Here is a 144,179-nt window from a genome sequence, read left to right on the forward strand (position 1 = left end):
CAAATCTAGGCTACCCTATGGATACCTAGAAAGTACAGCCTATACAGTCAGCAACCCGAAATGTAGGTTGTGTTGGGGACAAAATAGCAAGGCCAATGGAACTCTTATTTGGCTGCTCTAAAAACACCTAAAAATATATTTATTTTTGAGAGTACCCTGATGTGTTAAGTTTAAGGTTAGGTGGTTTGATTATGGGTAGGCTGAGGGTTAGAATTAGGGGTTGGCATTCCAGTCACATGCTTTTGGTCACAACAGCAGAGCACAGCTTCAGACATCAGACATTTGTGACCTGTCGCCCCTCTACGACGACTTGGGCTGCTCACGGATCCTCCGCGGATCCTCCGCGTCATTTTTGCACTACTGAACAGCGCCGTCTGGTTCACCCGCCGGTGGAGGCGGCAGTAGAACGTGACCAGCACAGAAAACGGAACCACAAACCATAAAAGGGTCTCCAAGACAAGGACAGCAACTCTTTCAGCATCGGAGCCCGTGTGTCGCTGGCACTTGAGCTCGCCATCAACCACATCACGAGTGGCAACGGCGAGGGCAGTCAGGGCACAGGCGAGCCCCCACAGGGCCAGGAGCAGCACCACCTCCCCCTTGCGCCCCAGCCTGTGGTGGAGGTGGAGTCCAAGCTGGAGTTGCTGGAGGAGTTCATGTTCACGGGAACCATGGCCAGGCTCAGGTTCAGCATGAGGAAAGAAGGCGTAGCGGCGCAGATCTAAGAGCTATCTGGAAGATAGTAGACTTTAGACATCTGGAGTTGCTTTAGTTTCACAATGGTTCGTGAAATCGAGATCTCATCTGGAAGTTTGACTTTAGACATCTAATTCTTTGTTTCTCTTTCTTGAAATCCTCACAAGTTTGTTATCTTCTCTGATCTCTTGTCATAGAGTGATAATAAGGAAACTCTGTGTGTGTGTGTGTGTGTGTGTGTGTGTGTGTGTGTGTGTGTGTGTGTGTGTGTGTGAGAGAGAGAGAGAGAATTTGTGTTTGTAGTTAACAATTAGATACTTTCAATTTTGTCATTAAGGCTACACTCAATAGACACATGACACTGAGAAGATAGTTTGAAGCTATAGACAAAACATATCAAGTAGATTGTAGGTGTGTCTAGGGGCAATCCACACAGTTATATATTTTTCCCACATTTAATAATCCATATTTTTTTGTGATTTTATCTTGTGTAAAAAGTAACAGCCCAGAGTCCAGATGAAGATGGGGATGAAAGTCATGGTTGCCTTGGGTTCTGTTTAAATGAAATACAGCTCTCACATGAAGTGTTCAACTCACAGGGCTATAAACACTCCCAGAGCACTGAAGCATGTGATGCCAATGCAAAGTGTCTCTCTATAGAAATGTTCCTCCTGGTCAAATCACTGCACTGTCATTAAGAAAGTTCTGAAATCCACCTCCATGTGTTGTCTGAAAGTCATTACAAAAACATATTTATACTGACACATTCTTTCATTGATGTATCAAGCTCTTTTCATGATTACTTGTTAAAATATGATTAGATATTATCAACATAGTGCACAGCAGTTTTCATAGGGTTGAATGTTTAATGGTGAACAGGGAACGTGAATGTGTCCAATCTCCTGGAGTTCCAGAGTATACCAGTAGGGGGCATCAGTGACAAAATAAGATTCATTGAACAGTTCCATGTTGTGTTAATAATATTCCCCTATGTGTGTGTCTGGAGATTTTTGTACTGCGAGTCAATCAAACTGTCACTGTGGTGGACTTTCAGTGGAGGGACCAAACTGAGTGTAAGTAGTATTCAATTCTCGATCTTGACCTCTGTTATCAAAATACCAACTCAATTTCTTAACACTATTACAACTACCTTAAATAGAAAGTAGAAATGTGTATTTATTTTTAAAATAATTTGTGTTGCATTCATTAACTTTAGAAGTAAATTGAGTTAAATTAAAATGCCTATTCAAGATGGTATATCAAACAAGGTGCTTATAAAGTGTGTATTAATTTCGAACAATGGTGGTATTGTTGAAATTTGAGAGTGGTTTGGATAAATGTAGGTTTACAAAGAGCGAGAGCCGTGTCTTTATAGTTTCAAAGGTTTTTGTATGGCCGTTGCATGAGTTTGTATCACCGTGGTACACTTTTGTTGGAGGCACTAGACTGTCGTTCTCAACTAACATCAAGGCGGTGGCCCGTTCCTGTAGGTTCATGCTCTACAACATCCGCAGAGTACGACCCTGCCTCACACAGGAAGCGGCGCAGGTCCTAATCCAGGCACTTGTCATCTCCCGTCTGGATTACTGCAACTCGCTGTTGGCTGGGCTCCTGCCTGTGCCATTAAACCCCTACAACTCATCCAGAACGCCGGCAGCCCGTCTGGTGTTCAACCTTCCCAAGTTCTCTCACGTCACCCCGCTCCTCCGCTCTCTCCACTGGCTTCCAGTTGAAGCTCGCATCCGCTACAAGACCATGGTGCTTGCCTACGGAGCTGTGAGGGGAACGGCACCTCAGTACCTCCAGGCTCTGATCAGGCCCTACACCCAAACAAGGGCACTGCGTTCATCCACCTCTGGCCTGCTCGCCTCCCTACCACTGAGGAAGTACAGTTCCCGCTCAGCCCAGTCAAAACTGTTCACTGCTCTGGCCCCCCAATGGTGGAACAAACTCCCTCACGACGCCAGGACAGCGGAGTCAATCACCACCTTCCGGAGACACCTGAAACCCCACCTCTTTAAGGAATACCTAGGATAGGATAAGTAATCCTTCTCCCCCCCCCCTAAAAGATTTAGATGCACTATTGTAAAGTGGCTGTTCCACTGGATGTCATACGGTGAATGCACCAATTTGTAAGTCGCTCTGGATAAGAGCGTCTGCTAAATGACTTAAATGTAAATGTAAATGTAATGTTGGAAGTAAGTTAATCTACATCTACATAATTTCTTATTTTCTTCAATCTTAGAAATATAGCAAATAGTCATACTATCTATCTATTTTTACACTTTTATTTTATATTTGCTTTCTTTTGCAAAGTGCTGCTATCTTACTAATTCTGCTGTTCATAATAATATACTTTTGGTTACACCAGGGCTCACCAACCCTGTTCCTGTAGAGCTTCCCTCCTGTAGGTTTTCACTCCAACCCAAGTTGTAAATGAACCTGATTCAGCTTATCAACCAGGTATTTTTTTTAGAATCAGCTGAACTATATTAGGGTTGGAGTGAACCTACAGAACAGTAGCTCTACAGGAACAGGGTTGGAGTGAACCTACAGAACAGTAGCTCTACAGGAACAGGGTTCGAGTGAAAACCTACAGGACAGTAACTCTACAGGAACAGGGTTGGAGTGAACCTACAGAACAGTAGCTCTACAGGAACAGGGTTGGAGTGAACCTACGGAACAGTAGCTCTACAGGAACAGGGTTGGAGTGAACCTACAGAACAGTAGCTCTACAGGAACAGGGTTGGAGTGAAAACCTACAGGACAGTAGCTCTACAGGAACAGGGTTGGAGTGAAAACCAACAGGACAGTAACTCCACAGGAACAGGGTTGGAGTAAAAACCAACAGGACAGTAACTCTACAGGAACAGGGTTGGAGTGAGAACCTACAGGACAGTAGCTCTACAGGAACAGGGTAGGAGTGAAAACCTACAGGACAGTAGCTCTACAGGAACAGGGTTAGAGTGAAAACCTACAGGACAGTAGCTCTACAGGAACAGGGTTGGAGTGAAAACCAACAGGACAGTAACTCTACAGGAACAGGGTTGGAGTGAAAACCTACAGGACAGTAGCTCTACGGGAACAGGGTTGGAGTGAAAACCTACAGGACAGTAACTCTACAGGAACAGGGTTGGAGTGAAAACCTACAGGACAGTAACTCTACAGGAACAGGGTTGGAGTGAAAACCTACAGGACAGTAGCTCTACAGGAACAGGGTTGGAGTGAAAACCTACAGGACAGTAACTCTACAGGAACAGGGTTGGAGTGAAAACCAACAGGACAGTAACTCTACAGGAACAGGGTTGGAGTGAAAAACAACAGGACAGTAACTCTACAGGAACAGGGTTGGAGTGAAAACCAACAGGACAGTAACTCTACAGGAACAGGGTTGGAGTGAAAACCTACAGGACAGTAACTCTACAGGAACAGGGTTGGAGTGAAAACCTACAGGACAGTAGCTCTACAGGAACAGGGTTGGAGTGAAAACCTACAGGACAGTAACTCTACAGGAACAGGGTTGGAGTGAAAACCAACAGGACAGTAACTCTACAGGAACAGGGTTGGAGTGAAAAACAACAGGACAGTAACTCTACAGGAACAGGGTTGGAGTGAAAACCAACAGGACAGTAACTCTACAGGAACAGGGTTGGAGTGAAAACCTACAGGACAGTAACTCTACAGGAACAGGGTTGGAGTGAAAACCAACAGGACAGTAACTCTACAGGAACAGGGTTGGAGTGAAAACCTACAGGACAGTAGTTCTACAGGAACAGGGTTGGAGTGAAAACCAACAGGACAGTAACTCTACAGGAACAGGGTTGGAGTGAAAACCTACAGGACAGTAGTTCTACAAGAACAGGGTTGGAGTGAAAACCTACAGGACAGTAGCTCTACAGGAACAGGGTTGGAGTGAAAACCAACAGGACAGTAACTCTACAGGAACAGGGTTGGAGTGAAAACGTACAGGACAGTAGCTCTACAGGAACAGGGTTGGAGTGAAAACCTACAGGACAGTAACTCTACAGGAACAGGGTTGGAGTGAAAACCTATAGGACAGTAGCTCTACAGGAACAGGGTTGAAGCCATGCTCTTCCACTATACTTGCTTGTTTTGTCACATAAACTGAAGTTAGGTGAACTATTAGAATTTTAGCAACCAGGAAATGGAGGAGTGGTTTCTGCATAATCTTTATAGGTAATATTATTTTTGACATGGTTACAGTCAACTGGAATTGACTTCCTCAGCATTATTTTAAACAGATCATCATTTAGGAATAGGTCATATATTCTGTGGAATTTTCTTTAAAATAACAATAATAATGAATAATGAAATGCAGTTTGATTCCTAGGATTTTATCCCATTACAAAAAGGGAGAGGAGTGCTGAAATATTTTCATTTTAAATAGTCAAAGTTTTGAAGATAGTTGAATGGTTTTTCAGTAATCTCATACAGTTATAAGATGCTTCAGTAGCTACTCAAAGATAAGTGAAAGAGTGACAGAAAGACTGAGAAGCTGTGTGTTTGAGGGACAGAAACCTATTGAAAACAAAACATCTTAGTTAAAAGCTAAGATGTAAAACTGCTGCATCATTATTGTCATATCAGTCTGGTGATTGACTGACAGCTCCCCTCTCTCTAACTTCCCACCTGTCTGCTAGGTGACGTTCGTCCCACCATGACAGTCCTGCCCCCCTCCAGTGTGGAGCTGCAGCAGGGGAAGGCCACTCTCATGTGCCTGGCAAACCAGGTCTTCCCCTCAGACTGGAAGCTGAGCTGGAAGGTGGATGGGAGCAGTAGCAGGGGAGGACGGTGGACTCTGACCTGGTGGACCTTCATAGTGTTTTAGGTCAGGTCGTGACAAGGGGGGTTTCTAGATAGAAATATACTATTTGGTGTATGTGTATGGTTCCCAATTGGAGGCAGCTGATAATCGTTGCCTCTAATTGGGGATCATACTTAGTGTGTTCCTTTTCCCACCTGCGATGTGGGATAGATATTGTTTTGTAGTAGTGCCTATGTGCTCTACGTACTTCACATCATTATATCTTTATGTCACGATCGTCGTATTGAGTCGACCAAATCGCAGTGTCGTGTGAATGCATGATTTTAATGAAAGACGAAAAAAACACGAAGTATACTAACAAACAAACAAACTAACAAGACGAACGTGACTGCTATCAAAACACTGTGCTATCGTGCAACATAACATAGACAATAACCCACAAACCACAATACAAAACAGGCTACCTAAATATGGTTCCCAATCAGAGACAACGACAAACACCTGATTGAGAACCATATCAGGCCAAAACAAATAGAAATAGACAAACTAGACATACAACATAGAATGCCCACTCATATCACACCCTGACCAAACAAAACATAGAAACAAACAACGCAAATCATGGTCAGAGTGTGACAGTACCCCTCCTAAGGTGCGGACTCCGCAAAACCTAAACCTACAGGGGAGGGTCTGGGTGGGCATCTGGCCGCGGTGGCGGCTTTGGCGCGGGACATGGACCCCACTCCACCATAGTCATTGCCCTCTTCAAGGGCCTCTTTAGAGTGACGACCCTCGCCTCCGACCTTGGGCCTGAGACCCTAATTAAAGGCCCCACTGGACTGAGGAGCGCCTCTGGACTGAGGGGCAGCTCCGGACTGAGGGGCAGCTCCGAACTGAGGGGCAGCTCCTGTCTGGCTGATGGCTCTGGCGGCTCGTGGCTGACTTACGGCTCTGGCGGCTCCTGGCTGGCTGACGGCTCTGGCGGATCCTGGCTGGCCGGCGGCTCCTGGCTGGTTGGCGGATCTGGCTGGCCGGCGGCTCTGGTAGCTCCTGGCTGACCGACGGCTCTGGCGGCTCCTGGCTGACCGGTGACTCTGGCGGCTCAGGACAGACGGGGGACTCTGGCGGCTCAGGACAGACGGGGGACTCTGGCGGCTCAGGACAGACGGGGGACTCTGGCGGCTCAGGACAGACGGGGGACTCTGGCGGCTCAGGACAGACGGGGGACTCTGGCGGCTCAGGACAGACGGGGGACTCTGGCGGCTCAGGACAGACGGGGGACTCTGGCGGCTCAGGACAGACGGGGGACTCTGGCGGCTCAGGACAGACGGGGGACTCTGGCGGCTCAGGACAGACGGGAGACTATGGCGGCTCAGGACAGACGGGAGACTAAGGCGGCTCAGGACAGACGGGAGACTATGGCGGCTCAGGACAGACGGGAGACTATGGCGACTCATGACAGACGGGAGACTATGGCTGCTCAGGACAGACGGGAGACTATGGCAGCGCTGGACAGGCGGGAGCACTTGTAGGGATGAGACGGAGGGACAGCCTGGTGCGTGTGCCTGCCACCGGAGGGCTGGTGCGTGGAGGTGACACTGGATTGACCGGACTGTGCAGGTGCACTGGAGCACCGTGCCTGCCCAACCTTACCTGGTTGAATGCTCCCGGTAGCCAGGTCTGTGCGGCGAGGTGGAATAGCCCGTACTGGAATGTACCGAACCGGGCTATGCACACGCACCAGGGACACAGTGCGCTCCACCTCATAACACGGTGCCTGCCCAGTCCCCCTCTCTCTCCGGTAAGCACAGGAAGTTGGCGCAGGTCTCCTACCTGGCTTCGCCACACTCCCTGTGTGCCCCCCCAATATTTTTGGGGGGCTGCCTCTCGGGCTTCCAGCCACACTGCCGTGCTGCCTTCTCATAACGGCGCCTCTCTGCTTTCGCTGCCTCCAGCTCTGCTTTGGGGCGGCGATATTCCCCTGGCTGTGGCCAGGGTCCTTCGCCGTCCAGAATCTCCTCCCAAGTCCATGAGTCCTGTGTTCTTTGCCGCTGCTGACCGTTACCACGCTGCTTGGTCCATTGTTGGTGGGTTATTCTGTCACGATCGCCGTATTGAGTAGACCAAAGCGCAGCGTGGTGTGAATGCATGATTTTAATGAAAGACGAAAAAAACACGAAGTATACTAACAAACAAACGTGCAACATAACATAGACAATAACCCACGAACCACAATACAAAACAGGCTACCTAAATATGGTTCCCAATCAGAGACAACGACAAACACCTGCCACTGATTGAGAACCATATCAGGCCAAAACACATAGAAATAGACAAACTAGACATACAACATAGAATGCCCACTCATATCACACCCTGACCAAACAAAACATAGAAACAAACAAAGCAAATCATGGTCAGAGTGTGACACTTTGTTTTGATAAGTTTCACTATTGATAAAATGTGGAACTCTTCTCACGCTGCGCCTTGGTCCAATTATTTATATGACGGTAGTGACAATTAGCTATAAACTCACTGCTCTTCATGATATTACTAATACTGAAGCCATGTGCTATAAACTCCCTGGTCTTCATGATATCACTCATACTGAATCCATTATCTATAAAATCACTGATCTTCATGATATGACTAATACTGAAGCCATGTGCTATAAACTCACTGGTCTTCATGATATTACTAATACTGAAGCCATGTGCTATAAACTCACTGGTCTTCATGATATTTCTAATACTGAAGCCATTGGTTATAAAGCCACTAGTCTTCATGATATTTCTAATAGTGAAGCCATTGGTTATAAAGCCACTAGTCTTCAAGATATTTCTAATACTGAAGCCATGTGCTATAACCTCACTAGTCTTCATGATATTTCTAATACTGAAGCCATTGGTTATAAAGGCACTAGTATTCATGATATTTCCAATACTGAAGCCATGTGCTAAAAACTCACAGAAACTCTCTGGGGACAGCTGAACATCTGGCTATGGTGCTGCTCTATTCTGGGAGTGTGGCAGTTCCCTGCCCATGCAAATCTGAGTTTCAACCCCACCACAGCTCACAATCTCTTAGCCTCAATCTTCTGGGACTGGGGCAGCTGTGTGTTTGACCAGAGAACTGAACTGGCTGGGCAAGCAGATAATTACACTGGACTTTGCATAATGTTCAAATAGGGGACTTCACTCAGGTCTTTATGGTTTTCTATATGTAAAATAAATGTATTTGTGACAGAAACAGTTGAAGTCTGAAGTTTACATACACTTAGGTTGGAATCATTCAAATTCGTTTTTCAACCACCCAACAAATTTCTTGTTGACAAACAAGTTTTGGCAAGTCGGTTAAGACATCCTTTTTGCATGACACAAGACATTTGTTCAACAATTGTTTACAGACAGATTATTTCCCTTAAGTATAACTCACTGTATCACAATTCCAGTGGCTCAGAAGTTTACATACACTAAGTTGACTGTACCTTTAAACAGCTTGGAAAATTCCAGATAATGATGTCATGGCTTTAGAAGCTTCTGATAGGCTAATTGACATCATTTGAGTCAATTGGAGGTGTACCTGTGGATGTATTTCTAGGCCGACCTTCAAACTCAGTGCTTCTTTGCTTGACAACATGGGAAAATCAAAAGAAATCAGCCAAGACCTCAGAAAAAATGGTAGACCTCCACAAGTCTGGTTCATCCTTGGGAGCAATTTCCAAATGCCTGAAGGTACCACGTTCATGTGTACAAACAATAGTACGCAAGTATAAACACCATGGGAACACGCAGCTGTCACACCGCTCAGGAAGGAGATGCGTTCTGTCTCCTAGAGATGAACGTACTTTGGTGCGAAACGTGCAAATCCAATCCAGAACAACAGCAAAGAACCTTGTGAAGATGCTGGAGGTAACACATACAAAAGTATCTATATCCACAGTAAAACGAGTCCTATATCGACATAACCTGAAAGTCCTCTCAGCAAGGAAGAAGCCACTGCTCCAAAAACGCCATTAAAACCCAAACAGATCATCAAAATGGCTCATGTTTCAAAACTCTAAGCACATTTCCAGCTGACTGAGTACAACAATCAAAATTACAAATCACTCTTTCAATTTGGATGCATATCTAATCGAATTATCTTTTTTGTCACCTTTATTTAACCAGGTAAGCTCGTTAAGAAAAAGTTCTCATTTACAACTGCGACCTGGCAAAGATAAAGCAAAGCAGTGCGACACAAACAACAACACGGGGTTAAACATGGAATAAACAAGCGTACAGTCAATAACACAACAGAAAAAAATTAAGTATTTTTACAGTGTGTGCAAATAGCGTAAGGAGGTAAGGCAATATGTAGGCCATAGTAGCAAAGTAATTACAATTTAGCAGATTAACACTGGAGTGATAGATGAGCAGACGATGAAGAGCAGATGATAATGTGCAAGTAGTGAAACTGGTGTGCAAAAGAGCAGAAAAGTAAATAAAAACAATATGGGGATGAGGAAGGTAGATTGGGTGGGCTATTTACAGATGGACTATATACAGCTGCAGCGATCAGTTTGCTGCTCAGATAGCTGATGTTTAAAGTTAATGAGGGAAATGTAAGTCTCCAGCTTCAGCGATTTTTGCAATTCGTTCCAGTCACTGGCAGCAGAGAACTGGAAGCATAGGCGGCCAAAGGAGGTGTTGGCTTTGGGGATGATCAGTGAGATATACAGTACCTGCTGGAGTGCGTGCTACGTGTGGGTGTTGTTATCGTGACTAGTGAGCTGAGATAAGGAGGAGCTTTACCTAGCATAGACCTATAGATGACCTGGAGCCAGTGGGTTTGGCGACGAATATGTAGCGAGGGTCAGCCGACTAGAGCATACAGGTAGCAGTGGTGGGTGGTATAAGGGGCTTTGGTAACAAAATGGGTGGCACTGTGATGGACTGCTTCCTGTTTGCTGAGTAGAGTATTGGAAGCTATTTTGTAGATGACATCGCTGAAGTTGAGGATGGGTAGGATAGTCAGTTTTACTAGGGTAAGTTTGGTGGCGTGAATGAAGGAGCCTTTGTTGCGAAATAGAAAGCCGATTCTATATTTGATTTTGGATTGGAGATGTTTGATGTGAGTCTGGAAGGAGAGTTTACAGTCTAACCAGACACCTAGGTATTTGTTGTTGTCCATGTATTCTAGGAAAGAACCGTCCAGAGTAATGATGCTAGTCGGAGGGTGCGGGCAGCGAATGGTTGAAAAGCATGCATTTGGTTTTACTAGCGTTTAAGAGCAGTTGGAGGCCATGGAAGGAGTTTTGTATGGCGTTGAAGCTCATTTGGAGGTTAGTTAACACAGTGTCCAAAGAAGGGCCATATGTACACAGAATTGTGTAGTCTGCGTAGAGGTGGATCAGGGAATCACCCGCAGCAAGAGCGACATTGTTGATATATACAGAGAAAAGAGTCGGCCGGAGAATTGAACCCTGTGGTACCCCCATAGAGACTGCCAGAGGTCCGGACAACAGGCCCTCCGATTTGACACACCGAAGTCTGTCTGCGAAGCAGTTGTAGACATGTTACATCAAATTTTGTTGGAAGGTAAAACCAAACTGTATATGAATGTGACTGTAAATACTACATTAATTTGTTCTCATTACGTTGTTTACCAGTTTATAATAGTAACCTCGGGGGGTTGTGGTATATGGCCAATATACCACGGCCAAGGGCTGTATCCAGGCACTCCGAGTTGTGTTGTGCTAACGAACAGCCCTGAGCCGTGGTATATTGGCCATATACCACAACAATTTTGCACAATGTTGCATGGGGCAAAAAAGGCATACAACATGACTCTGTAAAAGACCCACTATTGTGAACCACCAATCTAACTTTGGGTTGGGGAAGTCCTGTGGTTTGGGGGTAGAATGGGAACCGTTTGTCTTCTTCGGTCTCATCACTTGTTTTTCTGTCCATGGGAACCTGTTTTGTACCTTATTAAAAAGATACAATCATTTGATCACCAACATGTAATAAATGGTATACAACAACGTGCTACAGTTTTACAGTAGCCAACTGCTTTACAATACCCCTGTTTGTGATGATTTGTCCTACGTACAGTATGTACTGTATAAGGATAATACAACTACAATAAGACTGACATACAGTGCCTTCAGAAAGTATTCATACCCCTTGAATTATGCCACATTGCCACATATTACAGCCTGAATTCAAAATGCATTAAAAATATTGTTTCCTCACCCATCTACACACAATACCCCATAATGACCAAGTGAAAACATGTTTTGAAAAACCTTTGCAAATGTATTGAAAACCAAAAATAGAAACAGCTCACACCCCTGAGTCAATACTTTGTAGAAGCACCTTTGGCAGTGATTACAGCTGTGAGTCTCTCTGGGTAAGTCTCTAAGAGCTTTCCACACTTGGATTGTGCACCATTTCCCCATTACTCTTTTGAAAATTCTTCGAGCTCTGTCAAATTGGTTGCAGATCATTGATAGATAAAAATGTTTAGGTTTTGCCATAGATTTTTTAAAGTCAAAACTGTAACTCGGCCACTCCGGAACATTTACTGCGTTCTTGGTAAGCAAGTCCAGTGTAGATTTGCCTCATTTTAGGTTATAGTCCTGCTGAAAGGTGAATTTGTTACCCAATGTCTGGTGGAAAGCAGACTGAACCAGGTTTTCCTATAGGATTTTGCCTGTGCTTGGCTCCATTCCCATTTTTTTATCCTGAAAAACTCCCTAGTCCATAACGATTACAAGCATACCCATAACATGAAGCAGTTACCACTATGTTTGAACATGTGGAGAGTGGTACTCAGTAATGTGTTGTATTAGATTTGCTTCGTATTCAGCACAAAGAATTAATTGCCACATTTCTTGCGGTATTATTTTTGTGCCTTGTGGCAAACAGGATGCATGTTTTGAAATATTTGTATTCTGTACAGACTTCCTTCTTTTCACTCTGTCAATTAGATTAGTATTGTGGAGTAACTACAATGTTGTTGATCCATCCTCCGATTTCTCCAATCACAGCCATTAAACTCTGTAACTGTTTTAAAGTCAACATTGGCCTCATGGTGAAATTCCTTCCTCTCCGGCAACTAAGTTCGGAAGGACGCTTGTATCTTTGTAGCGACTGAATACTTATTGAATCAAGACAATTCAGCTTTCACTTTTTATTAATTTGTAAAAATGTCTTCGAACATTATTTGACTTTGACATTACAGGAGTTTGTGTGTAGGCCAGTGACACAAAATCTTAATTGAATCTATTTTAAATTCAGGCTGGAAAAAAACTGTGTAAGAAGTTAACGGGTGTGAATACTTTCCGAAGTAGCTGTATTTCTGAACATGTGTAACAGTATTGCTTCCGTCTCCTCGCCCCAACATGGGCTCGAACCAGGGACCCTCTGCACACAGACCCACAGTCACCCACAAAGCATCATTACCCATCGCGCCACAAAAGCATTGCAGAGCAAGGGGAACAACAACTTCAAGGCCTCAGAGCGAGTGAAGTCACTGATTGAAACGCTATTAGCGTGCACAACTGCTAACTAGCTAGCCATTTCACATCGGTTACACCTGCTCACAACCTGCCATTGGATACAAATGATTTAAAACATGGTGCATGTTAGGTGATGGTCAAATACTGTGTGGAAAATTATATTTACCCTCTACTATAATTTGAAAATGATATTACCCCTCTACTATAATTTGAAAATGATATTTACCTCCTACTATAATTTGAAAATGATATTTACCCTCTACTATAATTTGAAAATGATATTACCCCTCTACTATAATTTCAAAATGATATTAACCCTCTACTATAATTTGAAAATGATATTTACCCTCTACTATAATTTGAAAATGATATTTACCCTCTACTATAATTTGAAAATGATATTTACCCTCTACTATAATTTGAAAATGATATTTACCCTCTACTATAATTTGAAAATGATATTTACCCTCTACTATAATTTGAAAATGATATTACCCCTCTACTATAATTTGAAAATGATATTAACCCTCTACTACAATTTGAAAATGATATTCACCCTCTACTATAATTTGAAAATGATATTTACCCTCTACTATAATTTGAAAATGATATTACCCCTCTACTCTAATTTGAATATTATATTTACTATCTACTATTCTTTCTATTCACCACTTCAAAAAGAAAAGCAAGTTAGATTTGATTTTGCTTGAATGACTCAACAGTTAAAGTTCTGTGAGACCCCAATGAATTCACAATCAAAAGTTCTGAACATAAGATAGAGGGCATTACGTGTTAGGAATTTTGAGTTTTGTACTTATAAATATACCACTTACATCTGAAAATCTCCAAGTTCCCCAGAACCGATTTTTACCACCTGATCATAACCCCCAAAAAACTGTTTATAGTTTCATAAAATGTTTTAAACTACAGTTTGTCAATCTCAAGCTTTATTTCTAATTTTGAACCTAAAGGCATGTTCCTTTGGGTGCAGATAAAGTTGTTTGTCTGGTTACCAAATGTGTTATTACATCTGACATATGGCAGGGTAGCCTAGTGGTTAGAGTGTTGGACTAGTAACTGGAAGGTTGCAAGTTCAAACCACTGAGCTGACAAGCTACAAATCTGTCATTCTGACGCTGAACAGGCAGTTAACCCATTGTTCCCAGGCCATCATTGAAAATAAGAATTTGTTCTTAACTGACTTGCCTGGCTAAATAAAGGTAAAAAATAAAAGTTCTACCTTCATTTGGTTCAGAATTTAAAAAGTTGGCAAGTAGGCTCACTTCTTGTTGCGGGATAGACTGAAACTAAAATGATTAAACCCATATTGGGCATCAGAGTGGGGTAAAGGTTTGAAATGCATGCTTTAATTGATCTATTTAGGCAGAAATGTCGTTGCATGGATCTAGTGTGTTTTTCCATTGTGCTCTCTTCTAAAATACCTGATTTTGACATACATTGAGGCAACTTCACAAATATGACAAAATATTCCAAAACACTGGTAAATTGAAGCTCCTCTGAACCAAAGCAGAAGTACATGTACTATAAGAGAAACTTACTCATGGTAACCAAACATATGTATTTATTCATGGGAAAGCTGACAGAAGCAATACAATTTAGGCTTTGACCAATGGAGGTCAAGCTTGAAGGGCGATAGATCCCCGAAATAACAAATCTAGGCTAACCTATGGATACCTAGAAAGTACAGCCTATACAGTCAGCAAACCAAAATGTAGGTTTTGTTGAGGACAAAATAGCAGGGCCAATGGAACTCTTATTTGGCTGCTCTAAAATCAAAGTCAAGAACACCTAAAAAAAGCTATTTATTTTTGAGAGTACCCTGACTTGTTAAGTTTAGGGTGGGGGGTTTGATTATGGGTAGGCTGAGGGTTAGAATTAGGGGTTGGCATTCCAGTCACATGCCTTTAGTCACACCAGCAGAGCACAGCTTCATACATCAGATATTTGTGACCTGCATCCTGCTTTCGCTCCTCGGCGACGACTTGGGCTGCTCACGGATCCTCCGCGAGGCAAAGGCGTACAGGAAGGGGTCCAGGCAGCTGTTAAAAAACGTAAAACTCCGGACGACACGCGCTGCTGCGCTTCTGTGTCTCAGCAGCGCTGCCGATGCCTCTGGCCAGGAAGTCTGCAGCACAATGCCGGCGATGTCCACCACATTGACAATGTGCACAGGGATCCAGAGGATGAAGAAGGCGACCACCACACTGGTCACCAGCCGGGTCATCTTTGCACTGCTGAACAGCGCCGTCTGGTTCACCCGCCGGTGGAGGCGGCAGTAGGACGTGACCAGCACAGAGAACGGAATCACAAACCCTAAAAGGGTCTCCAAGACGAGGACAGCAACTCTTTCAGCATCGGAGCCCGTGTGTCGCTGGCACTTGAGCTCGCCATCGCGCACATCGCGAGTGGCAACTGCGGGGGCAGTCAGAGCACAGGCGAGCCCCCACATGGCCAGGAGCAGCACTACCTCCCCCTTGCGCCCCAGCCTGTTCCACATCTGCGGGTAGAGGACCTGGAGGTAGCGCTGGACACCGAGTAGAGTAACCGTTAGCACGTTAGCATACAGGCTGAGGTAGAGCAGGAAGGTGGCTAACTTGCATGCAGCACGGCCCAAAGTCCAGCCTTGCCGGAGAGTATAGATCCACACGGGCACCGTGGTAAGGCACAGGATGTCGGAGGAAGCCAGGTTCAGCATGAGGCACAGGGTGAAGTTGGGGCGTCGGGACGTGCAGTGCAGGATGACCACCAGGACAGCTATGTTACCAGGGAGGCCCAGCGCACAGCACAGCCCCAGGACAGTGCTCGAAATCAGGCGGCCCGATTCCCGGGAGGTGGAGTCCAAGCTAGAGTTGCTGGAGGAGTTCATGTTCACCGTGGTCCGTGAAAGAATATGAGCTATCTGGAAGATAGTAGACTTTAGACATATAATTCCTTAGTTTCTCGTTCGTCAAATCCTCACAAGTTTGTTGTCTCCTCTTGAAGTCTTGCCATAGAGTGATAATAAGGAAACTGATGTGGGTTAACTGCTTCTGGTCAGCTTCCTCCTGACAAAGCTCTGTGTGTATGTGTGTGTGTGTGTGTGTGTGTGTGTGTGTGTGTGTGTGTGTGTGTGTGTGTGTGCGTGCGTGCGTGCGTGCGTGCGTGTGTGTGTGAGAGAGATATTTGTGTTTGAGGTTAACATTTTCCACCATTTTCCACCATAATTTGCAAATAAATTCATTAAAAATTCTACAATGTGATTTTCTGGATTTCTTTTCCTCATTTTGTCTGTCATAGTTGAAGTGTACCTATGATGAAAATTACAGGCCTCGCTCATATTTTTAAGTGGGAGAACTTGCACAATTGGTGGCTGACTAAATACTTTTTTGCCCCACTGTAAATGGATGTGTAATGCATTTAATCCATCTCTGGGTTGTTGGCTCTCTTTGACTGTAATTGCCTTAGTTTAATGCTTCCATTTAGTGACAAAATAAGGCTAGAAAAACTAGCCCCAAGTCAGTCGGTGACCACGTGTCTATGGTTGTCCACAATGCCAACATAGCACAGGGTAGATCATATAAGTACCTGGGTGCTGAGCTGGAAGGTCAAAGTAAACAGGGTCTGCTTCAGAGTCCAACAACGCCTCTATTTCCTTCGTAGACTAAGGGTATTTGGAGTTGACCAGAAAATGAGGTCATAGAGAGAATCCTGCGATACGGCATCACAGTCTGGTTTGCAAATGATCAAATTGCCCTGAAGGTCTTGGGTGTGAGGCAACATCACTCACTGAAGACTATTTTTGAATAGACAATTATCAGACAAGATCAGAAAATAATTTCAGATCCCTCCCATTGCCTTTTCTAGGGTCCCTCCTACCCTCAGACACTCTCTATAGGGTTCCTCCTACCCTCAGACATACTCTCATGGGTCCCTCCCCCACTCAGACAAAAACTATAGGGTCCCTCCTCCCCTCAGACAGACTCTATAAGGTCCCTCCTCCCCTCAGACAGTCACTATTCGGTCCCTTCTCCCCTCAAACAGACTCTATAGGGTCCCTCCTCCCCTCAGACAGACTCTATAGGGTCCCTCCTCCCCTCAGACAGACTCTATAAGGGCCCTCCTCACCTCAGACAGACTCTATAGGGTCCCTTCTCCCCTCAGACAGACACTATTGGGTCCCTCCTCCCCACTGGCAGGTCCCTCCTCCCCTCAGACAGTCACTATTCGGTCCCTTCTCCCCTGAGACAGACACTATTGGGTCCCTCCTCCCCACTGGCAGGTCCCTCCTCCCCTCACACAGACTCTATAGGGTCCCTCCTCCCCTCAGACAGACTCTATAGGGTCCCTTCTCCCCTCAGACAGACACTATTGGGTCCCTCCTCCCCACTGGCAGGTCCCTCCTCCCCTCACACAGACACTATAGGGTCCCTCCTCCCCTCAGACAGGCACTTTAGGGTCCCTCCTCCCCTCAGACAGACACTATAGGGTCCCACCTCCCCTGAGACAGACTATTAGGGTCCTTCTTCCCCTCAGACAGACACTATAGTCCCTCCTCCCCTCAGACAGACTCTATAAGGGTCCTTCCTCCCCTCAGACAGACTCTATAGGGTCCCTCCTCCCCTCAGACAGACTCTATAAGGGCCCTCCTCACCTCAGACAGACTCTATAGGGTCCCTTCTCCCCTCAGACAGACACTATTGGGTCCTTCCTCCCCTCAGACAGACACTATAGGGTCCCTCCTCCCCTCAGACAGACACAATAGGGTCCTCCCTCCCCTCTGGCTGGTCCCTCCTCCCCTCAGACAGACTCTATAGGGACCCTCCTCACCTCAGACAGACATTATAGGGTCCCTCCTCCCCTCAAACAGACACTATAGGGTCCCTCTTCCCCTCAGACAGATAATTTTAGGGTCCTTCCTCCCCTCAGACAGACGCATTAGGGTCCATCCGCCCCTACAACAGGTCCCTCCTCCCCTCAGACAATCGCTATAGTGTCCCTCCTCCCCTCAGACAGACACTATAGGGGCCTTCCTCCCCTCAGTCAGACACTATAGGGACCCTCCTCCCCTCAGATAGACACTATAGGGGCCCTCCTCCCCTCAGACATACGTTATAGGGTCCCTCCTCCCCTCAGACAGAAGCTAAATGATCACTCCTCCCTTCAGATAGACACTATAGGGGCCCTCCTCCCCTCAGACACAGACAAACACTATCTGGACCCTCCTCCCCTTGACAGAAGCTAAATGATCACTCCTCCCCTCAGACATACGTTATAGGGGCCCTCCTCCCCTCAGACAGACGCTATCGGGACCCTCCTCCCCTCAGGCAGACGCTATAGGGTTCCTCCTCCCCTCAGGCAGACGCTATAGAGTCCCTCCTCCCCTCAGTCAGGTCCCTCCTATAGGGTTTGTGTTTGGTATGTACTTTACTCTACCTGCTCAACACAAATCCAAAAAGGACCTTTGACGCACACATGACTCTAAGTCGCTTAACATAGAAGTGTCTGCTAAATGACATATATTATTATGTATATATATAAATATATATAGGGTTGAAGTCGGAGGTTTACATACACTTAGGTTGGAGTTAATAAACTTTACTTTTCAACCACTCTACACATTTCTTGTTTACAAACTATAGTTGTTATAGTCAGTTAAGACAACTACTTTGTGCATGACGCAAGTATTTTTTCCAACAACTGTTCACAGACAGATTATTTCATTTATAATTCACTGTATCACAATTCCAGTGGGTGATATGTTTTCAAACACTTAGTTGACTGTGCCTTTAAACAGCTTGGACAATTCCAGAAAATGATGTCATGGCATTAGAAGCTTCTGAAAGGCAGTGTTGGAGGAGTACCTGTGGATGTATTTCAAGGCCTACCTTCAAACTCAGTGCTTCTTTTCTTGACATCATGGGAAAATCTAAGGAAATCAGCCAAGACCTCCACAAGTCTGGTTCATCCTTGGGAGCAATTTCCAAACCCCTGAAGGTCCCACGTTCATCTGTACAAACAATAGTACGCAAGTATAAACACCATGGGACCAAGCAGCCATCATATCGCTCAGGAAGGAGACACGTTCTGTCTCCAAGAGATTAACGTACTTTGGTGCGAAAAGTGCATATCAATCCCAGAACAACAGTAAAGGACCTTGTGAAGATGCTGGATGAAACCGGTACAACAGTATTGTCGCGATACGAAACCTTCAGCCCCGCCCCTTGGCCGGCAGCGGGGATGCTAGAGGTGGTTAGCGTCCCGTTCCCTGGATTGGACAGGGCACTATAGGTACTTCAGGTTATCTCGGTATAACCAGGACCGCTCGCGTAGCCCTGCCTCTCTTTCTATATCGAAACGTTGTCCGCGTAGAGAGGTCTTTTGCCTTGTCACTCTCAACGGTCTAGCTCTAGCTGGGATGTGCGAACCCCACCTTTATCCTCTAGACTCTTTGTTTCACCACTAATTGGTCCTTGAGTTATTATTAAGCACTAGTACTACCAGTCTCTATATGATTTCCCTGTGGTTGAGTGTTTCCCCTCTGTGATGTATCTAGTTTAAAGTGTGAAGACCTTTAGTCAACTTAGTCTCACTACTCTGCCCGTCGGCTATGTATCGCTTGGAAAATAAAACTTAGATAGATCGATAAGACAATTAAATGAATCACTACTGGACACACCTTCCTCTTTGTCTTTTAACAGTAACTCATTCCGTCATAGAGCCCCGATTCTCCGTTTCCAGTGTCCCGGTAGCGGGGAGTGTCAGAGTTGTTATCTCCCGTACCGTTAACTGTCTTTGAGAGAACCGTTTACTCGAGACAAAATAAGACTACCATTTATTTTTGAAAACACTCTGTTTTTTGTCTTTTGCAATCAAACACACTTCAAAATACACAATTGTTACTCGGTCACACACAGCGTTAATCAAAAACATGCACTTGCCTTAATGCTCTATAAAAATGCCTGGTACAATGATAACACTTATCTCTACATTAAATGCTTATAATAGTTATTTAATTACCTTTGAGAGATGACGAGGAGACCCACGAGATCAGGAGCAGAGTTTCAATCGGTCAGAGTTCTTTTAGAATTTAGTTAGTAGCGACTTCCCTCTACTGGCTGAAAGGTTGACTTGAAGTCGGCGGTTTGCTAAATTGAGAGATTCAAGTTTGGACTGGATGAGAGAACCCGCTGGTGATTCCCTGCCCCACTGGAATATCGAAAAGTCTGCGTCACACGACTAGGGCTAGGTACTGAGCTCAACCGAGAGTTGCAGATCCGAAGACTGGCCCTGGGTGTAATCGCGTCAGTATACAAGCACCAAGGCCGCGGGCGACAGGGTCAATTCAGATAACCGTAGGTATTAACAGGAGATCAACTTAAGGACTAGAGAGACTCTCAGAGCCGTTGAACTATCGCAGTGTCCGTGCCATGTAACTAGGGCTAGGTACTGAGCTCAACCGAGAGTTGCAGATCCGAAGACTGGCCCTGGGTGTAATCGCGTCAGTATACAAGCACCAAGGCCACAGGCGAGAGAACAGCTGTTCAATAGTTAAACGGTATAACGGAGAGACCCTTCTCAGATCCAACAAGTTAGAATCTTTAAGTAATTTGAGTCAGGTGGCAATTACCCGAAGTCAAATGGTTGTCTAAATGAATTCAGGATTCAAGAAGTCAGCGCCAAAGTAATGGCAAATGTCTCTTTATATACCTTTTGATTCTCTGCACCCGATCTGCTGCTCCTCCCATTCCCTCAGAGCAGAGAGGGTGATGACATATCTTACAACAGGAAATACTTTTCTTACAGTGCATATATGGGCCTCTGGTTATGACAGAGCCCATTACTCTAGCAACAATGAGGAAACACTTTTCTTACAGTGCATATATGGGCCTCTGGTTATGACAGAGCCCATTACTCTAGCAACAATGAGGAAACACTTTTCTTACAGTGCATATATGGGCCTCTGGTTATGACAGAGCCCATTACTCTAGCAACAATGAGGAAACACTTTTCTTACAGTGCATATATGGGCCTCTGGTTATGACAGAGCCCATTACTCTAGCAACAATGAGGAAACACTTTTCCCATTCAGAGGTGTCACTTGAGGCAGAGGGTGATTCTTCCTGACACCAGTCAGGTTCAGTAGTTGGTTGGCTTGAGTCGTCTTCTGGTGGCTTTGCCCAATCCGGTATTTCAGTAGGCGAGGTCATCTCTGTCTCTACCCTTGGTGGGTAAGACAGGGGAAGAGGACCAGGAGGTAGATCCATTTGGCGTTTTACTACACCCTCTCCAGGATCTACCCCTGTCTCTCTTCTCTTAGTGCCCCTAACCGGACTCTGATTATCAACTCTGGTTATCCCTAGCACTAGTCCGTCTGACCTAGCCGTTATTCCCCATACTGTTGCCCAGCTACTATGACCCGGCATGGTTCCTTCAGGGTCAGCTCTGACCCTCATTCTCAAATATACACCATCTGTATGTCTGCTTCTAGTAGCTATTCTACCATGTTCAAATATATCAGCATATTCTCTCTCCATAGGCCAAACCTCATGTTCGTCCTCGCTATACCACTCCTGCCTTTTTCTAGCGCAACTCTGACAACATAAGCATCTCTTGCAAAGCGGCATTCTAACACTATCCTTATTGCCCCACTGGGAGGTGTACTTTCCTCTGATTCCTGATTCACAGCCTGTGCATCTTTGAACCCGTCTCTGTTGTCCTTCTTCTCCAACCTGTTGAATAGGTCTCGTAAGCCATCCCATGTAATTCAACAGTGCCAATTCTCTTATCCCAGTCTACTTCTTGTCCCTTGTAAACCATTGTTAAATTTAACTCTTCTGGCTCTTCTACATGTCCCCATCTATCTCCCTTGTTTACTATGGGTTTTAGGGTTGGCCACTTATCTCTGCGGGCTAGACATAACATACATACGTTGTCTAACATCCGTCCTCTTAACATTGATCTCCCGCTGAGTACCCCTTCAGTACTTCTATCACATGAGCCACATGTTTTAAGAGCGGCAGGGTGAGGAATTATTACTACTGGTGCTATCCACCCTACAGGATAATTCCTAGTGTCTGGGAACTCCGGCATACCCTCACTTTCTAATTCTTGCCATCTGGTCATTACTCTATGCCCTATTGGCCTATTGTCTTCTGCTTCTTCTTCCCACTCTCCATCCCAGGACTGGGTTTCTTCAATGGGGCCCTGGAGAAAGAAAGGTTATTCTCCTATTGTCTACCTTGCCCCTTCCTAGTCCTCTTTTTGTCCCTGCGACTTTGAGGTCCATCGTTCCCCTGGGGGTCTTTCTGGGTCAGAGCTCCTACAGCTCTTTCTGCGGCCAGGGTCAAGTCGGCCAGTCTATGGCCTAAGCCTGAGAGGTTCTCCCTATATCTTAGCTCTAACTTTGTGTCTGGACCATTCCTTTCAGGCCCTCTTTGCTCAGGTCTGGGGGGCACTGAGGTAATACAAGTGTGCCAGTAAGAATGTCTATGATTCCCTGGCTCCCTAAACCTGTACCCATTTTGCCTCCTAAGGCCTCTTTGGGTTCCTCTTCTGTGCTTCCTACTGAAGTCAGCCAGAGTTTCACTTCCGTCTGTCTCAGTACACCCAATCACTTTGGACATTGGCTCTCTCCTAGCCTTTACGGCCACATAATTGCTTAGGTTCCACTGGTCACAGCTGAGTCTTTCCCTTTTTGGTGGGAAGATTTGGCAACTCAGTAGTGGTCTAGCACTCCCGTACATGAACCAAGGGCTCTGTTTTAGCATGGTGAGGTCTTCCTGAGACCAATGGGCTTCCATGTCTTTGACTACCAGAGCCTCGTCCCACTGCCCGGTCAGCGTACCATTTCCTATGTCCCCAGCCACCCTCCGGTGGTTAAGGGTCAAGGTTCGGTATCCCGGCTTTCTCCATGCCTTTCTGGGCCATGATTCGCTTTTCCAGAGATTCAGGTTGGGTCCGTTGGGACTCAACTTCCTGATCCATCTGTCCCCCTCCTCTGTTACTGGCCCCGTGGCTCCCCACGAAGTCACTGGGCCCGCATAAGTACCAATGGGGTCATGGCTACGCCTAATGCGGTATGCTGCACCCCCTTGGTAACAATGAGCACATATGAAGGTGGTTCCGCCTAACACTACCCTGTTGGTAGAGTCTATCCCTAGTGGCAATGGTTCCAATTGGCCACAACCCCCACAATTTGTATATGCCTTAAGGGGATCTAAATGTCTTTCCCACATGTCTATGAACCATATTCTACTCTCCTCTACCTCTATTAATACCCCTGCTTCCCCTACTGGTTCTGTCACTGGGGGGGGGGGCACTATTACTTTAGCCATCCTTACCCCGTCCCATGGCTTGACGTGTTCCTCCTGGTCCTGGCTCGTCAGTGTCCCATCCTTGGTCACTGATGAACATAACTCCTTTGGTGGCATGTACGTTCCTCCACTTATCCCAAGTGGTGGTTTTAATACCTACCATTTTTTGTATGGTTAGTGGCCCATAGTTCGTTTAGTTCTGTGTCTTTTATGATTATGGCCTGTCCTTGGGCAAGGGACACTATTTTGTTCCAGTATAGCTCTAAGCAGGGCCATTTTAGCCCCTGTACTGGAGTACTTCATTGTGGGCCCTTTCAGCTGTTTGCTGTAACATTGTAATTGTTTTTCCTGATAGCTCATTTGAAATCCAAATGTAGCCATCCCTCACCACCATTGGCCCTTCAAGTTTCAGACACAGCCAGAGGGGTACGTTGGGGTCTCTGGGCTCATTTTCTTGGGCTTCTATGGCCATTAATTTCACATTTTCCCAGGATTCTTGCATTTTCTTGTCCCATGTTATGGTTTGTCTACCATATTATTTGTGTGACATGTCTCTTTGGTGATCTTCTCTAGTTGTGCCTCTATAGCAATGCTTAGCTACTCTGCAATGCTTAGCTACTCTGCTATAGCCCGGTATGTGGTCTCTAATATACACTAGTTTACCTAGGCATTTCTGCATCTCATTCACTGTTTGTGGCTTGCTGAGCTCTGCTACTTTTTCAAATACATTTTGGCTTGCGGTGATTCCAGTGCCTATAGTGAAACCGAGAAAGTTCACTTCCTCTCGACCTATTTGGCTCTTTGTCAAGTTCAGTTTCATGCCTGCCCTGTTGAGTCTGTCTAGGGCTGCTATTACTGCTTCTGTGTGTTCTGACTCTCTCTATTTGGTCTGGAACAAAAAAAATGTTTCATATTTATGACTCCCCTGACTTATAATTATTTAGCGTCCAATAAGCTGAGGAGATTTTCTTCTCCTTGTAGCATATTTATCCGTAAGTGGTTTATTATTTTCATTTATTTTAAGTCCATCCTGAAATTTTAGGTGTCCACTCTTTGCATTATTTATTAAAGTCCCATTCCCCTACTCCTGTGTCAGTGTCTAACTGACCTAATACATTTGCACATGGGTCACTATCTGTCTCAGCTCTTTCAATGTAGTTATGTCTATGTTTAACTTCCTCTTAACTGCTGCTTTTAATGGCTGTGGTTTAAAACCTGCCTTTTCGCTTCTGCATCTGCTTCCTGTTGCCGCAGCTAATACTGACAGTACCAGATATGGTCTCTGTCTCCAAATATTGACTGACTGTCTCACTGTCTCCCTGTTTACACTAATGCATTTTATAGAACTCAACATTTTTATGTAGATAATTATATAGTTCAACTTAATTAACCCGATACTCTCAATGACCCTGGGTCACAACAGATGCCATATATTCTTGTAATCTTTCTACTATTTGAAGACAAACCTTCAAATGATTAGATAAGGCCAAAACGCTGCTAAACATAGCATATGTTTTCTGTACTAATGAAATCTCTCTTTCGGGAGTCCACTGTATTTTATCTAACAATAACCTGGGTTAATCTTAACTCAGTCTCATCAATAATTTTATATATGTTGCGTAGTATGTGATCCATTACCTACAGTACTTTATTATCCCTAAGAACTGCAACATATTTATTTTCATAACTAAATTTAATGCTTATAAAATCACTCCTTTTCTAACTTCATCTTTTTTTTCTGCCCTGTTGGCTTAAAATATACCCTAAATATTTAACATAAATCTTCCTGCATGGCTCTCAACATTACACTAGTGTCTCCTAGATTCGTTGGAGTCCCGTCTTGTAGCAGGGCCATTGCCATGGGGTACCAGGGCTGTGCATAGAAGGCCACTTTGCCACAATACACACTTACATCCTCTGGCCCCCTTCTTTTTCTGGAATGACCTTTAATTAGAACCCAATTTCGTATTACTACGAGGTCTGCCTGCCTTAACGGCGCTGAAAATAATTCACTATTGTTAACATATCTTCACCTTGGGGTTTGTATAAATTTCCTATTTAGTTGTAAACTCTATAATATTTTCTAGTTTCCTCAGGGATTTTTTTTTTCAAAGAGTAGACTCTAACCCGCCATTGCTCTTTACCTTGAGATTTAATTTAGATTTCCTATTTAGTTATAAACTCTATCGTACTTTCTTATTTCTCAGGGATTTTCCCTCAAAGAGTAGACTCTAATCCGCCATTGCTCTTTACCTTGAAATTGTATTTAGATTTCCTATTTAGTTACAAACTCTATAGTACTTTCTTATTTCTCAGGGATTTTTCCTCAAAGAGTAGACTCTAATCCGCCATTGCTCTTTACCTTGAGATTGTATTTAGATTTCCTATTTAGTTATAAACTCTATAGTACTTTCTTATTTCTCAGGGATTTTCCCTCATACAACGCCCATAGTGACACTTACGCACTATGTTAGCTTTACTTTCCCAAGGAAATAATACAATTATTTGCTATACACTTTGAATAGAGACTGGTGTCATTTTATAATTAATTTCCACCTGTTCCAACAATTTCCAGTGAAGTTGATCAGTCTTCACGGGAAATTCTTCGGATTCAGGGATATTTGCCTAATCCTGTAATTGGAGGGGCCGTCTGTTCCCTCTTGGTCAGCGGCCCCAGGGTATTCCTGGTACGCACATTGCGAGCCTACTGTTGGGTAGACCTGCCTTTTGCCTGCGTATCATTTCCTGTACTGTACCATTATTTTCTACCCTACTTTGCTCCTCATGAGCTGCCGTAGTATCTATGGTAGTTGCCATTTAGGGATCTTTTCTGGAATTTTTTATCATCCCAGAAAGTTTCCCTTCCTTCTATTCCCAGAAGATGTTTTATGGCTGTCTGGTCTACCGCTCTAAGTTTACCCCACGGTAGATCCGGTAAGACGAAACGTACTGCCGTAGCCATATCTCTAACTCTTTAAAGATACCTACTTTAGTAAGTTGTTTGGAAATAGAGCGCTGGTAGGGGCCGTTAACTCAGGTAGTAGTAGAGTCTTATATAGAGGTGTGGGGCCCCACGTTGGGCGCCAAGTGTCGCGATACGAAACCTTCAGCCCCGCCCCTTGGCCGGCAGCGGGGATGCTAGAGGTGGTTAGCGTCCCGTTCCCTGGATTGGACAGGGCACTATAGGTACTTCAGGTTATCTCGGTATAACCAGGACCGCTCGCGTAGCCCTGCCTCTCTTTCTATATCGAAACGTTGTCCGCGTAGAGAGGTCTTTTGCCTTGTCACTCTCAACGGTCTAGCTCTAGCTGGGATGTGCGAACCCCACCTTTATCCTCTAGACTCTTTGTTTCACCACTAATTGGTCCTTGAGTTATTATTAAGCACTAGTCCTACCAGTCTCTATATGATTTCCCTGTGGTTGAGTGTTTCCCCTCTGTGATGTATCTAGTTTAAAGTGTGAGGACCTTTAGTCAACTTAGTCTCACTACTCTGCCCGTCGGCTATGTATCGCTTGGAAAATAAAACTTAGATAGATCGATAAGACAATTAAATGAATCACTACTGGACACACCTTCCTCTTTGTCTTTTAACAGTAACTCATTCTGTCATAGAGCCCCGATCTCCGTTTCCAGTGTCCCGGTAGCGGGGAGTGTCAGAGTTGTTATCTCCCGTGCCGTTAACTGTCTTTGAGAGAACCGTTTACTCGAGACAAAATAAGACTACCATTTATTTTTGAAAACACTCTGTTTTTTGTCTTTTACAATCAAACACACTTCAAAATACACAATTGTTACTCGGTCACACACAGCGTTAATCAAAAACATGCACTTGCCTTAATGCTCTATAAAAATGCCTGGTACAATGATAACACTTATCTCTACATAAAATGCTTATAATAGTTATTTAATTACCTTTGAGAGATGACGAGGAGACCCACGAGATCAGGAGCAGAGTTTCAATCGGTCAGAGTTCCTTTTTTTAAATTTAGTTAGTAGCGACTTCCCTCTACTGGCTGAAAGGTTGACTTGAAGTCGGCAGTTTGCTAAATTGAGAGATTCAAGTTTGGACTGAATGAGAGAACCCGCTGGTGATTCCCTGCCCCACTGGAATATCGAAAAGTCTGCGTCACACGACTAGGGCTAGGTACTGAGCTCAACCGAGAGTTGCAGATCCGAAGACTGGCCCTGGGTGTAATCGCGTCAGTATACAAGCACCAAGGCCGCGGGCGACAGGGTCAATTCAGATAACCGTAGGTATTAACAGGAGATCAACTTAAGGACTAGAGAGACTCTCAGAGCCGTTGAACCACCGCAGTGTCCGTGCCATGTAACTAGGGCTAGGTACTGAGCTCAACCGAGAGTTGCAGATCCGAAGACTGGCCCTGGGTGTAATCGCGTCAGTATACAAGCACCAAGGCCACAGGCGAGAGAACAGCTGTTCAATAGTTAAACGGTATAACGGAGAGACCCTTCTCAGATCCAACAAGTTAGAATCTTTAAGTAATTTGAGTCAGGTGGCAATTACCCGAAGTCAAATGGTTGTCTAAATGAATTCAGGATTCAAGAAGTCAGCGCCAAAGTAATGGCAAATGTCTCTTTATATACCTTTTGATTCTCTGCACCCGATCTGCTGCTCCTCCCATTCCCTCAGAGCAGAGAGGGTGATGACATATCTTACAACAGGAAATAATTTTCTTACAGTGCATATATGGGCCTCTGGTTATGACAGAGCCCATTACTCTAGCAACAATGAGGAAACACTTTTCTTACAGTGCATATATGGGCCTCTGGTTATGACAGAGCCCATTACTCTAGCAACAATGAGGAAACACTTTTCTTACAGTGCATATATGGGCCTCTGGTTATGACAGAGCCCATTACTCTAGCAACAATGAGGAAACACTTTTCTTACAGTGCATATATGGGCCTCTGGTCATGACAGTGCCCATTACTCTAGCAACAATGAGGAAACACTTTTCCCATTCAGAGGTGTCACTTGAGGCAGAGGGTGATTCTTCCTGACACCAGTCAGGTTCAGTAGTTGGTTGGCTTGAGTCGTCTTCTGGTGGCTTTGCCCAATCCGGTATTTCAGTAGGCGAGGTCATCTCTGTCTCTACCCTTGGTGGGTAAGACAGGGGAAGAGGACCAGGAGGTAGATCCATTTGGCGTTTTACTACAGTATCTATATCCACAGTAAAACGAGTCCTATATCGACATAACCTGAAAGGCCACTCAGCAAGGAACAAGCCACTGCTCCAAAACCGCCATTAAAAAGCCAGAGTACGGTTTGCAACTACACATGGGGACAAAGATCATACTTTTTGGAGAAATGTCCACTGGTCTGATGAAACACAAACCGAATTGTTTGGCCCTAATGACCATTGTTATGTTTGGAGGAAAAAGGGTGAGAGCTTGCAAGCCAAAGAACACCAACAGCAACATCAGTCAGGAAGTAAATGCTTGGTCGCAAATGGGTCTTCCAAATGGAAAATGACCCCAAGCATACTTCCAAAGTTGTGGCAAAATGGCTTAAGTAAAAAAAAGTCACGGTATTGGAGTGGCCATCACAAAGCCCTGACTCATTCCTATAGAACATTTGTGGGCAGAACTGAAAAATGCGTGTGCGAGCAAGGAGGCCAACAAACCTGACTCATTTACACCAGCTCTGTCAGGAGGAATGGGCCAAAATTCACCCAATTTATTGTGGGAAGCTTGTGGAAGGCTACCAAAAAGTTTGAAACAAGTTAAACAATTAAAAGGCAATGCTAACAAATACTAACTGAGTGTATGTAAACTTCTGACACACTGGGAATGTGATTAAATAAATTAAAGCTGAAATAAATCACTCTCTACTATTATTTTCACATTTCACATTCTTAAAATAAAGTGGTGATCCTAACTGACCTAAAAATGGGAATTTTTACTAGGATTAAATGTCAGGAATTGTGGAAACTGAGTTTAAATGTATTTGGCTAAGGTGTAAGTAAACTTCCGACATCAACTGTATGTGTCGTACTTCTTGATGTCACGTTCTGACCTTAGTTCTTTTATTATGTCTTTGGTTTAGTATGGTCAGGGCGTGAGTTGGGTGGGTTGTCTATGTTACTTTTTCTATGTTTTGGGATTTCTGTGTTCGGCCTGGTATGGTTCTCAATCAGAGGCAGCTGTCAATCATTGTCCCTGATTGAGAATCATACTTAGGTAGCCTGGTTTAACTTTTGACTTGTGGGTGTTTATTTTCTGTTCTGTGTTTTGTTGCACCGTTCAGGACTGTCTGTTTGTCGTGTTTTGGTTCTGTATTAATTCTTTATTAAATTACAATGAATACTTACCACGCTGCACCTTGGTCCTCTCTTTCTCACGACGACAACCATTACACTTGAATGGAATCAATATGACTGTATTCACTCTTTCTGGGTTGGAGGGGTAAAGTTGTTCAGTCGGTGATGAATAGTTGGGTAGTTGGGTTTGGACAGGGTCAACATTCATGCATTTGTGTTCTGAAAAGGGTGATTTTCCCAAAAAATCTACACCTTTCTGAATGTTGTTCAACATTTCCTGCAAAATCAAGCATTTCTTACAGCTGTTTCCTTAGTGGTCCCAGTATGTTCACACAAATTTAAAATCTTGCAGAATACATTGAGAGATATGTACAATAACATTGTCCATAGACAAGTCTAACCAATTTATTCACGGGAAAGCTGACAGAAGCAATACAATTTAGGCTTTGACCAATGGAGGTCAAGTTTGAAGGGCGTTAGATCCCCGAAATAACAAATCTAGGCTAACCTATGGATACCTAGAAAGTACAGCCTATACAGTCCGCAAACCAAAATGTAGGTTTTGTTGAGGACAAAATAGCAGGGGCAATGGAACTCTTATTTGGCTGCTCTAAAATCAAAAGTCAAGAACCCCTAAAAAAAAGCTATTTATTTTTGAGAGTACCCTAACTTGTTAGGTTTAGGGTGAGGGGTTTGATTATGGGTAGGCTGAGGGTTAGAATTAGGGGTTGGCATTCCAGTCACATGCCTTTAGTCACACCAGCAGAGCAGAGCTTCATATATTAGATATTTGTGACCTGCATCCTGCTTTCGCTCCTCGACGACGACTTAGGCTGCTTACGGATCCTCCGCGAGGCGAAGGCGTACAGGAAGGGGTCCAGGCAGCTGTTAAAAAACGTAAAGCTCCGGACGACACGCGCTGCCGCGCTTCTGTGTCTCAGCAGCGCTGCCGATGCCTCTGGCCAGGAAGTCTGCAGCACAATGCCGGCGATGTCCACCAAATTGACAATGTGCACAGTGATCCAGAGGATGAAGAAGGCGACCACCACACTGGTGACCAGCCGCGTCATCTTGGCACTGCTGAACAGCGCCGTCTGGTTCACCCGCCCGTGAGGATGTGACCAGCACAGAGAACAGAATGACAAACCCTAAAAGGGTCTCCAAGACGAGGACAGCAACTCTTTCAGCATCGGAGCCCGTGTGTCGCTGGCACTTGAGCTCGCCATCGCGCACATCGCGAGTGGCAACTGCAGGGGCAGTCAGGGCACAGGCGAGCCCCCACAGAGCCAGGAGCAGCACCGCCTCCCCCTTGCGCCCCAGCCTGTTCCACATCTGCGGGTAGAGGACCTGGAGGTAGCGCTGGACACCGAGTAAAGTAGCCGTTAGCATACAGGCTGAGGTAGAGCAGGAAGGTGCCTAGCCTGCATGCAGCACGGCCCAGAGTCCAGCCGTGAAAGAATAAGAGATCTAAGAGCTATCTGGAAGAAGACAGACTTCAGACATCTAATTATCTGTTTCTGAAAACCTCAAGTTTGTTATGTTCTTTTGACTTCTTGTCATAGGGGAAATTGTGGGTTAACAGCCTTTGGTCAGCTTCCGCTTAATGAGCTGTGGGTGTGTTGACATAATTCTGAATTTGTCAAAGGCTACAGCCAACCTGATTCTCACAAATAGACACACTGAGAAGATGGATGCTCTGCCTACAGCTTGAAACTACCATATATATTACATTTACATTTAAGTCATTTAGCAGACGCTCTTATCCAGAGCGACTTACAAATTGGTGCATTCACCTTATGACATCCAGTGGAACAGCCACTTTACAATAGTGCATCTAAATATTTTAAGGGGGGGGTGAGAAGGATTACTTTATCCTATCCTAGGTATTCCTTAAAGAGGTGAGGTTTCAGGTGTCTCCGGAAGGTGGTGATTGACTCCGCTGTCCTGGCGTCGTGAGGGAGTGTGTTCCACCATTGGGGAGCCAGAGCAGCGAACAGTTTTGACTGGGCTGAGCGGGAACTGTACTTCCTCAGTGGTAGGGAGGCGAGCAGGCCAGAGGTGGATGAACGCAGTGCCCTTGTTTGGGTGTAGGGCCTGATCAAAGCCTGGAGGTACTGAGGTGCCGTTCCCCTCACATATATGTGCCTAGGGGCCAGCCATGCAATTCTTGTATATTTTATCATTTTTCAGTGATTTTAACTTGTGTAAAAAGTTTAAATGATTTGAACTTTTGACAGAAATGGATGCGTAATGTAATCCATCTCCTTGTTGCAAGGGCTTGATAAAGATAACATCTTTTTCTTAGCGTTCCGCTAATTTTTTGGCCATAGCTTCAATGTTGCCATCTAGTGGCAAGGACAGAAAAACGATATAAAAGATTACTGCACCTTTAATTTTCTCCCTGCCACAGATTCTAGCAGAAATCTACCATGACTTATGTTATCTTAATTTGGGAAACTATTGACAGTAACTGGACAGTTGTATAAAGCACATTTATTTGCAGATACACATATACAGTACTTGCATTCTCTCGTTTCTTTTAACTCACATCGTAGTTCTTGTGTTTAAAAAAAAATGTATTCTGCATTGTTGTCAAATAGCTCGCAAGGTTAGAATTAGACAGTACTGTTTTACACCTTTTGTATCCTGTGCATGTGGAAAATTAACTTCACTTGCAGTTCCAACATATCACCAACCAACATTCTCCCTTCATTGACCTTTCCTTCTATCCTCTTATTGTGTCTCTCCTTGATTTAATGATGAGTTTCACAGTCAAAATATATTTTGTCAGTTAAAACCTCAATCTTTTACCATAACCGTTCTCTGTCGCCATCTCAGTTGTAAATGAGAACTTGTTCTCAACTGGCCCACCTGGTTAAATAAATGGTAAAAAATAAAAATAAACAGCATTCTTTCCAACCAGAATTCACAATCCTTATCAAGTCTCACTGTGTTTTTATGAATGCAATCAGATCCACGGACAAGAATATACAATGTGGATGGGTGGGTCTGTCAATACTAGTCAATGTCAATTGAGACCAATCTATTCAGATGGTATGGAGTGCGCAAAAATCATTCTGGGCTAACAATGCGGGAAACAAAAGAGAAAATGACTCTTGCGGTTCAGCAGTTGTCAGTCAATCAATCATCGTCGTCCTCTTCCGAGGAGGAGCACATCATGCCTCCGCTATCGTTGCGGTAACAGCGGGCCAGGAGGTGGAGTTGCTCCAGGGACTCCTGGAAGTCGGTCAGCTCAGGCCCCTGGGAGAGGAAGCTGGGGGCGATGCGGCGGGGGTCCAGGGTGCTGGCACCGCGGTGCAGCTCCGACAGCCACGGGCCCAGGGCCGGAGAAGACTGCAGGGAGGTGAGCACGGGGAGGGAGGAGACCGCACAGGACCGCTCTGTGGAAGAGAGGATAGGAAGAGGGAGATAAGGTGAGAGGTATAGACCTGACAATAATGAGAGAGACTGTTGGATACAAGCATAGTGAGGCATGAAAACAGAATAGACTTATTTAGGGATTGTGAGGCTAGGGATCTGAAGTGAAGTGACAGGGAGTGAGCGAGGAAGGGTAGAATATGCATATACAATCACTTGTGTAGCCAGATGAAATGGCTTTTACTATTACCATTTATTAATATTGCACAATTTAAAAACACTTGCCCCCTAATCCCCCCCTTCCCAGATACAAAAAAAATCATGCCTTCCGATATTATACTTCTTCAAAAATGATATATTCTACTGAGCCATTTACTTTATGTTCATATTCTTATATTTTTTTATTGTTGTTGCATTGCCAAGAAGGAACCTGCAAGCAAGCATTTCATTGGATGGTGTATACCATGTGTATCCTGATCATACGACTAATAAAACTTGGTTAAATAAAAAAACTACAACATCCGCAGAGTACGACCCTGCCTCACACAGGAAGCGGCACAGGTCCTAATCCAGGCACTTGTCATCTCCCGTCTTGATTACTGCAACTCGCTGTTGGCTGGGCTCCCTGCCTGTGCCATTAAACCCCTACAACTCATCCAGAACGCCGCAGCCCGTCTGGTGTTCAACCTTCCCAAGTTCTCTCACGTCACCCCGCTCCTCCGCTCTCTCCACTGGCTTCCAGTTGAAGCTCGCATCCGCTACAAGACCATGGTGCTTGCCTACGGAGCTGTGAGGGGAACGGCACCTCAGTACCTCCAGGCTCTGATCAGGCCCTACACCCAAACAAGGGCACTGCGTTCATCCACCTCTGGCCTGCTCGCCTCCCTACCACTGAGGAAGTACAGTTCCCGCTCAGCCCAGTCAAAACTGTTCGCTGCTCTGGCCCCCAATGGTGGAACAAACTCCCTCACGACGCCAGGACAGCGGAGTCAATCACCACCTTCCGGAGACACCTGAAACCCCACCTCTTCAAGGAATACCTAGGATAGGGTAAGTAATCCTTCTCACCCCCCCCCCTAAAAAGATTTAGATGCACTATTGTAAAGTGGCTGTTCCACTGGATGTCATAAGGTGTATGCACCAATTTGTAAGTCGCTCTGGATAAGAGCGTCTGCTAAATGACTTAAATGTAAATGTAAAAACTTGATAACAGAAACAGACTGAGTCAGAGAGAGACAAACTTTGAAAATAACTTGACAGTGAGAAAGAAAGCACAGTTAGATAAATGGACCAGAAATGTCAGAGAAACATTAGGATTAGATTTACTCACTTTTGGGGGGAGGGGCTTGACACTGCAGAAAGCCCTGAGGACTCAAGGATTGGCTGAATATCTGTGGGAAGGGCGGGGTCAGCTTACTGGGGCTGGATACAAGCTGGACCGAACTGCACAGGGAGAATGAGGAAATGGTCAATTGTGATTTTCATGATTTAAACAGCAGGATTGGTTTGGTGTGGTCTATCAAACTACTACAGTCGTGTGTGTGTGTTGAATCCGTCCATGTGTATGTAAAAGATTTAGATGCACTATTGTAAAGTGGCTGTTCCACTGGATGTCATAAGGTGAATGCACCAATTTGTAAGTCGCTCTGGATAAGAGCGTCTGCTAAATGACTTAAATGTAAATGTAAATGTGGCCATGTCTCGAAGCCTGACTATGTGAGTGTGTGACATTGTCAGTCCATGAGTGTGTGTGTGTGTGTGTGTGTGTGTGTGTGTGTGTGTGTGTGTGTGTGTGTGTGTGTGTGTGTGTGTGTGTGTGTGTGTGTGTGAAAACGGGTGCTATTGTGTGTGCAAGAATGACTCACAAAGGCGTAGCGGGGTAGTGAGCATTGATGTAGGAGGCTAGCACCTCTTCCCCACAGTCAAGGCTATGCAGCTGGGTGGGCGGCTGCATCCCTGGTCTCAGCTGGCTGTAGATGGGACCGCAATGTTACAGCAATGCACATTAACACCAGAACAACGTTTAAAATCGTCCAAATTGGCATCCAAAAATACAGATTTCCGATTATTATGAAAACTTGAAATCGGCAATTCCGATTAAATCGGTCGACCTCTAAACATAACAGCCATGTTTTGTCTCACCTGACCAGACTCTGCCCCTCTAAACCCTTGAGGGTCACTGATTGGCCGAAGCAGTGGCCATCGCCCAGCTCGGGGCAAGCTGATAGGGGTTTCCATGGCAACAAATCCGCGCAGTCACCTAGGGCGTCGGGGAGAGAGCACCCCTGCATCATCGGAAAGGGGAGGGCTCCATACGCAGCCACCACCTGAGGAAAACACATGTTCATTAAATCAAATCAAACTTTATTTGTCACATGCACCGAATACAGCAAGTGTAGACCTTACCGTGAAATGCTTACTTACAAGCCCTTAACCAACAGTGCAGTTCAAGAAGAGTTAAGAAAATACTTACCAAATAGACTAAAGTAAAAAATATAAAAAATTGGGCGGGCCGTCATCAGGCACCAAACAGAAGAAAACAGACTGAAACAGGGAGGAACTACACAGACTTGGCCAACAAGAAATGTTTTCAAATGTTTTTTTGTTTGTTGTGTGCCCACTAATCAATATGACCCTGGTCTCACACACACTGTAAATCTGTTAAATGTATAGTAGGCTGTGGGGAAGACATAATGATTATCTTGTGCCCTGGACATTCCCTTCTAAATGTTATTTGAGGGTGATAACTGAAGCCAAACTGAAGCCAACCAGAGCTGCAGTCGAGCTTGAGCTGTTATTTTAGTCATACCTGTCTAAACCTTTCAGACCTTTCACAGGTTATTTATTTAACCAGGTTAGTCTCATTGGGAAGCAAAGAAAAATTGGACATAAGAGATAGCAGTAGGATTAGCAATGTAAATAGCTTGATTTTAAACTCAGCGGTAATGGATTCAAAGAAAGCACCCAGCTCTCACCTTTCTCCCGGACACTGCCAGTGCGTCTGCAAACTCCCACATGGGGGTGCTGTTGTGCCTCAGCCTGTAAGGGACAGTAAGGGAGTCCAGGGCCAGAGCCAGCACAGAGCTGGAGTGGTACCACAGTGAGGACTGGAGGAGACCGAAAAGACAGAGTGATTGGAATAGACAGAAACACACACACATTCATTTCTGGGGTTGTAGGACATCTTAGGGTTGGCTCGCTAAAAACAACTGTTAGCATCCTCTCAAGCAACGGTGGGGGAGAGCAATTTCAATCATTTACACTACAGCTCAATCTAGTCTATATGTTTTCAGTGAAATAATTAATATATGACTACCAAAATGTGTGAATAGACAGATGATAGATGGGAAAAGAGGGTGGCGTCTGTCTGACTCACGTCGTAGTTGAGGTGGGGGAAGGAGGGGGGTTGGGCGGGCCGTCTGCCCAGCCCGCCCTTCAGAGTCAAAGGGCAGAAGAATGAGCTGTTATTGGCCATGTGGACCATGCCTAAGGAGTAGTTCAACAGGTGGTAGAGCTCCTTCATCGGGGTCTGAGGAAAGCAACAGAAGAACAATGTCATAGGACTTCATTCACAATTACTATGAAATACAGACAAAACCAGATTAGTCATTAAATCAGTAGCAAATTGTGAAATAAAAACAAAATCACAGATCTCAGCTGAACTCTATGAAATACATTTCTATCTGCAATTTTACAGCGAATAAAACCCATGGCAAAGAACTACATGGCAAGAACACCTGGGTCATTCTCATTAGGCACCAATCGGAAGAAAACTGACAAACAGGGAGGAACTATCTGGACTTGGACAATAAGAAATGCTAATTGTCCATTGAGTGCCCTAATGAACATGACACTGTTGAATAAAACAGTGCTCACTGATGAACTGCCTGAAAACACACTGCCAAAAACCTCCCTCTTGTCACTCACTCACTGTGTCTGGGTGACTAACAGGTGCGAGCCCCCAGGTAAGGATGCCCCGTCCCCCATAGGAGTCCTGCAGCATCTCGGTGACCTTTGAACCCAGGCCAGAGAAGCCATCAGCCAGGTCACAGAGCACCTGGAACCCCTGGGAGGGAGGGAGGGAGGGAGGGGGGGGAGGGAGGGAGGGAGGGAGGGAGGGAGGGAGGGCAGAAGGAAGAGCAGGAGAAAGAGAAAGGAGAGATGACAAACAGATTAACTCAGCCATTCGAGGAGTGATTGTACAGAATGGGGCCTTTAGAATGAACAAAGTATGTTTGGATGGATATATGGATATTTTTGATATTCGAGACATGTAGTTTTCCAGGAGCAGGGTTTGTGATAACCCCTATTGGAGAGTCACGGTAGAGGATCACCAGTCAGTTAGTTACCTGTAGGTAGTCACATTCCTCTATGAAGAAGTGTAGTCTGTCCTCCAGATCCTCCAGCACTGAGCCCTGAAGCAGAGCCTCCCCCTGGCCAAAAGTTTCCAGGCGGTGGGCCTCCCTGTAGAACACAATGCCAAAACAAAGCAATTTTCCTGAGAAATCCAAGATAGTTCTGCTGTAGCGTGTGGGAAACGCACTCCGTGCGAAATAATTGGGAGTCGACCTAGCCACATAATAGGACTGTAATGTACTGTAGTGTGTGACCGTAATCATTTTTCAGGTTCATATCTGTTCAACAACTCATCAACCAAACTTTGGAACTGGTAGGGACAGCTCAGGGCTTCATGCCATCTTTTATACCGCTTTTCAGTTTCCAGTTGAGGTTTTTGGTTGGTCAAGGGTCCATCATAGTTAACCTTTTCTTGTCATCTTCAACTTGACTTTTATTAAAACAAACTATTTGGTTTAAAATATGTAAAGAATAAAAAAAAGACAGTAAAATAAAGAGAGTGGTGGGGTTGGATATAGGATACGAACCCGGGGTAAAGATTTCATTTTTTGGGGTTGGGAATGAGATACGGAGAACTGCATCTTTGGCTGTTACTATTTGACTGCATGTGCCTATGGTGATGCTCTCACCCATCATGGTTGTACTCGTGGATGACAGAGATTGTGCGGGGGTGCAGGTGGATCCTCAAGAAGTCCGACCATACCCTCACACTGCCCTCCAGTCGATAGCCCTTCTGAGCGCGCTCCAAGCGGCTGTTCACCGTCTCCATGGCTAAAGTCCCTACTCGGGAAACACGGATCGATGAAAAGGAAGTGTGTGTGAGTGGCCGAGAGCGGCTTGTTTCTCGGTCTGATCCTCTTTTACCCCATTTCTGGTCATACAGGTTCACACACACACAATAGTTTGCTAACTTATAAATCATGTTAAATATTGATTAAATGTCATCTTGGAAAATATACTTTAAAACTTCTTATGGCTGGGGGCAGTATTGAATAGCTTGGATGAATAAGGTGCCCAGAGTAAACTGCTTGCTCCTCAGTCCCAGTTGCTAATATATGCATACTATTAGTAGTATTGGATAGAAAACACTCTGAAGTTTCTAAAACTGTTTGAATGATGTATGTGAGTATAACATAACTTATATGGCAGGCAAAAACATGAGAAAAAAATCCACCAGGAAGTGGTAAATCTGAGGTTGGTCGATTTTCAACTCAGCCCTTATCGAAGACACAGTGGGATATTGGTCATGTTGCACTTCCTAAGGCTTCCACTAGAAGTCAACCGTCTTTAGAAACTTGTTTGAGGCTTCTACTGTGAAGTGGGGCCGAATGAGAGGGGAATGAGTCAGATGTCTGCCAGCAGCCACGAGCTCAGTCCCGCGCATTCACATGAGAGGTAGCGCCCGTTCCTTTGCTTTTCTGAAGACAAAATAATTCTCCGGTTGGATCATTATTGAAGTTGTTAAAAACATGCTAAAGATTGATTCTATACATCGTTTGACATGTTTCTACGGACTGTAACGGAACTTTTTGACATTTTGTCTGCAACTAGTGAACATGCTTCGTGAATTTGGATTTGTTTACCAAACGCGCTAACAAAAGTAGCTATTTGGACATAAATGATAGACATTATCGAACAAATCAAACATTTATTGTGGAACTGGAATTCCTGGGAGTGCATTCTGATGAAGATCATCAAAGGTAAGTGAATATTTGTAATGTTATTTCTGACTTCTGTTGACTCCAACATGGCGGATATATGCATTTGTTATCTGAACTCTGTACTCAGATTATTGCATGGTTTGCTTTTTCCGCAAAGCTTTTTTGAAATCTGACACAGCAGTTGCATTAAGGAGAAGTATATTTTTAATTGCATGCATAACTTGTATTTTCATCAACATTTATAATGAGTATTTCTGTAAATTGATGTGGCTCTCTGCAAAATCACCGGATGTTTTTGGAACTACTGAACATAACATGCCAATGTATACTGAGATTTCTTTATATAAATATGAACTTTATCGAACAAAACATACATGTATTGTGTAACATGAAGTCCTATGAGTGTCATCTGTTGAAGATCATCAAAGGTTAGTGATTAATTCTCTCTCCATTTCTGATTTTTGTGACTACACTCTTTGGCTGGAAAAATGGCTGTGTGTGTTTTTGTGACTTGGCTCTGACCTAACAATCGTTTGTGGTGCTTTCGCTGTAAAGCCTATTTGAAATTGGACACTGTGGTGGGATTAACAACAAGATTATCTTTAAAATGGTATAAGATACTTGTATGTTTGAGGAATTTTAATGAGATTTCTGTTGTTTTGAATTTGGCGCCATGCATTTTCACTGGCTGTTGTCATATCGATCCTGTTAACGGGATTTCAGCCCTAAGAAGTTAAAAAGAAGACCTTACCTGAACAGTGAGGCACTGGAGTTGGGTCAAAATCAACCTCAGCCAATATCTCCCCCTTCTGGACATAAAAACAACTGTCATAACAAGACACTTGAATGAGAGCCTTTTCGAACACGAGTTATGCCTGGTCCAAGAACAACTCCAATTTCCTTGCCCTGGGCCCAAACCCTTTGGTGAATGAATAACGGCAAGTAATGGGCAGGTGTAAGTAATATGGTGACGGCCCTTTCAACAGGCTTCAGCGAGTTTCAGCAATTTGCTTACACCTATCTGGTTCCTTCAGACATGCAATCGGGCTAATGCCGGGTGTACACTACACAACTTTCAAAATCCTAACGTCGTTGAGCCTCTCACATTAAATTACCATATTTCCTGTATGTTTTTGTCTTGCCAACGTAGTGGTGCGCACGCTCAACGATCTGGCACAGATGGGTTGTCACACACTACAAGATTCTTCACTTGGTCATGAAGATTCTCCATACCACCATACTGTCTTGCGAAAAAAACAATGATGTGATTAGATTGTGTAGCTAGAACGAGCTGTGGCTCAAGGCAGCCTCAAACGTTTTCAGTTAGATATTCACGTTTGCCATACAGAGTTGACATTTCTAGACAACATGTTGAATTGAAAAACATTTCTTGTGAACTTCAGAGCTGTAACAATTTGGCACATGCTTTGATTAAAGCAAAGTACAAAGGCATACTAGTAAGAGTCTACACATTCTGGGTGATGCAAAATAACGTTGCCATCTCACTGGCGAGCTCTCATTGGCTATTGCTGCTCACCGTTCTCAAAACTTGACGTTGCACATCTTACATTACAAGAGCATTCCAGATTTTGTGCTGCTAAAAATCTAACTTTTGAAAATATCACGACGTCTGGGACTGCTCACAGACGGGATTGGTAGCATCTCTGACACGCTCACGTTAAATGAGCGTCGGTGATGGCCGTGCACTCCAAATAGGCAACATGGGGATTTTGTCTCAAAAATCTGTATGGGACAGCCAAATCGGGGCCAAAAATCGATTCGTGTACACCCGGCTTAAAGGTTTAAAGACTAGAAGTTGTTTTTGGACTATCCTATTTAAAAAGCCTTCATTCTTTGGGTTTAAAGGGAGAGAAGTAATATACTTGGTGTTTGTGTCATACTCACGTCTAGCTTGTCCAGGTCTAGGAGGAAGGAGTTCTTTGTTGGCAGGCTCTCTTTGTGCACCATTACATTGCCCTCCCTGCAAAGAGAAGTATTTTACGTCATACACATAAACAAGGTTTGGGGGAAACACACAGACAGACAAATGCACACACACTTACCATGTGATAGCAGTGGGATCTTTCCCAGTCTCATAGAGGCTCCCCTCCTGTCTCAGTGTCTGAAGGCTACCTATATAATGGCAATGGACACAGAGGATGGTGATTCAGTATTTAAATATAGCCAACCTGGTTGTTCAATCTATAATCTACCCCTGTAGCCACAGTAGCTATCCTTACTCCAATGACATGCATTGTCACCGCCAAACCTAAAGATGTACACTGTAATTGTGGCAAACTCTGTAAAACCTTCAACATGTCATGTTTACTCAATCTGTGACCTCTAAGTGACATTCAGCAAAACATCTGTGTGAAATTTCAAGGAAGCGGTTGAGTGCTTCAGAACATTTCAGCAACGTGGTGCCCTTATGAATGACGCACTGCGGGTTACCACAGATTGGTTACCTTTGAGGTCCATAGCGATCAGGCGGGGGGTGTAGGTAATATGACCCCCAAAGGTTTGCCCCTCTCTGAAGAGAATATCATTCTGGAGCTCGCCTGGGGGTGCATCTGGGTCATAGGTCAGCGAGGCATCCTGATGCAATACAAACAGAAGGACAGGGAGGGAGAGAGAGAAGAAAATGTATCTTAATAGTGGCATAAGATGCAGTCAAGATTTACATACATAGCAAATATTTTAAGGCAAATCATATGTTATGTATACTGTGTCAACTCATACAAAGACAAATGGTAATTCAATGTGTCACCTTCCATGCTGCAAAGGGAGGTGCACTGAGCACCAATTGACAATGTTTATTAAGACAAACAGACCACACTAAAACAAAAGGTCCCTACACTATAAATAAACCATCTCTGCCTACACAGCAAAGACATAGTTAGCAGGCTAGCTATCTCTAACCTTTCTGAGTTTTATAATTGACTCGTTGTTACCTAGCTAGCTACAATACATTGATTATTTTATCTAGTTACTTTTGCCCTAGCGGTATAACGTTAGCTGGCTGTGCAATTTCTGCCGATGGTTGTTGCAGTAAAATGTGGGCCACACCCTAGCCTCACTCCCTTTTGCTGCACCTCTCACCCTCTGTGCACCAAAACACCACTGTTCTCCGCATTGTTAGCCTGGCTATTTCAGTTTGAATGTACGATAACTAGGGTCATGCTAGCTAACTACAGAAACAGTAGCTAGTTGTCAGAATAGTAGTGGCTAGCTAACCAACTAACTTAGCCACGTACTGCACCAGTTCTTAACTAAAATAGTAGCTAGATAGCTAGCTTGCCCACTACAACTTTTAGAACACATGCATATGTTATATGCAGAAACCGCTAACTTTAGCGCGTATCAACCTGTAAATTCCACCAATGTGTGCCAACGAAGTTTGAATAGTGCCCGAGTTGAAGAGTGACGATTTCTCTACAGAGGCTACTCATCGTCACGTCTATAAATTAATACAAAAAATATCACAAATGTATCAATCTGTTAATTTCAGAATGAGAAATATGACTCTCCATCATGGCAGGAAAACATGACAACAGAGTTATGGATCACTCTAACGGTGTGTGCATCGTTCAGAGGGAGCACGCCCTCGATGGAGGCCTTGGCGTCTACTATTGGTTAATAAGAAATACACGAACGAATATGATTGGCTCTTTAAAACGTTTTTCAAAACGTGGATAGGGTTCGGTTTCACTGCGCCGAGGAGGCACACGTGCAGCGCACAGCGCTCTGATAGGAGCGCGGTGAGAAAGCAGCCTCTTTATTGGCCTGTTGATTGTAGACAAAGACCCGGTACAGTAGACTATCTAATGTTGCCCTACCTGCGATTTATGAAAATAAAATATTATGTGTAGCCTATATTTACGACGAGAGGATGCATCTTCACCGATTAAAATGAATAAAATAATTTCTAAAGATTACCAACATGATATATAGACAAAAGTTTGTTTAACAAACCCTCTCTATCGCAATGTTATATATGTGGTTTTGAGCTAGCCAGATTGTTGTCCAAAAACCCGGAAATAAATTACTTATGGTTGAGTTAGTGCCTTCAAAAACATTTTTTTTTCTCTATGGCATTGTAGAAAAGAGTTTTCACATGATACTGCCTTTGCAACTACACAAATGTCCCGCAGTGCTTTACCTTGACACATCTGTGAAACAACCCACCCCTACTTAAGTTTCACTTTACGACCGAGTTTGACAAACACTAGGACAAGTTCACTTATTTCCACGATTAAAACATTATATTTGAATCTCATGGAACAGCATGAGACTAGACATCGGGTAAGTCAGTCTAACTACAATTAGGCTACAGGGTTCAAAGTTCCTTATGTCTTGGTGTTTTCACTATGGATTATTATTAAAGTCATTGACTTTAAAAAATAATAATAATAATCATTTATTGTACATTTATTTTTTTATCTGATCCGTTCCCCCTGAAGCTAGGACAGCAGATTCCCTGTTCCCTGCCCATCTTCTGAAAACATCTGAAACCCTACCTCATCAGAGTATTTAAAATAATCCCACAGCACACCCCTTTTTTTTCCTTTTAAGTCTTAATTCGTTTTTATTATAATACAACTGTTTTGTTTTTTAAAAAGCTATTTTCCCCATATTTGGCTGTAATTAATTGAACCCGTTCTGAAACTTGGCCTGGGCATTGGTGCTGCTGCTGTTCTATTCCCTCTACTCGTGTGGGGTGGCTATGCCCTCTTTCCCTTTGATGCCCCGCCACTGGACAGCGCCCCTCTCAGGCTGGTGTACACACTACGCTGCTCCTTCTTTGCTGTCATACCCATCATTCTAGGTAAGACTGTGGACTATTAGGGTTGGGCTGCGATATGACGTTGTTGCCTATTAGCCATTTAATAGACTCATAATGTGTGTTACTTCTTGCTCTTGGCAATGCTAATGTTTTAATAAAGAAAATTGAACTCTCATGTATGCATTGCTTTGCTGTTCCTCACTTTCTTTTGTCTTATTCATCCTCTGGGAGGGGAAACAATCGTCCTCTCCCCCTACCTCTATCCCCATCCCTTGCACTGTCCCCCTTCCCTCCTCTCCTCTCCCAGGTGTGCTGGTGCAGGGGGTGGCGCGGCTGCACTACGGTGCCGTAACGCCCCTCTACGAGGGCAAGGTGGGGGAGGAGAGCCGGGAGATGGCGGTGCACCGGCACTATGTGGTTGACTCGCTCTCCATCTTCCTGCTCTACTTCCTGCAACTGGCCATTATGGCCACCTACATCAGCCAGGACCTGCTCAAGATTTGTGCCCGTGCTTACCATCGTCTTTTTCTTCGGCAGGTGTGTGAAATGTATGTTCACTACTCTGCCTCCTTGGTGACAGTGCATTCTACACTGTATGTTTATTTGTGTGTGTGATTATGTGCATTCACTCTGCAGGTAGCAGAGATGTAGCCGACGTGGCATCACTAGATAATCAGCTGTTTTGAGATTGGGCATACGTCTGCAGTGTAGTCAGCCTAAAACGTGGCCATTGTTCCCCTTTCTCAACAAGGGCCATGGCTTTTGTGGAGGGATAGGTAATACTGCTTTGTGGGTGCAGAATGAGTTGTGTTGTGCAGATGGGGCCTGGTGTGTTCGTGCAGATGGGTAGTAGCATTCCCTTATCGCTGATCCATACTTTCAGTCAACATTGTTATCCTTATATTTTCTGACCTTTTTTATATCATGTCTGTAAACACTTGATACGTTCTCTGTATATTATCTCCATGTTCTCTGACCCATAGAGTTATCTGGTATTCGTTTATTGTTCTGCGTCACCTTTTGGAGATTTGAATTAATCTCGGCAGACTGGAATTTTGATGTTTTCTGTTAGCAGGAAGTATCTTCAAATTACTATGTAGTCTACCTTTAGTTTAGACTGGGGCAATATGACAGCTGTTACTAATATTCACTGAATATGGGCGAGTTCGTTTAACATGGCCGGTGCCCTGGTTGGGCAGAGTTTTAGACCATTCCATTGGTCCTTAAGTGAAATCTCCACCCACCCGGGCCATGCAAAATTAACTTGCCCCATGTCTCTTCTTCTATAGGCTGAACTACTGGGTTCGTGTGACCCAATTGGCTGATCTTGTTGTGATCTCTCACCCTACAGGCTGATCTACCGGGTGTGTGTCCCTAGGCAGCAGTGTGAGTGGGTTGGGCTTCGGCCTCTCCTTCCTGCCCATGCTGGGTGCCAAACTCTACTTTGTGTGCTCGTCACTCAGTGAAGGGGCTGTCTTTGATGTGGCCCCGCCCACCACCGCCCCGGCAGAGTTGGTGGGGCTAAGGAGGAAGAGGAGTAGATATCCTGAAGCCTAGATAGACCCCCAGTCCCTAGACACTTGTGTAGATCTGAAAGATATAATGATAAATGACATGGGAATATGTCCACTTTGCTTTCTGATAGACCAGGGCCATGCTCAGTAGGCAAACATTGTGCAACCTTGCAGATAGAAATGTATTCCTTACTCTATATGTCAGAGATGCAAGTGTGTTCACAATATAACACACATTCCCCAATGTTTTGCCCTACTGAGGTTTGTTTGAAATGTTGTTGGTACCCATTCAGCTCGACACAACTGTCATGGTGTTGATTTGGAAGGAGTAAGGGGGGAAGAATCAATCAAGTTCATCAGCTTGGATTTCATCTGAAACATTGGATTGCATTTGCAGTGGTTAATGGTGAAATACAATGACTTGAGGCTAGCAACCCCATAGAAGTTGCTTGTAATTGCAGGATTGTGTGCCATACGCCCTATGGGACTTGTTTTTAAGAAATAAAAAAATGTGTTGTCAAACAGGCTGGAAGCCCGTAACAACGAGGGAGACAAGGAATAACAAAATACAATAGTGTGAGTGGTTGCATGCATATATATATATATATGATAGATGGGTGTTGCATGGTGCCAAAGCAAACAAACAAAATGGCCACAAAAATGCTACAACCAAAATCAGTGTATGCATGGAGAGAGTCTCAATGAATAGGGAAGAGGTATTTATCCCGGGCCCAGGTGTGTCCAATTTCACCCCCTAATAAGGAAAACGAGAAAGAATACGGCAGACAGTGGGAGGGTTGTCACAGCGGCTACAATTGTTTCAACTGTGCAATGTTTACATTTCATTTCCAAATTTGTTACAGCATTTAATACTCCCAATGGATGGGAATGAAGTGTAATTTAATGCCTGCACGCAATATGTGCCTTATGTCTGTACAGTACCAGAAAAGCAATGAACAAATCAGTACATTGTTTGTAAAATGGCAGCCAGCTGATATAATTGTTGTATTCCTTTTGGACGTTGTCGTTCAATATGGTTGGCACTGTCTTAATGGAATGATGTTTCTCATAAAGCACCTAGTATTCCCGAGTTGTGTCATGACATCATGAAGCCAAGGGATGAGATGGGGATTGACAACCAGCTCAAAAGAAGACAAGATCACTTTTTCACTCAATTTGTCTATTTAATATATAAAATACGGTAAAACATACGCAAAAAGGATAAGGTTAAGGGACTTGGATACTTTGGTACAACAAACACTTTTGTAAAAGCGGTATAGAATTTTAATAACATCAGTGCATACATTGTATATGAAAATATACACAAAAATGTATATCGTTCTCAAAAACAAAAATAACCTTTACAACGAAAACCCAAAGCAGACTAACCGAGCACAATATATTAGCTATCATTTGTTTTTCTTATGCTACATTTTTTATGAGGTTCTCTTACTCATTTGTGATGCATCGTGATTTCTTTTTAAAAGTATGTAACATATTTGTTTTGTATAATCCCACGCATTTACATTTTCGAATTCGGTTAATTGCTCATTTCAGTTTCACCCCCCACATAAATAAATGTTCATATCTTAATCAATATTGCAGCATTTAACTGGTATTTTCCTTCATTGCATTTGCTATGTCACAATAACTGATCGTGCAATTCCAGCAAGTTTCAAGAAAGGAAGCCAGTTTCACATATCATGTATATAAGATCGATTAAATAAAAGGTTGAATATCCTACACAAAATACCAGAAAAATATAAGCTCCATAATAATAGAATATTAATAAAAGACAATGGAGCTGTCACCAGCACAAATAAACACTTGAAAAATAGTAAGATCTAGAAAACGTTTCACACAAGAAAAAAAAAGGGTGCAGGTTTTTCATTTAACATTATAGATTGTCTTCAGACTACATTGCTAGATTGGACAGAAAACCTTTTGTACATGAGTGGCCTGCAAGTGTCAGGGTGTTAAAACCAAATCAGTGTGGTGTCAAATGTCTCAAACCAGAGGGACCGCTCCCTCAGACTGAGGTGGGCGTGACTACACAAAAGTTCAGATAGAAATGTAGAGTGTAGGGGAAAAAAGAAAAAAAAACCTTTGAATTGGGCATGGATGTCCGTTCTAGACATTACATTTCTATCTGCAACGTTGCTCCCCACAAGAAAGGTCACTGGTGCCAGACATACGCACTGAACCCTGGGATACCCTGAGCAGGCAATGAAACTAAATCTGTGTTGCATAATGTACAGTAGATACATTTGTAGAAATCAACACCGCCTTCTTACATTGTGTCAAATAGGACCATTAGGACGTAGCTCTCGGCGGAGGGTGAAGCATATGAAAACACGATTTCATATGAATGATTCAAATGTGACTTCAAAAATCGGCAAATTACTTCAAATAAAGTAGCATTCGTTTTCGCTCAGCCTGACAGTGTATACTGTAGTTTACGAAGTCTGATCCTTTTAAGACAAAATACCATGATTCAATGCAATTGTACTAGTTGAATAGTACAATCCATTTTATTTCTATAAATTTGTTATAGTGGTCTAAATCACTTGACTTTGATTATTGGGGATTGGGTTCAGAGCGTGAGGCCAAAGGGCATGTTGACGCCACAGCCAAGCAGGCCTCAAGAGTGAGACAGAAAGTGCACACCATCAACACGAGCATTATATAGGTTACTGGAAACAAACTTCTCGGCTACTGCGGCAGGACTCCTGCATCGCAGCTCGAAACATATCACAATCACACTCATATGCAAACAGATCCACTGAGAATGAACACATTGCTTGTTTTAGGGATACCTAGCGAAGTCTATGCAAATATATTCATATGAACACACATCTGTATTGAAAAGCCTACTGCTTTGCTGCCAACTGAAGCTATAGAAATATAGAATATGTATTTTTCCATTCTGCTGAAACAGCTGGTTTGAAACATTGCAAAGAGCTGCAGAAAGCTAAGGGAACATCAAAACGCTTTTGTATAATAATTGTATACAAAGTCTTACTCTTAATTCCCCAAAACTACAGTTCAACAGTTCTAACCTTTATGAATGTGTCCAAAATGCCAAGACCAAATACTTCCTTAAAGAGAGCAACCAGAAGTCCAAAACAAACTTTAAATATGCATTGCATCGGGGTCTTCTACTAGTAGAACGAGCCTTTAGAAGTCCTGTGACACGTATCTCAGCATCTAGCCTAAATTCTGGTGCAACAAAGATCGCAACAATTCCTTCAAAATCAGAAAGGAAACACAGGTGACGACACAAAGTACATCTGAGCATAGAGATATTGAGAGCAGAATCAAAGTCTGAGTGTTTTTTTACTGTTTCGTGGAGGTGGTCAGTCATAATAACTGAACAATATTCTTCAGTGTCCCTGTACTGCGTCCGAGGCATTTGGCATTTAGGAAAAGAGGTTGATATCGGCACTCTGGCAAGATGCTCGATTTGGCCTTGGCTGACAGTGCCAGTTGACCACAGAGTGCCACCTGAGGCTTTGGCTGGGGTGTTGGAAATTGGTGGCAGCGGTGGGATCCATTCCTGTGTATCCCGGACCGACCGGATATCCCGTTTGCCCGTCTGGGGTCTCTTCGCTCAGTGCCACTGATGAAGCTGAACCAGCAATCTTTGCAAGCAGCGCTCGTCAAAACAGTCATTCCCAAAGTGCATTTTGATGGGGTGCTTTCTGAAGCAGACAGTGCTAATTATATCAAACAACAGAACTGAAGAGTCAATGGGGCAGAAAGTCCCACGGTGAAAACTAGCACTTGTGTCAAGCAAACACAGCAAAAGCCTTCCGTTGTACTGTTAACGATACAGTCGTGCTCAAATTAAAATACGTGACGTTTCGACTAACATCTCTAGATTCACTTTTACGCCTGGTATAAACAGCAATGAGCAGTCAAAAACATTTAGGAGAATATGTTCTATTTTAAATCCATCCATTATCTTCTTATCATCCTGATAGCGCAAGTATCAATTCCCACAAAACACACAAACTCAATTTGAGTGGGACAGCCCCCATATTCAATGTGCTGCCCAATACAAAATCCAACAGCACACTATACCATCCTCCCCTCAGGTGGAGCACAAGCCCATACATTTCTGTCTCTGCTTTGAGTCCTGGGGAGCTAGGTAGGTGGAGGCAAATTCTTTGGATGGAGGCAGCGAAGTGGGGGTGGAAAATGGCGGGATGTGGTGGTGGTGGGGGGGGGTGTTCTGTGTTTGTGGTGCTTCAGGGGTCGATAATGTTGGCGCCATGGCCTCTATGTGACCCACGCATCGAGTCTCATGCGTTTTATGTTGGCTCCCTCCTGCTCCGCCTCATTCTGGGCCCGCAGGAGCTCCACCGAGGGGCTGAATTCGGGGGGCAGGGAGCGGCCAGGGTTGCCCATGTTGCCCTCTGCACTTCCGCCGATGCCTCCTCCTCCTCCACCTGCCGCAGGGTCGTCGTGGTCATTGCCCTCGTAGGAGCTGCCGTTGCTGCCGAGGCTGTCGGCGGGGGAACGGCCGGTTGGGGGCTCCAGGCACAGCAGGGAACCAGGGTATTGTGGCGGAGGCGCGGCCGTCTGGACGCCCCCCCCGGATGAGGACGGCGGGGGGCACGGGGAGCGGCGGTCTCGGCCAGGCGAGATGGGCTCAGACTTGATGCTCATGTTGGAGTTGGTGTTGACAGTCAGCATGGTGCCCTGAGGTATGTGCCCCACCGGCCTGAGCGTCAGAGAGAGGGAGAGAAGGGCAGGAGAGGGGAGGGGAAAGATGGACAAAGATTAAGCACAGAGATGGAAATTAAGAGAAAGAAAACAGGATGGGTGAGTTTCACTTGACAATTACAATATATTGCAATACAAACAGTGAAAGGTTTCTCACGTGACGTTTCGGAGGGAACCCCTAATCACAAGACAGAGCACCAACAAGGCATAGTAGTAGCAGCAACACCATTTGAATTGATGATCAAATCCATTCCAAGCAATTGACAAGTAAAAGTAACCCTCAAGCTCCCAAAATCCATACAAAAACAGGCCAACAGCATTAGAAAAGCATGAAATTGTCTGTGTATGAAGGGGTGATTTGACAAGAGATCATGGCGGCTCAGGAAAAACAATCCAGAAACGGGATTTTTCAAAAATCCCAGTTGGAGGATTCCCGGTTCCGGAATTTTCTGAAAAACCTGGGAACTTTGGTCAAGTGTAAATCACCACCACAGAATTGACATGCCGGGGCAGCCAAAAGCGCACAGACATGACATAGTACGGAGAAATACAGTACCGGCCCAACCACTCATCTCTACCCAAGAGGAGGTTGGACTGCGAGGCGCTGTGGGGAGAAAGAAACATTGGAGACACTTGCAAAAGAAAATGACAGTATGTAGCTATGCATGTGAAAGGTGTACATGAAGGGGGTATATTAGTATTCATCAATCTACCGATCCATCGATACAGCAATTGCAAACAAAAATAGATGGACATAATAATACATGAATGGAAATATGTGTATGTTAGGGATAGATAGATCATAAATAGATTGAAGTTGTGCCCAATACCATTTCGTCCAATATAGAAGAAGCATAAAAAAAAAAAAAGCGCTGTGACCACATTTTCAGGAGTGGAAAATCTTATTTAATGGTTTTCATAAGTGGTCTCTGGACAGACCGTTGCCTGATTCAATGTTAGTGCAAGCCTTTGTGCCCCCCCCCTGTGGTTAATGCTAATATGTGTCACCATCTGGAAAAGACAACTCTCCCTTTATAATAAAATACTTTGCTAGCGTTTGTAAATGTATTTGGCATTGTCCAAAATAAAATTGTTCTGAAAAAGGCGTCTGCGTTCTTAAGGAAGGAAAACATGGAATAGAGAACAGTCCCCATCCACTCGAAGGGACACCTCGGCAAAGACATTCACCTCAGATTGGCCGCCAGACTGGAGATCTGGCTAGACAGGTCCCCGCTCTGTTTGTCCATGCCCCACATGCTGTGGACAAAAGGAGAGAACACACTCACTCAGTCACACAGGCTACTGAGGCTGAGTGTGTGTGCATGGTGGCCATTTTGACCTCTATTATGTGGGTCAATTGACCACTGGAGGATTTGGCTGGGCTGGGGGGGGTATTGGTGCCAGCAGTGGGATCCATTTTGACCATTGACCTTTGAAGGTTCTAAGCATCTACGCTATCCTGTGTGCTGCCATCGTAAAGCTGAGTGTGGAGCCACAACACAGCATAATACGACCGTCCTTATTTGTGCCCTGTGTGAGGAAAATACCTGGCATCTGACCTAAGATAAATTAGGTATTTTATCAGTATATAAACTTGAAAACAAATCCTGTATTAAGTCGCATCCCTAAAAAAAAACGATGGTGCTTCAAGAAGGAAAGGATCTGGGGTGGCATATGTCGGTGACACCAATTCACAGACCCCAGCTAAAGGATGTGAATTGCTTGCAGTTACAAATGACATGGGGACACTATGCTACATGACAGGAATGGCCAGTCACATAGTGTTTTGATGGACAGCTCGAAAGTCATCAATTGGTTTGTAGAGAATGGAGGAAGGCTTCATGGTTGCTTTGTGACGTGGCAATGCAAGGATGGACTTACACCAAGTTGCTAAGCGACGCCAGACTAAGTTGTTGCTGTTGCTGCTGCTGTTGCTGCTGGGACAAAGACGGTTGCTGTTGCCACGACACGTTGCCTTGCAGCAGGCCGCCTGGTGACGCCAGGGCGTGGAGAGCGGTGATGTCAGCGCTCGTCAGCTGGTATTCTGAGGGAGGCGAAAGACAGAGGGAAAATGGTTCAGCCACGTTCACTTCCTTTCATGTGTAATGTTGAAATGAATCAATCTATATAGGAACTCTGTACACACGCGTGCAGCTATGGTGCTTTTTGCAGTGGTTTGTTACTCCGCCACTCTGAAACTACTGATTTTGGTGTCGGGGAGAAATGAAAACCAGAAGGACTGCAGGACTCGGAGGCCAGAGTTGTGCAATCCTGAACTAGTGTCTGTGCAATATATACACAATGCCAGCATGTCTATTGGACAAGAATATGAAGCGCAACATACAACCATTTCAGAGGATCAATCAATATAAATAAATTATTAGGCCCTACTATATGGATTTTACATGACTGGGAATACAGATATGCATCACTTGGTCACAGATACCTTTTTAAAAAAGGTAGGGGCGTGGATCAGAAAACCAGTCAGTATTTGGTGTGACCACCATTTGCCTCATGCAGCGCGACACATCTCCTTTGCATAAAGTTGATCAGGCTGTAGATTGTGGCCTGTGGAACGTTGTCCCACTCTTTAATGGCTGTGCGAAGTTGCTGGACATTAGTGGAAACTGGAACACACTGTCGTACACTTTGATCCAGAGCATCCCAAACATGCTAAATGGATGGCATGTCTGGTAAGTATGCAGGCCATGGAAGTACTGGGACATTTTCAGCTTCCAGGAATTGTGTACAGATCCTTCCGACATGGGCCTCAGGTTCTCGTCATGGTATGTACATTCAAATTGCCATCGATAAAACACTATTGTGTTCGTTGTCCAGATGCCTGCCCGTACCATAACCCCACCATGAGGCACCCTGTTCACAACGATGACATCAGCAAACTGATCACCCACACGACGCCATATGGCGTGGTATGCCTGTTGAACATTCTGCCAAATTCTCTAAAACAACTTGAGGCGGCTTATGGTAGAGAAATTAACATTGAATTATCTGGCAACAGCTCTGGTGAACATTCCTGCAGTCAGCATGCCAAATGCACACTCCCTCAAAACTTGAGACATCTGTGGCATTGTGCTATGTGACAAAACTGAACATTTTAGAGTGGGCTTTTATTATCTCCAGCACAAGGTGCACCTGTGTAATGATCATGTTTAATCAGCTTCTTGATATGCCACACCTGTCAGGTGGATGGATTATCTTGGCAAAGGAGAAATGCTCACTAACAGGGATGTAAAAAACATTTTAGAGAAATAAGCTTTTTGTGCGTATGAAACATTTCTGGGATCTTTTATTTCAGCTCATGAAACATGGGACTAACACTTTACATGTTGCGTTCATATTTTTGTTCAGTGTATAAGCATTTGTAGCAATCTGCTCATGCTTCAGGTAACCTGTGTTGTAAGCTGTCGGCATGGCGGAGAAGGGCAACCCCTGTGCCAGGAGGCTGGGCGTTGTCACGGAGACCACTGGCGTGGTGAGCGCCTGGGCCACTTGTGCGCCGGCCAAACGCTGGGCATTCTGGGAAGAAAGGAAATGAGGGAAAATGTTAGACCAAATAAACAAAGAATTTAAACCTTGGTGTTTGACAGAAATGAGCGACATGTTTGAAACCTGTGTATTCAATGAATGGAACTGCTGACATGATCGAATGTCAAAATGTTGATATGGTTGGACTCATGACAAGCTAAGCCTTTCAAAATGTATCTCGTATTAGGTGGAGGTGTTGTCGGGAGACTTGACGTCATGCATCACACACACAATAGTGGTGGTGGCATTGCCAGGTGAACGCGAGCGAGCCATAAAGGAACAGTTCACATTTTAAAATTAATAAGCTTACTTCAAAAAGTGAATTATCCCTTTAAAAATGCATGCCATTCATTGTTTGGGTAACCCCATGCAGTTTCCAGATGGACAGGGAACGTGCTGCAAGTTGGTGGTGGCAACAAACTGCCAAGTGAAATGACACCCGTCATGCCGCCCAACAGTGTCAGCGTTGATGGAAGAAAATGGGCCGACAAAACGATGAAGATGATCCAAGCGAAGTGTGTGGCAAACCGTCGCCCAAAGTTGCTAACATTCCCACTGATAGATGCTAGTGTAGCTTGAAGGAATCTTTATTTTTCACCTTAAATTACAGCAACTGATCATAGTTGTAAGACTATATGCAGTCATGCTTGGAGTCACAACTACGACCCCTAAAACCACATGCAGTCCGGTGGCGACTATAAATTCATGACCATACCACCACATGCCATTGAGCCATAGCCAAAGAGACTATACTTTGGCCTTTAAAATGACACACTCATGAGCGTTGCATTGCACACTTGTGACCATGTGAATGTAGGGGGAAGGTCAAGTCATCGACACATGCGAGTGACAGGAGAGAAAAAAAAAAAATAAATTCACCTCGCTCACCATCTCCAGCTCATCATCTGTCTGCAAAGGGGCGGGAGCGGAAATAATTACGCCACTGACCTTTCTCTGAACCCAAAACACATGAATCTCTAGTCTCGACCGACCGTTGACTAAAGGTCATGCTGGACAGAAGACCGTGAACAGAGAGGAGAAGGTCCTGTTTGTCAACGATACTACACTGAGTGTACAAAACATTAGGAACACCTGCTCTTTCCATGACTGACTGACCAGGTGAAAGTTATGACCCCTTATCAATGTCACTTGTTAAATCCATTTCAAAATCAGTGTAGATGAAGGGGAGGAGACAGGTTAAAGAAGGATTTTTAAGCTTTAAAACAATTGTGTGTCATTCCGGGGGTGAATGGGCAAGACAAAAGATTTAAGTGCCGGGGTATGGTAGTGGGTGGTAGGCGCACCAGTTTGAGTGTGTCAAGAGCTGCAACGCTGCTGGGGATTTCACACTTAACAGCTTCCCGTGAGTATCAAGAATGGTCCACTGCCCAAAGGACCTCCAGCCAACTTGACTCATCAGTGGGAATCATTGAAGTCAACATGGGCCAGCATCCCTGTGGAACGCTTTCGACACCTTGTAGAGTCCTTGCCCCGGTGAATTGAGGCTGTTCTGAGGGCAGAAGGTGGTGCAACTCAATATTAGGAAGGGGTCCCTAATGTTTTGTACAATCAGTGTATTTTACTGATATTATAGTGTATGATATAAACAAAAAATGTATAACCTTTGCTTACTCTAGATTGCACAGGTTGTGTTTCGGCAATCTGGTGGTTTTGGTGGAGGCACAAATCTAAAATAAAAATCTTTAACTAGAAAAAAAAACCTCCAAAGTCCATACTAGATTTCACTCTTGCTACGAAACTGAGATGACCATGTGCATAATAAGTGTCAAAGAGTTTGTGGAAGTTACTTTTTGTGGAAGTTAATTACTATTGATGCAATTAAAGCCAACAAAACACAGACATGTCCCATTTAGTCTGGTAAAGCCTGGTTGACCCCAGTTAGACCTGGTATGGCCTGGTTCTGATTGAACTTGGTTAGTGGTTCAGCTTGGTTGAGCTCACCATCTGCATCAGGCTCTTCCCACCCTGAGAGGTGATTACCCGGAGGTCTGGCTTGCGGCTGTTGACCATCTGTGGGCTCTGTGGCGGGGGCGGGGACTTGGCCGGAATTACTTTCCCCAGGCTGTTGCCATTGGAGACAGAGAGGAGGCCCGGGGAGGCCCTGGCACTGATGTATCCGTTAGCTGGAAGGGGAAAAGGAAGGAAGCGAGATAAATGACAAAACCCATGCAGGTAAATCAACACCTACCTAGGCACAGCAGGAATTGCTTTATTTAGAAGATGAAACCTCAGAGGCTAAAAGTCCTTTATTTCATCATCTCTGATCTGAAAGGAGCTTATATGACATACAGCACAGAGCCATGTTTTAATCTATCCTTCAACTATCCATGGTCACAGAGGAAATTATATGTGGGAGGGAGGCTGCCTTCTTGGGACAGGTCTTCTTTTTGTGCAACGCGATAATCGGAACGATGCAGGATTTTAAAAGATTTTGTGTTGGAATACACTAAGAAAATGCCAGGGGGGGCGCATTACTTGGCTCATGCGGCTGGGTGTTAAGAAGAGTGGTTTGGCGGGTCATGTTTCAGAGTACCCATGACTCAACCTTCGCCTCCCGAGTCTGTTGGGAGTTGCAGCGATTAGACAAGATCGAAATTGGGGAGAGAAAAATGGGGTAAAACACAACAAACAAACAAATCTTCAGACAATAGGCATAGGCAGACATTGCAATTGGAGGATGCATTTTCTGCATATTCTATAACGATAGAATGTTCCATAATGATATTCAATAGACTACATCGGTCAGAACAAACTTTGATAAATTATGCCATCATACTTTTCACTCCCACGCCTAAAAAATTAAAATAACACTACACCACTGGTTGGGGGACAACAGACACCATGGATGTGCTCCCAACTCGTAAGTCAATGACAAACAATGTTTTGAATTTAAAAAAATGCCCATAGACAGCTTGCATTGCTCATGAGCTGTGAGAAAATGTGTGCATTCCACGGCAGAAAGTACACAGAAAAACGTGTCGTCGTGCCACACAATGACACATGACAAGTTGTCTTTACACCATAATCTCAGCTATCCCTGGATTGCGTGCTTCAAGCCTTCTTAACACCAGGCCTCCCCTCTTGCCAAAAGCCTGGGGCTAGATTTGATTTCTCCCCAAGGGAGGGTTGACACCTGAACCTTCTGGGTCTCCCTCTCCGCCTGGCTCCCACATTGCTCTGGTGTCTATCCAGGCAAGTGCTAGGGACACCAGCTGACGTCAATGGAGACATTCCAAGATGATCCGGGGCAGTCTCAGTAATACTGGGACAGTCATGGCAGAGAAGATAGAGGAAGAGATGGAGAGGAACTACTAAGGACTGGACCCTGGATGGAGTATATGATTGCTCTTGGCAATGTGACAAGCATAAAATATGTTTTTCACATTCTTTTAGCAGGCCCTTTTCTTGAAAAAAAAAGCAACATCCACATCTCTAATATGCTGATATTTATTGAGACATTTGGAAAAGTTCTGTCATTTGAGCGTCTCAATAAATCTCTGTGGGAGCAAATCATAGTGCAGACATTTTTCTGTCTAGCACCTAAGATATTAGATTGAATTAGCCCTTTTTCAATGAGTACATCCATTTCTTAACAAATTGACTGTCAATGAGCATAGTACTGTCAGTAGAAGTGGTATTGTAGAGTAGTCTGTCATAAGGTTACTCACGGACTGGACTTGGGCATCCTCCATTTGAATTGTTCAGGTCTCCCCCGAGCATAGCACCTGTTCAAATGATAAACACTGGCTTAGCAAGAACAATATGAACACTCCTAGCGGAGAATGAATTAAAATGTTTTTCTATTACTTTCACACACATTATAAGTATTCAGATGTATATTGTTTGAAAATACAAGTAGTAGAATATTGGAATGTATTTGGAAATACTCAAATACAAATAAATATTCCCATGCATTTGAACCCAGGTCCTAGGAGTGTTTGAAATAATATATTTGGAAAAAAGTATTTGAAAATATTTTCAAATACTAGGCTATTTATAAAATTGCAAAATACTTTCAAATGATTCCAATAGAAATAGATTATTTTGGCCACATTATTAGAAAATACTCAAATACATAGAAAGTAAATATTTAAATAATCAAATACACGCATGTTTGATCCCAGGTCGTCTGGATTCATTGCTTCAGAACAACATGGATTTGAAAAAGGGTTCCGATTCATTGAATTGTAACAACTCATTGATTGGAACCAGGGTCTTGTTCATTTGGCAGCAAATGGACTGAAACAGGGAGGGACTACCTGGACATAAGAAACGCTCATTCATTTTCTGTTGCAAAACATTTTTTTACATTTTCCGTTGCATGTCTTAATGAACAGGACACTGGCTATGGCAGAGCACAGAGTTTGTGTGGAGAGGAAAGATGACCTCATTTCCCACAGATGCCACAGTAGAAGGCCGTCCCGCTCTTTCGCTCACCTGCACTGGCCGGTCGCTGTGGCAACCCAGGAGACACTGTGTTTCTCTGGAGCGCCGGTTGCTGGGGCGACAGGTGGTGGTTGTCAGACGGCGACGTCACGTAGGAGGTGGTCACCATGGCGTTGCCAGGGTTACTGAATTGCAATGTGTTCTGATTAGAAGCCTGGACGGTGACGGGCATGGAAAATGTGGGGGGTGGGACCGCAGACTGAAAGAAATTTGATAATTAGCACTTTTCAACAATGGCTCAGTGGAAGACAATGGGTGAGGAAAAGGGGAGATGCTTACACTGACACCGTAGCGCTTGAAGAGGATGTCTAGGTCTTCGGTGGTCTTGCGGTATTTGTCGTCGTTCAGGGGGCTCTGGTCTATGGAGTCCTCTCCGTCCGGCTCGGGACTTTCGCAACCGTTGAAGCCTTTCTTTCGCAACGTCTGTGAAGACAGGATGGGGAAAAAAAGAGTGGTGGGAGATGAGAACTAAGGATGGGAGCTGAAGGTCCATCTGGCTGAATTGGAACAAGTACAGTCGAGCTGTATTGTTGATTTATGCGTCTGAGTGAGAACAATTTCAAGGTACATTTGTGCGATAGCTTGGTTCCAGATCGGTTGTGCTGTATAGACAACTTTATATGATCAAATTCATTGCTAAATGACAACAGTAGTTGGGAATACAGTACAAAACGATCTGTGACAATGCATCCGGTGCACTTCCTCAAAAATGGTGAGAGTTTCAGACCTCCGGACTTGGCAAGAAGTCACACAGATCAGATCAGTTCTGAGACAACATTCCCATTCCCTTTCTACAAAGAAGCGACGACACTTTGGTTGCAATAAGGTTCATTGTTCTGTGCAGATTGAGCTTGGCTGGCGCAGTGGAACCAATCGAAGTGTCACAAAAAGTGCAAACCCTGCCCATTTGCCATTCCAGACAGTCTCAAGCTAAAGTGGTACGGTCAGAGGCTGATAGCCCTTTCTGTTTGCTTTACCTCAATGATGTCGGCGTTGGTCCGGCTCTCGTGGGGTTCGTTGTACTCGGTGTACTTGAGCAGCACCTTGTCCATGTCGGTGCTGGCGTACTGGAACAGCTTGTTGGAGTGGTTGAAGATGATGAGGGCAATCTCACAGTCACACAGCACACTCAGCTCATACGCTTTCTTCATCAGGCCAAACTTTCTCTTGGTGAACGTCACCTGCATTGGGAGGGGATAGAGAATGAATCAATTCGATTTATTTATACAAGCACTTTTTTATCCCCATCAGCATTGTCACAAAGGGATTTACATAACATAATGGAGGTAGGTGAGAAGAGATCGCAGAGGTTGAGGAAAGTGAAAATGAGTTTGAGTTGTGTCGTCTGTAGAAAGTGTAAATTTAAGTCATTAACAAGTGCCGACACAGTGTTAAAAATCTGAGTGAACCGGCAGAGTGGGCTTCCTTTATCTGCAATGGAGTGAATTAGTGCCACTCTGGTTCTTCAGTGACATTTTCATTAGGGCACACTAGCAAAATGCTTCAAAACATTGTGCCACAAAAAACCGTCTCCTTCCATTTCAGTGTTTTCTTCAGTTTTGTGCCTAATGAACATGACCCACATGCAACTAACCCCATTCTCTTCAGCTTCCATCTCTTTACCCTTCTCTCTTTCCCAACTCTCCTTCCCCATGTTGCTCCGAGCCCTGAACATGCAAATGAGATGCTTTGATGAGAAAACTGATAAGGGACTTCAATATCCTTCCTTCAGAATTACCCCCCCCCCACCCGTAGATATAGAGAATCTTCCCACTTTTACGGACACGGAAGAGCAATAGAGGACAAGGAAGGGTGTAACATCTACTGGGGTTAAGGTTTTGTAATATGCCATTACGAAATGCTACTGTAGTGATACGTAACCTTTGGTCAGCAAATATGGATTTGATTTCAATGTATCCTGTATGTTGTGTGTACATTTCTGAATGACCTGAGGCAATCACAGTTGTTATTGTAGTAGGAATAGTGAATGAGGTACATTGTCACCGAATAGTCAACATCGTAAACCGACCATAGCATTGTACCTTAAGTGCAATGCTAATATTTTTTATATGTACCCTCTGTGTATTGTGGGTATTTTCTGCATTTTGCAATGTACAACCAGGAAGATTATTTTAATATTTAACCAATCATGACTAATAAATGAATCTAGTCAAAAATCACAACATCAGACAAATAGGGTGGTGAGTGAACAAGAAGCGGACAGAAACAGATTTCCCAAGACCGTAGCACAGACACACCCAGTCACAATCCCACTCCCACACTTTTACCCTTTCAAACATACACGTATGCAAACACTTACCTTTCTCAACACACACCTACCCCCACACACACATTCACCCTTTGAAAACACACACGCGCACAGATCAGTAACTTCTGTCCCTGATAGGACTGTGTCCACTGGTCTGCAGCTGCTGTGGACATTCTGATTTATCTGGAGCAGCTGTCTGCAGGGCTGTGTGTGATCTGATTGACTCCATGTCGGTTTGAACTCTGTGCCTGCTCGGCCTGAAACACTATGCACTCTCAGAAAGGGCCACGGGTGCGTGAGAGCTCCATTCAAGTCAAACGCACACCCTCAAACAAACTAAAAGATACACTCTGCACACACTATACTGTAGAAACCCAGAAAACAGTAACATTACACTACAACACTGATACCATGTTCATTAAAGGGGCAGTGACACTAACACTAGTACATTAATACAGGGAAAGATATACATTTGCACCTGTTATTTTTAGGAGGATAAAAAGCTCAAACTGTAAACCATTAGCTGAAGAGAAGGAAGAAAAGCTTACAGTTATGTTTGACCTTTTTTTTGGTACATTTATTTCAACAGGTGTATAGTTTGCACCAGTACAAACTCAGTGAATCTGGCCCTTGGTGTCAAATGGACCTTGGAGGTCTAACACATACAGTTGAAGTCAGAAGTTTACATATACCTTAGGCAAATACATGTAAACTGAGTTTCACAATTCCTGACATTTATTCCTAGTAAAAATTCCCTCTTAGGTCATTTAGGATCACCACTTTATTTTAATAATGTGAAATGTCAGAATAATAGGAGAATGATTTATTTCAGCTTTTATTTCTTTCATCACATTCCCAGTGGATCAGAAGATTACATACTCCTAATTAGTATTTGGTAGCATTGCCTTTCAATTGTGTCAAACGCTTTGAGTAGCCTTCAACAAGCCTCCCACAATAAGAATGTTGGCCCATTCCTCCTGACAGACCTGGTGTAACTGAGTCAGGTTTGTAGGCCTCCTTGCTCGCACACGCTTTTTCCAGTTCTGCCCACAAATTTTCTATAGGAATGAGGTCAGGGCTTTGTGATGGCCACGCCAATACCTTGACTTTGTGGTCCTTAAGCCATTTTGCCACAACTTTGGAAGTATGCTTGGGGTCAGTGTTCATTTGGGAGACCAATTTGCAACCAAGCTTGAACTGCCTGACTGATATCTTGATGTTGCTTCAATATATCCACAAATTCCCCCCCTAATGATGCTATCCATTTTGTGATGTGCACCAGTCCCTCTTGCAGCAAAGCACCCCCACAACATGATCCTGCCACCCCAGTGCTTCACAGTTGGGATGGTGTTCTTCGACTTGCAAGCCCCCCCCATTTTTCGCCCAACATAATGAAGGTCATTATGGCCAAACAGTTCCATTTTTGTTTCATCAGACCAGAGGACATTTCTCCAAAAAGTATGATCTTTGTCCCCATATGCAGTTGCAAACCATAGTCTTGTTTTTTTATGGCGGTTTTGGAGCAGTGGCTTCTTCCTTGATGAGCGGCCTTTCAGGTTATGTCGATATAGGACTCGTTTTACTGTGGATATAGATATTTTTGTACCGGTTTCCTCCAGCATCTTCACAAGGTCCTTTGATGTCATTCTGGGATTGAGTTGCACTTCTCGCACCAAAGTACATTAATCTCTAGGAGACAGAACGCGTCTCCTTCCCGAGTGGTGTGACGGCTGCATGGTCCCATGGTGTTTGTGTACTATTGTTTGTACAGATGAACGTGGTACCTTCAGGTGTTTGGAAATTGCTCCCAAGGATGAACCAGACTTGTGGAGGTCTACAATTTTTCTGAGGTCTTGGCTGATTTCTTTTGATTTTCCCATGATGTCATGCAAAGAGGCACTGAATTTGAAGGTAGGCCTTGAAATACATCCAGAGGTACACCTCCAATTGACTCAAATGATGTCAATTAACCTATCAGAAGCTTCTAAAGCCATGAAATCATTTTCTGTAATTTTCCAAGCTGTTTAAAAAGGCACAGTGAACTTAGTGTATGTAAACTTCTGACCCACTGGAATTGTGATACAGTGAATTATAAGTGAAATAATCTGTCTAAACAATTGTTGGAAAAATTACTTGTGTCATGCACAAAGTAGTTGTCCTAACCAACTTGCCAAAACTCTAGTTTGTTAACAAGAAATTTGTGGAGTGGTTGAAAAACAAGATTTAATGACTAAGTGTATGCACCTAAGTGTACGTAAACTTCCGACTTCAACTGTACATCGGCCCACCTGGATATGACTGGATTGGGAGGAAGGATGTCTCTTTGAATACTGAAAAAAGGCAAGGCCACACATCTTTCTCGCCCATCTTATAAGGAGTTGACTATATTCAAGGCCCTTGAATAACACCCTGGTCCAGACTATGAAGACACGGCCACTCATCTGTCTCACCTGTCTGTTCCTCTCATCGGTGATCCGTTGGATCTGAATCTTTTTCCTCCCCATGCTTCCTGGTGGTTGGTTGGGGTCAGTCAATCAGGGTCAAGGGTCAGAGGTGCCTCCTCTCAGACAAGGAGAGAGGGATTGTAGCCTATTAGCTCTTTCTAGAGTATGGGCAGACTCATAAACACCACGTGCAGTCGCGCGCACACACACACTCCTCTGCCCAGGTCTAGGGTGACAGGGCAGAGGGTCTGCCGTTGGTAGAGCTGGTTGAGAGTTGCCCTCAGTTCATTGTTCGCTCAGGTCAAAGGTCACCAGTTTCTCGACCGTTGCTGTGGTGAGGACGATGTCACTCCTTGAAGGGAGAGAGAGAGAGAGAGAGAGAGAGAGAGAGAGAGAGTTACGTCTACATTCCTCATATACACACAGCCATTATACTGTGTTTTCATAGAAAAGACTGTTGTTGACTATGTGACCAGAATGCAGCAGAATCTGTCATCTACGCTACACTGTGAGGGGAAAAAAGCTAACCAAGCTATTAATGTATTAATTGGATTTATTCAGCAAAGAAGATTTGCTCTGAACACTGCAACTTTACTGTGAACATATCCGTAAGTACTGTGGACAGAGTTATGCGAGGGAAAAACATGTTTTTGTTCAAAACGTGTGGCTCAAGGACAATAGCCCAGGTAACACTGTCTGACCTGTCTGAGTACACACACCCCTTCACACCGAGCCAACAGCTATTATGCTTCTCCATGAGACAGTGTAAACACACACACACACACACCCCGCAGCTCAATGACAGAAAGGCTCCGACGTCACCCTGCTATTGTCATTCCTCCCTGGTCAGATGTGATCCCACAACCCCACACTGAGGAAAGGCATGCTAACCGCCACTGGCGCTTCCAACCGATTAGCGAAAGCCCTCACCTATTCATAGAGGCTAGTCTATGACAACAACAGGGTGTCGTGCTAAGAGCTAGCTGCCCAGGAGGGGGAATTCCCATGTACAAGGACATCAGAGGGAGAGACGGAAGGATTACAACAGGCATCTAAAAATACCGGTGTTCACATAAGACACATTTCTCCCCTGACGTTGAGGGAGGGGGGTTGTACTTCAAGGTGAGCGTGTTAAAGGAGAAGTATGTGGCTAGGGCTAGCATGTAGCATATTAGCGTGTAGCATGATGTTTCATAGGCTGAAGTTAGATGACAAGATAAGAAGCAACATGGGCAATTTCGTTCTTTGGAGTCAACTCAAGCCTTGTTCCTTGGGGCGTTAAGCAATATCACAGCGGTAGTGAACACATTCACAGATCCAGAACATTCTGCAGTGATTTCAGAGTTGGATACTGTACATGGGACTGAATGACTAATAGATATCAGAAGCGCCTTTATACGCCTAGTGAATTTACACGTGCCCGGAATTAGCCATACCCTCGAACATCAGCCACTTCCTGACAAAGCCATTGGTCCTATTTTTTAACCATAGTCCACACAATATGCTGTCTAACTCAGCAGGGTTTCACTTCTGTTCAGCATACATTTTCATGAAGAGGCCACAAAAATGAATTATATCATATCCTCATATTGCATCCTGCATACACAAGTGGTCACCAGGATCAATGTAGAGGTAAATTGCACTATAACAAAATGACAAAAAGGAAACCAGGTAAATTTGTGCAGACCATAGTAACCCCTGCCTCAGTCAGAACCCACCTGTGTCCTTCAGTACATACGTGTCTGTGGCACCCACCTTCATATTCACAAGTTCACATGCTGGAGCAGCTGTTAGCACACTTTCTGTTCAGACTGAACCAGGTTTTCATCTAGGATTTTGCCTGTGCTTAGCTCTGTTTTGTTTTCTTATTTTATCCTAAAAATGAAAAAAAAAATAACTCAGTAGTCCTTGCCGATGACAAGCATGCCCATAACATGATGCAGCCACCACCATGCTTTTTTTTATTTTACCTTTATTTAACTAGGCAAGTCAGTTAAGAACAAATTCTTATTTTCAATGACGGCCTAGGAACAGTGGGGCAGAACGACAGATTTGTACCTTGTCAGCTCGGGGATTTGAACTTGCAACCTTCTGGTTACTAGTCCAACGCTCTAACCACTAGGCATGACTGTAAGTCGCTTTGGATAAAAGCGTCTGCTAAATGGCATATATTATTATTATTATTATTATTATTATTATTACCCTGCCGCTTGAATATATGAAGAGTGGTACGCAGACGTGTTTGCCCTAAACATAACGCTTGCTATTCAGGACATCAAGTTAATTTCGTCGCAGTTTTACTTTTGTGCCTTGTTGCAAACAGGATGCATGTTTTGGAATATTTCTCTTATTTTCTAGGTAATTTAGGTTAGTATTGTGGAGTAACTTCAAAGTTGAAGCATCCTCAGTTTTTTCCTATCACTGATTTAATGTCACCACTGGCCTCGTGGTCCCTGTATTGATACACCATCCAAAGAGTAATTCAATAACTTCACCATGCTCAAAAAGGTTATTCAATGTCTGCTTTTTAAATGTTTTACCCATCTACCAATAGGTGCCCTTCTTTGCAAGGCATTGGAAAACCTCTCTGGCTTTGTGGTTGAATCGGTGTTTGCCATCTTCCTTTTAAAAATAGAGAGCTCATTTATTTTCAGCACTTTTATTTCCAAAACTTGGTTTCTCATTGCTCGCGCTTGTCCCTCTGTAGCAGACATACGGTAAGCAAAATATGTTTGGAAGATCAAATCGCATTTCGGCACCAAATGATCGTGATAATATCGTATTGTGAGGTCCCTGGCAATTCCCAGCCCCACATTAGCAGAGAGCCCACTCTGAAAATGTATTTGTTCCAAACAACGTCTTAAAAATTAACTAAATCAAAAATGGTAGTTCTGAGTTATGAATATTTATGTTGAATAAATGAATGTGAACATGTTTATTTCAGAACCAAGACGTACTCCATATTTCAGAGCACACTATAAAAAGGAGTATAATGACACCAAGATGTTGTCTGGATCTTAGATCAGGGTCTTACAGGGACAATGTATAGGTCTAAAAAGGGCCTAAAATGGCCACTTTCATCATGATAAATAAAAATGTGTGATACAAATGTAAAAAGCATGTCAAACATTCTTCCTCCTAATGAAGTTTCCATGTTAGAATTGCCAGAACAATCTTGATACCTAAAAATATTTGAGCTTGGAAATCGCACAATCCGGCTCGCAAATGATTGCCATTTCAAGAGTTCATGCAAAAGTTCCATGAGTAAGCAATACAGGCACACAGCCTTAAGTTGTAAACACAACAAATTAACGGCGAATTAAACATGACCTAATTCGCCCAAACCGCATATCAGAAATGACAAAGCCACCAAAGCTCTCCATTACAATAGCACGACTGAAAACAAACGTAAATCGTATGTTTATATGATGACAAGTACCATTTAAGACCGTGTTAGAGCAGGGCTTTGCCTATGTAGACTGACATCACTGGCCATGACAGGAACTCCAAGACCACCCAAGGGTTCATTCCCTGTGATCATTTCCATTATCAAACAACATTATATATGCGTCAAGAGTGCTTAATCTGGATAGAACCCTATGGCACAATGACACTGCATGCAAGTGACTGTCTATATTTGTCAAGAAAATAGTACCGGTACATAAGCTATCACCATATTCATGGTAATCCAGGACATTACGACTCGCTTTCTACCCCCTCCTGAAAATGAGATCAGTCCTTGATTCCAATGTCTTTTCACTCACTATTCTAGATTTGTAATATTTTCTTCCAGGAAAGAAATGAATGAATTTAGCCTCTGAACTTGGCCCCTTTCTCTAAAGAACAATTGTAAACAGCAGCTGGAGAGGTCAGTGATTACATTGTGGATGTGCCAAACCACAAATCTACTATAGGAGAAAATCCAAATAATATTTTTTTATTTTAAAGAGTTATCTACAAAAGTTTGGAACCCAAATTCCCTCACACGGAAAAATTCTCTATCCAATTGTCCAAAATCAAGACCGTGCCAAATTGTAGCTGGTTGAGAGAAAATAAATTATATGCCTGCGCTATAGGTAGGGTTGCACATTTGGGGACTATTCAGAGGGGGAAACATTCCATGGGAATTAGGGAATAAATGCAAATTAATACCATTTAAAATATAGATGTTTTTTTTTTGCATTTGATACATTTACCATTTCTTATGGAGACAGAACTATAAACCTTTTACCTTATCATAAGTAGACATAATTGCAAATGATTCAAATCTTCCTAATATATATTATATATATATATATATATATATATATTTACAAATGTAACATTAAATGAGTTCACTCTTCACATTGGATGATTTCACTGACCAGCAAAAGAAAATATTGAATTATCCATCGCATCTCCCCAAAACTTTATCAACATACATCTGTAAAATTATAGTTTCTAGACTAAAGCTTTAGTTGTCTTCCCTCAGGCTTCCATGTCTTCTCCCTTCACCTCCTCAATGTCCACCTCTTGAACATCAGACTCTGAAGCATCATCTTTACTGTCACTTTCCAACCTTGAGGATGGCTCGTTGTCAGGTTCAAAAAGTCTCTAATTTGCCCGGATGGCCATCAATTTTTCAACCCTTGTATTGGTCAGCCTGTTGCGTACTTTGGTGTGTGTGTTCCCAAACAAGGACCAGTTGCGCTCTGAGGCGGCTGATGTTGGTGGGATTTGGAGGATGATGGAGGCAACAGGGGAAAGAGACTCTGATCCACAAAGTCCCTTCCACCAGGTGGCTGATGAGATATGTTGGCACGGCTGCCATATTGCATCTCCATCCCAAAGCCCTTGCTTGGAAGTGTACTTCGCCAGACTGCGAACAACCTTGCCTTCATCCAAGCCAAGGTGGCGAGACACGGTAGTGATGACACCATAGGCCTTGTTGATCTCTGCACCAGACAGGATGCGCTTGCAAGCATACCAGGGTAGAACATGTACTCTGAGGCGTGTATGGGCTTTAGGCAGCTGTCTTCAAGCTTTTTGTTGTATTTCAGAACTGCAGTTTCCTCTGCTTGGAGCAACAGTGAAATGGGCAGGGCAGTATAGATTTCTTCTCTTACATCTGCAAGCATAGTGAACATCAGACAGAATGACATTGTCTCCCTCAATCTGTGCAATGGCTATTGCTATAGGTTTCAGGAGTTTCAGGCTGCTTACCACTCTCTCCCAAAATACATCATCCAGGAGGATCCTCTTGATGGGGCTGTCCATATCGGCAGACTGATATGGCCATTTCTTGGAGAGACTCCTTCCCTTCCAGGAGACTGTCATACATGATGACAACACTACCCCAACGGGTGTTGCTGGACAGCTTCAATGTGGTGCTCTATTTCTTCTCGCTTTGCTTGGTGAGGTAGATTGCAGCTATAACTTGATGACCCTTCACATACCTAAACATTTCCTTGGCTCTTGTAGAGTGTATCCATTGTTTTCAGTGCCACGACATCCTTCAGGAGCAGATTCAATGCATGAGCAGCACAGCCAATGGGTGTGATGTGAGGGTAGGACTCCTCCACTTTAGCCCAAGCAGCCTTCATGTTCGCAGCATTGTCTGTCACCAGTGCAAAATACAGTCTGTGGTCCAAGGTCATTGATGACTGCCTTCAGCTCATCTGCAATGTAGAGACCGGTGTGTGCTCTTGTAGAATACTGGTTGAGGGGTGGAGATGATGTAGTTAATTATTCCTTGCCCACGAACATTCGACCACCCATCAGAGATGATTGCAATACAGTCTGCTTTCTCGATAATTTGCTTGACCTTCAGTTGAACTCTGTATCTAGCAAATTAGTAGATAAAGCATATCTGGATGGTGGGGTGTATTCTGGACGAAGAACATTCAGAAATCTCTTCCAATACACATTGCATGTGAGCATCAGAGGTGAACCAGTTGCATACACAGCTCGCGCAAGACATTAATCAGCATTTCTTTGACTACCTTCCTCCATTGAGTCAAAAAACATCTGACCTCGAATAGAAGTTGAGGGACTTTTGTCAGGGGTTGCTTGTTGTGAGCGCTGAGGGAACTTTATGCACTTGGCCAGATTATTCTGCATCTTTGTTGCATTCTTCACATATGATTTGGCACAGTATTTCCAAAAGTACACAGCTTTTCCTTCTACATTAGCTGCAGTGACATGTCTCCACACAAGATTTTGCCCATGGCATTTTCCTGTAAAGATCAGGGGGACAAAATGGTTCAATAAAAACCGAATACAATTCCATGTACAGATAAATAGTTAAGCAGTTAGATTAGACAACTCCTTAGTAAGATACATGTTTTAAAATGAAACATGTATGCAGACAGGTGAAATAACACTCCTCACTTAGGATCAAGCAAGCTAAAAACCCACATGGTTGCAAAAACTAACTAGCAGAAATGTTTACAAGTTAGAAATTATTTTACCACACTTTGCTGTAGGCTACTAATTACTAGTTAACAAAAAGTTGTCGTATGAAATATATTCACCCCACCCAGTATTGTCATCAAAACTTACCAGAAAGTATGTAGTCCTTGGCTCAGACAGTGTAGTAGTGTCGGCTCAAAAGGATCTCATTACTGTGCAAGATCTTGAGAATCAGCTGTACATGTGATGGAAGAATGCACTGTGCATGCAGAGGGTTGGGGATAGTTTAACCAAAATATGCCACAAGACCTAGAATTGCCTTGTGTATTCCACCAAAAAGGTTCACCGTTATAAGCTAACTTTTCTGATGTAAGCATATAGAGCTTATAATTTCCCAAAATTCCCAGGCTTAACTTCCCATGGAAAATTCCCAGAAATGTACAGGAAACTTTTCAACCCTAGCTATAGGACTGCTTTAAAAAACACAAAAAAAACACAAAAAAAATTTGGTCCACTAATACAGAACTAGTTAGTTCCAGTGTAAATTGTGAATATTTTTTTTCTTCTTCCCCCAACCACTTTTTGCAGCACCGTCAGCACCCAGACTCTCCCGCAGCACCCAGACTCTCCCGCAGTGAACGGCAACCTAACAATTTCTTGACTTTGCTGACACATTTGATTAGCCATAGAATGAGCTACAATAAGGATTGTGGCCAGCCCTGTTCTCCCCGTGCGGCACGCGGCATGGCTACCCCCTCTCATTACTGTAATTGACATGTCCATCCTCCCTCTTCCTCCCCCCGAAGGCGCTGATGGCTCAATTAGGAGCTGGCTGGAGGACTGATTAGATGCCAAGATAATGAGGCTGTCGCTTGACTCACACCGAGCCAGAGCAGAACCAGCTCACTCTGTCAGTGACATTATAGGAACCCCAAAGAGCTAAAGGAGAGACGTAGCTTTCAACTAAAGCCCAGACTCAGACACTTTGGACAGGCTCAGGCAGGCTGGTCTGAAATAGACTGCTCCGAGTTGCTGAGACCTTACAGAGACCGCCTCATTATCTGTCGAGGGCAGACCTTCCGTCACCTTGGTTCAATCGACCTGCCTGGATGTCTCCTTGAAACGTCAACTGGGTGCTTTCGCACCCTGTGAAAATGTCCTCTGATTAAAGAGAGAGTGTGCAATCAAGCCAGGCTAGGCATCTGTCGGTTCTGGAGTGGTGTACAGTAATTAGTGGCAGTGACCTTTTAGCAGATTACACATTGGTCAATGAAATGTGGGCAAAGTCCTAGACTGAAGGCCAGGGCCATCATGCCTTGAAAAGGAGGAAGGCGGGGGTGGGGCTTATAATACTCATCGGTTATCTGACTCCAGCTGATGGAGGAGGGATTCCTCAATGTTTCACAACGGAGGATAGGTTGAGTAAATCTCAGTTCTGTCATTTTTTCTTGAGTCTCGGTTCAGTGGTTTGCAAAGAATTCGCTGGGTTCCATGCAGAGAGCTGCAGAGAGCTGCAGAGGACTGATGGTTACTATTCTTAGATGCAGTTAACCCCTTCTTGATCACTCAGACTTATCCCACCTAGGCCTGTTGGTTTTTCCTCTGTAACCTCTCCTCATATTCATTTCATGGTGGCCCTCTTGAAATCTCGGGCATTTTCCTGGTCAGCTCCCGCTCCTTTGACCTTTTCTATTGATGGAGGTGATCTCCTCATGCGGCAGAAATCCCACATGGAGTCTCTTTACAATGAATCACCATTTGAGTCCGGTCACATTGGCTTTACATGGCAAACTCTTGCTGAGGAAAGAGCGTTCACAGGTCCTGTCAAACTGACACGTTGCAGCCAGGTTTACTGCTACTAAGAGCAGTCAGGTCTAACACAAGCTGAAGATGGCAAACCGTGACAGGTGTGAGTTCCTGGTGTGTCAACGAGTGACCAGAAGAGTGCATGGTGAACATTGTTACACAGGGATTTGTCTAACATTGAAATCCATGGGCGGGTCCAAACAGTGCACATTTTATAACTTTTCGGGATGGAAAAACCTTGTGTAAACGACTAAACCAGATATAAAGTAAGTAGAAAAGTTAATGACCCTATATATAAAAATATATATATAACAAACTAGTAAATCACCCAAATAAAAGCTACAGTCATGGAAAATGTTTAATGTATTTAACAGTGTTCTTTTGTTCAAACAGAACACGATCAGCCATGGCAAAATGCATAGAAATGCAGAAAAATATTTTATACTGCAAAATGTCCTCTTAGCTCCATGGTAGAATATGTAGAATCACAGGAAGTGCTTTAAACAAAATGGCAACATGTGTAGAATCTACCTTCTTAACGATACAAGAACCAACCAAGTTGAGAGGTGTAGCATCCGTTGTTCCCAGCAGCTTTCCCCAAAATACTCATCTTCTTCCTGATGCATAAAGACGAATATCCTCAAAGCCTCTGTACCTCCAGTTCAACCAGACAAATTAAAGAAGAGGAACTGTTTTACTACTGTGGCCAACTTTAAAAATGCAAACAAGCCAGGCCAGCCAGCCTTTATCTCAAATCAGTAGTGGAACTTGTGGGAGCTACTGTTCCTGCTCCTGTTGTATATGTGGTGAACAGAAATACAAATGTTTCCAGAGGAAATCAACATTTTGACCAACATGTTTAAAATAAATTTGCCCAAAAAAAGTTAATTGATATAGGTTGGTGGGGAGGTGTTTAACAGGCGTAAAAACACAATGAACAAAAATATAAATGCAACATTTTTTAAATTGTTGCAGAGTAGTTTATATAAGGTAAATCAGGCGATTGAAATTAATTCATTCAGCTCTCATCTATGGATTTCACATGCCTGGGAATAAAGATATACATTTTTTGGTCACAGATACTTTTTTTTTTTTAAGGTAAGGGCGTGGATCAGAAAACCTGTCAGTATCTGGTGTGACCACCATTTGCCTCATGCAGCGTGACATCTCCTTTGCATAGAGTTGATCAGGCTGTTGATTGTGGCATGTTGTCCCACTCCTCTTCAATGTCTGTGCGAAGTTGCTGGATATTAGCGGAAACTGGAACACGGCGTCATACTCGTTGATCCAGAGCATCCTAAACATGCTCAATGGGTAACATGTCTGGAGAGTATGCAGGCCATGAATGAACTGGAACATTTTCAGGTTCCAGGAATTGTCTACAGATCCTTGCGACATCGGGCCGTGCATTATCATGCTGAAACATGCGGTGAATAAATGGCACAATAATGGGCCTCAGGATCTCGTCACGATATCTTGGTACATTCAAATTGCCATTGATAAAATGCATGCGTGTTAGTTGTCCATAGCTTATGGTTGCCCATACCATAACCCCACCATGGGGCACTCTTCACAACGTTGACATCAGCAAACTGCTCGCCAACACAACACCATACGCACTGCCTGCCATCTGCCCAGTACAGTTGAAACTGGGATTCATCCATGAAGAGCACACTTCTCCAGCATGCCAGTGGTGAGCCTTTGACCACTGAAGTCAGTTACAACACCAAACTGCAGTCAGGTCAAGACCCTGTTGAGGACGACGAGCACGCAGATGAGCTTTCCCTGAGATGGTTTCTGACCATTTGTGCAGAAATTCTTCGATTGTGCAAACCCACAGTTTCCTCAGTTGTCCAGGTGGCTCATCTCAGACGATCCTGCAGGTGAAGAAGCCATATTTGGAGGTCATGGGCTGGCATGGTTACACGTGGTCTGCAGTTGTGAGGCCGGTTGAACGTACTGCCAATTTCTCTAAAACGACGTTGGAGGCGGCTTATGGTAGAGAAATGAACATTAAATTCTCTGGCAAAAGCTATGGTAGACATTCCTGCAGTCAGCATGCACACTCCCTCAAAACCTGAGACATCAGTGGCATTGTGCTGTGACAAAACTGCACATTTTAGAGTTGCCTTTAATTATCCCCAGTACAAGGTGCACCTTTGTAAACAGCATGGTCATTAATCAGCTTCTTGATATGCCACATCTGTCAAGTGGATTGATTATCTTGGCAAAGGAGAAATGCTCACTAACAGGGATATAAACCAATTTCAGAGAAATAAGCTTCTTCTTTTTTCAGCTCATGAAACATGGGACCAACACTGTACATGTTGCGTTTATATTTTTGTTAAGTATAATTGACTAGTGAAATGGCTGTCTGTGACAGCATGTTCTCTAATCGGCTTGGGCGGTATACCTTACATCAGGGTATTTGGAAATAGCCACGGGATGGTTTTACAATACCATAACTACTACTTTTCATGTTTTTCTATACATTTTAATATTTGCAGCTACTTTTTAAGTAACCATAAATCCCAGTCAACTTGTTCAATGCATTTGTAAATGTCACAACAGGAGAAACCGGAAGGTGATTTCAGCTGTACATTGACAGGGGTTGCGTTTTATATTGAAAGTCAGTGATTTTTTGCTTCAATAGAGTGATAAGGGACGTGCAACTCTAATTTTTCCTACACAGAAAATACATTAGTACAACACATTTGGCAGAAAATAGCTTGTTTTCATCAGATGACAGAAGTCCAACGCTATTTGGCTGGCAGCCACACAAGGGAGCTTACAATGAAAAAGAAAGGTATTTTTTGCAAAAACGATGCATGGCCAACAAATGTCTAATGTTCAGGCCCATCATAGAAAGAATGTAGCCAGCTACATTTCCTAATGTTTTGCTTTAAGTTAATCTTGAATTTTTACCAATAGATACCCATCCGTCAAGAGTAGTGTCTGCTGAACACCCGTTCGTGAATTCTCAGAGTTTAGAGGAGCAACTGAAGCACACACTTAATCTTATGCCAAGCAGAAATGTTAATAAGAAGCATTTTACATCTGCGTTTACAAAAAAACAGCAAGAATATTTTTTTCCTGCGTGAAAAATTTTGCATAATGCATTAACACTGGGCATGGGAGATATACCATACATTGCATTCAGGAGGTATTCAGACCCCTTGACTTATTCTACATTGTTAGTCTTATTCTACAAAAGGCATTAAATATACAAATTCAGTCTACACACACACACACACACACACACACACACACACACACAACCCTATAATGACCAAGTAAAAACAAATTATACATTTTTGTAAATGTATTAAAAATAAAAACAGAAATAACTTATTTACATAAGTATTCAGACCCTTTGCTACGATACTCAAAATTGAGCTCAGGTGCATCCTGTTTCCATTGATCATCCTTGATATGGTTCTACAACTTGATTGGAGTCCACCTGTGGTAAATTCAATTGATTGGACATGATTTGGAGAGGCACACACCTGTCTATATAAAGGTCCCACAGTTGACAGTGGAAGTCGGAGCAAAAACCAAGCCATGAGGTCAAAATAATTGTCCGTAGAGCGCCAAGACAGGATTGTGTCGAGGCACATATCTGGGGAAGGGTACGAAAACGTTTCTGCAGCATTGAAGGTCTCCAGAAATACAGTGGTCTCCATCATTCTTAAAATAAAGACATTTGAAACCAACAAGACTCTTCCTAAAGCTGGCCACCCATCCAAACTAAGCAATCAGGGGAGAAGGGCCTTGGTCAGGGAGGTGACCAAGAACCCGATGGTCACTGACAGAGCTTCAGAGTTCCTCTGTGGAGATGGGAGAACCTTCCAGAAGGACAACCATCTCTGCAGCACTCCACCGATCAGGCCTTTATGGTAGAGTGGCCAGATGGAAGCCACTCCTCAGTAAATGGCACAACAGCCAGCATGGAGTTAGCCAAAAGAAACCTAAAGGACTCTCAGACCATGAGTAAAAAATATTCTCTGGTCTGATGAAACTAAGATTGAACTCTTTGGCCTGAATGCCAAGTCTGGAAGAAACCTGGCACCTTCCCTACAATGAAGCATGGTGGTCACAGCATCATGCTGTGGCGATGTTTTTCAGTGTCAGGGACTAGGAGACTAGTCAGGATCGAGGGAAGGATGAATGGAGAAAAGAACAGAGAGATCCTTGATGAAAACCTGCTCCAGAGCGCTCAGGACCTCAGACTAGGGTGAAGGTTCACCTTCCAACAGGACAATGACCCTAAGCACACAACCAAAGCAGGAGAGGCTTCGTGACAAGTCTCAATGTCCTCGAGTGGCCCAGCTAGAACTCAGACTTAAACCTGATCGAACATCTCTGGAAAACTTAAATAACTGTACAGCAACGTTTCCCATCCAACCTGGCAGAGCTTGAGGATCTACATAGAAGAATGCAAGAAACTAACCAAATACAGATGTGACAAGGTTGTAGTGTCATACCCAAGAAGACTCAAGGCTGTAATTGCTGCCAAAGGTGCTTAAACATAGAGCTGAGGAAAAGGTCTGAATAATTATGTAAATGTGATTTGTTTTTACAAAATTTGCAAAAATTTCAACAACAAAAAACTATTTTTGCTTTGTCATTATGGTGTATTGTGTGTAGATTAAGGGGGGGGGAACAATTTATTAATTTTAGAATAATCCTGTAACGTAATAAAATGTGGAAAAAGTCCAGGGTTCTGAATACTTTCCGAATGAACTGTATATACCATATACTGGGGTATTTGGAAAAAGCAATGGGATGGATTCTCAATACCGTTTAACTATTTTTTTGTAGATTTTTTTCAAAAGTAACTACAAAAAGAAAAAATGTACAAGTAAATACCTGCAGTCAACTTGTGCAATACGTTAGGAGATAAAGAACACTGCGTTCTTCATTTCACCCGGTCACAATTTTTCATTATCAAGCTTACCAGTAGTCCCCAGTCACGCAGTGTTCGTTTACAAGCACACAACGACGAGAGACCGGAGCCTTGTGAGTCACCCACTGTTTGAAGCATGCGCCAGGTGATCTAATTACAGTATGGAATTCACAACTAAATGTTTGCCAGATAGATATCTTAGAACTCCTAAGTTAATTGTATAAAATGTGCTAAATGCTCTGCAGTCTCGTCTGATCTCGACAGCTAAGCAGGGTCAGTTGGGTTTGAAAACTGCGCCCCTTGTGTGCAGTGATAGTATTACTGAATACCTCGGTATGCCAGTCTGGATACCACCCAAGCCTAGTTAAGAAGACCCCTAACTTAATTTGCTAAGTGGCTGAATTAATAAGATGACAACGCATCATATTGTGTTAGCTTTTTGTCGTGTTTTGTTCATTTGCACAATGTCTCTCATTCACATTTGCTTGTAAATGTCCAAACTCACCAAAAATTACATTCGATAGTTCTACCTACCTGTTTAACTTCATGAGCTGGATTGCCCGTATTTGCAATTTGTTTATTTTCCTTTGGGCTCGTTAGCATATTTAGCTAGCAAACGACATGGAAATTCTCTATTACTTGTGCAATTCTTTGGGGGGCATTCTGGTACACCCAATAGGCTTTTTTTGCGGGTTATTTGGCACCCCTTTGTGTACTAAGCCGGTAATACCGTAAATACTGGGGTTAGAGAAGTACAGTAGGGGTGCCAGGGCATTCATACTTCTTGTGCATCGCTGAGCAGCGCAGAACTGTTGTGAAGGAAATTGTCAAGTAAGTAAGTTTGTGTTTATACAGGACCTCCCACCCTCACCTACCGTCAACCAATCATGTCAATGCAGAGCTATACGGAGCCCTCAGAATTGTTACAAAATTTGAGAGGCGTGCAGCAAGGAGAGCCAATTGGCCACTGCAACGGAGGTTCCACAATTGTATCACACCATCCTTCCCGCGCCTATTCCCGCATATTTTTTGATCAAGCATAAATTGTCTCTTAGAATGGCTTGTGACGATGTTTTCAGAAGGTTGGAAGTTCATTGGTTTCTGATAACAGCTTGAATGTGTACTCCATTGTTATATATAAGTCTGGGTGATGTTTTGTGTAACAAACTGTGCCATACTGTAAGTAAGGCTTACTATCACTTGGGTTATACAAGTACATTTTCAAACATTGATAAAATGACTATCGGAGTCTACATGATTGTGTCCTTCAGACTGGCCCCAAAGCACAAGGCTGTGTCTGGCCTACTTCTACCCGAGCAGCAGCATTAGAATCAGACTAAGAACCGGATCCCTTGGGACCCTCCACACAACATAGCTGCCAATTTCCAGGTCACATGACATTAAAATGATTAACGTTCCACTACGAATCTAATTCAAGGCCCGGAATCTAATATTAATGTCTGCTGATGCATCAAGAGGTTATGCATAAGCTAAAGGATAAGTACAGTATTTAGGTGGACTAACAGCTAGGGAATCCATACCCTCTGTTCTATGGCACTGCTCACTTGGCTACAGAGATCTGAGCAAATGGTCCACATGAGAAAACATCTGTTATATCTGAACAGTGGTCAAGGCCTTCAAAATACTTTGAGAGACCATAAGAAGCTTCATACAATAGGTTTCCCATTCAAAATGTAATAGGATTTATTAAAGGTATACCAATCTAAATATGTAGCATCACAGATTAGTTGTGTGTTTTAATAATCACATGCAAAGCCAGTACATCAAGGTGCAATAATTACATGAGAGAGAGAGATTTGAGAGGTATAATGATTTTAAAATGCAGAGAGAGATTTGAAGTATAGTGATTATAAAACGCAAATATATATAAAAAAAAAAAGGTTTGAACGTTTTATCAGCGTGCTCTGACATCTGTTTTTGCCTTTGATAGCTAGCCTACCTGAGTATTTCGTCACTAACAGCTACATTGAAGATGAAAATCCAGGGGATATATATCGTCTACTGTGTGCAGCCTGAAGTGTAGCCTATTATTTTCAATTAAAAGTAATTGTCTAAAAAAAAAATGGTAATAGCAAGCCAGACTACTGTAGGCACAGACTGACAGACAGGTCAAAGACAGACAGACATTCTGATGGCACTTTGAAGCCAACTGGGAACACCGGGGGGCGAGGTCAAATCATGACGTCAGTGATCTTCAGGTCGGAAAGTTAATGTTCTAGAAAGATGCCAGAGTTGTCAACTTGCAATTCCAAGTTGGAGCACCGTTCAAAACGATTTTCCCAGTCGGAGCTCGTTTTTCCCCGTTTTCATAAAAGCACTGAAGTCGGAGAACCCGAGTTCCAAGTTATTTTGAACGTGGCAAGAGACTGACAGTCAGACAACAAATCCGCTGTGACAGCTCGCGCTAGCTCTATTGTTTTTGTAGAGGCCCGGTTGTCAACATGCGCGCACCTCCACCGTTATAAACCGAGAGCTTTCACGGTTTACACCATAATGGAGGGTTCATATGTCGTCTAGCGAAGGTGCTCTTTTAGGCCATTTCACAATCTCTGGCGAAGCCAACCGACAGCCATTAGTCTACCTTGCTTGCCAGCCTCAACTCTTACGAAAAAATACAACCCAACCAAGTGCCATGACTGCGATTACTGAGGTCACCAATTATATTAATACATTTTTTAAAACAATTTCGGGGTGAATAATGTTGTCAATACAAATCAGCCTATTAGGCTACCCTCTTGTCTAGAACGGTTTGATTAAAACAATACAAGCACTCTTGTTCTTACGAGGGGAAAAAACGAAAACGCAGGAAGCAAATGTATAATTCCACTTACCCTGAAATATTACATCCACAATCGTGTGAAAAGCTAGAGGATTGGTTTAAAATATAGGTATAATGAAAATACGATGCGCTATAATCATGATCGAAGTCTCAATTTAAATAAATCCACTCTCCCCTTCTCCGTAAAATGTAACTATTCCGTTCAGCCAAACGATACAATGTACCTAGTGCACAACGTACGTCATTGACACCGTTTATGAGTGACTTGTAAGAAGCCAATAGAAAGCTGACACTCCAGCATCAAAGCCAATCACAGTATAAATTACTGTAAATAGGAAGAGCATGAAGGAGACGGGATGACGGCCATGTTCTACAAGGGTTTTTGTATCCCTCCGCTTCGGTATTTACCTTTTGCATGATTTTGCATGTGGGTAAAATGTCACTGTGTGTATAGTCGAATGGCCTACCTCCTCGGGTTCATGTAGAAGACCCGTTAGCTGTTTTACAAATATGTGGTTTACAGTTAGGACATGTGTATACATACAGAATGTTGGGAGAATCTCAATTGTATACTCAACATGTCCTCTCTCCTTCTCAAAACCCATTGGATGAGAAAGACAGAGGTCCCTCCCCTCTAATCTTCTCCTCCAATGAATTTTGAAAAGGAGGCAGGAGAGAGGACTCAAGGATGATGCCATTGAGATCCTCCCCTAGTCTTTGAGTTGACAGCAAAAGAAAGTGGATGTGTGGACACTGTAAGAAACAAAAAGCTCTATGAAGTCTCCTCGATGATCAGAAGAGGGTGCCACTTCAACAGTATAGGCATGTGTAGGCCTATTATTTAGGCAGCAGGTAGTGTGTTCTAATTATCTTGATTAACCAATTGCTTTCACCTCCTAAATCGATTGTTATTGCACAGAACATAATTTCCAAAGACCTTGTGTAAAGGACAATGGTTGATTGCTTAGTGAGTAGCCTACCTTCCCCCTTATTGAACTCAGGACCTACAGTATGGGTGTGTTCAAGCGGGTCACTTTTGTCAAGTCATCACCACCTTTCAAAATGTGTTGCATTCTGGGGATAAAAATTGTCTGACTTGTGAGTACATGTCAACTGAATGAACATTACAACAACCATGTGATCAAAGGTCATGAAGATTCTCAGTTGCATAATCCTTGCGTCCTCTCTCTTTGCCTCCTTAAAACCCATTGGATGAGAAAGCCAGAGGTCCCGCCCCTCTGACCTTCTCCTCCAATGGGTTTTAAGAAGGAGGAGAGGAGCGAGGTCATGAGGAGTATGCAATTGGGAATCTCCCAACATTTCTGCAGTTGCTCTTCACAACCTTAATCCTGCAGTATTTCTCAGTCTCAAACGTGTTTTAGGCCTAACAACACCCATGCCAATATATCCTCCAAACACTGGCTTCTCGAGCATCTCACAATGTAGGTGATAGCTGCAGTAAGTAAATAGGCATTTTAACATCATAGATTTCGCTGGTGGTAATTTGTGGAAAAGACACAGGCTGGAATGTGCTTTTAACCAATCAGCAATCAGGATTAGACCCACCGGTTGTATAAAGTCTGCATTAGGGTGTTTTTGTTTGACCCATGCAAACTGGCCAAAGACATGACTGAAACAGGAACTAATTTGCCTGGATGTATGTGTACCGTGGATATACATATAGCCTACAAATAAGTGTGATATTTGTGGCTCTCTCACTGTCAATTGATTGTAGGCTCCAATGTACACACATGATTTCAGGGATTGTGAGTGTATGATATGAGTGTAGGAGATGTTTATTTCGGCATTATAAAGAAAACGTTTTACAAACATGGCAACTCTGCCATGTTGATTTGAGCCTTGCTGTTGAAAAAAAAACACATTTGTGTCCGACTTTCAGCTGTCGCAGATGCACCACCCCCGAATTAACTCATGGACTTTCATCTACTACACTCTGTTCCTTTAAAAGTTCAATTCACACACTATGGAGACTGACCGTACCGAGCACAGTGTTGCAATGTTGTTTTCCGTCACAAAAGGGGCGGCTCCTTGTAATATTCGACATACTTTTGTACAACCTGAAAATTGAGACGCGCAATACAGGTAACGTTGTTGCTTGGTTCCCTGATCTAATCTATTGGCTATTCATCAAAGTCACCTATTTAGCATTGATAAACAACCAAATATTTATTATCTGTGACTTTTCAAACAGTAAACCAAACAAGAATATACCAAAAAAGGTATTTTGTTTAAAAGTAATAACTGGTGATTCCAGGTTATTGTGAAATGGTAGAACCTTCTGTAGCCAACTAGCTATGTGATTTTTTTCCTCCTTGACCAAAACATGATGGTATTATATTTTTAGCTGATATAGGAATGATTATTTCACATGGAGATGTGGGAAGCCAAAAAGGCTAGACAGTTTGCTATGTTTTTAGCCAGGTTAAAGCCAGCATCCAAATTAGGCTGCCAGCTAGCTAATACTAGCAAGAGAAGGCGAAATTAAATGAAAAACTTTGCTATTGCCCCCCTCAGTGAGCGTATCGTATTACCAAAAGGTGTTCCCTGCTGCAAAAATCCCACTTCACACACACATGCACATAGATCAACGGAGTGACGTTTGTAGTAACCTTAAAGGCCAACACCACCACTTTTCATCCTAATTTTCAATATCTCCAGTGTCAACATATCTGAAAACGTCACATTTCTAAGTTCAGTATAATTTTTTTAAATTACGGTAAAAAAGTTATAGCCGACGACATCAAAAGTTAAAACATTTTAAAAACAGTGATTTTCAAACAATATGAGCTTCACAGTGACGTGTGGAGCAAGAAAATACCCTCCCTTGGGCTAGAAACGTGTTGCAGGTGTGATGCCACACAAGCTTTCTTATATTTTTAACCACAGATCATAGAAACACTCTGTTTTCACATATGTAGACATCAGTGGTGGCTGGTGGGAATAGCTATAGGAGGATGGGCTCATTGTGATGGCTGGAATGGAATATATGGAATGGTGTGAAACATATGGAAACCACATTGACGCTGTTCCAGCCATTACAATGAGCCCGTCCTCCTATACCCCTCCCACCAGCCTCCTCTGGTAGACACTGGTTTGGTGCTGGAGAGGGTGAATATGGGGTTGAAAATTTGCGGAATTGCCCTTTAAGCATCAATCTCGTTCACGTTGTTTATTCATTCACATTACCATAATCACTCCGTTGTGTTGCACCGGATGTCATGCATTTCAATGGGGACGTCCATAACAGAATGGAAACGCAGCACCCCCTTGCAGTGGAAGACTCTGTTGTGAGACGGACACTGCATACTTTGACATTTTTCAAACTTTGCATCATCTTCAGTCCAGCCAGAGTCCATCGAAGAACAGGAAGTTAACAAACCACAGAAGAAGTTGAAAATGTATGGTTTTCAGTGATGTCATTATGGGATAGCTAGCAACTTGTAAAAAATGACCCATTCCACACTTATGAAAAGTCATCTTAATTTTGGGAATGATCACAAAGTTTATCAAGAACTCAGATTGGAAGGTGTGGGCTTACTTGAGAAATCTTGTTGTAATAAATATTTTAGACAAATTCTTCATTCACAAAACCAACTTACACCGAGAGGAAAGTTTTTCTGGAACATGCTTATTCCTGACATTGTCTGGAAAAATGCATGGTTAAGACCTTACAAATACTGTATACCAAACAAAGTTAAGGAAGTGCACTTCAACATTTTACATAAGATATATATCCATGTAATTCTATGATTTCCAAATTTGTGGCTATGGATGATATCTGCGTTTTCTGTGAAAAAGAAGGTGAGAATCTGTCTCACTTGTTCTTTGAATGTAAATTTGTGTCCGAATTTTGGGAAAACCTTGCAAAGTACTTATTTACCATTATGAACACTGCCTATAATTTGAACATAAAATATATAATATGTTACTTTTGCAATGATAACAAAACCACTGAAATTATTGTTAATTGTTTTATTCTTGTTGCCAAATACTTTATACACAAACAAAAATTCCAAAATTCTATACCAAAATTACTAGACATGTTTGATGTAGGTTGATTTTTTTATTATGAATAAAATACTTTTTTTAAAATGTTTTTTTAATTAATTACCCATTCCTATAAGTGAGAAAATGTTCAATAGTAATGTTAACAATGCCTGTTAAGCTAATTATATTATATGACTGCTGCCTCCCGTTTAAGTTTATTGTGATGGTAATGACGTTTGTTTTTTATGCTAATTATTAGGTGGAGGTGACTAGCCAAAATGGTAACTTAAACCTAGCCAAGCTTTAGCTAGCTAGCCAGCCTGGTCTCATAGACTAGATATAACAGGGCACTCAATTACAATGATATGTTACATAAGATGGTTGGTTACTTAAGGCAAAAACACAAACAAATTTGCGAGTTCGAATCTCATCCTGAATTGTACAAATGGTAATTTGTAACATAGCATACGAAAAGGAGTCTCTCAGATTTACATACAGAATAATACAAAATGCTCTGAGACTAGGTTGAGCTAGCCTGCTCTCTGCTCTGCAGAGTACAAGCTAGCTTGACTTCCTATAAAGTTAGAGAAACAAGTTGAGGAAAAAGTAACTAAACAAAACATGTTTTATTATCAGCTGAAACAATATATTTACCCTGTCTTGAATGAAAAGGTCATATTTTGCAATCTCCCAAAATAAATAACATCTCTGATGAAAGACACGGGCAATGGTCCAAAAACTTAAGACACACCCCCTCTGTTAAGGCTTCTAGGAGCAGTGGGTGGAGGAGTCAGGCGCAGAGAGCAGGTTTAGTTCCGAACGTGGATCTTTATTCCAAAGACAGTGAAAACGGACATGCCAAACACAAGGGCGCATGAAATAACCAGTCCAAACAAACAGGACTAAACTGTCCGGAAAAATCGAATCCACAAATAATCCAACACCATGAACAGAAAACAAGCCCGCACAATAGCCGGCGGGCCTAGTGCCCCTAAATAGCCCACAAACAAAACTAAACTCAAAACAGGTGTAACCAATCAGACCAAACTAACAGAAACAAAAAAAGGGAATCTATGTCAGCTATTAGGCCGGCGACGACGACCGCCGAGCGCCGCCCGAACAGGAAGAGGCACCATCTTCGGCGGGATTCGTGACACCCTCAGCCCTCAAATTAAGTGGACACTTCTGATGGCATATCATGACGTCTGACGAGTATACACTTGCAGGGCGAGGGGCGAGGGAGGAAGAAATGATTTTTAAATTAACCACCTTTCAAAAAAACAAAAAAAACACCTTTCACCGGAAATGTGTCACTCGTTCATCCCATGATGATTGTGTTTTCAGCCACCGGTAGCTTGTGGGTGCTTTATATGGTGCCCTATATTCAATTATAAGTGCATGTCTACTAATATTAAATATATCATTATTAATATATTTCTACTGTATGATAGCTAGCAAATTAATTAGCTAACTAACGTTAGCCTGCCTAGCATTGCCTGAAGGGAAATGTTTTATTTCTACAATTTCCAAAAGATAACCAAACAATAACATATTTACTATTTACGTAGTAGCAAAATATCTAACTTATTTGCATTCGTTTTTTACTTACACTTGTATGTTGACTTCTCCATTGATGTTGTTTTTAAGTTTTTGCAGACTTTTCGTAGCGGATGTACAATCATCGCAAATTGAATTATGGGGTGTTTCAGGCCCCGGAGTGAACATAATTGTACACTCGAAAAAGCCGACTGAAAACGAGGGCTGAGGGGCTTACGTTACAAACTTCCCTTGCTTGGTTAATTATTTGGACCACCCTCCAAGATGGCGACAGGGATTCCCCCAAGGGCATAAGGCATGGTTAAGTGGATGAGGGTGTCTTTTAAGTGTTTGGACCGATTATGATTTTTCAACGCCGATACCGATAATTGGAGGACCCCCCCAAAAAAGCTGATACCGATTAATCTGACAATTTTCTATTTATTTATTTGTAATAATGACAATTACAAATTACAACAATACTGAATGAACACTTATTTTAACTTAATACATAAATAAAAATCAATTTAGCCTCAAATAAATAATGAAACATGTTCAATTTGGTTTAAATAATGCAAAATCAAAGTGCTGGAGAAGTAAAAGTGCAATATGTGCCATGTAAAAAAGCTAACGTTTGAGTTCCTTGCTTAGAACATGAGAACATATGAAAGTTGGTGGTTCCTTTTAACATGAGACTTCAATATTCCAAGGTAAGAGGTTTTAGGTTGTAGTTAATATCATATTTATAGGACTATTTCTCTCTATGCCATTTGTATTTCATATACCTTTGACTATTGGATATTCTTATAGGCACTAAGGTATTGCCAGTGTAACAGTATAGATTCCGTCCCTCTCCTCACCCCTACCTGGGCTCGAACCAGAAACACATCGACAACAGCCACACTCGAAGCAGCGTTACTCATCGCTTCACAAAAAACGTGGCCCTTGCAGAGCAAGGGAAATAACTACTCCAAGTCTCAGAGCGAGTGATGTTTGAAACGCTATTAGCACACATCCAGCTAACTAGCTAGCCATTTCACTTTGGTTACACCAGCCATTAGGCTGATAGGCTTGAAGTCATAAACAGTGCTGTGCTTGCGAAGAGCTGCTGGCAAAACTCATGAAAGTGCTGTTTGAATGAATGCTTACGAGCCTGCTGCTGCCTACCATCGCTCAGTCAGACTGCTCTATCAAATCATAGACTTAATTATAACATAATAACACAGAGAAATATGACCCTTTGGTCATTAATAGGGTCGAATCCGTAAACTTTAATTTCGGAAGCAAAACGTTTATTATTTCAGTGAAATACGGAACCGTTCGGTATTTTATCTAACGGGTGGCATCCCTAAGTCTAAATATTCTTGTTACATTGCACAACCTTCCATGTTATGTCATAATTACGTAAAATTCTGGCAAATTGGTTCGCAATGAGCCAGGCTACCCAAAATGTTGTATATGCCCTGACTCTGCGTGCAATGTACGCAAGAGAAATGACACAATTTCACCTGGTTAATTTTGCCTGTTTACCTGGATTTCTTTTAGCTAAATATGCAGGTTTACAAATATATACTTCCGTGTAATGATTTTAAGAAAGGCATTGGTGTTCATGATTAGGTCCAACGATTGTGCTTTTTTCGCAAATGCGCTTTTGTTAAATCATCCCCCAGCGTTGCATCGATTATGCAATGCAGGACACGCAAGATAAACTAGTAATATCATCAACCATGTGTAGTTATAACTAGTGATTATGATTGATTGATTGTTTTTTTTATAAGATAAGTTTAATGCTAGCTAGCAACTTACCATGGCTTCTACTGCATTCGCGTAACAGGCAGGCTCCTCGTGGAGTACAATGAGAGGCAGGTGGTTAGAGCGTTGGACTTGTTAACTGTAAGGTTGCAAAATTGGGTCCCCGGAGTGGACAAGGTGAAAATCTGTCGTTCTGCCCCTGAACAAGGCAGTTAACCCACCGTTCCTAGGCCGTCATTGAAAATAAGAATGTGTTCTTAACTGACTTGCCTGGTTAAACGAAGGTATAAAAAATAATAATAATACATTTAAAAATCTGCAAAATCCGCGCTCGATTTCCGATTGTTATGAAAACTTGAAATCGGCCCTAATTAATCGGCCATTCCGATTAATAGGTCGACCTCTAGTTTGGGCCGCAGTCAGGCTCTCCTCCAACTTGTGTTTACAACAAAGATTATGGATATACTGACAAGATACATGTCTCTCCGCCCTAACAATTGTAGTCATTGTCCACAATGCGATACGGCAGGCTATCTAGCTCCCGCCTATGCTTTCATTGGATTTGTGGATGCATCTCATTATTGTAATCCTATTTTTAATATTCGATGACGGTTGTTGATGTCAACCGCATGTATTCAATGGAGAGAGATGCTATGCTACTAGCCTCAATCTATGAATATGCATAGCCATCTCGAGACAACGCCGATATAAAGTGTTTTTTCTCAAAGTTGTCTGGATGTCACGTGTCCTAATTATCAGTACACTTGTAACTACTTAGCAAAGCATTACTAATCTTCTATTCGATTAAATTAACTTTCATGTAGCAAATAAGCCATTCATTTTTTTGTCATCCAAATTCTTCACTCATTGATCTCCATACAAACTTCTTGCTTGGTGGGCGAAACAGCAGGGGGGGGGGCACAAACTGCTGGAGGGAGACAGATTTTCCACTGAATTGGGTCTCTCTCTTCCTCTCTGACATTACTGCATGCTCTGGAGAGATACAAGATTCAGAGTGTAGCACAATGTTGCACTGTCATTTTTCATCACAAAAGGGGGATCTCCTTGTTATACGCTCCAGCATTCAAAGTACTTTTGTACTGGGTGAGCTTGATTGGTCGAAGTGTCAGCATCTCCCGTACCGAAGATCCGTAGCTGGGGAAAATGGCGTCCCTTGAGAGGGCAAGAACAAGATGCATGTCAGGAGAATTGCAGTGTTATCATAAGTAGATGTATACTTGGAAAATGAGAATGAGATGCAGAGGGGGTTGAAGAGAGAGCGGGAGGAAGCGGGTGACCTTGAATCGGTTAAAAAAGGGAGATGGTTTGTTAAAGGAGAATCGTAAAAAGTGTAAGCAGAATGAGCTGAAGACAGGAGGAGAAATGGAAGTGTGTGAGGGCGAACTATCAGAGGGGGCAGTTGTGGTGAAGTTCTCGGAGCCCAAGGCTTGCACCGATGGTCAGGATAAAGATGAGTCTGTGACAATAGGAGTGACATTTTTAAAAAAGTGGACCCTTGCCTTTTGGCTAATCCATAGGTGGTTTCAGGGTGGGTGAAAACAGAGATGGGTGCTGTGGAATCGGTGAGGGTAACCAGCAGTGGTCTTGTGATAATTGTTTGTGTTTCTGCTGGTCAGAGGGAGCAGGCGCTCAGTGTTAAATGAATGGAGACGAGATGTGAATTGTTTTGCTCTCAAGAAAAGGGCACCATTGAAAGGAGTGATTACTGGGGTAGCGGTAAATGTGAAAGTTGACCAACTGAAGGGGAAGATTCCCAGGGTTTGTGATGCTCATCGTTTGCTACGAAGTAGACAGGGTGGCATCAGTGGTGAAACAGTAGATTCGTTGTCTGTTCTTTTGAGTTTTGATGTTGAGTATTTCCCCGACAAAGTGATGTTGGGATATATAAGTTATCCCGTACAAGCTTTTGTGCTGAATATATAACCTTGTTACAGGTGTCAAGCTTATGGGCATGTGGTAGCAGTGCGTAGGAGGGAGGTTCCTAGGTGTGAGAAGTGTGCAGAAGGGCATGAGACAAAGGAATGTGTAGCCTTGGGGAAAGAAGCAGTACGTGTTAATTGTAGGGGTGCCCATGGGGCTGGGGATCAGAAATGTCGCATGTGAGAGAGGCAGGTTGAGGTTTCCAGGGTTAGAGTAGTGCAGAAGTTGTCATATGCTGAGGCAGTGAAGAAAGTAGAGGAAGATGGGTGAGGGGGGCAGGATCCAGAGAGGAGTGGTGTGAGTAGTAAACTCAGCAAAAAAAGAAATGTCCTCTCACTGTTATCTGCATTCATTTTCAGCAAACTTAACATGTGTAAATATTTGTATGAACAACAACTGAGACAAACTGAACAAGTTCCACAGACATGTGACTAACAGAAATGGAATAATGTGTCCCTGAACAATGGGGGGTCAAAATCAAAAGTTACAGTCAGTATCTGGTGTGGCCACCAGCTGCATTAAGTACCGCAGTGCATCTCTTCATGGACTGCATCAGATTTGCTGGTTCTTGCTGTGAGATGTTACCCCACTCTTCCACCAAGGCACCTGCAAATTCCCAAACATTTCTGGGGGGAATGGCCCTAGACCTAGCCTTCACCCTCCGATCCAACAGGTCCCAAACGTGCTCAATGGGATTGAGATCTGGGCTCTTCGCTGGCCATGGTGGAACACTGACATTCCTGTCTTACAGAATGAGCAGTATGGCTGGTGGCATTGTCATGCTGGAGGGTCATGTCAGGATGAGCCTGCAGGAAGGGTGCCACATGAGGGATGAGGATGTCTTCCCTGTGAAACACAGCATTGAGATTGCCTGCAATGACAACAAGCTCAGTCCGATGATGCTGTGACACACCGCACCAGACCATGACGGACCCTCCACCTCCAAATCGATCCCACTCCAGAGTACAGGCCTAGGTGTAATGTTCATTCCTTCAACGATAAACGCGAATCTGACCATCACCCCTGGTGAGACAAAACCGCGACTTGTCAGTGAAGAGCACTTTTTGCCAGTCCTGTCTGGTCCAGCGACGGTGGGTTTGTGCCCATAGGCGACGTTGTTGCCGGTGATGTCTGGTGAGGACCTGCCTTACATCAGGCCTACAAGCCCTCAGTCCAGCCTCTCACAGCAGGGACCCTGCGCATCTTTCTTTGGGTGTTTTTCAGAGTCAGTAGAAAGGCCTCTTTAGTGTCCTAAGTTTTCATAACTGTGACGTTAATTGCCTACTGTCTGTAAGCTGTTAGTGTCTTAACGACCGTTCCACAGGTGCATGATCATTAATTGTTTATGGTTAATTGAACAAGCATGGGAAACAGTGTTTAAATCCTTTACAATGAAGATCTGTGAAGTTATTTGAATTTTTACGAATTATCTTTAAAAGACAGGGTCCTGAAAAAGGGACATTTCTTTTTTTGATGAATTTAGATCTGTACCAGTACATAGGTATAGGCCAACAAGTGATATATGCCTCAGTAAGATTGGATTTTTATCATTTATAGCAATGGTTCTCAGCTGTACGGTAGGGATGGAAGGTAGGTTGCAGGAAATTGAGGTTGTGGTTGTGTAACGGATGTGAAACGGCTAGCTTAGTTAGCGGTGTGCGCTAAATAGCGTTTCAATCGGTTACGTCACTTGCTCTGAGACCTTGAAGTAGTAGTTCCCCTTGCTCTGCAAGGGCCGCGGCTTTTGTGGAGCGATGGGTAATGATGCTTCGAGGGTGACTGTTGTCGTTGTGTGCAGAAGGTCCCTGGTTCGCGCCCGGGTATGGGCGAGGGGACGGTTTAAAATTATACTGTTACATTGGTGCCGTGACCCGGATTACTGGTTGCTGCGGAAAAAGGAGGAAGGTCAAAAGGGGGGTGAGTGTAACGGATGTGAAACGGCTAGCTTAGTTAGCGGTGTGCGCTAAATAGTGTTTCAATCGGTTACGTCACTTGCTCTGAGACCTTGAAGTAGTAGCTCCCCTTGCTCTGCAAGGGCCGCGGCTTTTGTGGAGCGATGGGTAACGATGCTTCGAGGGTGACTGTTGTCGTTGTGTGCAGAAGGTCCCTGGTTCGCGCCCAGGTATGGGCGAGGGGACGGTTTACATTTGAACATCTTGGTCATGTTCTGTTATAATCTCTACCCGGCACAGCCAGAAGAGGACTGGCCACCCCACATAGCCCGGTTCCTCTCTAGGTTTCTTCCTAGGTTTTGGCCTTTCTAGGGAGTTTTTCCTAGCCACCGTGCTTTTACACCTGCATTGTTTGCTGTTTGGGGTTTTAGGCTGGGTTTCTGTACAGCACTTTGAGATATCAGCTGATGTACGAAGGGCTATATAAATAAATTTGATTTGATTTAAAATTATACTGTTACAGTTGCAGCTGCAGAGAGGTATTTGGGTGTGCAAGACTTGATGTCAGAAGAGTTACAGGGTGTGTTGAGTGGTGGTTTACATTCCTTTCAGGCTGTTGGCCTGAGGTAGGACTAGATGGATTTAATAGTGGAGTAGCGTGGTGAGTTTTTAGTAAGTGTAGGGTTAGATGGTAGGGTATTTTTTAATTTTTTATTTAAGCAAAGTATAAAGGAGTTATACTTCAGCCTAGTAGGTGGAGGTAATGCAACATTTATTGGATGCCAACCACCGTTAAACCTCATCGAATAAATACTTTTGTACTAGCTGAAAATTGTGGTAGCCTTGGGGATAGTGTTGTGGCTTGGTTCCTTGATCTTATCTATAGGCTATTCATCAAAGTAGCCTATTTTGCAATGATAACCAAATATAATCTTAGTGACTGTTCAAACAGTAAACCAAACAACAACAATATACGCAAAAAGGTATTTTGTTTAAAGGTAATAACTGGTGATTCCAGGCTATTGTGAAATGGTAGAACCTGCTGCAGCCAGCTAGCCATGTGCATTTGTCTCCGTGACCAAAATATGATGTTTTTCTATTTTTAGCTGATATGAGAATGAATACACAAGCAGCATATCAAACTGGGATCATGTTTTAGGTTAGCCTTACCACTCAAATTAGCCCCATGCCTCGGATACACGTGACCACCTTTCTGAAGCGTCTGTACCTGTCTGAAGAAGCCTGCGCAAGGGGCAACATGTCCGGCTTTTAGCCGTGGATTTCACAGATCCCCATCTGCGACACTTCCGTTGATGTCAAGAGAAGAAGCACCTTGAATGTCTGACTCCAAGACGCCACAATAATTTCCATACTTCTAAATCAGACTACAGCGTGGGAAGGTCATAAATAATTCTGTAGAAGAAAACTATATTTGTTGTATGATGGAAAAGTAGTGAATTCAGAGTGAAAATGGACCCATCCACACAAAAAAACTACTGCACAATTTAGACCCCTTTGGGTCTGTAACTTTTATCGACCAAATTGTTTGTTGGTTGTTTAACCAGGTTTTTGAGAACACATGACAGTGTGTGTATTTTGAGGTTTTATGAAGCATTTGAAAATCAACTTCTGTCAGGATGGATGATCTTGGAAAGACAAATTGCCATCTTTACGAACCATAAATTGGTTTATGAGCGTAGCCTTTTGTTAATCATCAACAATAACCTAGTAAAACATGTCATGAAAATACAATGGAACCAAGTGTGTGAGTGAGTGAGGGGGAGAGAGAGAAAAAAAAGAGTCTGGGGTGAGGGGAGAATATTTTAGTATGTATATTATGTTTTAGGTAAGAAGCTTGGGTAGGCTACAAGGGAAATACATTGCAAACAGATTGGTCTCCATCAGTCAACATGTAACCCCCAGATTGGACAGAGGTCTTTACACATTCATAATAAACATGGACATTTGGTACACTTATTACAGGAAAATTATATCATGACTGTATTGGGTGACCAGACAATTCAACTCCATAACTGAATTGATGAATCAATGGATTTAATAGTGATGATATATTATCTTGTTTTAGTGTAATGGAGTTAAGGAATTTTAGCTCAATTCCCAGATAATGCAGGGTGGGGTGGTGGATTGCCCTTCTTAAATGCTTTTATAAACTAATGTTTGTAACATGTAGAATGGATTATTTGTTTCAAATTCCCTGTAATATCTATTGGTTTTATGACTGGGAACATCATATCATCATGTAACATAATCTGTGATTTGATCTGTGAAAAAGCTAGAGAATAAATGACTCAATGTGTTGAAAAGCATCGACTGGCTCTTTACCTTTTACATTTCACATCAAGTCACCATTTGTTTCTACCAAACATACAGCTGCAGACAGATATTGCACCCTTGAACTTCTGAAATAATTTCCTAGTTCTTCAAAAATAAGTTAAAATTTAAATAACTATAATTGGTCTCCATGCTTGGTATTGGATTGTCAACATTGCGGAACCAATTTTGTTTCTGAATAATTACATTTATAATGTTAATTAAGAACATTAAATCAAATGGCATGGCCCAAATTATTGGCACCCAATAGCTTCACCTGCAAACGACTCCAATTCTTCAATGTTTGAATGGTGCCTTCCACCAACTGCTGTTTCAGGTCTCGACAGGTTTTTGACGGGATTCAGATCTGGACTCATCGCTGTTCACTCCAAAATAGTCCAGTGTTTATTCTTAAAACATTCCTGCCTTGTTCCCTCTTTCCCTCTCTCCTCTGAGGTGTGTGTGTGTGTGTGTGTGTGTGTGTGTGTGTGTGTGTGTGTGTGTGTGTGTGTGTGTGTGTGTGTGTGTGTGTGTGTGTGTGTGTGTGTGTGTGTGTGTGTGTGTGTGTGTGTGTGTGTGTGTGTGTGTGTGTGTGTGTGTGTGTGTGTGTGTGTGTGTGTGTGTGTGTGTGTGTGTGTGTGTCTGTGTGGTACAGCGGAGAGGTGTGTATGTGGGCGGAGAGCCCTTAGTGTGCAGTGACCCGCTGCTCCCGAGGGCCATCGCTTGCTGCCTGGCAACACGCCGTCACCATGGCGACAAAACCAACCAAAGCGGCCACCCGCACACCTGCTCAATCTCTAGCTAACATGGGGATGTGTGTGTGTGTGTGTGTGTGTGTGTGTGTGTGTGTGTGTGTGTGTGTGTGTGTGTGTGTGTGTGTGTGTGTGTGTGTGTGTGTGTGTGTGTGTGTGTGTGTGTGTGTGTGTGTGTGTGTGTGTGTGTGAGTGAGTGAGTGACATGCATATAGACAAATCAGACAGGCAGGCAGACAGAGGAAAAGAAAGCAACAGTAATGGGGGCTTAAAAATGACAGGGCTCAACGTCATTTTCGATAGTACTACTAACTACCAGTGGAAGCTGGTGGGAAGAGCTATAGGAGGACTGGCTCATTGTAATGGCTGGAATGGGATAAATGTAACGGTATCAAACACAAACATATGGAAATCACATGAATTTATTCCATCCCAGCCCGTCCTATAGCTCCTTCCACCAGCTTCACTGCTAACGACATAGATGACATGACAGAATATTGTAATACAGTAGTTAAGATACTATAGGATGTAGGATAGACTGTAGGTATTGGGATAATACTCCAATCCCTTTTTATCTGTCACATGCTTCGTAAACAACAGGTGTGGACTAACAGTGAAATGCTTACTTACGGGCCCGTCCCAATAATGCAGAGAGAAAGAAAATAGAGCAGTAAAGAAAAGTAAAACGCGTAATAATAGATGCATAATAAGTCATGATAACTTGGCTATGTACAAAGGGTACTCGTACCGAGTCAATGTGCAGGGATACGATGTAATGGAGGTAGATACTGTATGTACATGTAACTAGGAATAAAGTGACAGATAACACACAGTAGCAGCAGCGTATGTGATGAGACAAAGTTAGTGCAAAAAGGGTCAATGCAGATAGTCTGGGTAGCTATTTTGGTTAATGATTTAACTAACTATGGCTTGGGGGTAGAAACTGTTCAGGGTCCTGTTGGTTCCGGATTTCGGTACCACTTGCCGTGCGGTAGCAGGGAGAACAGTCTAGGACTTGAGTGGCTGGAGTCTTTGACAATGTTTAGAGCCTTTCTCTGCCACCGCCTGGAATAGAGGTCCTGGATGGAGCTCGGTCCCAGTGTTGTACTGGGCCCTATGCACTACTCTCTGTAGCATCTTGTGGATGGATGCCAAGCAGTTGCCATGCCAAGCGGTGATGCAGCCAGTCAAGATGCTCTCAATGGTGCAACTTTTTGAGGATCTGAGGGTCCAATCTTTTCAGCCTCCTGGGGAGGAAGAGGTGTTGTGTCCTCTTCACGACTGTGTTGGTGTGTGTGGACCATGATCGATCCTTAGTGATTTGGACTGTACTAACGCACTGACAACTCTGTTATTAAAGCACTGCTGCACTTATTTTTTTTACCATGACATACAGTATATTGTCATTTTACTGTATTTGGCCTCAGCAGTCACAATTCCCTTTTTAAGCCATTACCATTGAACATGCTGTAAATATTTCAGATTATACCTTTACAGATCAACACATTGCAATTTCCCAACCAACAGATAAACATTGACTCTTGATTTTGAAAGAGAGAACAACTCAACTCTAAATATGTGTAGTGCAACTTAGGAGACAGCAAGGGGAAGCAGAATCCTTCCTATACGTTGTCAACTCCCAGCATCAGTTAAGCATGGGGATATGAAGTACACAAAAAACACCACATGATGGCAGCATCGTCTTTAGAATGGCGATTAGCTCTATTCTGTCGCCACTTTCCACAGGTAATAATCGCATACAATCGGGGCGTTGCACAACTGTCCCTTCATCAAATAGTCATTAGTGCAAGAAAATTAGAAGTGACAGTTGTAGTGGCCTACCAGTTGTGTAACAGTCACAGAGGAATTGACCTAATCTTTTACCAAATGTAATACACTTCATTTAGCCGACCTCATTTGAGATTCATTAAATACATATTGTAGTTTTTAAAGCGTACCTTTATAAATAATGACTAGGAACCCGACTGTGTCATTTAGTTTTCATGATGAATGATATGACAGGGGTGCAACAACTCACAATGTTTAAAAATCGTTTGTGTGTAGGGGGGACCCTTTACGCAAAACGAACAGGTGCATTATTACTTTTTTTAAACGTGTTATAAGCATGTATAATCCTTTATAATGCCTTACAAAATCCTTGATAGAATAACTATTTGAAGCTATATTCCTGGGTCATTCTTGAATTGAGGTGACATTTGGGCATGGCACTTTAGAAAAAAATATGTTTTAATGTTTTATTTAATTTAAATGTATTTGGGTACATCTTCCCATTCTAAATCAACTAATATGGTAGCTTAATCAATTTAACATTAGTTAGAATGATATCAAAAGACTGATTAATGCTTATGAAGGCGCCACTTTTAAAGTCACTGAGCTCTTCTGTAAGGCCATTCTACAGCCAATGTTTGTCTATGGTGATTGCATGGCTGTGCGCTCGATTTTATACACCAGCAAATGCTGTGGCAAAGCTGTCAAAAAGATAAAAAGGGTGGCTTCTTTGAACAATCTCAAATATAAAATATATTTTGATTTGTTCCCCACATTTTGGTTACTACATGATTCCATATGTGTTATTTCATAGTTGTGATGTCTTCACTATTAGTCTACAATGTAGAAAATAATGAAAAACCCTGGAATGAGTAGATGTGTCCACACTTTTGACTGGTACTGTATGTGAGACAAAGTAGGCTACAATGAGTGTAATGTTTTCTAAAAAGACTGGTACCAAGTCTAGGTCTCTTGGGGAGAATATAGGCTATAGGCCTAGTCCGTGTCTACGTTTTCAAATAGAATGAAGGGAATTTTAATAATTTTCACCATAAATCAATTATCAAGGGGGCGGACGGTCAAAAAGGCTACCGTAGATATTTAAATTCCAATAGCAGCCCTTTGGTTCCTATCAATTACATTTTTATTTTTGGCGGGGGATTTCACAAGTCAAATGCATTGAACTAACATCAAACAGATCGAATTAAAGAAGCGTACCGAGAAACTTGGGACAGGGACAGAAAGTTAAACAATTGGTAATGTCAGGCTTACAGTGATACAAAGGCTTATAAGGGTTTCAACATGGGTAAGTTATTTGTGTTTTGAAACATTGACAGAAAAATGTTAGTAGTCTATTAGCCTGGATACAAATAGGTAAGTTATGAGGTTGTAAAATACTATTGACACACAAAAAAAATACTTGAAACGGAATTAATTATAAATGGACTATATTGAATAAACCAGCGTTAACTTGTTGGGTTATTGTGTAGCCTAGCTATATTCTATGTTACGGACTCTGTTACAACTACAGATTTTAAACTTTTTTCCATCGCGTAATATCACGGGCTTGGAAACACCATGCAAGGCACTGTGCAACCTAATTCGAAATAAATGTGCTTATAAACATGAAAACATGCTGATTCTGTTCAATTAAGCCAATATAATTAATACTTTATTAATGCTATTGTTATGATTTCAATGTAATGTATTAAAATTGCGTAAAGTAAAATAAAAAAAACAATTTATTAGGCAATTTCATCATAATAATTAGGCATTCGAAATATATAGTTATCGTTAAAAATGTATAACCATTCAAGTTAGCGGATTCAAATCATAATGCCGACAACGGGCACCTGTTTACACCTCTCAATCATGTCTCTTAGTGAGCGACGGCAATTCAAATCTCCCAGTACGGGACGCCATTTGGGCAGGAGAACAAAGCAACAGATTCTCAAATTTGTCCGAACGCTAGTTGAACGTGGCAAAGGTTGGGAACCTTTAACCTCAGTCAGGAGTGCTTTGTCCTTGCGCTCTAGTCTGAGTTTATTAGCTCGACCTTCCATCCACACCGTTCTTCCCCTGTTCAAACGGTTCTAATAAAGAAGGCCTCATGCTGGCAACTCAATCAGATGCCTTCAGACCGGTTTCTTTGACCTATATAGCCTGCCCTATACCCTGTAATTCAGCCTTCCTATACTGCTATTCTTTAAATTGCTATGGGGATCTTGCCTTAATGCTGAACAGGAATTTCTTTCGTGTCCTTATTATCTGGATGGATAATTGTCTATGACATAATGGATAGAACAGAGCTACTCTGCAGGTGTGTGTGTGTGTGTGTGTGTGTGTGTGTGTGTGTGTGTGTGTGTGTGTGTGTGTGTGTGTGTGTGTGTGTGTGTGTGTGTGTGTGTGTGTGTGAGAGAGAGAGAGAAAGTTCCCCCAACATACCCTTCTTAGACAGTTTGTTAAATGTGTGAGAGAGAGAGAGAGAGAGAGAGAGAGAGAGAGAGAGAGAGAGAGAGAGAGAGAGAGAGAGAGAGAGAGAGAGAGAGAGAGAGAGAAACAGAGCAGTCCTAGTTATTCGGTCAAGCTAGGATGCCCCCTAAATATTAACATGAGTTTTAACCTTTATTTTAACCTTTATTTAACTAGGCAAGTCAGTTAAGAACAAATTCTTATTTACAATGATGGCCTACCCAGGCCAAACCTGGACGACACTAGGCCAATTGTGCACCGCTCTATGGGAACCAGGGATTGTAGTGATGCCTCTTGCACTGAGATGCAGTGCCTTAGACCACGCCACCACTCAAGAGCAAGTGATAGTTGAGTCTCAATCAATGGAGAATTGTCCAGGTGTATACAATATCAATAGCTTCATTCCTTCCCATCTTGTGGAATTTGTCAAGAATAAGATGATGATGACAAGAAATAAACACGTAAAAAGGTTTTCTATCATGCTGGCTAAGCCTCAGTAAATAGAAACTTCAGTTTGTTACATAAGCATTAATCAATCTTATACTATCATTCTAACCCATTTATTTGTTTAAGTTTACCTTGTAATGAAATGGCTGTATGCACACCACTGTGTCGTTTAGTTTTCATTATGAATGATATGACAGGGGTGCAACAACTCACAATTGTAAAACTAACTCAAAACCAACAGGTGCATTATTACTTTTAAAAAACTTGTTATAAGCATGTATAAATCCTTATAATACCCTTACTAAATCCTTGATAGAAAAACTGTTTGAAACTATACACCTGGGTCATTCTTGAATTGAGGTGGCATTTCGGCATGGCACTTTTTTTGAAGAAACTACATTTTTATAAATGTTTTATTTATTTATCTTCCCATCAACTAAATCAACTACTATGGTAGCTTTAATACATTTAAATGTATATTTTTACCATTACGATAACATTGTGCCACCAGTAGGAGTACTAACACCAATGATGATAACACCCATGATATGATTTAGGTAAATTAGGAGTTTCTAAAACGGAGGCCACATATTCTCAAATCTAAGGTCATTAACCTGTTAGAAATAATTTACTGAAGTGATATGATTCATATTTATGCTCACAATGTATTTTCCCTTCATTTGAGTAACATCATGTGACACTTTGGATTTAGACAAACCAAATTATCTACAGAATCCTCAAATGTATGACATACTAAAAGGGTGTTATTATCCAATACATGAAATATAGACACTTCCCCAATAACAGTTTGCCACTGGACAGAATGCTCAAGGTCCTTGTATATATTCATAATGAGGGATTTTCAAGGCGGTAACACCAATGACTTAAAACTGAGGGACACGTATATATATAAAAAAATGTTTAAACATATTTTAATAGCCTTCTTTGTTTTATAATTGATCTATACAATTTAGTAAATAATTGAGTTTAGTTTCTAGCATTCAAAATAATAAATATCTCTAAATCCCCAAAACACTATAACTCTACTGGGTAACTACTGGGAAAAAACCTATTTGTTCACCCTAAGTAGGCTACTTTAAACAATGCATAAACATAAAATGTTGCAGTATAAATAACTTGCATTATGTTTAATCGTTGATAAACAGTTCAATATAAAAAGAATACATGTACAATGTGTAACTATTTGTCATTGTAAAGTGTTTTTCATGGTTGCAAAGGCGAGGGACACAAATGCTTCTGCAATTCAAGAACGACCCACTTTTAAACTAAAGCCCCCAGAATGAACCATAGATTTAAGCACTACTTTTAGTCAAGACAGTTAACCATTATATTGCAACACACTATTCAATTCCAAAGGGGTTGGGTTAAATGTGGAAGACACATTTCAGTTGAAGGCATTCAGTTGTACAACTGACTAGGTATCCTCCTTTCCTTTCCCTTTCCAATGTGTGGTGCTGGCAGATCCACACCTAGTAGCTGTCCCTTCAGCACCATACATCACTGGACAGCAGATCCACACAAAGGAGCTGTCCCTTCAGAACCATACATCACTGGACAGCAGATCCACACCTCTAGGAGCTGTCCCATCAGCACCACACATCACTGGACAGTAGATCCACACCTAGAAGCTGTACCCTCAACAACACACGTCCCTGGACAGCAGATCATCACCTAGGAGCTGTACCTTCAGGACCACACATCACTGGACAGCAGATTCACACCTAGGAGCTGTTCCTTCAGCACCATACATCACTGGACAGCAGATCCACACCTTGGAACTGTATCCTAAACAACACACATCCCTGGACAGCAGATCCACACCCAGGAGCTGTACCTTCAGCACCACACATCACTGGACAGCAGATTCACACCTAGGAGCTGTCCCTTTAGTTCAACACACACACACACACACACACACACACACAGATCAGCATTGTCTAATTTCTTGATGTTATCATCAGTATAACATCAACTATTGGTCTGTTTCCTCTGAAATGTGTGTAAAAGACAAACCCACAGCCCAAACAATTTTTTAAAGCCCTCTGCATGCTTAAGATATACAGCATATTTGGATATTGACTGCTATCCGTGCAGAAGGCTTCTCCAGTATCTGTGCGTTAGAGATGTCGACAGTGATTATGACGAATCTCTTCTCTAACGCCCAGGAAGCTCCATTTCAAACTCACATTAGACAGCTCTGCAAGCATTATAATGTCAAAATACATTCATTAGTCACCAAATATGGAGTATCGCCAAGTAACTATCTTCATTTACTCACATTACAGCCGGTATGTACTTCCAAAAAAATCCTAAATAAAGCTACAAAAAAAACACACCTATTCGGTACCTCCAATGTGTTAAGGAATGTATTTTGACATTATAACGCTTGCAGATCTATCTAATGGGAGTTGGAATCGGAGCTTCCTGGGTGTTAGAGAAGACACACATCCTCATAGTCGACATATCTAAAGCAGAGATACTGGGGCAGCAGAAGGCTTAAGCATAATTGTAGAAAACCGTCCTGAAATGTCTCTCTCCTTCATTCTCCTTCTCCTTCAAATCACAGCCCCTAAATGTGAATATTGGCATGACAGTTGTTTTGTGTGTGTTCTTTTCCTTTCTTTTTTTACACTAACTATCTCAGACTAGAGACAGGAGTGGGGGAGCGTAAGAGGATGCCAGCAAGTTTTTAGAACAGGGACCCACAAAATAACTGCATATAGATGATTTATATATATATATATATATATATATATATATATATATATATATATATATATATATATATATATATATATATATATATATATTATAGAGTACCAGTCAATAGTTTGAACACACCTACTCATTCAAGGGTTTTTCTTTATTTTTAATATTGCCTAAATTGTAAAATAGTGAAGACATCAAAACAATGAAATAACAAGTACGGAATCATGTAGCAACCATAAAAGTGTTAATTAAATCAAAATATGTTTTATATTTAAGATTCTTCAAAGTAGCCACCCTTTGCCTTGATGACAGCTTTGCACACTCTTGGCATTCTCTCAAAACTTTTTTGCTTCTACATGATTCCATATGTGTTATTTCATAGTTCTGATGTCTTCACTATTATTCTACAATGTAGAAAATAGTACTAATAAAGAAAAACCCATGAATGAGTAGGTGTGTCCAAACTTCTGACTGGTACTGTGTATACCAGTCAAACTGGTATATATATATATAACTGAAGAACTCAGTGACTTTCAACGTGGCACCGTCATAGGATGCCACCGTTCCAAGAAGTCGGTTCATCAAATTTCTGCCCTGCTAGAGCTGCCCCGGTTAACTGGAAGTGCTGTTATTGTGAAGTGGAAATGTCTAGGAGCAACAACGGCTCAGCCGGGAAGTGGTAGGCCACACAAGGGAAGTGATAGACCACACAAGCTCATAGGACAGGACCACCGAGTGCTGAAGCACTTAGCGTGTAAAAATCGTTTGTCCTCAGTTGCAACACTCACTACCGACAATCACTACTTCAGCACAAAAACTGTTCATTGGGAGCTTCACGAAATTGGTTTCAATGGCCAAGCTGCCGCACACAAGCCTAAAATCAGAGTGGTGTAAAGCTCACTGTCATTGGACTCTGGAGCAGTCGAAATGCATTCTCTGGAGTGATGAATCACGCTTCGCCATCTGGCAGTCAGATGGACGAATCTGGGTTTGGCGGATGCCGGGAGAGTGCCACCTGCCCGAATGCATAGTGTCAACTGTAAAGTTTGGTGGAGGAAGAATAATTGTCTGGGGCTGTTTTTCATGGTTCAGGCTAGGCCTCTTAGTTCCAGTGAAGGGAAGTTTTAATGCTACAGCATACAATGACATTCTAGACGATTCTGTGCTTCCAACTTTTGGAAATGTGTGTACTGTATATATAGCATCCTGCCTGGCCCTTTTCCTTATGAGAGTGTTTTTTACCCTCAAAATTAAATTAGATTTATAGAAATTCTGTTGATGAACTGCGAACATGGGCAACATCAATTCAGTGGCGATTTTAGCATGTAAATCTTGGTGGGGGAAAAATAAAAATTGGGGATACATGCCAGCAAAGCCACTACACTACAGAACACAACACTAAACAATACATTAATTGCACTTTAACGGTGACAAAGGGAGCACACAAACTGTTAGGGCCTACATAAAGCTGTCCCAACAGCAGAGTCCCAACAGCAGTCCCAACATCTTAACACTGCTACACCTGGCTATCAGTGGCTATCAGCGGAACCTTGTCTGGCAGCGAAACAGTTCATTCAGCCTCATTTACTGCCTTTAACAAAAGCATAGCTGATATGTATTAATTGCTTAAACAAATTGTTTTTTTATTGACATTTGAGCTCTACAAACTATGGCATAAAGGGACGACAAGCGGATAAAAGGCAATCAATAATTTTGTTTGAGACATTAATGAGTGAGCTGGGACAGACGTAGTCAATACAGCTATTTGTTCAGCTCTTTTGAAATTCACAGCGACAGAATTCAGAACATGGGCCATTCTTACAGTGTTCTCCCTGTACACTAAGTCGGAACCATAGAATAAATGAAGAGGGCATATAAGCAGACAATGAAAGCTTTTACAATATTCAATGATTACATTTCTCTAAAACAGGTTATAGGCTACATGTGCACCACCAAATCAGAACTGTAGACAACATTTAAAAGGGAAAGACCCTAAGAATTTGGTGTATGAGGCACATGGGCTACTAACAGGTTACTACTACACAATATACAATCAGTATTACTTTCTTACCTACAGTATACATATCTCCCTGGCCTATTGCATCATTTATGCAGCAGCATACAAGACATTTTTGAACTCACCTTGTTGTGCTGTGCTCACGTGAACAGGAAGGTGGCGCGGTGGTCTTTCATGGGCAAATTTTGTCATCAAACTTTGTCATCAAAATCTGCCATTCTCTGGATGTATGGCGCTTTCAAGACAACTGGTAACTCTGACAAAAACAAGGTTGAATCATGATGACGTCAGGGATTTTCAGGTCATAGCTCTAGAAAGAGGCAGAGTTCCCGACTTACAATTCCGAGTTGGATGACCGTTCAAAATGTATTTTTCCTGTCGGAGATCTTTTTCCCCGTGTTACCAGTTGTCTTGAACTCACTGAAGTAAGATTTCCCAGTTCCAAGTTAACCGTTGTTTTGAGAGTGGCAGAAATCCTGTTGGATTGACAGCGTGGCCAATGTTGAATGTTTATCATTTTAAACTTGGAAAAGAGACCCTTAAACCCAGACTTGGACCACACATCCACTCCACTGAATAGCAGGCTAGTGATTTATTTGCCATGCTTGCAGTTAGCCACTGATTCCTTTCAAACCACTCATTGTTGAATTTGTGATTTCCAACTTATGTAATGTTTATGTCCAATGGCCGATTAGCACAGATAAATTATAGATAATATGTATCTTCACTATTTCTCTTCATATGACAAGGATTAAAAATAATTTGCCAGTAGATTGTTGACTTGATTCATGATGATGACTCCTAGCTAAGATCAGTCCAATCAAAGCTACTGTTGATATAATGTGATTTGATGTCATTTCATCTATGGCCAATGACCTTGAGCCTTCTTGGATGGGCACTTCTAATGTAACTCTATGGCAGTACCCAAGGGGCTTGAATTTTCGAGCTCTATCCTTAGATTTGGTGGTGACATAGTGTCCCCATGAGTGACAGAGCAATGAGCCGATCACTGCGCAACTAGAGAACATTACCAACCCCGACACTCCATATTTTCCGCTGGCTGCCCCACCACCACAGAAAGCACTGAGCTCGGCTGAAACACCTGCATTTTGGAGGCGCCTTACTCAAGAAAGCAAAAAAGAGTCCATGTTTGTATGCGGCTTTATTAATGAAATTATTTTTTAAACTAATAATTTACATTGTTTGTAAACTGATATGTGACACATATTAATGGCAAAGTATCATGCAAAACAGGCAAACATTTCTGGCTCAAAACAGGTGGGGCTCGGCCCTGAATGACGGGTGGCCACTGCATTACTGGCTTTAAAGGTTTTGAAAATCCATCTTAGAAATTGAATGAAATCTTGTGGGAAATATTTAAAATCACTATATACGCCGAAAATATTATTGAAGATGCACAAATTAAACATCCAAACGCAACATGAGCGGTCTACACTCGTCCTCTGCTTCAAAATAATTAATGTCGCTCCTGCCTCTTGTGATTCTATCCACGTTAGTTTTCTCAGTCGACTTTGTTAAAACTGTTCACTATTTCATAGCGCATGCGTAGTAGTCTTTTGTTGTATACTTTCGCATGTATTTCTCACAGTGTACCGCTAAACGTACTGGTCTAGTCTGGTAGCGCGGATGATAAAAGAATAGTGTGACATTGCATGTGGTTTGCTGCTGTCTGCAAGGCTCTGAGATTGTGACATACGACCTGCCAAGTGTCTGCTTCTCACGCCGGTATCTTGGCAACGTGTGTCGCGCGCCTGCGTGTGTGTGTGTGTGTGTGTGTGTGTGTGTGTGTGTGTGTGTGTGTGTGTGTGTGTGTGTGTGTGTGTGTGTGTGTGTGTGTGTGTGTGTGTGTGTGTGACTGGAGGTTGGGGAGGAGGGAGGGGGCGGGTCGGTTTGATAATGAACTTGAGTCATCTCTTCACGATTCTGAAAGTCTCTTGTCAACTGCGATGGATCCGGGTTCCCATGCATTGCTGGGAGAAAAACGGGGCCATTGTGTATTATCCATTGCCCATTACCCGAACTTTTAAAAGGAGCCCCGTGGCCGAGAGCGGTTTAGGCAAAACATGAAACAGTGGCTGTATTTATAAGGTGGTTTCCAGGAAAACATCCCAAAATTGAGAAGACAAGGACATCTTTTTTTTCTTCATTTATTCAAATCAACAATAAGGGGTGAGCCAGTAGCTACAATGACTGTTTGGTGGATTCGCCCCTTATTGAACAAATAGGCTATTCAAAGGGGTTTCTTAGCCCCAACCCCATGTGTGATTATCATGATAATCATGCAGCCAGCCCAGACTGCCTCCCACAAACTCGCATTCTTGTAAGTCTGAACTTGGCTGACAGTTTAAACGCACTGTCCAACCCCTATGACCTAACGGTTTGCTATGCGTGAATGGTTTCTGGTGGACCATTATGAAATATATTAATTCATACATAAAAATATATTTCCCTTTGTTATTCTCCATTAATAGTTGTATTTATTTATCTAAGCCTATATCTTAGTTATAATTCACATCGTTCACATGAATATACCCCAGTTGAATGTAGTTCTAAGCTATTTTTGTTACTTTTGGTCCAATATAGACCTCAGTATGTAGTCCTATAAGCTATTACACGTTTGTTGGTTTGTGATGATTGATATGTATAGGCCAGGGACAAACGTGTGTGTGTGTGTGTGTGTGTGTGTGTGTGGTGTGTGTGTGTGTGTGTGTGTGTGTGTGTGTGTGTGTGTGTGTGTGTGTGTGTGTGTGTGTGTGTGTGTGTGTGTGTGTGTGTGTGTGTGTGTGTGTGTGTGTGTGTGTGTGTGTGTGTGAGAGAGAGAGAGAAAGAAAGAGAGAAAATGTGTGCGTGCGTGTGTATATATGCGATGCGGGAGTGGGGAGGGGGTTGGAATGTTGCGACAGGTCCACATTGTCACTCCACGGATTTGTCTGGTTAATATCAGAGGGTGGGGACAACGATGTTACCGCATTGAGTCACAAAGGGGTGGGCCTTGGCAATGGTATATGATTTCTGACATGCGAGATCCAGACCATAACCAGTTTGGAAACGGTCGTATTGTCAGGTTGGAAGGCTAGGAAAACGGACAGCCCCAACTCTGCCTTTTACAAGGGGGAGGACAGGGCTGTCTGTGTGGGAAATATTGCTACTACGATAGCTGTGAAGAAACAGTGGGACCCGGTTGATTTAAAACCAATGGATGGTCCCAGGCGACGTCACCATCAACCGTCGCCACGAAGCTCGAGAATCTGCTGATATTATTCTGTAGGTGCTCATATCGTTTACATCGTTCTGCTCATGCAGACAAGTCGGCAATTGTGAGAGGTGCGTGACAACCCCACTAGATCCACCCTTTTCTTCTGAGGGTAAGAGTCGAACGTTATGGAATGAAATAACAACATACAGGCCTATATGTGACCGATGTTGCCAGCACAATGGCTTTATGCATATGGTAACTGTTTGTTCTTCATTCTGTGTATGAATAATGCATTATAGGTTCGGTGCCTGGCAAGAGGGATAGTCGCAGTCAATAGGGAACTATGTCATTGAAAGGGACACAACGATTTGTGGTTTAAATCGATAGTTAAATAACACTTGTACATTTCTAATATTCACAAAACAGATTGTCTCTTCTCTCATGGGAAGGTAGAATGTGACCAACACAAGAAGTATCCCAACACTTGTAAGCCTTTTGTAGCCTATTGTTATCATGGAGATGCAGAGAGTAGCCTATGTGAGCGAGTGCGCATGATTCATTAGGCTATGTTGAACGATGCTAATTCAGGGTAAGTTTGCCTTGGGTACGGAGTTGGAAGGTCACGCTGGCTTTCCACTTGGACGTTTTGCTGGTGTGGTCTGTGAATGTATGGCTGGTATAGCCTACATAGGCTCACTTCATTTTGGGAGATGATGAGAAGTACTAATTTATACTCGCATGCTTTTCGTGTCTGATTTTTGCAGACTTATTTGAGGCTTTGTGGGAAAATCTATAAACGACCATTACAGAACTCACAAAATACCGTGATACCACGAGTTCCTCTCCCCAATGCCTTCTTATTGTGTGGTCTATGCAGTGTTTGCGCCACATGGTGATCTAATGGCAAAACGAAAACAGATATTATAGGCCTTAGGCTACACCATGATTACACATTCCATATGACTCCCCCATATGGCGGAATAAGCTATCACTATATAGGCCTGGACTACCAGATATAGGCCTACATTCAAACTTGCCTTGTCTGCCTAGGTATCAATTAAATCTAAGCCAACTTCTTCAACACACTATAGGCTATAATGTAACTATTTTTCTGAATTCTTGTTTAATGCATGTCTTCGCGTGTGGCTATGGAGAATTGAGCAAGGCTACCCAGACAATCCAAAAATAATATTTGTATATGTTTGCTATGGACTTGTAACAGGTTAGTGCATAAAATGGTCAAGAGTAAAAAGCATGTAAAAAGCAAAGATGATTACATGAAACCAGCTGGGCACCGACACAACACATTGGCTCGAGCAGCATGAGGATTATAGAGCAAAGCCCTTATGGGGCCTGTTACGTAAATCGTGTTTAACCTTTTTTGGGACGAAAAATGGTGATTTCAAACATCTAATGTGCACTTTCTGTTTTCTGAAACAGACGACCTTGTTATATGAATGGTTTACTTCCCAAACAGAACGTCAGCATTTTCTCATGGCTATTAGTCCAATATTTGCTTCGCTTTCACAACCGGCATGTAATTGGAAATAAATTGCGCATTTGTCTATTGAAATGTCTGCTTGTGAGCTGTGAAGTGGTGCTCGGGCGATTATTTTCTCACGTCACCCCCCACTTCCTTGTGAAATGTATGATTACTAGGATTGTGGTATTTTGGGACTAACTCCCTTAAATCTGATTTGGAAAGAGGTTGATTACAAACCTTTGGGATTGTGTATTGGGAGTAGGCCTTGTATTTTAACGTGACGTAGTTTTATGGCCTGAGCAAGACATAGGCCTATATAGTTTTAAAAAAATGTCTTATGATGTCTTATGTTTTTGTGTTATTGTATTGCGCTCTGAAATTTAATAAAATAAAACATGAAAATACAATTTAAAAGTCTATATAGTTTTGTCCTATATTGAAAGATGAAATGCATAACTGTTAATAATATTACCATCAACTATTATATGTCCGTTATTATTATTCGTTATTCGTTAACAGTTATTAGTTATTCTTACTATTAGGCTTGTTATTGTTATTATTACTGTGTTATTCCGTTCTGCATAACGTTGTTTACGCTAAGCTGAAGATGATTTGATGTTGCCAATTTACACGTTGCTAACTAACATGGTAGCATTGTCGCCATGCCCTGTATTATGCCGTTTACAATCAAGATATAAGGGTAGTTGGTTATTGATGAGGTTACACAACGCATGGACGACAGAGTCATGACTGCTGCTATTGTTTTATAGTGGCCTATTATGGTCACCAATGGGGGTGGGATAAGAAAAGTGTATTCGTGATTAGAAGCACTTGCCTGCAGGCTGCTTTAGGTGTAAAAGTAGTTGTTTTGTTTTGGTTATTTGCGGGATTGTCATTGACCATGCTTTAGACTGTTTGAATTGAACCCGACACGTGACTCAGGTATTTTCACACACACACACGCATCCGCACACACACGAACACACGGACTTGGCTCACGCAGAAGCATGTGCGTCTTACTGCAGTTGTGTTTATTCTGATGCCTTTCCGTTTCCAATGGACAGCGATAGTTACCAGCAGTCCTGTAAAAAATATATATTTTATGGCGTTATTTTATCGCTGCGTCTGAATTATGAGCTCGCTTATTGTTATGATTCCGTTTTCGCCAACTAACGTCTTATTCCTTCAATTTCAGCACTTCGTCCCACGATATATGAGGGAGTACCATGTTGCACAGGTAAACATATTTTAAGGACCGTTGATATAGGGTAGGCCTAGACTATCATGCCATAAAAAGCGATTTGAACAACCAGTCAATTTGTCCCCCCATGCTAGCCTCAAATGAATTTGAATGAATCCGTAATTTGTACACCTTGGCCTCTTAAAATCACTGGAATAAGCTATAAAGACAGAGGATATAACAAATGCACCTCGGAGAATGTATAATTCGTTTGATTGGCCTACCCGTGTAGCAGCCATCACATGACTCATGGGCAATAGGGTGTGTAACTAGCGAAATCACAACTGTTTCTCTTTGGGGACACTTCAAATGGGGCTGTGCGCATCATTAGAAATCTACTTGTGACCATAGAACTGCATGCAACGTGTTCAGTGTGTGCTCTTCAGATACATTTTCATAGTGCAAACTGAGACAGGATTTGTATGTCCCTATCCTTGCCTTTCTCTCTCTCTCTTCCTCTCTCACAACACACACACACACACACACACACACACACACACACACACACACACACACACACACACACACACACACACACACACACACACACACACACACACACACACACACACACACACACATATATATAATATGTGTGTGTGTGTGTATGTTTCACTCAACTTGTATATCAAGGTATCACCATAATAAAAACCTTTTAAAAGTGTATTATTATAGGCCTATACGTTTAATACGTAGACCTACGAATACCATAATTCAAACGGGAAAATAATTTAAAGTAAGATGTCAAGGGGGTTTTGGCTTCCACGTTGATATTTGTTCTCATAGTCGATCACACACAATAAAGAAAACCATCCTCTTGAGCAGCAACACCAATCCACCCTTTCAATTGTATGGATCACAGTCGAAAAACTTTCTTGACATCTTGACCGATATTCAAATGGGTAAACTTTCAAAATGCTCGTGTATTTCTAAAACCGAAGGTGCTCTGACATTTAAAAAACCAGGTTGAGTAATAGGCCTAAATACTATTTCAAGAATCGCAGATGTTTTGTATTGTTTAAATTGTCATAGGTTACAGAATTCGGTCGAAATAGTCAGCCTTCAATTAAATAATATTTGTTTTGACTAAGGTGTGTGTTTAGAGTATAATAATCATCTATCAGATATGTTATGCAATCCATACTAATTTGACCCGATTAACACGAATACTCCAGAATATGGACGAAATATTCATTGCGTTATTACAGAAAATACCCCTATAAACCTATACCCCTATAAACCTATACCCCTATAAACCTATACCCCTATAAACCTATACCCCTATAAACCTATACCCCTATAAACCTATACCCCTATAAAAGTGCGTTTTTGTTGTGCGTCCTCCCTGTGAAATATGCCGCTTCACCTGTTCTGCCAATGATGGTGCAGCGTTCATTTCTGTAAAGAAAATCCATTATATACAACCAATTTTAATATCGTAACAACAGGCTTCGAAATTAAGCTTTTCCGCAATCAATTTAATAGTGTAGGCATATGCAACATAAATACCTTATTTGATTTAAAAACATCATTTCTCAGGATTTCGTTTAATATTAACGTTTGAATTCATTCCCCAATTCCTCTTCATATTGGAATGATGTAACTAGATAGGGTCAAATATTCGATTGGATATTAATATAGATATTAATATCCAATTCAATATAGATACACATATGAAAGCGTATGTCATTTAAATTAGGCACCGTTGCGGCCAATACACCGATTTTGCGTTACACATTCCAATGGAAAAACGTTCTTAACATCGTTCAATTGAATAAAGTTTGTATTGAATCCAACAGTGATACATTTTCAGACAGAAATCCCTGCGTCTCAGATCCATTATAATACAACGAAACAAAAATGATGTAATTATTCAACACTTATTATTATTTAATGAAATAAATATAGTAATATAAATATGTGCAATTATGATCATTGCATTGGCTATAATATGCTAAATAATCATTATAACACATTTCTTTCTATTAAGGACCTTCACTTTGCCTAACTTATTGTGAAGGAAATATGTTTCTAGGTTTATGGTCTCAAAATGCTCAACATCCCTATTTATCTGAATAGTGCTTCCAATAACCCTCTACATTAAGGAATAATCTAAAGGTTATCTATGAAATGCATTTCTGTCAATGTATTCTTAGCTTTTAGGTAGACTTTGTTTTACCAACCTCAGAATATATCATTAATCCTAAAGATTCAGATCAGGTAAGTGTGCTTAACAAATTATATTAGGCCTACAAGACACCATGCCCCCAAAAACAATGACATCAGAAACCCTGCAACAACCAAGAAATGATGCAAAGTCGGGTGGAATAATATTGAAACCAATTCCAGACATGAAACAGAGAAGAGATGTTCAAAATGTAAAAGTGACTAACATGAACACAGCATGTGACAACCCTAAGATATGTCATTATGTTAACAGACATAGTTATATAGATAGCATATTCATCAAGAGCTTTTTCTATTTGTTTATTGTTTCGGGTAAATGTCTTCTGAGAATACAGTGGAAATGAATCCCGAATCAATACATCATTACGTGAAAGGCTTCAAATTGCCGAGTGCGCGTGTGTTTGTGTGTTTGTGTGTTTGTGTGTTATACTGTGTGTTTGTGTGTTTGTGTGTTTGTGTGTTATACTGTGTGTTTGTGTGTTTGTGTGTTTGTGTGTTTGTGTGTTTGTGTGTTTGTGTGTTTGTGTGTTTGTGTGTTTGTGTGTTTGTGTGTTATACTGTGTGCTCCTCTGTTGGCTGCTGTCATCTTGATGAGATGTCCCACCTTGCTGCAGACACACTGATGGAACGGCAACGAGTTCTCTCTGGCTTCCTCCCTCTCTCTGGCTTCCTCCCTCTCTCTGGCTTCCTCCCTCTCTCTGGCTTCCTCCCTCTCTCTGGCTTCCTCCCTCTCTCTGGCTTCCTCCCTCTCTCTGGCTCCCTCCCTCTTTCTGGCCTCCTCCCTCTTTCTGGCCTCCTCCCTCTCTCTGGCTTCCTCCCTCTCTCTGGCTTCCTCCCTCTCTCTGGCTTCCTCCCTCTCTCTGGCTTCCTCCCTCTCTCTGGCTTCCTCCCTCCTGGCTTCCTCTCTCTGGCTTCCTCCCTCTCTCTGGCTTCCTCCCTCTCTCTGGAGCCATCCCTCTCTCTGGCTTCCTCCCTCTCTCTGGCTTCCTCCCTCTCTCTGGCTCCCTCCCTCTTTCTGGCCTCCTCCCTCTTTCTGGCCTCCTCCCTCTCTCTGGCTTCCTCCCTCTCTCTGGCTTCCTCCCTCTCTCTGGCTTCCTCCCTCTCTCTGGCTCCCTCCCTCTTTCTGGCCTCCTCCCTCTTTCTGGCTTCCTCCCTCTCTCTGGCTTCCTCCCTCTCTCTGGCTCCCTCCCTCTTTCTGGCCTCCTCCCTCTTTCTGGCCTCCTCCCTCTCTCTGGCTTCCTCCCTCTCTCTGGCTTCCTCCCTCTCTCTGGCTTCCTCCCTCTCTCTGGCTTCCTCCCTCTCTCTGGCTTCCTCCCTCTCTCTGGCTTCCTCCCTCTCTCTGGCTTCCTCCCTCTCTCTGGCTTCCTCCCTCTCTCTGGCTTCCTCCCTCTCTCTGGCTTCCTCCCTCTCTCTGGAGCCATCCCTCTCTCTGGCTTCCTCCCTCTCTCTGGCTTCCTCCCTCTCTCTGGCTCCCTCCCTCTTTCTGGCCTCCTCCCTCTTTCTGGCCTCCTCCCTCTCTCTGGCTTCCTCCCTCTCTCTGGCTTCCTCCCTCTCTCTGGCTTCCTCCCTCTCTCTGGCTTCCTCCCTCTCTCTGGCTTCCTCCCTCTCTCTGGCTTCCTCCCTCTCTCTGGAGCCATCCCTCTCTCTGGCTTCCTCCCTCTCTCTGGCTTCCTCCCTCTCTCTGGCTCCCTCCCTCTTTCTGGCTTCCTCCCACTCTCTGGCCTCCTCCCTCTCTCTGGCTTCCTCCCTCTCTCTGGCTTCCTCCCTCTCTCTGGCTTCCTCCCTCTCTCTGGCTTCCTCCCTCTCTCTGGCTTCCTGCCTCTCTCTGGCTTCCTCCCTCTCTCTGGCTTCCTCCCTCTCTCTGGCTTCCTCCCTCTCTCTGGCTTCCTCCCTCTCTCTGGCTTCCTCCCTTTCTCTGGCTTCCTCCCTCTCTCTGGAGCCATCCCTCTCTCTCACACACACACGTTCTCTCACTCTTATGCTCATGAAGCACTCACCATTTCTTTGGCTTGAAGAAGAACATGAAGCAACAGCGATGTTCCTTGTTGAATCTGACGATGGCGAAGAGAGGAGCTCTGTACAGGGGTGTGTTCTCTGTTGATCGCCATTGATTTGAACAACAAAGAGGCACAAGCAAAAACACCCCGATGCCATATTGTCCGGGCAGTTGGGAATAACAGCCTCACAAAGTGGCTGGAGGTTTCCATTGCAGTGATTAACAACGGGCCGTACTGAAAGGCCTATGCCAGTGCCATGATATTTACTAAGGATTTGCAATATGATATCGGGTTTTGATTTTCTAAGGGAGTCATTGAACAAGCACACCTCGCGTTCTGACAGCGGATTGGATGTCAGGTTGGACGTCAAGTGAAGTTGACTTAGGACCAGTAACTAGGAGTCTTATAACGTTCAATTGATCTCATCATTTCAAATGAGCTGTATTGATTTTGTTATAATACAGGCCTACTATAGTAGAGACTTCCAGGCCACATAACAAGAGTCAACTTGTTGTCCCCTTTGACAATAGTTGATTGAAATAGAATTCCCACACTTGGTAACGTGATTAGTCTCACTATTAACAACATGATTAGTCAATTAATAGACAAGTAATAGGAAGAAATGCCTGTCCTGCATATATTGAGGCAGACTGGTCATCTGTAGACTACTGATTGTAAGGTTTTTAAGCACTGTATTTGCTAACATTGTTTAAGATGATAGAATTCTGTGATATTTGTTTTGTCTTTGCTATTGAAAGCTTTTCTCTTTCCGTTACAAAACCTACTGTGTGTTTGTCCACTCACTCTTCACATTCAATACTTTGCCATAATAAGAGTGCATCATTTGTTTGTACTTCGTCTACAGGTGTGTGTGTGTGTATCCCAGCCTAGCTGCCACTCCTCTTCCCTGAGTGGGTCCGGGATGGGCCCGAGGGGTTGGCTGTTATCTTTGGTTATCTAGCTGTATGAGTGGTGTACATTCTTCATAAAGCTAGATAACCGAAAGTAACAAGAATCCCATTACGCTCCCGCGAGGCCGGTCTCTTGCGCCAACCAAAAGAAACAAAATGGCCGATGGTCGCAAGGAAGTCATTCTGGCGTTTGTGCCCAGCCGACCAATCAGAAGCCTTAAAGGTACAGTATAATGTCAGACTCAATTGTCACTAAGGTTGGCTCACATGAGCATGTTTAGTACATTTTGTGGTTGTACGTGTATCAGAGTACCGTAAACTCACTCCACAGCAAGCTTGAAATGTTGCTGACGGAGCCACCCAAGAGGGATCTTTTGTACTGCTTAATTGGTTTGCATGTCGTCAAAGAGGGCGGTCGCGTGTGTTGCGAAGCAGAGAATCGCTGGTTCAAGCCCAGTATGGGGCAGTCGGACAGTGGAGGAAGCTACTGTAAGCTGTTATAGCAACAGACTCACCCCCTTTTAAAAAATTAATATGGCCCAAATAAGGGGACTGTGCAGGAGTGTGTGTGTGTGTGTGTGTGTGTGTGTGTGTGTGTGTGTGTGTGTGTGTGTGTGTGTGTGTGTGTGTGTGTGTGTGTGTGTGTGTGTGTGTGTGTGTGTGTGTGTGTGTGTGTGTGTTCTGTTTTCTACATGGTGTGTTTAGGTGGATAGCTTTCACAACTAGTTTTGGGGTGATTGTTTTAGGCTCATTGATATCCTTTGTCAGTGTGTATTCTTGTGGATTTAAGTTAATGAGGCTTCGAATTGGCAGAAGAGGCAAAAGCCATTAGGGTTTGATATACAGCATGAAACATAGTTAAGCAGTTCATGGTGCAACTTCATGAAAGGTGTAGCTGTACGAGTAACGGTGATAATTCGATTAGCATCATTATTGTCAGCACTGACAAATAAAGCAAGGAGAGCGAGACAGAGAGAAAGCGTGCGAGATACCTAGCTGTTTCTCTACTGCGGTGATATCACTCCTGCACAAACACCTCCCTCAGACCTTTCTCCTCCATCTACAAGCAAAAGAGGGTCCAAATGTCTCACCATTCACTGACCGAGCTAGCCAGTAAGCTAGCGATTCAAGTTTTTTTTAAATACAAGCATTTTTGCCATACACCAATGACTCCTCTCAACCATGCACAGTGCGTACACACACACACACACACACACACACACACACACACACACACACACACACACACACACACACACACACACACACACACACACACACACACACACACACACACACACACACACACACACACACACACACACACACACACACACACACACACACACACACACACACACACACACACACACACACTCCTGCAGCACAATCATTTAGCCAGAGCTTGGCCTCCTGATAGACATTTCTTTCTTCTGTCTCTGATTCTGGCTCTCACTCTTTCTCCCTTGCTACTCTTTCTGCCTCCCCCTCTTTCTTTCTGCCTCCCCTTCTTTCTTTCTGCCTCCCCCTCTTTCTTTCTGCCTCCTCCTCTCTCTCTCTGTCTCCCCCTCTCTCTCTGTCTCCCCCTCTTTCTTTCTGCCTCCCTCTTTCTTTCTGCCTCCTCCTCTCTCTCTCTGTCTCCCCCTCTCTCTCTGTCTCCCCCTCTTTCTTTGTGCCTCCCCCTCTTTCTTTCTGCCTCCTCCTCTCTCTCTCTGTCTCCCCCCCTCTCTCTGTCTCCCCCTCTTTCTTTCTGCCTCCCCTCTTTCTTTCTGCCTCCTCCTCTTTCTTTCTGCCTCCTCCTCTCTCTCTGTCTCCCCCTCTTTCTTTCTGCCTCCCCCTCTTTCTTTCTGCCTCCTCTCTCTCTCTCTGTCTCCCCCCTCTCTCTGTCTCCCCCTCTTTCTTTCTGCCTCCCCTCTTTCTTTCTGCCTCCCCCTCTTTCTTTCTGCCTCCTCCTCTCTCTCTCTGTCTCCCCCTCTCTCTCTGTCTCCCCCTCTTTCTTTCTGCCTCCTCCTCTTTCTTTCTGCCTCCTCCTCTCTCTCTCTCTGTCTCCCCCTCTTTCTTTCTGCCTCCCCCTCTTTCTTTCTGCCTCCTCCTCTCTCTCTCTGTCTCCCCCTCTCTCTCTGTCTCCCCCTCTTTCTTTCTGCCTCCCCTCTTTCTTTCTGCCTCCTCCTCTTTCTTTCTGCCTCCTCCTCTCTCTCTCTCTGTCTCCCCCTCTTTCTTTCTGCCTCCCCCTCTTTCTTTCTGCCTCCTCCTCTCTCTCTCTCTCTGTCTCCCCCTCTCTCTCTGTCTCCCCCTCTTTCTTTCTGCCTCCCCTCTTTCTTTCTGCCTCCTCCTCTTTCTTTCTGCCTCCTCCTCTCTCTCTCAGTCTCCCCCTCTCTGTCTCTGTATGCCACCCTCACCGCTTAAAGAATTAGGAAGCAAGAAGTGGATCCAGTAGAACGGGTAGACATATACAGTACATGTATAGCTGGAGTTCTGCGAACATACGGACAAACTTCCATGCAAACACACACCCCAGTCTGTGGTATTCACACAGAAAGCATACCGTACACATATAATCCAAGCATCTTCATATCGACCTGCGTCACTAATGTCAGAGTCTCCAGAACGGCTGCTTATTTTGCATACTGTACTTTTCAAGCTCGGGCCGAGGGCCCTTAGACGGCAGGTACCACCTCAAGTGGCAATTAGTGGCGCCATTCAGGTACCCATGCATCACCCCCCTCTCTAAAAACATTCTCTACCCTGCTCCTCTTTCCCTGTCTCTCCCGTAACCACACTCTTGTTCACAAAGAGGCGTCCATCTTACATGCTTTGACTAAAAATCAAGCCCTTATCTCACGGTTTTGCTCTAAGGAGAGGCAGTGAGGCAGCTTAGCTTTTCTCCTCCAGCCCTGTGTGTTTTCCTCCTGTACAAAGTGTACAGTGTTTGCTGATTTATTTGCTGTTCACTTGGGGGAAAAATGTGTCCATTTGTTCGGTGATTCTTTTGTTAGTTTTATTAGCTGATTAGTCGATTTAGGTTCATTCTATTTCCACTGGTCTGATTACTTTGTGTGGTGAGGCTAGTTCCATCTAGTTGTTTCTCTGGTGTTTGAAAGTGTTAGAATATATCTTTTTAATTCTGGTCAAATCTGAGGATGATGTATTGTAAATTAGTCGTTTTGTTGACTTCAATGCCATGCATTATAAGTGTGGCCAGCTTTAACGAAACTGAGGTGGCCCCAGCGAGTCAGAGGCCCCAAGCAAATGCGTATTGCTCAAGAGCCCAACCCACAACATCCCTCTGCTCTCCTTAGATAAACTGTATGCTGTGCTAATCAAGCTTCACAGTATTTGGTTTGCAGATAAAACACAACTGATATGCAGTTGTTTGATTATTTCTAGTGCTAGCCGTAGCTGGACAGTGCTAAGTATTGTAGCATAAATTGTCCACATAGATGGGGGTATTGTGTAAATGATCTGTAGAAAAAGTGACTGTCACCTGGACCTGTTAGTACACTCAGTCTTTGCAATACTGGTAGCCGTCTCGCATCTCTGTTCCCTTTTTGTATACATTGGTGCCAATTGAGAATTGAATTTGTTAGCCGATTGAGTTTCCCTATTCGTTAGACTTGATGTTTGGTGAGCTTTTTGAAATACTTGCCACTGTTCCGTACTGTAATCCCAATTGAACAGCTGTTGGTTAAAGATGGAGATTCTAACAAGGAAATAGCAATCAGCCACAGCGATTGTTTGTTGATTCGACAAAAGATCTGCGCCAGTCTTTTTGCTCTAGTATGGGCCACCATACTTTTTCCTTCCACACTGCCGCCTGCAGTGAAAGAGGATTTTTATCCCACGTTTCTGATTTCTTTCTCACTCTCTCTCTCTGTCATTCATTTCATTTTATTATCCTCGTTTTTTCCCAGCCTGGATTCTCAGATGGTTGGTTCTGATTTGCATGTATTTGCATAATGAATGTAATTTGCATGCTCAGGGGCAGACCATACCATGAGGACGAGTATGTTGGCTGCTTGTGTGTGTGTGTGTGTGTGTGTGTGTGCGTGTGTGTGTGTGTGTGTGTGTGTGTGTGTGTGTGTGTGTGTGTGTGTGTGTGTGTGTGTGTGTGTGTGTGTGTGTGTGTGTGTGTGTGTGTGTGTGTGTGTCTGTAGATATTGCGTGTGTGGAATATAGCAAAAATAGTCAGGTCATCTTGTTGTTCATCCATAGTGTGTATATCAAATGTTTACATAGTTTTTTTGTGCACATTTTGACATTTACATCTCCTCCAAATATGAATAGTTTAGTAATTCTTTAAGCATGCGCGATATGTGTCAGTGTATGGATGTTTGTGGGTGTGAGTGCATGTGCGTGAACCTGAGCAAGACATGCAGGCATGTCCCACTCATTGGCCAGTAGACCTGACAATCATCTCTCTTCCTCTATCCCTCCCATCCCCCTATCTTCCTGTCCTGGTAACCATTCTGTAATGCACTGACTAAATGAAAGAGATTCACTTCTCTATCCCAGCATCCTTCACTCCCTCCCTCCTCTCCCTCCCTCCCTAGTTTGCCCCCCTTCTCCTGCACAACGAGTCACAGCCCTGCTGCCACCATCTTAGATTAGGACAAGGACTGGCACAAAATGGCAGTAAGTAAAAATAACATGGGTAGTGTTATTTTAGTGTCCTATTCCTAACCCTGAGCCTTCCACCCATCGCGCTTTGGACCCCCCTCGCCTTCCCGCACCATTGGCTGCCTCGAGACAGTGTTAATTACTGGCAGTGTGTTAATTGCATAGATCGCACCGAGGGACATGGGAGGAGGGGATGTGATCTGAGTTAATCACGAAGCCATTTTATTTTTTTTATTTTTTTTAAATGTCTTTTAAGCTGGCATTCTGAGGGGCAGCTGTGGTCTTCTTCATTCTCATGCGGTGATCGTTGCGCCCTTCTTTGCGATGAGGCTGCAAATGGCGTCGTTCAGCCATTTTGTGAATTCGAAACCGCTTGCGAAGAGGAATTTATTTGACCTGACTTATTTTCGGCGACATTAATTCAATCAATCGAGGGTGTTTTAATTAGGAGTGCATATTAATGACACAACACGGTGGGTCTATTTGCATATGGGGCCATGCAAGCCTTCTATATTCATGGAGCATGTAGATGAGGATGGTTAAATCATGTGAAAGATAACCAGCTCCACACACCTATACACATCATTTTATCAACACAAACCACAGTGTATACATGCATAGACACCAGAGACAAAACACACACACAAACACACACACGGTCTACAATAGCCTCACACAGAATATGAACTCAGAAATCTTGAGCGCATGCCTTAATACACTCACACAATTTCACAAATACATACATAAAACGATATTTTGTACACAGAGTCATTGGACATTTGATTCACTGACAGTTGATGCAAGGACAGTTCTTATTTCAACTGAACTTCAATCAATGTGCTATGTGCTATTGACAAAAAAATAGCTTTGGGGAAAAGCAGAGTCACACCCCTTTTACTAGCAAGTACTTCATGTTGTCAGGTGACAGAATTGGTTTCATCCCGAGAAAAACTACTATATGAGTTTAGAGGAAACCGGTCGAAGAGGGATGCACCAACGGACATACCACGAAAATGAAGTCACACACACTGACAAGATGTTCTCCAACGTCTGGTAAGACAATTAACACTTCTAGTAGTGTTGATCACTCTGTCCAAGTTCATGGAAACTCAAGGGGCCAACTTAGGAGGAGAGAAGTGGAGCAGACAGAAAGAGAACTGAGGAGGAGGGAGCTCGGTAAGAGAGCAGAGTGAATGAGAGATGGGGGAGAGGGAGGGAAAGAGTGAAGGAAAGAGGAAGGATGGGGAGACCGATGAGGAGAGACAGTGAAGTCTCAATAGCGAGTGGCTTTCTTTGTGTTTCCGTGTGAGGTTTATTTTGGGAGACGGGGGTGTGGCGGTTCAGCCTTGCTCAGCGCAGCCAACAAGCAGAGCATTGTCCTTCGTTGGTGCGGCGGCACTTGTGGCATAACGCCATTATTTAGGCCAGTGGAGGGATAGGGGTCTGAAGACCAGCTTAACCAAAACGCCAATTAGACCCGGCTCGCCTTGATTAATGGAAGGGGAGGATTGGCAAACAATGCCGCCCATTGTCATGGTAACCCCCCTCCTCCGGACCCCCACCACCACCTTTGTTTGCCATAGGAGTGCTTAGAAGCCTCAGATTAACATGGTGCTCTTGTGGAGCCAGTTCTTCACCCTCTCCTCATCACATGAATCCCTAGTTTAGGAATTGGAGTTGAAGAACTGAAGTTGAGGAACAGAGTTTTCCCCTTGCTGTCAAGTTGGCTTTCAAGTAGACTAGACACACGCACGCACGCACGCACGCACGCACGCACGCACGCACGCACGCACGCACGCACGCACGCACGCACACACACACACACACACACACACACACACACACACACACACACACACACACACACACACACACACACACACACACGTCATATTATCCCTTCATAATGCAAAATATCAACATTCTGATTTGTTTGAAAGCAAACAAGATAGAATCAAAGAAATACAATTAAAGTTGGACTTGTAATAAGAATGATGTTTTTATTGTATTAATATGTTACAACATTAATGTTACATTATAAATCCTTTTTAAATATTTAGATGACGAAGTGAAGAAAATTAGGTCGTCCCCACTGAAACAGTATTCCCTCAAATGTTTTGTTGGCGTTTCAGCTTTGTGTTAATCACAGACGGTCTAATACTGGGGTCCACATTTCCATACGTCCTACTTTATTGTTTATTTAAAGTGTATGCACTGAATAATTAGCTCGCTTCGTACTCCAATCAGGGGCATGCAAATGTTGGTTGCCATGGCGACCTCATCAGGGCCCCCCGCCAGCCGCAAACAGGACATAGACAAATAAAGCGTGGGAAAACACTAAGGGGCTTAGACAATGACAGTGGTGTGGCGATGGAGACTGAGACTGTGTTGGGAATGGATGAGGATGGGAGAGGGGTGGAGGGGGGAAGTAACTGGGTGTGTGTCTGTTGGGGTGGGATGGGATGGGGTGGGGTGGTGCAGCTTGTGTCTGGACTGTAGTTACTAGACATGTGTGCCTCAATGGGGGGGGGTGTCCAGCTGAGGACAAGTGTATTAAGTCAAATATATCTCAACATAAATGGCAGCTGTACTATACAGTATATGACATATTTAATGTTAAGACACATGCATAGAGATATATACCACTTCAGAAAATCCTATATATAATAATACCATAGGGCTTCGGATGAGTAATGTATTTGAGTTTTTTTTGCAATCTCCAAATCCTCCTGGTGTTTGAGTCTCTTCACATGACCCATTTCTAAGGTTGGTAGAACTTTAGCCCTGCTCCCATTCCGATCCAATACCAATCCTCCCTTCTCTAGGCCCTTGACGAGTTGTCTTAGGAGACCTGAAAGGACTGGGTTCATGTAGGCCTACGTAAGTGATGTAATATGGACAGATGCTCCACCTAAGCTAAGCTATACCAGGTGGCTAGGTGGAGTTGGCACCATATTTGTTTTTATTAATTTCACCTTTATTTAACCAGGTAGGCTAGTTGAGAACAAGTTCTCATTTACAACTGCGACCTGGCCAAGATAAAGCAAAGCAGTGCGACACAAATATAGAGTTACGCATGGGATAAACAAACATACAGTCAATAATACAATAAAATAAAGTCTATATACAATATGTGCAAATGAGGTAGGATACCTCAAAAGGCAATAAATAGGCCATGGTGGCAAAATAATTAAAATATAGCAATTAAACACTGAAGTGATAGATGTGCAGAAGATGAGTGTGCAAGTATGCATTGCAATCCTTGTAGTGTAGATCCACTCACACACACAGGGGGTCCATGAAAGGGAGCAAATTCTTGACTCAAATTTTGGTCAGAATCCCATTCTGACCAAAAGCCCCCTCTGCTTCGCCCTACTACTGCAAGCTTGCCTGTTAGACCCATGAAAATGAAAAGGATCACTTTTTAACCTCTGCCCTTCTTCAATCCCCCTAGGTGACCCATCACATTGAAGTTATGTCACAGCCAGTCCACCACCTTCCAACGGCCACCCCACCTCACCAATGGTGATGTCTATTTCTGAACGTAGTGGTGCCCGCCTGACCTAAATGGAACCGGATTGGCTCCTCTTCCATTTTCTTCTGCCCCAATATTTAAACCTGAAGCACTTTGTGGGCGTTGAACGATCTCCTTTTGGTTGGGGTGAACTTTAGGCACATGCCTGGACATGCCTGACCAACTGAACATGGGGTAATGGATAAGAGCGTCTGCTAAATGACTTAAATGTAAATGTAAATGTAATGTACTGTTGGGTCATGGATACGAGTGGATACTCAACCACAGCTGCCTCTGTGGGCCTAATCCCCAGACCATCTTTGGATACACCAATCAGAGGAGGAGTTGAAATGGACTACTGTGCACTAGTGTGTCTCTATCCTCCTATAACTAACTGACTGGATACATGGACAGAAATGGACTACTGTGCACTAGTGTGTCTCTATCCTCCTATAACTAACTGACTGGATACATGGACAGAAATGGACTACTGTGCACTAGTGTGTCTCTATCCTCCTATAACTAACTGACTGGATACATGGACAGAAATGGACTACTGTGCACTAGTGTGTCTCTATCCTCCTATAACTAACTGACTGGATACATGGACAGAAATGGACTACTGTGCACTAGTGTGTCTCTATCCTCCTATAACTAACTGACTGGATACATGGACAGAAATGGACTACTGTGCACTAGTGTGTCTCTATCCTCCTATAACTAACTGACTGGATACATGGACAGAAATGGACTACTGTGCACTAGTGTGTCTCTATCCTCCTATAACTAACTGACTGGATACATGGACAGAAATGGACTACTGTGCACTAGTGTGTCTCTATCCTCCTATAACTAACTGACTGGATACATGGACAGAAATGGAGGGTGTGAGATGTGTGTGTTCTGTGTTGTGATGGTACACTGTCTTCTCTGAGACGGCTCTACACACAGCTGTGTCTGTCACATCTGCAATACATTTGACACGGGTCAGCATGCTGACCTGTTCATGTGTGCTGTGCTTGTTTGTGTATGTGTGCTGGTTTGTCTAAGTACATACACTTTGAGTCACCCTCACTCAGCGCAAGTTCTGGTTCTGGGATTGTAAGCAACACACACACACACACACACACACACACACACACACACACACACACACACACACACACACACACACACACACACACACACACACACACACACACACACACACACACACACACAAATCACAGTAAATTTATTTGAACCTCCTTATGGTTAACGGACATAGGATTTATGCTACCTGGCAAAAATAACATTTGACACTGGACGAGGTTGTATGGTTTAGTAGTAGAATCACACTGCACCACTGATTTTATTATCAAGGCAAATAAGTATTTTATTGGACAGCCCACATAGTATTCAGATGATGTATGTATAGATAGAACACGTACAATGAATTAAAGTAGAAACATAGAAATGTGCTAATTGAGTGATTTAAACAATTGTAGTATAAAAATCAGAGTAGGACGATTACTTATGTGTTATATAGTTTACGTAATGGATATGAATACTAGTTTAGTGTGAAAATGTGTTTTATTTTGTGTATATAATTTCTATGCATCTTTTGAAACCTATGCAAATGAATCCACAAAGTAGATATTTCATCATTTGCTAATGACGATCATTCAAATTCTCAGAGAGTTTAGATTTTTCCCCAGACAATCTGTTATATACTGTAGGGGGATGTGAGAGATTATAAATGAACCCTGGTCCAGACAGTAAAATATGTGGGGATTTTACAGCGTTTTTCTCAACTGATTTGGATTTTTCTATAGTTTATACAAGTGTATCAATATCAAAATATGAACATTGGAATGTTTTCATTTGCATGACCGTACGGGGACATCTATAGATCTTCAACGAATGGATTGACTAGAAAGTTGCATATACAGTTTTCCAAACAATTATTTGGGGATTTCATATGTGAACATTTTTACTCTATGCAACTTTTATACTTGAACTTTTTGTTGTAATAAATAATATGACTATCATTCGGAGCAACTGCAATTCATATGTTCATCTATGTCATGCTTTTGAGGATTAACTTCCACAATGTTGAAAATGTTTCATATTTCTTTGCACCGTTTCAGACTTCATTTGAGAAATGATACAATGGCTGTATACTAAATATGTTTGATAGTGTGATGTACTGTACGGTTTAACAACCATGTGTACTCTACATGAACAACACGTGTGTACTATATGAGCAAAATATGTAATAGCCTGTAAATATACTGTATGTTATCAAGACCACACTACATGTAGTTATGGTTATGGGCAATTTGTTGTGAGGAATGGACAATCAAAAGAGTGCATGTGGGCCACGACATGAGGAGTGTCAACTGTAAACAGTCAGCGGTGGAGTGTGTGCGCAGAATTATGTAGCATGTAGAAAGCAAGAGTACAATAGATGGAATGTGTGCAATGTGTGTGGAGGCGTGCACTACGTTGCGGGGGAATGCAATGTTTTTAATGACAATGTTGGATTTTAAAGAGATGTTTGCATGAGTGCACTTATGGCCCACAAGATCACAGACTACATTAGGCATGTTTTTGCAAGTGACCTGTGAATCCTGACTGTAGGGGACCGACTCATTCTTGTACCATGGACTGTGTACTGTGCACAATTAAAGTCAACACAAGAAGTGTTTTTGCGTTTAAGAAGGTAAAAACACAAATGTCTATCTGGAATTTCTATCTGTTCAGTCTGTTTTTCATTGAACCCATATCTTCGAATCAACTCGTAGCCCAGTGTAAGTTTTGCCTTGAGAATTCATAAATGTGGAGAGAAGAAAAGTAAAACGCCAAATGAGTATTGCCGCAGTAAAGAAAGTTACCTGGAGTGACAGTATTCCAACATCCAGGGCCTGGAGCGTATACCGTATGAAAGAAATAGTACTTTAGAGTCAAATAAAACAATTCCCTGAACATCTTATTGTAATCAGGTTTCTACAGATGAGTACACTTGGTTCTGCAGCAGGCCTACGGTTGCTGTCATATTGACGGACAGTTTTTAGGGTCAACCAAGGAGCCATGTGTTCAGACGGGAACCATAAGCGCACAGACAAATGATCAATGTTTACACGGTTGCGCAATTTTAGAGTAACCACAGGCCACATCTGGGCAATATTTGTGACACCATAAGGAAGCACAGGCCAGTGGAACAGCTGCTAAGTTATCATCAGAACTAAGAAAAGCACTGCCATTTTACAGGCAGTTCTTTTGTGTTAGTAGTTGGCTACCAATTTAACGGCTTTATTTATTTGTTATATATTATGCAGCAATCCTGCCTTTGTTATGCATATACCACCACTTCCAAGTAACGATACTGACACTACAGCTTGTGCACCTGCCTTTGGAGCACAGAGTTGCTGGTTTGATCCTAGGCAGAGTCAACTACCCTGATTGGCACACTGGTGTCCATTGTGGGATCCATTGACAGGCACACACAGCTAAGATGCAGAGGTACTTGCAAGTTGAAGAGCAGAGATGAGCTTCCCGGAGGAGGAAGTGGAAATAGTGTAGCAATACTATTGGATAATCACAATTGCATTTCCTTGAATCTGACCTTCTCATCCAATGGGGTTTGAGAAAAAGGAGATGAGTGAGGACACGGGGAATCAAGGAAATTAGATTCTCCCACTGTCCACTTCCAAAAAAACTTGACTCAATGCGGACTGCGATTAGTGTGCTCGCCTGAGGAGCACAGGGTTGCCGTTTTGATCCTAACCAGATCCAATTGTCCTCTGACTTTAAGACAATACATTAGTGCTTCAATAGTTCCCTCTATCACTAACACAATTATAGAAAGTGTTACAGTCATGTTGCCAAAAGCACTAACAATATTTTTGAAAGTGTGTAACTTTATGCACTTCTGTGTCTTCATGTTTTATGCCAAGACACACTATACCGCACAAAAGTAGAAATGCAACATGCAACCATTTTTTTTTTACTGAGTTACAGTTCATATGAGGAAATCCATCTATTTAAATAAATTCATTAGGTCCTAATCTATGGATTTCACATGACTGGGCAGGGTGGCAGCCGTGCTTCTAGCAGTCGCAGTGGTTAAGGGCGCTGTACTGCAGCGCCAGCTGTGCCATCAGAGTCCCTGGGTTCGCGCCCAGGCTCTGTCGTAACTGGCCGCGACCGGGAGGTCCGTGGGGCGACGCACAATTGGCCTAGCGTCGTCCGGGTTAGGGAGGGCTTGCTCGGTAGGGATGTCCTTGTCTCATCGCGCACCAGCGACTCCTGTGGCGGGCCGGGCGCAGTGCACGCTAACCAAGGTTGCCAGGTGCACGGTGTTTCCTCCGACACATTGGTGCGGCTGGCTTCCGGGTTGGATGCGCGCTGTGTTAAGAAGCAGTGCGGCTGGTTGGGTTGTGTATCGGAGGACGCATGACTTTCAACCATCGTCTCTCCCGAGCCCGTACGGGAGTTGTAGCGATGAGATAAGATAGTAGCTACTACAACAATTGGATAATACGAAATTGGGGAGAAAAAGGGGTAAAATTATTATTTATTTATTTTAAACAGAAACCCAGGCTAAAACCCCAAACAGCAAGCAATGCAGGTGTAGAAGCACGGTGGCTGGGAAAAACTCCCTAGAAAGGCCAAAACCTAGGAAGAAACCTAGAGAGGAACCAGGCTATGTGGGGTGGCCAGTCCTCTTCTGGCTGTGTCGGGTGGAGATTATAACAGAACATGGCCAAGATGTTCAAATGTTCATAAATGACCAGCATGGTCGAATAATAATAAGGCAGAACAGTTGAAACTGGAGCAGCAGCACAGTCAGGTGGACTGGGTCTACAGACAATCACGGATTACAAAGGGAAAACCAGCAACGACACAGACGTCTTGCTCCTGGACAAGTTAAACACCTTCTTCGCTCGCTTTGAGGATAACACAGTGCCACCGACACGGCCCGCTATACCAAGGACTGTGGGCTCTCCTTCTCTGTGGCAGATGTGAGTAAGACATTTAAGCGTGCTAACCCTCGCAAGGTTGCCGGCCCAGATGGCATCCATAGCTGCATCCTCAGAGCATGCGCAGACCAGCTGGTTGAAGTGTTTGCGGACATATTCAATCTCTCCCTATCCCAGTCTGTTGTCCCCACATGCTTCAAGATAGCCACCATTGTTCCTGTACCCAAGAAAGCAAAGGTATCTGAACTAAAATGACTTACCGCCCCTTAGCACTCACTTATGTTATCATGAAGTGCTTTGAGAGACTAGTCAAGGATCATATCACCTCTACCTTACGTGACACCCTAGACCCACTTCAATTTGCTTGCCGCCCCAATAGATCCACAGATGATACAATCGCCATCACACTACACACTGTCCTATCCCATCAGGACAAGAGGAATACCTACATATGTAAGAATGCTGTTCATTGACTATAGCTCAGAATTCAACACCATAGAACCCTCCAAGCTCATCATTAAGTTCGAGGCCCTGGGTCCACCTGCCCTCCAGGACACCTACAGCATCTGATGTCACAGGAAGGCCAAAAAGATCAAGGACAACAACCACTCGAGCCACTTCCTGTTCATTCCGCTATTATCCAGAAGGCGAGGTCAGTACAGGAGCATCAAAGCTGGGACCGAGAGACTGAAAAACATATTTTATCTCAAGACCATCAGACTGTTAAATAGCCATCACTAGCACATTAGAGGCTGCTGCTCTATTTACACAGTTTTGAAATCGCTGGCCATTTTAATAATGGAACACTAGTCACTTTAATAATGTTTACATATTTTGCATTACTCATCTGATATGTATATACTGTATTCTATTCTATTCTACTGTAGTCTATGCCGCTTTGACATTGCTCGTCCAAATATTTTTATATTCTTAATTCCATTCCTTTACTTAGATTGTGTATTGTTGCGAAATTTGTAGATATTACTTGTTAGATATTACTGTACTGTTGGAGCTAGAAACACAAGCATTTCGCTACACCCACAACAACATCTGCTAAACACGTGTATGTGACCAATAAAATAAGATTTGATTCGACTTTTGATTTCGAGGGCATAAGTCCACCCACTTGGGAGCCAGGCCCTGCCAATCAGATTGAGTTTTTCCCAACAAAAGGGCTTAATTAGAGACAGAAATATTCCTCAGCTGTCCAGGTTGCTGGTCTCAGACGAAACTGCACATTTTAGAGTGGACTTTTATTGCCATGTTGTTTAAACAGCTTCTTGATATGCCACACCTGTCAGGTGAATGGATTATCTTGCAAAGGAGAAATACTAACAGGGATGTAAACAAACTTGTGCAAGAACTTTGACAGAAATAAGCTTTTTGTGCGTATGTAACATCTCCGGGATGTTTTATTTCAGCTCATGAAACATGGGACCAACACTTTACATGTTGTGTTTATATTTTCATTCAGTGTATATGGTGGACAGAATGAAAGTTAAACATTTACTATTTTTGATGATTTATTCCGTTCTCAACTGGACCATTTTTTGGTAGAAAACAAATAATAACATGACAGGTACGTCTGAAGTCAGTCTTGGGGACTTATCTCAAGACAGCAGAAAGTTATGCGAACCCTCTCATTTGAAAAGAGTAAAAAACAAAAGGACGTGTCTGGGAGCCAAGTCGTGGGAATGCCCCCCAAGGGCCCGATTAGCATTCCAAAACGCACGTCTCTGTGGGTTGTCTACTACAGGAGTCCCCCAGGACTGAAGAAGGGGTGGGTCGAAAGATGGAGGGGGTGTAGAGAAGGGCAGACGGGAGATGGTGAGCAGACAGCTCCACAAAAGGAGGCCGAGTATGGGGGGGGCTTGAGGGTTGGCTAAGGAAAACATGGATCTCTAGGGGACCGAGACAGGGTTCAAGTTCAAGGGTACGTCCCAATCTGCATTTTATCGACCTGTGCCAAGTTCCCAAAGTCCTGTGGTGGGAAACGTCCACATAGTTGGCCAAAACTTGACTGAGCCCAAAACCCTGTCAAGGGGTCCATAGTACCAAGGTTATTATAGTGAATAAAAAATTAGAAAAACTATTTAGTTAATAAAATTATTAAGAAGAAAATTTGATAACTAAAACCATACTGAAACTATTATCTTTGACTGCAAAACCAACTAAACAAAAGAAAATACATCATAAATTATGAGCAGAGCATGAGCACGAACCATAGGTGTGAACAATGGCTCAGCAAACCCTGTATAGGATTATTTTGAGTACATTGCTCGAAAGGACAAAGGCACTATAGTGTCAGAAGATGGCAGCCTGTGTGGAACAGAGATAAAAAGGAAAAACCAAACCAACCTCAAAGTTCATCTGAACAGTACTCACAAATAATTTTAGGATAAAGACAAGGTGAGACAGTTATGTTATTTTTGGAATTCAATCAGGATTCGACTCCTGGTATTATATGAACACAAATAAGACGTGGCAAATTTGAAGAAATGCAGAAAATTTGCTTTAAAACTGCACATTTGTCTCTCTGCCAAGAGGAAGGGTGGAACAGTTTGGGGTCGCATTGGGTTGCGAGGTGGGAGTTTGTTACTATGCCGATAAATTACAATATCCATTGGGACCTTTGACACCTAAGAAATGTGTGTGACCTGGACCATCTCAAGAGTTACTGGAGTGCCCATGCTATAGACCTACACATGGCTCCTAGCCTCCCATGCATGAGGCTACTTTCTGTCCTTATCCCTACAACTAAAACTGAAACCAAATGGATTTTTTTTAAAGACATGTTTTCATCAGACTGAAGCTAAATAAAAAAAATAGCAAATCAAGTCTGAAAACTAACTGAAACTAAACTGAATTTAAAAAATATATAAAATAAATCAACAAAACTGTAATGAGATTGGTCCATACACATTGGATCTAAACAGACACATTTGTCTTTGTAAATCTGTAGGAATATCACAGTACCAATTTTCAGTTACTTGTAAAAGAGTATTATTATTTTTTCTTTGATCTGGCTTGGGGCTTAGATGAATCATTGAAATAAATCGCATGTGGTGTGCTGATCTAATGAACCATTATTTATTTGGTACTAGTAAAAAGAGATGAGGCAGACTCAGAAACACAATGCTTACTTCCTCTCCAGTCCATGACCCCTGCAGGGACAATGGTGGATTTGGGTGTTTGTGATTGTGTGTGTGTGTGTGTGTGTGTGTGTGTGTGTGTGTGTGTGTGTGTGTGTGTGTGTGTGTGTGTGTGTGTGTGTGTGTGTGTGTGTGTGTGTGTGTGTGTGTGTGAGTTCCCCCAACATGCCCTTCTTAGACAGTTGATTAAATCCACAAGTTATGTGACCCTTGACCCCCTTTTGATGACTGGCCTGTGTTCTGATAGGCCTCTGGGGATGTCCCAACAAAGACACCTGTGGTGCTCTCCTTTAGCCCTATTCAGTGCTTAGCACAGCAGATACAACCTCCTCGTCTTAAAGGTAAGTGCCATGGGCAAATAGGCGAGGAAAGAAACTCCCAAGGGGTGTATTGATTGAAAGAGCACAAAAAAAGTAATTGCAGAAATATGGTGCAATCATGCCTTTCCAGCAACACTGTATTTGCAATGCACACTGCTTTTTCACATTAGGAAAATGTCCTATGTACATACATAATAGGAAGACAGATTTCCAAGTGAACTATACAATTGGACAGAAAGGAACCTGAGTCCTGTCTATTTAATGTAAATATTATTGTTATTTAACCCACTGGGTGTGCTTTTAAGAGGAAATGTCACACTGACTGGTAGGGCTGGCAATTGCCAGAGACTTCACAATACAATATTGTCACGATGCTTAGCTGACGAAACGATATGGATTGCGATTCTCACGGTTCTATATGTATTGGGGAAGGGGTAAGGGGGTGACCTAGTCAGTCCCATAACTGAATGCATTCAACCAAAATGTGTCTTCCACATTTAATCCAACCCCTCTGAATCAGAGAGGGGAATTGCAATTCAATACTGTGATTTTATTGCGATTCAGTGTTCCATGCTCACCATATGTCTGCTGCAGAGGGACAGGAGAGAGCCATGAGTTAACGAGTTTTGATCAGTCATAGAAATAAAAATTGTCCCCTTATTTAAAAAGAAGACGAGGAACACTCTATGAAGACAAAATACAGGAGTTTTGGTGTAGGTACAGCCAACTAGCGCAAAAATAACATTGTGATATTGTCAAAATGATATGATATGATAAATTGTAAAAAATATTGATGTGTAACTGAATCGATCCCCCATCAATACTGACTGGACAAGAAGTAGAGCTAAACCTTTACACTAATGTTTAGGAAATTACTCATCTCCAGTTTATTGCAATGTGACAGAAAGGGTCAAGGCCAAAGGAAGTGGTTCCTGACCTCTGGTCTAAGTGATCCTGAAGGGTGGTGATGAGGTTGACCTCTTGACCTCCCACGTGCCGGAGCAGACTCAGAGGTCAAGCAGGGGTTAGGGGTCAGAGTGGAGTCCCTCAGCGACAGTCAGAGAAAAGGAAGTTGGGGACATCCTAGCTATCAGTGGCACATAGCACACACTCACAGGCACACACTCACATACTCACATACTACACACAGATATAGCAAGTCATTCATGGTGGTGGGTTTACGAAGTTGCCTAGGCAATGTTTGTGTGTGTGTGTGTGTGTGTGTGTGTTCACTCACTGTGTTGTAGTCAGACCTTGACAAAGCCTAAGGACCCTAACAATGACTTCCCTTGAAAGAAACGGAATGCATTATGCACTTGAAAGCACATTTGAGCATCCATCCATATCCAGCAACTGACTGAGAAAAGAGTATTGTCGGGCTATCTTCTTCTGTCTACAAATCAGACACATTCACTTGCTTCCTTGTTTCCCACAAATTCAGTCTAGGGCTGTGGACATTTTCTTAAGTGAAGTATCACTTGAATAAACAAATAATAGTGGGTCTAAGGAGATGAGAAAACAACTTCACATTGATTGTGGGTTATACAACCGTTCAAGACACAGAAACAGATGTAGTACCAGTCAACAGTTTGGACACACCTACTCACTCAAGGGTTTTTCTTTATTCGTACTATTTTCTACATTGTAGAATAATAGTGAAGACATCAAAACGATGACAGCTTTGCACACTCTTGGCATTCTCTCAACCAGCTTCATAAGGTAGTCACCAGCAATGCATTTCAATTAACAGGTGTGCCTTGTTAAAAGTTAATTTGCTGAATTTCATTCCTTCTTAATGTGTTTGAGCCAATCAGTTGTATTATGACACCTCAAATTGCAGCCCAAATAAATGCTTCGTAGAGTTCATGTAACAGACACATCTCAACATCAACTGTTCAGAGGAGACTGCATGAATCAGGCCTTCATTTTTAATTTATTTTACCCTTATTTTACCAGGTAAGTTGACTGAGAACACATTCTCATTTACAGCAACGACCTGGGGAATAGTTACAGGTGAGAGGAGGGGGGGTGAAGGAGCCAATTGTAAGCTGGGGATGATTGCTGCAAAGAAACCACTGGCTACCACAATATTCTGCAGCGATACGCCATCCCATCTGGTTTGCGCTTGGGACCTTCATTTGTTTTTCAACTGGACAATGACCCAAAACACACCTCCAGGCTGTGTAAGAGCTATTTGACCAAGAAGGAGAGTGATGGAGTGCTGCATCAGATGACCTGGCCTCCACAATCACCCTACCTCAACCCAATTGAATTGGTTTGGGATGAGTTAGCCCGCAGAGTGAATAAAAAGCAGCCAACTAGTGCTCAGCATATGTGAGAATTCCTTCAAGATGCTTGGAAAAGCATTCCAGGTTAAGCTGGTTGAGAGAATGCCAAGACTGTGCAAAACTGTCTTCAAGGCAGCTTTTTTTATTTGTTTTTGTTTACTACATGATTCCATCTGTGTTATTTCATAGTTTTGATGTCTTTACTATTATTCTACAAGGTAGAAAATAGTAAAGATAAAGAAAAAACCTTGAATGAGTAAGTGTGCCCAAACTTTTGACTGGTACTGTACATAAAGACATGACAAGAAATCAGCCATGAATGTGTCATTGCACTTTGGAGGGTTTTTGAGCACTTAATTACACATATGAAAAGACTGGGTCAGACAGAGCAGATGAGGCCCTTCAGTCTGTCTGTCTCAGACTGTGGGAGTGTGTCTGACTGACTCTGTGTGTGTGTGTGTGTGTGTGTGTGTGTGTGTGTGTGTGTGTGTGTGTGTGTGTGTGTGTGTGTGTGTGTGTGTGTGTGTGTGTGTGTGTGTGTGTGTGTGTGTGTGTTTAGCGCTATCGATGAACGACTCATGGATGAATCCAATTAACAAATTAAAATGTGTTGGAGTCTCTGAGTGGGCAGGGAATATAAATACTGTACATACTGTATCACAAACTAATAGAGAGGATGGGGTAGCCTGGGAACAGACCAGGGTAGACAAGTCTAGGTCTCCTCTTTTCTCCAGGGTCCTGGGTGTGTAGTCTGCAGCCGGACAGAGGGGTGGGGTGAGAATCCAAGAGGCGGGACCTTCCAACATCAGCAGATCTATTTGTTGTCTGTCAGGCATAAAGGGGAGGGTTCAGAGGGCAAATAATTTCACATGAACTGGGATCTTTCATATGCTAATGACTTCAGGGAATCACAACCCGCCGGGAGTGTTGAGTGGAAGTATAGCAGTATAGGGTATGTGCATCATGGGGTATCGGTGCTAGCCTCATGTCACCAGCTCCCCAAAGTGGAACATTTGGTAGTTTACCTGAGGTTTATTCAATAGGGACACTAAGTTTGAACATCTTTTATAGAATTCTGATGAAGCAGACAATGGTCATATTACTTTATTCCACATGATAGAGAATATATGCTACATTGCTTGTTTTGTCACATAAACTGAAATTTAGCAAACATTTTAGAATTTTAGCAACCAGTCAATGGCGGAGTGATTTCTACACATTGCGCCTTTAAGCAGTTTGTTTTATGTGTTGAACTGAGGGCGTGTGGTATGTATGATCGTCTCTGACTAGACCTACTCTTTGTGAGGTTATGGCATTAATAATGGGATAGTGTTTATGAGACCAGCTCCAGACAGTGAGGGTCTTTTGTGACCACAAGTCGTGTGAGCCAGACAACTGTACAACCACTTGTGGGGACTCTGGGATACGTGCACACACGTGCATTTGCGGCAAAAGCTCTCACTATGTAGCAATATGCTGATCGCCTGATCAAAAGCTTCAAATTCAAAAAGCACTGAATTTGGAAAACTTTTTAATTCATTTCTTCAGCTTTGAATGAACCTCTCATTAAAGCTGCATATCATTATCAGGCACGAAAGGGGCATCAAATTAACATGCACTTTATTATTGTGCAGACTGCACACACACACACACGCACACACACACACACTCACACTCACACACACACACACACGCACACACACACACACTCACACTCACACACACACACACACACACACACACACACACACACACACACACACACACACACACACACACACATTAGCAATGTAAATGATCACATTCAGTGTACTCATTCGAAGGGAGAGACAATCTTACTTATACATTTTCATGATCTGTGATTTGTAATATTTGTCTTGCAAGATGGTGTTTAATTTAATTTAATGCAGGTTGCCGGCTAAAATTTCAAGCATGCATGCATGCAATTTCAAACATGCGACCTCATCCGGACTTCAGGGAAATAACTGCTGCCTTACACAATATTCTTTAGTCTACACTTGCCTTTCTGACCCCAATGTTAAATTGGAGTTATTCCACATCCCGTTTGATTGTGATTTGGTCAAGTGTGAAACTCTCTATATAGAAACATTGAATCCTTGATTGCAACACGGTTTTGGAAGCCTTGCACACTCAACTTAATTATCAACCAAAAATAACTTTACAAATACAAAAGATACACTTACCGTTAGCTGTTTTACCACAGATTAGCAACGTTTTTTTTTTGTGAAACACAGCTTCTAGCCAATGTTTATTTTGGTGTACAATTAGTGTACCTTTTGTATTTATCAAATGATCTTGGGGGGGCAATATGAAGGTAGTTTCTGAGGTTTCCAAAACCATATTGCATGCAATGATTATTAACGGTTAGACAGAGCGTCAGGACAGTTGTAGGCTACACATTGGCCACGCTATGGTCAATTGTTCAAATGAGAACCCAAGGGCTGTATGGCTTTGGGTTCTGGAAAGACAGTCTACTCCGGACAATATGATCCATGGAGAGGAGCCAACACGAGAATGGAAATATAAAGCCATATTACATTTTGAATCTGGAAGGTAAAAACAAAAAGTACATTTTAATAGCAGCACCCTAAAAATAATGATCTACAATGATCAACAGAACACAAGACAGAAAATATTCACTTAAATAGCTTATCAAAATAGCTGATAAAATTGTATCTATGGGCAGGACATCTATAAAATAGGTTTCCCGGATGGATTTACTAATGGCTGGCCTACAACACTGAATGCAAGAAACATCTCTGTCAATTATGTATCCCCTGAACATCACAAGAAAACAAGGAGCTTCAGACTGGGAAGGCTACTGTTGGTTTTCGGGGAGTAGGCTGGCTTATGAATACATAGGCCTATAGGCCTACACATAACATCTGACAGGATATTTTCACTATCAGCGTTAATTTGTATAGCTACTCTAGCATCGCCCTCATGTGGGTGCTATCAAGCTAGCAGGCATGCTAGGTAGATAGTGCTAGGTGTCAACAACCAATCCAGTAGGGGCTGGAAGCTATAGTGAGCTTCGATTGGTCAATCGTGCTGCAATATTGCAGAGTATTTGCATTAAGTTAATCTTTCCCCAATTCACCATTCCATTCTTGTAGGTCGGCTAAGGAGTATTGGTGTCTCTGAGGGGTCTTTGGCCTGGTTTGCTAACAGTGTATAAAGTCAGAACATCTGCTGTCTCAGCCACTGCCTGTCATCAACCACGCTCTTCTCAATTTACATCAACAACATACAGTAGCTCAGGCAGTAGGATGCTCTCTCAGTCATTTAAATGCAGATGATACAGTCTTATACTCAGCTGGCCCCTTCCTGGATTTTGCAAGAAACGCTCTACAACAAAGCTTTCTTAGTGTCCAGCAAGCTTTCTCTGCCCGTAACCTTGTTCTGAACACCTCCAAGCCAAAGGTCAAGTAGTTCAGTAAGAACAATGCCCCTCTCCCCAACGGTGTAATTACTGCACAATATATACAGAAGTAATTGTACCTCTGAGGGTTAAGAGCTTGTGGTAGTCAACTCGTAAAAGTACTTGGGAGTACAGCTAGATGGTACACTGTCCTTCTCCTGACACATCTCCAAGCTGCAGGCTGAAGTTAAATCTAGACTTGGTTTCCTCGATCGTAATCGCTCCTCTTTCACCCCAGCTGCAAAACTAACCCTGGTTCAGATGACGATCCTACCAATGCTAGATTACGGAGATGTCATTTATAGATCGGCAGGTAAGGATGCTCTCGAGTGGCTAGATGATATTTGCCATTCGGCCTTCAGATTTGCCACCAATGCTCCTTATTGGACACATCACTGCACTGTATACTCCTCTGTAAACTGGCCATCTCTGTATACCCGACACAAGACCCACTGGTTGATGCTTATTTATAAAACCCTTTTAGGCATCACTCCCTTCTATCAGAGATACCTACTGCAACCCTCATCCTCCACATACAACACCCATTTTGCCAGTCACATTCTGTTAAAGGTCCCTAAAGCACACAGATCTCTGGGTCGCTCCTCTTTTCAATTCGCTGGAGCTAGTGACTGGCATGAGCTGCAAAAAAAAACATTAAAATGGGACAGTTTTATCTCCATCTCTACATTCAAAGACTCAATCATGGACACTCTTATTGACACTTTTGGCTGCTTCACCTGATTTATTGTTGTCTCTATCTTTTTTCCCTTTCTACTCTTGTCTGTGCCTAAACGTTTGCACTGTGTGTGCTGCTACCATGTTGTGCTGTCCTACCATGTTGTTGTCATTTTGTGTTGTTACCATGCTGTGTTGTTGCCTTGGGTCTCTCTTTAAATAGTGTGGTAGTGTCTCTCTTGTCATGGTGTGTGTTTTGTCCTACATTTTTAATGGCTGTACCGCCGTTGTGTTAATATGAATCAGTGGATCACCGCAACGAGGTGGGGAAGTAGGCTGAAACACGTAAAATGAGTGCATAAAACAAGACAGACAAAAGCATGCATTTTGGTGAAAGCTAACTTTCCATAAACGATAGCCTTCTGATTTCAATAGGCGAATAGGTTAAGCCTAATAATGGTAGGTTAAACATTGTAATATTAAGAAAAAGAAGATGGAATGAAAAAAAAATGTCCCAATGGGTCAGTTTTACATTTGGGATAAAAGGCTAAATAAAATGCAGCGAAATTGGAAGTCAATGGAAGTAGCCTAAATACTATAATTGGGTTACTCTATATATATAGGCTATATGTTATCTCTTTTTGGGTGGATAATGCGCGAATTCATGCACATTGTCTCGTGCAGAATGGTTTAACAGTCTTTTCAAGTAGACTATGAATAGCCTACATTTTAGATTAAACGCGCTACTTACGTTCACGAGGGCAAAAAAATGTAAAATAAGTACCCCCAATGCTTTCCCTCCCAGTTCCCTCTCACATCTTGCTCCATAAATGGGAGTAAATTGGCAATGATTCGAGTCGACAGATCATCAATAAACGTCTGCAGTGGGTGGCAACCTAAACTGCATGGCACAAACACACTGTCTAAAAAGACGGACATTGACATAATCCAACTCCTTCTATCATTCCTGTTAGTGGCAAAATGCCCAATAAAAGTGTATTGCATAATGTTCAAAATGATGAATATTGTCATGCTGCGATGTTTGACCTTTTCTTCCAGATAGGTTACAACAATTATGTTACATGCCAATCTGTGGCATTTATAGCCTATAGGCATATAATGTGCCCAATATTTCCTGCATAAATAATCACATTGTTATATAGGCCTATCAATTTAATTAGATACAAATGTCAGTCGATTTGGTTATTAGACGATGAGTTGAAAACAATTTGAATGTGCTGCTTTCAAAAGCAATAGAGAAATCAAGAAAAATGGATATGTAAATTGGACTATTCTTTAGTTTTTTTTTCTTGGAATTCACGCATTTTCATCGAGAGCATGTTGGCGAGATATTATCTACATCTATTTATTCGTTAATCCATGTCCCATATAGGCCTACATACAGTGTAGGCCCTATATCCAAAAGGAAACACGAAAAATCGGTTCCAATTATTTTAAAGTAGGGCTGTTTCATCTAGATTTTGAGGGAGGGTAGCCTAACAGGATTCATCCTCTTATTACCAGCACAAGTCATATCCGGGCGGAGGAAGGAAGCCCTTATTGCCGAGGTCACGCTCTTTGTAGCGTCAAATGATCGTGTCCACCGTGACTCACGCTCAGCATGATGCAGCAGCCTATTCGTTCACTCTCTTTGCTGTTCCTCAAAGTCTGGATTTGAAGAAATACAAACAACTTCGATTGTCAAAAATTCAAACCTCTTCGATAATGCATATCTATGCAAAATATCGAAATAAAATAACATGTTTAGTTCAAGTTCCAATGAGCGAAAATTCCAATTTAAGAATCTATTTAGCCTGTAGAATTTTAATCTGAAAAGCCCCCTAATCCCTTGCTCGACCAGTCTATAGTGTTTTATATTGTAAAATGTGTTTACTATAGTACTTAATATTGGACATGAAACTATAGGGACTAAACTATGCTTTTACAGTCATATTTTTGGAGGATCTTTTGACAAAACCTCCCAATACAATTGAAAGCACAATTGCCACAGGATTTGATAATAATATTAGCTCCTACAGCCCCTAAATGTGGCCTAAAAGCGTAATTGCTCTCATAATTAGCCCTACTTTTATTGCACTTGGGCTAATGTTTTTAGGATAGATATTATTTAAACGTATAGCCTACAGTCTCAAAACATATTTTTTTTCTCAGATTAAAAGGCCCTATCACTTCAAATTAATCTTAGATCTATAGTTATAGTAGACTATTGGTGTGAGAAGTTCTAAAATCGCCATTGCCTAGATTTATAGTCTATATAGGGATTCATACATCCCTCATTTTGTCTCCAGTGAACAGACACATCAGACCCAATAGACATAGTGTGTCCCTCTATTCCAGGGCCCCCCAAAAAAAAAAAAGGAACTCAGCCTGGCTTTAAATTTACTCTTGAAAGTTATAATAGTAGAATTCACAATGTGCAATTTCGAAATTGGATAGTGTATCATCAGTTCCTGTTGTAATGTTAGTCATTCCATACCTTAGAGAACTATTTAAAACTTAAAACTCAAAACTTAAAATGTCCAGATCGGCTAGCCCATGTCAGCTAAAAAAATTTTTTTTTTTTTTTTTTAGCTCATAGATATTGTTAGCTAGCAAATGTTTTGCCATATTAGCGTCAATTTGACATCAGACAAAACACCCCAAACCAAGACATGGTATCAAGAACAAGATCAAACAAGCTGAAATGAGCCACTTGAGATTCACCACATGGAAGTTTCTTGTCATTATTGATGGCAATCTGGCCCTCCAGAATCACAACACACAGCCTTCTGCCCCTTTGAAGTGCGCCCAGCGTTTTTGGGACGTTATCAGCCAACCCCTCTGTAGGCAACGTGGGGAAAAGGCACCTGATTCAATGGAGGTTGCATGAACTGCCTTGATACATTTTTCATAAGGGAAAGTGGAATTTCAAAGTGGAAATGACAAACTCCAGAAGCTTTTTCAAACCTCAAATACACTATAAGTTTGTTTTACATTTCCTGAAACAGGATGATCCAATTAAGATTACCTTATTTTTTTTTTTTGGGGGTGTAGTCCTTTGACATCCTATGGGTGTGTGGTAAAAGATGAATATCGTAAAAGCAACAGTTGGATATTAACCATTGTTCTGCTTTGCCACATCTCAGTATTTCTCTCGTAGTCTACATCTTGGCCAAGTCACTTTACCATAGCAGATCCTCCCCCTGTTTCTGGATCCACTTCCAATTCTTTTAGAAAATTGGCAAATTGGCAACATGTAAACCGACTCAGAGCTGTGGGCTCAACGCCAGGCAATTAGCTACAACTTTTCACCATGAACAGAGTCTATGATCTTGCCCGTGGCGCATGCCGTATAGCTGTCTCTAGAACTGTATCTTTACACAATAGCCACGGAACAAAAGTAGCAGACAGCGATGGAGCAAAAAGTAGACCCGTCTCCTTCCTCGCCACTGCTCTGTTTCGGCTGTTGACCTTTCATTAACATTCAGGCTATGCCCTCCATTGCCTCCATTCTCCTCCCATTCTCTCTGTGTAGATGCAGGATCTTCATTTGATCACCCTATTGCAGGTCAACTTGCAGCGTATTATTTGAGGTTTAAAAAGGCGACTGAAGTGTGTAATTTACACATTGAAATTTTAAGAATTGATTTTCCCTTAAGAAAAAAATATATCAACCCCTACAAAATATGTCCAATAATTCACATTCACATTTCCTGTCGCTGCAGGATTATTGTCCTGCTGCAGCAAACTGGCTCAAATTAAGATCCCACATCTGTTAATGAATCAAAAGTGAATTGTTTCAAAAGTGCCATCTGCAGGATGAACTTAGTTTGTGTGTGCGCGTGCATGGCGACGTGCGCATGTGTGTGTGTGATTCGTCCAGAGCTGGAGAAGGATAGTGTTTGAGGTGTTGCTGTCAATGTAGAAAGTGGTTTTGATATTGTATTTGTGCTAATTGGACTGCAAGGGAGGTCGGTGTGCACAAAGGTTGTTTGTAATTTGAGAAAGGATGCAACGAGAGTTGGGGTGAAGGGTTAAGGGTAAACGCATATCGGCGGGATTCCTAGCCAACTTGGCACGCCCAACTAACATTCTTTTTTCACTCACTTCATTGTTTTGTTTTTTCATGTTGTAGATGCCAGCCCTCCTATGACTCCAGTGCTGTTATTTGCTGTGCTGCAATTCGTTGCTCATTAACTAAAACATCCCCATATTTTTTTATTGGCTACTGACATTTTTATAAGTGAACTACCAGAAAATATGGCATATTTTGTTCTTCCAACTGGCCCTAGGTTAAAACATGTTATGATAAGCATAGTTTGCTTTTAAAACAAACATTTATTTTCTTCTTATAACGGATAACAGAATAGCTTGTAGCTAAATACAGTGCCCGTCTGAATTATTGGCACCCTAGGTAAATATGAACAAAAAAGGCTGTGAAAAAATGTCATTGTTGTCTATCGGCTTGATCTTACACTGAAAATATCCTATACATCTAACCTTTAATTGAGTAAAAATAATAATAATAATAATAATCGGCATCAAGAAATAATAATTTTATTCAAAAACATGCATCCCTAGAAATTATAATTGATGTACTGTATAATCCGATAAAAATGTTTAAAGTTCATCTGAGTCTTTGGGAACTCTTGAAGGAAAACGATGCACTATGTGACTATGCATGGATAATAACAGAGAGTAGCAGCAGCGTAGAAGAGGGTGGGGGGGGCAATGCAAATAGTCTGGATAGCCATTTGATGAGATGTTCAGGAGTCTTATGGCTTGGGGGTAGAAGCTGTTTAGAAGCCTCTTGGACTTGCCGTGCGGTAGCAAAGGGAACAGTCTATGACTAGGGTGGCTGGAGTCTTTGACCATTTTTAGGGCCTTCCTCTGACACTGCCTGGTATAGAGGTCCTGGATAGCAGGCAGCTTAGCTCCAGTGATGTACTGGGCTGTATGCATAACCCTCTGTAGTGCCTTGCGGTCGGAGGCCGAGCAGTTTTTGACATAGTCCCAAAATGTTTTGCTTGTCAGCACTCAAGTTTTCAAGATATGCAACTTTCAAAAAACAGAAACCATCCCCATATGATGCCTTTTGCATCATATGATGCTGTTCTGGGGTGGAATCGTCCTCTAAGTGATCATCAATGACTTCCTGCTTCATTGGGGTATAAATATGAGGTGACACACAGGCTAAACTCCCTTAGCCATCCATCAACATGGGAAAGGTCAGAGAACACACAAATGAAATGAGACAAAAAGGTTGTTGACCTTCACAAATCAGGCAAAGGCTATAAAAAGAAAGCTACATGTCTGAAAATACCCATCTTCACTATTAGGGCAATAAGAAAGAAATGTAAAAGAACTGGAGCGTTTCATGAAGCGGCCTGGAAAAGGAAGCAGGTGTACTTTGCCCCAACGCACAGTGAGAAGGATGGTTCAAGTGGCAAAAAGAACATCTCCAAGGATCACAGTTGGAGAATTGCAGAAGTTGGTTACATCTCTGGGTCACCAAGTCTCAAAAAACGACAATTACACGCCACCTCCACGCCAACAAGCTATTTGGAAGGGTTGTAATTGGAACTTTGATTGGAACCAGGTTGTATGGTCTGATGAGACTAAAATAGCTTTTTGGCAACAAACACCAGAGGTGGGTTTGGTGTAAAAAGAGTCACAGTCATGCAGAAAATAACCTAATCCCCACTGTGAAGCATGGTGGTGGATCTGGGATGTTGTAGAGCAGTTTCACTTCTAAGGGCCTTGGGAACCTTGACATCATGGACTCCATCAAGTACCAGGAGTTTTTAGGCCAAACCCTGTCTGCCTCTGCCAAGAGGCTCAAACTGGGTCGTCGTTTGATCTTCCAGCAGGGCAACGATCCAAAGCAAACCTCCAAATCCAGATGAAAATCCTTCACTCACCAGAGAATCAAGCTTTTGCAATGGCCATCCTAGTCCCCTGACCTAAACCCTATTGAAAACCTGTGGGCTGAGCTGAAGAGGAGAGTCCACAACCGAGGACCAAGGATCTGGAGAGTTTCTGTATGGAGGAATGGTCTTAAATCCATTCCTATGTGTTCTCCCACCCCATCAAACATTCTAGGAGACGACTCAGAGCTGTTATCTTGGCAAAGGGAGGGTGTGTTCTCCCACCCCATCAAACATTCTAGGAGACGACTCAGAGCTGTTATCTTGGCAAAGGGAGAGTGTGTTCTCCCACCCCATCAAACATTCTAGGGGACGACTCAGAGCTGTTATCTTGGCAAAGGGAGAGTGGGCAAGTACTAAATGCAGGGGTGTCAATAATTATCACATGCATGTTTTTGAATACAATTATTTCTTGATGACGACACAAAAAAAACCTATTTTAACTCGATTAAAAGTTAGATTAATATGATATTTTGAGTGTAGAATCAAGCTGATAAACAACAATGAGATTTTCTCTCAGCCTTTTTTGTTCATATTTACCTAGGGTGCAAATCATTTAGGAGGTCACAGTAGATGGTATGTTTTTCAATGGAAATGACAAGTACTGAATTATTAAATAGGAACCTTTTTTTTATTACACTTGTTGAAGTAGGCTACAAGGGAAAAGGAATGAAATATACTGCAAAATCGAATATTCTCCGAATAAACCTTCTTTCCATCTACCCATGGGGGTTGGGGGTGGCTGATCATCACAGAGTGAAAAGCACTTTGCACTTGGGACGGGGTCAGAGAGCAAATTTTTGACCAGTTTTCAATTACCGCTAGCTTCCCTTTGCTTAAAGAGCCACACGTCCTTTGAAAAGAAGGAGGAACTCCATAAAGTGTTCATAAGCACTGGCCTCTCTTCACCTCTTACAGACCCTATGACCTTGGGATCAAGGCCCACAATGCAACCCCATTTGGGGCTGTGTGGTTTACTTATATGGTGGAAACCCTGAAACTTTCTCCAAACAACCGTAAGAAAAATTGCATTCAGGGTTCACCTCATTGCTGTCACTGCACAAGTGCATATACACACAAACACACACACTCCACGCACGCGCGCACACACACACACTGTTCAAATTCTGATAACACTGTTTTTCATGTTGCTGACAGTGAAAAGATTAGCTGGGGCCAACCTTGGTCAGGATCTGAGAAATTTGCTTAAGATTCTGCTCGGAGCGGGGTTATTATCATAATCACAATTAGCAGCACTTTCTTGCATTTTATAATTAGAGCTTTACACCATAATTAAACGGTTTCTTAATTACTGTCCATTCATTAATGCAAAGAACACCTGGCTTGGCTCATGGGAAAGCCCTGGCACCCTGGTTCACGTGGAGACGGGGCCTAAAGCGGGATTCTGCTTATTATGCCCACTCTGTTCCGCCATCACACACAAACACCACTCTAGCTACCCCCCAGGCCCAGCTTAACGCAGTCTGTGTTGGGGAAAAAGTACCCAATTTTCATACTTGAGTAAAATCAAAGATACCGCAGTAGAAAACGACTTAAGTAAAAGTGAAAGTCACCCAGTTAAATATTACTTTAGTAAAAGTCTAAAAGTATTTGACTTTAAATATACTTAAGTATAACAAGTACCTGTAATCGCAAAAATATACTTCAGTATCAAAAGTAAAATAATTTAAAACTGCTCATATTTAGCAAATAAGACGGCAAATTTACAGATAGCCAGGGGCCCACTCCAACAGTCAGACATCATTTGCTAACAAAGCACATGTGTTTAGTGAGTGTGCCAGATCCGAGGCAGAAGGGATGACATGGGATGTTCTCTGGATAAGTCTGTGAATTGGACCATTTTCCTGTCCTGCTAAGCATTCAAAATATAACGAGTACTTTTGGGTGTCAGGGGAAATGTATGCAGTAGAAAGTACATTATTTTATTT

At 42.8% G+C, this 144,179-nt stretch overlaps 5 protein-coding genes and 1 long non-coding RNA gene across 34 annotated transcripts; 1 reads left to right on the forward strand and 5 right to left on the reverse strand.

Annotated features, from left to right (window-relative positions):
- Nucleotides 1-2,754: 2,754 nt before the first annotated feature.
- Nucleotides 2,755-5,370, reverse strand: LOC127909365 (uncharacterized). 23 transcript variants are annotated; one of them, XR_008070927.1, is made up of 4 exons: nucleotides 4,574-5,370; nucleotides 3,843-4,530; nucleotides 3,628-3,670; nucleotides 2,755-3,455 (listed from the first exon to the last, which is right to left on the reverse strand). It is a non-coding gene; the product is annotated as an uncharacterized LOC127909365 (long non-coding RNA). The 23 variants fall into 23 exon arrangements; XR_008070917.1 differs by having other exon boundaries at nucleotides 3,585-3,670; XR_008070916.1 differs by lacking the exon at nucleotides 3,628-3,670 and adding an exon at nucleotides 3,671-3,756 and having other exon boundaries at nucleotides 3,800-4,530.
- Nucleotides 5,371-12,033: 6,663 nt separating this feature from the next.
- LOC127909363 (leukotriene B4 receptor 1-like) lies at nucleotides 12,034-16,921 on the reverse strand. 2 transcript variants are annotated; one of them, XM_052470326.1, is made up of 2 exons: nucleotides 13,303-16,921; nucleotides 12,034-13,212 (listed from the first exon to the last, which is right to left on the reverse strand). In XM_052470326.1, the coding sequence occupies exon 1, from the start codon at nucleotides 15,871-15,873 to the stop codon at nucleotides 14,944-14,946; it is 930 nt and encodes a 309-aa protein (XP_052326286.1). In that variant the 5' UTR covers nucleotides 15,874-16,921; the 3' UTR covers nucleotides 12,034-13,212; nucleotides 13,303-14,943. The 2 variants fall into 2 exon arrangements, with proteins under 2 accessions (XP_052326286.1, XP_052326285.1); XM_052470325.1 differs by having other exon boundaries at nucleotides 13,243-16,921.
- Nucleotides 16,922-19,663: 2,742 nt separating this feature from the next.
- LOC127909366 (uncharacterized) lies at nucleotides 19,664-31,099 on the reverse strand. Its single transcript, XM_052470328.1, has 2 exons — nucleotides 25,662-31,099; nucleotides 19,664-25,552 (listed from the first exon to the last, which is right to left on the reverse strand). The coding sequence occupies exon 2, from the start codon at nucleotides 23,414-23,416 to the stop codon at nucleotides 22,214-22,216; it is 1,203 nt and encodes a 400-aa protein (XP_052326288.1). The 5' UTR covers nucleotides 23,417-25,552; nucleotides 25,662-31,099; the 3' UTR covers nucleotides 19,664-22,213.
- A 956-nt stretch (nucleotides 31,100-32,055) lies between these two features.
- On the reverse strand, nucleotides 32,056-42,565 carry msto1 (misato mitochondrial distribution and morphology regulator 1). 2 transcript variants are annotated; one of them, XM_052470329.1, is made up of 14 exons: nucleotides 42,343-42,565; nucleotides 41,443-41,572; nucleotides 41,041-41,110; nucleotides 40,883-40,958; nucleotides 39,729-39,786; nucleotides 37,946-38,096; nucleotides 37,310-37,424; nucleotides 36,892-37,026; nucleotides 36,337-36,489; nucleotides 35,936-36,067; nucleotides 35,103-35,287; nucleotides 34,826-34,930; nucleotides 34,291-34,403; nucleotides 32,056-32,983 (listed from the first exon to the last, which is right to left on the reverse strand). In XM_052470329.1, the coding sequence occupies exons 1-14, from the start codon at nucleotides 42,424-42,426 to the stop codon at nucleotides 32,724-32,726; spliced, it is 1,767 nt and encodes a 588-aa protein (XP_052326289.1). In that variant the 5' UTR covers nucleotides 42,427-42,565; the 3' UTR covers nucleotides 32,056-32,723. The 2 variants fall into 2 exon arrangements, with proteins under 2 accessions (XP_052326289.1, XP_052326290.1); XM_052470330.1 differs by lacking the exons at nucleotides 41,041-41,110; nucleotides 41,443-41,572; nucleotides 42,343-42,565 and adding an exon at nucleotides 40,093-40,217.
- A 1,056-nt stretch (nucleotides 42,566-43,621) lies between these two features.
- On the forward strand, nucleotides 43,622-46,318 carry LOC118398097 (transmembrane protein 79-like; the record flags this gene model as incomplete). The annotated part of the gene is made up of 3 exons (XM_052470331.1): nucleotides 43,622-43,802; nucleotides 44,068-44,297; nucleotides 45,112-46,318. Coding segments are annotated over 3 exons (438 nt in total), but the record flags the coding sequence as incomplete, so codon positions are not given.
- Nucleotides 46,319-46,437: 119 nt separating this feature from the next.
- LOC118398096 (myocyte-specific enhancer factor 2D homolog) lies at nucleotides 46,438-78,867 on the reverse strand. 5 transcript variants are annotated; one of them, XM_035793116.2, is made up of 13 exons: nucleotides 78,683-78,867; nucleotides 62,735-63,080; nucleotides 58,993-59,196; nucleotides 58,295-58,438; nucleotides 58,007-58,214; nucleotides 57,238-57,294; nucleotides 55,511-55,692; nucleotides 54,428-54,457; nucleotides 53,413-53,539; nucleotides 51,884-52,046; nucleotides 51,191-51,259; nucleotides 50,559-50,606; nucleotides 46,438-50,000 (listed from the first exon to the last, which is right to left on the reverse strand). In XM_035793116.2, the coding sequence occupies exons 2-13, from the start codon at nucleotides 62,786-62,788 to the stop codon at nucleotides 49,556-49,558; spliced, it is 1,731 nt and encodes a 576-aa protein (XP_035649009.1). In that variant the 5' UTR covers nucleotides 62,789-63,080; nucleotides 78,683-78,867; the 3' UTR covers nucleotides 46,438-49,555. The 5 variants fall into 5 exon arrangements, with proteins under 5 accessions (XP_035649009.1, XP_035649011.1, XP_035649010.1 ...); XM_035793118.2 differs by lacking the exon at nucleotides 50,559-50,606; XM_035793117.2 differs by lacking the exon at nucleotides 54,428-54,457 and having other exon boundaries at nucleotides 78,683-78,866.
- Between the last annotated feature and the right edge of the window lie 65,312 nt (nucleotides 78,868-144,179).

Source organism: Oncorhynchus keta, chromosome 19 (assembly GCF_023373465.1).
Source record: "Oncorhynchus keta strain PuntledgeMale-10-30-2019 chromosome 19, Oket_V2, whole genome shotgun sequence".
NCBI classification, from domain to species: Eukaryota; Metazoa; Chordata; class Actinopteri; order Salmoniformes; family Salmonidae; genus Oncorhynchus; species Oncorhynchus keta.

Excerpts from the sequence above, each read along its gene's own strand:
- LOC118398096 (XM_035793116.2), bottom strand. The coding sequence starts at position 62,788 with ATGGGGAGGAAAAAGATTCAGATCCAACGGATCACCGATGAGAGGAAC. Across the intron at positions 54,458-55,510 it reads GGAAGAGCCTGATGCAGATG|ACAGATGATGAGCTGGAGAT; the intron begins GTGAGCTCAACC and ends GCCCCTTTGCAG. Across the intron at positions 51,260-51,883 it reads GCGTCGCTTAGCAACTTGGT|CATGTGGGGCATGGACAAAC; the intron begins GTAAGTCCATCC and ends TTTTGTCCACAG.
- LOC127909363 (XM_052470326.1), bottom strand. The coding sequence starts at position 15,873 with ATGAACTCCTCCAGCAACTCTAGCTTGGACTCCACCTCCCGGGAATCG.
- msto1 (XM_052470329.1), bottom strand. The coding sequence starts at position 42,426 with ATGAGTAGCCTCTGTAGAGAAATCGTCACTCTTCAACTCGGGCACTAT. Across the intron at positions 41,111-41,442 it reads GATCGCTATGGACCTCAAAG|GTAGCCTTCAGACACTGAGA; the intron begins GTAACCAATCTG and ends GCCATTATATAG. Across the intron at positions 35,288-35,935 it reads TGGCAGTGTCCGGGAGAAAG|GTGGTGGCTGCGTATGGAGC; the intron begins GTGAGAGCTGGG and ends TGTTTTCCTCAG.
- LOC127909366 (XM_052470328.1), bottom strand. The coding sequence starts at position 23,416 with ATGCCACCAAAGGAGTTATGTTCATCAGTGACCAAGGATGGGACACTG.